The sequence below is a fragment of the Tachysurus vachellii genome, chromosome 13 (genome assembly GCF_030014155.1).
Source record: "Tachysurus vachellii isolate PV-2020 chromosome 13, HZAU_Pvac_v1, whole genome shotgun sequence".
NCBI classification, from domain to species: domain Eukaryota; kingdom Metazoa; phylum Chordata; class Actinopteri; order Siluriformes; family Bagridae; genus Tachysurus; species Tachysurus vachellii.
In genome coordinates this window covers 6,914,991-7,059,169 of record NC_083472.1, presented here as the reverse complement: position 1 = coordinate 7,059,169, position 144,179 = coordinate 6,914,991, and the positions used below count along the sequence as shown (strand labels likewise).

The window sequence follows — 144,179 nt, the reverse complement described above, 5'->3', positions numbered from 1 at the left end:
AGGCTCTGTGGTCGGTTGTTTGTACTGTACAGCAGTTTGGATGTTACGCTTGCTTCGAAGTCGACGCTCGGGTTAATTACGTCACGTTCGACCTGGAGTTAAAAAAAAAAAACCTGCTTACCTTCAGGTCAAGCTTTTTTTCCCTCAACATCTAACTTGAATGAGTGATGTTTAGAAAAATTCCAGCATAAGCAGCAGAATTTGGTTTGAAGCTGAGAAGTGCTGCTTTGTTTCCTGATGTTGTCAGCCGTGTTGATTTGACGTCACTTCCCGAACTCAGGGGTTGAGGAGACCATCCTGAGCTCCTGAGGAGGAATTCTGAGCTTTATTCGAATGTAGCTTCAAATGTGGAAGGACATGTGGGTGTGTGAAGTGCTGAACGTGAATACAGACAGTTGTCAAAGGGCAACCAAGATATAGACAGAAGTGATTTTGTCATCAAGGCTTTGAAACACTTCTGAATTGTATTCAACTGTGCAGTTGGTGAAAGAAGGAGAAATGCATTTTTAACAAAACGTAGTGACGGTAAACTACATAAATCATGTGCACTATTCAGACAGCAGAATCTCACTTGTAATTTTCACCGGTTCTCATGGGATAAGTGATAAAGTGATCTCTAGAAACTTCTGTGGTGTTTTCTAAAACGTTTTCCCCATTAGGAAGCAGGACGTCCGTATTAAATGCCCAGCCAGGAAGCTGAGAGAGTTCAAGCCTATTCCCGAGCCTAGCAGCTAAACATCATCCTGTTTACATTCATCTCACAGCGTTCAACTACGTGTCAACCTTTTCCTAAGCTGAAGGGCTTGTTGTGTCAGTGTTTAAAGGTGTTTTCTCACACTGGACACTGCGGTACGGAGGAATGGATACACAGATTCGTTCGATGTACTGAAGCTTGCCGCCTGAAAAGTGCACGGAACGTATCAGACGCTCTGTAGACCAAAAGAATCGGATAATCGATACTTCATCTAGATGATTTTAACTTGCCCCAAGATATAAACTGATCGGCTGGGTGATTAAAAACGGCACATGAAGTCACCTGTTTCTGAAAGGTTTTTATTTTTAAAAACTTCATCCAATTTGATGAATAAACCTCAGCAGCTGTACTTTATAAAAAGCAGCCGCAGTCTGAACACCGGACTCTCACAGCCTTTTCCTGCGAGCTGCCGGCTAAAGAACAAACACCGAATGTAAACATACAGCACGCAGCATTAGGCTGCTCAATAACCACTTTATTCCCAGTCTGCTTAGCTGAGAAAGCTTAGACAAATATAAGACTTCTTGGAAATTATAGGAAAGGATGGACAAGCACAGTGATGTTTACGGATTTCATGAATTTCTTCAGATTAGCCAGGACACCTGCACATGGCCACTGCCTTCAACATGACATGATTAAAGGCATCTACGTAGAGCAGAGTATAATCCATCTATTAAATGCTGCTACAAAATCACCACCCGAGAGCCACTGAGCACGTAATCACGCAGTCTAAGCTTACAATAAACCCAACAGCATCATCATCATCATCATCATCATCATCCGCAAGCTGTTTCCTTAAACCTTTACGTGAACCCACAGAAGACTTTCCCCTTCTATCGAAATGGCTAAACTCGTGTGGAGAGTCTTTGAGTAGATTCTGCTCTGTGCATATCAATTACACATGGCCGTGTGAGTCCCTGGAGGCCGGGCTGCCAGATAAAAGGCTCGAGGGCTGAAGCGCATTTCACATGTTCTTTAAAAAAAAAAAACAACACCCGAATATATCCACCATCATGCTCAGCACTGATCTGACCATCAACAGTCTAGTCACACGCCGCAGCTAGCCGGTAAACAGAAACGAGCCACGTCTCCTATCATCTAAGCGCTAGCTTGTTTGCTCCGAGCTTTTGATCTCTTTTTCCATCAGCTTCTTTTCATTCTGTTATTTTCAACCACACACAAACACACACAGAGCAGGAGCATTAAGGAGTACAAACAGAGATCAAATAAAGCAGCTAGTGTGAAAAAAAACAAACAGGAAAATACACCCAGGGGTGAGTAAGCGAGTGAGACAGCACTGGTCAGTAGTGTCACTGGAGGGAAAGCCTCTGGAAGCAGCTCAGACGTGGCGAGCTCTGTAGCTAAGCTGGATAGAGAGAAGATATGAGGATTATTGCTTGTGTCAGCTAACAGACAGTACAACAGCACACAGGGCTCAGAGTCCAGAGGGATGCCCAGTGGAGGTAGGGAGGCCCGTCTGGCCTGGCACGCATACAAACACACTCTCTAAAGCGAGTGCTGTGTCTCAGACAGAAGTGCTAAAGGATTTCCACAAAACTGAAAAGGTGTCTAAGAGAACCGCTAGTTCAAATTACAGACTATTTGTATTTCAAGACAAAATATTCACGCCACATGTTTAAGATTCTACATTTAGTCTATTATAAAAAGAGTCACGCATTGTCTATATATTTTGCCAAAAAAAATAAAATCAAATAAAATCCTGTCCTTGGTTGTCGGGAACACAATTTATTTACATGTGCTACTGTGGATAAAGCTTTTGTCACAGAGTCACGACCCAGACTGAGCAGGTGAGGTTTAAGGTGATTGGTGACGGCTTGGTGGTGCAGGGTGTTCAACTCGCAGCCAGCATCCAAAGCCTTAAGCACTAATCTGTCACCTCCCACAAATTACAGTGCAATTTATAGCATCGGGTTTTGGTGCAGCGAGCAGCAGTATTGTCTCAGACCTACTGGTGTAATCCTGAGCTTGAGTTACTGGTAACACTTTCCCAGTGTCTGTGTGGGGTTTTTCCAGGTTCTTTTTACTTTCCTACCATCTCACAAAACATCAGAGTAAGTGGATTACCTCTAAATTGGTGTGTGTGTGTTGTGAGCTGGAATAAACTGCAGTGCCGCCCGCGGTGTATTCCAGCCTCACATCATGTTCTCCTGTGATAGACCTGACACTTAAACGCAGTGCTCTTTTTCTAGCACCGTGCAGGCTTAACACCACCATCATGATGTGTGTATATTTGCAGCATATGACATGGGGAGCAGAAGTGGATTCTATAAAAAGCCATTTTATACAAGCTCCATTATTCTTGTGTGTGTTATGGTTCCCTGCTGATTTCTGATTGGATTGTGTTTCGCTGCAGGGGAACATGGAGGCTAGGGTCAAATGATTAAGACCTGACAGCTGAAGACAGCAGGAAGATGAAATGTCTGCAGTATGACAGGGTAATATTGTGTTTGCTTCATGAGCAGGTCTGACAACCTGATTACTCTGCGAGTTAAAAATAGAGGAGCTCAGAGTCAGGTGACAGACTGAGCAATCAGTCTATCAAAAACACCACGCAATGGTGCATCCATTACCTGTTCCACAAATCAAACTTACATTAGGGCCCAATGCCATTTTGTGTTATGTTGCACATGATGCCACGCTGTAGAACCGGGGCCATGCTGAGAATCTGCGTCGGTGTTATTGTGTCTGTGCTGCGTTTCATTACACCTGATAATGTAGAATCCATCAGGAGTTTGAAAACTGTTAACCACAGTTTCAGGTGTGTGTGCGACTTGTGTATACAAAGAGTGTAGAAAGCTCTTCTTGTGTGTGTGTTCCCTGCTGGGATGTAGCATGAGCAGAAGATGAATAGATGAGGTAGGTGGATTCATGCGTCTCTTGTCGCCTGGTCAGTAGCAGTCACGCGGTCATGTGATCAGGAAGGGCTTTAAAAAAAATGGGGTTGGAAGTATATGGATGATGTCATGGAAAATGTTCTTGAAAACATCTCTCAGCAGTGTTTCAGACAGCTGAATTATGCCAGCTGTGTTTCATGGTGTTTCTCATACACAATGCCCACCACTCAGAGCAACCAGCAGCTCAGTAATTCAACACCTTTTTAAAAGGTCACGCAAGCCCACCAGAGGCCTGGGTTAGAAGCACGGGGACCGACTGACACAGTCGAGAGGTCTGTGAACATGTCGATACAGCAGTATGAAAGAGGTATGAGGCATGAGGTCCCCACTGAGCCACGAGCTGACCTGCCATTCAATTAGAGCAGGAGCTTCAAAACAGCTGCAGGGCTTCAGTTATCGATCCCTAAGAGAGCATGAACATGAATGCCGAAAACAAAACACAGAAATACAGCTACAACTACATTTTAACACATGAACAAAACAAATAACCGGGAATAAGAAGTGTTTTAGTGATGGGAAAGAAATTAGTTAATGACAGCAGCAAGGAGGATTGCTTATTATTTACAGTTTTATGTTTACATTGCTGACTTTGCCAAGGTACACGCGCCCGCGGACGCACCCACAGACGTGTATATACTGTAGCAATTCAGTGTATTTAGACGCTTAGTACAAACTCCTACTTCATGCTACTCTGCTTTTTGTTATGTGCCCTGCAGATAGAAAAAGGCTTTCCAATTGCTCTGTAACAGGTTCATTGGTCTCTCGCTCAGACCACACCTTTACTCCACATCCCTTTTTCTTTTCAAGTAACGTTGTTTTCATAGTAAATCTATTATACAAACAACTGGAGAATACTGCACTCCTGAGTGACTGCTTAAGTAAACAGCTTTTGGAGTAAACAAAGATTAAACTTTCACACCTGAACTATAGAGTTCCACTTTATCCTTTTCTTTACAGTGTTTTATACCATTCAGGTTATTCACCATTCACCTAAATGTGTGACACACAAACACGTGCTGTGACAAAGTCAGACACAGCGACAAAGTCAGACACACCGACAGAGACAGTCAGACACGCACGCACAGACTGCTCAGGCTGGATCCGACGGACCGCTCAGGCTGGATCGGACGGACCGCTCAGGCTGGATCCGACGGACCGCTCAGGCTGGATCGGACGGACCGCTCAGGCTGGATCCTAATTCACGTCAGCGAGACAAAGACTGTTGCTACATTACTCTCTCTGCTCGGGTCGGAGACACAAAACATATTCATACTCCAACCTAGAGAATACATCATTTACATGAGTTTACATGAATTTCCATAACATTACCAGTCCTGTGCTGCTGATCCTGACAATTTTAAGGAGCAAGGTTAGGCTCACACTCGCTAATCTTCCATCTCGTTAATACAAATGTCATGAAGAAACCTGCTGCCTTCTCTTTTTTCCCAACCTTTTCTTCTCTTCCTCTTCTTTGCAGCAGGTTTCTTACTAGATGACCATGTTATGGAAGCATTTGGTACAATTTCCTTATAGAGCGTGTGTGGGTCTGTTTATAAGCTGGCTATTGAGTCATATATTAAATAATTCGGTTGCAGCAGGCATCACGTCCGACACCACCCTGAGGATGTAATGTGGTGCGGCGTTTGTGCTGCAATCACATCAGCACGATGCAGCTCCATCAGCATCGTAGGCCAGCACACACAGACCTGTTGGGCTGCACACACACAGCCCTCAGCTTATTCACTACATTTCCCCTCCACCTACAGTGGGCATCTCTGAAAAAAAATGATTTAAAACAGCTTTATTTCACACATAACCTAATAAAAGTAAGGCTATCTACCTTATGGATCTCTAGTACAAAGGATCAGACCCTCCACACAAACACACACACACCATGTAACTATACCAAGTTATTCTCACAAGCTACAAGCAAATCTGACTGCTAGAGCAGCACTGAGAACAGGACCGACTGTAATTCAGATTTATATCAGCACACTCGTTCTAACATGTTCACACATTCAAAGTAACCTGCATGCAAACATGCCACATAGTCTCAAATCTCACTGCAGATTGTTTTCAAAGTATCAGTAAAAACATAACAGTGAAGATTTCTGTACGCAGGTGTTTATTTCACGTTTCACATAAGGAGTCACCACTATCAGTAGGCTTTCCACCTTCCAGAACACATGAGGTTTTGTTGTTGTTGGTTTGAGTTAATTGAATTGAATCTTGGCCCTAAGCATGAAACAGTGAGCCACCAGTTAGGGTGAAGACTAAAGCGTGCCTCCTTTCCTGACCACAACTCAACAACTCACGATCTCTAGACAATAAGATGGACGCAATTCTGTTGCACTGCTCAGCAGCCTGAAACTGAAGAGGTTTTTCAAGAGAGTAGAGAGAGAGAAAAAAAGAGAGATGTGATTAAAAGAACAAGTGTTTACTGCTTCTGTAATGTAACAAATGATAACTGGAAGTAACTAGAGTTGATCACGAATATGATCTTCATAAGTGAAGTGCTGTTGGAGGAAAGTAAGCTACTGATGATATATAATTCCTATAACAGCACACTCATATAGAGTTGGATTCCTTACATACAAAATGTCGATATGTTGAGAACATCTTGCGAGTGTAATTATGAACAACATTCCATTATGACCAGGAAAACATACCTGAACCATCTATGGGACATAGTTCATGCTGAGCAGGTATTAACTAAGGAGTATTTGTTCCATAGGGCAAAGGAGATAGAGATACGAAGCATGACTGCAGCTCAGAGTTGTGAAATTAAAAAATTATTTATTAAAATTAAAATTATTTGATATTATTTTGTGAAAACTTTTGGGCAGCTCATATAAAAAAATGCAAACAATCTTTCTCCCCAGCCTTCTTTTTGTCTTCGCCCTCATTGTGGGCACCTCCTTGGATCCCCATCTCTGATCTTTACCTCCATACACACACCACCCAACTCCTTTCGCTCACACGCACACAGATAAGGCTGTTTTGGCAAGCTCCCTGGGTTCAGCCTGCTGATATTCTGCCTTATTTTCTCCAGAGAAAAGGGACATTACATTACATTCTTCAGTGCACATTAGGGCCAATCAACCACACACTGTATTAAGTAATATGGGAATGAAGAGGGCATTGTAAATCCTTCTGGTAAATTCTGTATTGTGGAGTAACAGCATGACATGCTGTGTAATGGATTTGAGATACGTTAAATTTACAGAATAAAAAAAAAAAAAAGCAAGCTTTACATTTAGCAGAGCACGACTAAGGCCTAAGTTTAACTTTGATATTAGAAAGAGAAAATGTCAGGAGCATGCGTGTGTGTGTTTGTGTGTGTGCGTGCGTGCGTGTACTGAGCTGAGCTGGATTACGTGGATAGCTTACCAGAGTCCTGTCCTCTTAGCACAGCCAGCCTGATGCACTGCAGTGATTAAACGTCACAGCAGGCAAACACCTCGGTACGTTACCCCATGAACAGCACAAGCTGCATGGATATCGAATCTAAAAATCATCTCTCTTCTCTCTCATCCCTCTTTCTCTGTCTCCGGACAGTGGAGGTCACAAGACCCACAAGGTTTATTGATTGCAGCGTACTTAGAAATGCTTGCACAGATAAATAGGATACTTTTCCAACAAGGTGGGGAGGGAGTGAGAGAGAGTCGGCTCCATAACCCCAAGTGGAAAATGGAGAGCTTGGTCTTTGAGTTGGTATACCAGAAAACTGGGATAATGGAACAAGTTGCTGAATTATTGATGGATTTAATCGCATGAAAACAGCTGCAGTCGACATTCTCCCAATTCGCTGAATTATTTACAAGTCCCTTGAACACAGACTTATTCGTTTGCAATCAAGCATCATTTGATTGTATTGTATACACTTATCAAACTCTAATCATTTCCCACCAAGCTGAAATGCTGAAAAATATTCTTCTTCAGTCAGATACATTAGTAACACCCACTCAGCATACAGACTACTGCAGAAATGAAGTCAAAAACAAAACTGAATGTTGATGTTGTGGTTAGAGATCGGGCTCGTCCACAACCTTCCTCATCGCCCGAGCCGAACATTTTCAGTTCCACATCGACCTTCTACAGTACATATATTTTTGATCACCTCAGGCATGACCGCTTTAAGCATGGTTTTAAACTGAAGAGAGAAAGTAAAAAAGAGAAGTCCTGACCATTCAAAACAGCAGAGATGCAAACTGGTCCTCAACCTGTAGATCTGTCTATTTAAGGGGCAACATTTACATTTGGCAAGTCTTCTGCTCAAATGCTTCAGATAAACAGTATTACATTATCTGCTGCACCTCTAATGTACATTAAATACTACATTTACAGCATTTAGCAGACACTCTTATCCAGAGTGACTTACATTGTTTATTTCAGTTCATACACCTGAGCAATTGAGGGTTAAGGGCCTTGATCAGGGGCCCTGCAGTGGCAACTTGGTGGACCTGGGATTGGAACCAATGACCTTCCGATCAGTAGTCGAACACCTTAACCACTGAGCTACCACATCCCACTATAGAAACTAAATACTAACACAATACAAACTAGAATTAGGCCTTCTCGATGTTTTTACAGCAAAAAATATATACGTTCATAGGACTATGAAGAAGAACCACATCATGAACATGTGACAGTGTTTAACTAATGTTTTAATGTAGACTCAAAATGTACAATAAGTATTGTTTTGTTCGTTTGTACTATAGCTTTCTTCCAAAACTTCCAACGATGTTCAGCTTTCAAATGAAACTGGGACCATTGAATAAAAGGGTTGGAGAACAGGACTTGGACCATTTCGCTCGACAGAGCAACCAATCAAAATGACGTTCAGCAGCAAAACACTTTCTACTTGATAATTCAGTGTAAACTTCCAACCTGGTGTTCTGTCAGTTATATGTGCATTAGATATGATCAGTCTTTCAGTTTTAAACCCAAGACGGTTTAGTGTGATCAAGATCCTTCCTCCTTCTTCAAGAAGATCCACTCCTAGGACCAGTGGATCCATAATGTGTCTATAAAACTGATCCAAACATAAACAAACCTTCCTGCTCTGAAGCCCTTGCATCTTTCAGCAGCTCTGCCATCCTCGCTATAGTCAGTATCAGCAGCATATTAAGTACATGAGCTGAAGAGACATGCATCTCAGTTCATAAGGGACACGAGAGAAGACAAAATGTCCAAATGGACCAGATATTGTCCGAAGCCCAAGTGCAGTGACCTGTCCTGTCAGGAAGCCTGAAGTTCCTCAGATCAGCTGAAGTGTTTTTTTTGTTTACACCTCGCTACAGTTTAATAACAAACCTTCAGCACATAGACGGTGACATTCTCACTTGTCACACGCCAATGTAACCGTTTTAAACAGAATCTCCTTCAGTCTCTTACCTTCAGCTCTTGAGCGCATATCTGACACGGTTCTCTGCACCGGCGACATCTCAGCTGAACCTCACGCCGAACGAGGCGAAGCACCTGTCGGTCACACGCACTTCACGCTGCTCCTGCTCTCTCCAGTCAAGGAATGTCTTCGCGGTCAACAGATTAGCGTATCCTCTCTCACCCTCCGGTGTACAGGAAGCATTTATTTCTGACTGACATTCATGGTTCCGCTAAACCGACAAACGTTAGTCCGAGTCACGGCTGCGTGCGGACACCGACGAGCTGAAGAAGCGCGCGCGCGCTCCAACGTACAAGGGTGGATAAGAGAATAGTGAGAAACCAGCGCCGCTTCACATGCTAGACTGTACCATTCCGAACACATGGGGGAGGTCTATCTAATGGCGTGCGTCGATTAGGTTCCATAACTACGACATTCGAGAGGAAGAATTGTGTTAAATGCTAAAATTAGAATTCGTACCCCAAAATAAATGTGAACTATCGATGAATTAAAGGATGTAATTTTTTACAAAGTGGTCGTACAAGGTTGTCCCCCGTGTTAGCGACGTGTAGGACGCTCTGGTGGAGATTCCCAGCTGCAGTTACTCATTGTTTCGAGAGGGGGATTGCAGAGGGACAATGAGCTGCTCTCTACTTCTTCAGCTCATTGCTTGGGGCGATCACGACTATGGCCTTTTTTTTTTTCTTCATCCATTTTTATTCATAATGACTATTTGCTTGAATATTATAGAGAACCTGCACCTTAAGATTATAAATTACATTGAGTGACCACATTATTAGGTACACATACAGTGTTTGTGCATTCATTGGCCGTTTGATCAGTTAAACCCATGCACATGGTAGGTATACAAGCCCTTACTTTAGTATCTGTGTACCAATTGTCAGGCCTGTACATTTACAGCATTTAGCAGACTCCCTTATCCAGAGCAACTTATATTTTATCTCATTTTTATACAACTGAGCGTTAAGGGTCTTACACAGGGGTCCAGCAGTGGCAGTTTGGTGGACATAGGAATCGAACTCACAACCTTCCGATTGGTAGCGCTACACCTTAACCACTAGGCTACCACATCCCTACAGCCTGTATCACATTCATCATTAAAAAGAAACCACAATAGGGACTGTATATAACTTCTGTACAATTATACATACAATGTACATATTACATATTGTATTGTTTTTGTACTCCTCATTTTCTACACATATTGTGCCTTACATACTGTACATCTGCACTATTTTATTTATGTGTATATAGATATACACTAGTGTACATTCTGCCTACTATATCAAGTTCATGTATATATGTTCATGTATATATGTACATACTTTTTTTTAATGTCATAAACTTATAACCTTCTGCTTGTACTTTTCAACAATGACCACACATCTCTGCACTGCTATAGCCTTTATATTTATTCACTTGTCTATTTGCACTTGTCTATTTGCACAAATGTTTCTCTTTGCACTTCTAGTAGATGCCAAACTGCATTTCATTGCTGTGTACCTGTACTATCCAATGACAATAAAGTCCTATCTATCTATCTATCTATCTATCTATCTATCTATCTATCTATCTATCTATCTATCTACAGGCCAGTTAATATTTTAACGGCAATACATACAGCGCACCACGTCAGTGGCTGATGTGGTACTGTAGTTGCATAAGTAGTGTGTGTGGTGCTGATATGAACAACCTTAGCAAGAAATGTAAACCCCTCCAGAAATGTAAAACAGTCCTGTGGTCAGAAACTGCTACTGATGAAGGCTTTAAGGACAATTAACACAAATTGACGATGAAAAAAATGTGGTCTAATTAAGTCGCCAATAAATGACCACAGTGGTTAAAACATCCCCGGGATACTGCCTAATAAGCTTGAATGAATGCAACACACAATATCAGTATCAGTAGTAAATAGTCATGCTGTGATGAGAAAAAGGACCTCTTCACAAGTAAGACAATCAAGCTACACACAGAAAGAGCTAACTAATTCTTTTGTCAACTGTTTCAGGAGAACATAAAGCAACATGGTTCAATGTGACCCAAGACATTTAAACATATTTGAAAATCTTAAAGCGAAATGAGACCAATTTTATTTAAATGTTATGCTTCTCTAATGCACTACAACAAAATAACTGATTATTGTGTTTTCTTCATGGCACATTCAATAAATTGTTGTAATCTCGTACAGCCTAATGGTGGGGTATCATTTCCACTGATGTTTCCTCTCCTCAACATCGCACGTCTGCGCAGACACTTTGGGCCTATAGCTCCTGGTGTTGCTTAGCAACAGTGACAAGAAGCCTGCCTCTGATTGTGTGCGCTGGCTTCATCTATGGGTTTATATCAGTCTAAATAATGGCTCGTGCTCCCAATCCACACATACAAACACACTGCTAACACACACATACACAGGCAAATATTAGAACTCACATTTCCAATATTACAAAGTAAGTACAAGTGCAAAACAGACTGGCGCATCCTTATTTTTCCTGGATGGTTGAGGTGCTACACTGACAAGCATTTGATTAGGTCAGAGAATGTCTGAACTGTTAACTGCCATCCATCATGGCATGTTTCTAGAAATAAACCACCCAGAATATCCATGATGGAGACATAAAGATTGCGATTGATATCTGCCAGGTTTGCAAGATGTATAGTCACTGATACATTGATTTTCAGAGGGCTGTGCAGAGAAGAATGACACAGGCAGACAGGACGTCCTCCTACCACAAGTATAATTAACAGTGCTGTCTTAACAAGATGTAAATTAGCTCCACACCGTTTTCTAACATCTAACATCACATGTATTTATAGAGCTTCACAGCATTGCCTAAAGCAACTGTGTTCATTCTGCCATGTAAATGAAATTCTGCTCATTTTACAGACTACTAATCCAATATAGCAATGTTCCTGCTCTTACATTCTAAACAACATCATTATTATTTTGCTATTTCTGTAAATAAGCATCAGCCACTATAGTACCAAACTCTCACAATCACTATCAGTGAAGCTCTATGTGCTGTATGAACATCCTCATATATGGGTCAGGATCCAAGCAATCACCAATGCAAATGTCATAATGCGATATCTATCAGCAGCATAGCAATGAAACTATTAGGTTCGAGCAATGCATTATATAACAAGCTCACATCAATGAAATGATATGGGAAACTAAATAAACTCACACAGGTAGGCAGCAGTATTTTTGTTCTTTTTGTATTTTAATGTGTTTTGGTCTAATTCTTTACTGTGCATCCTAAAAACACCAAACATTCTAAACAGAAAAGCCGTAACCAATTCATACAAAACTGTATGAAACTGTACTCCTTCTGAGTACTTTGTATGGCCTTTTAAATGTGTGCTTCATATAACGAAGAGATTGATAGAGTAAATAATCTCAATCCTGTTGATGACCGCCCATGATTTCATTTATATGAAATCCAGCACGATGTTTAATTTACATTTATGTTTACAGCAACTGTGACACAAGTTCACAGATTAAGAATCCCATCAGTCTATATGAATCCACAGTCTGGGCTTGAAAGAAATCAGCCTCAGCCTCACATCTTAACACCGTTATAATCCTGACCAGAATAACTAAAGATATGTAAATAAATCAGAAATATTGGGTTATATTGCTTACCTGATCATACATACCTGATATTCACATGCGATTAATCCTGAAATAACTATTAGAAATAATTCAAAACTACTCAATGGAAGAGATCATTGTTATCAAAGACCTTAAATGCAACTTTAGTGCAAATTAAAAGAAATTTATTTTAAACTAGTTTCTATTTTATAAATGTAGAAACTTTTCGGAACCAAATACCTCTGTATCTATTTTGTATTGTTTTCATATTTTTCATCATGTAGTTAGAAACATCAGAAACTAATCAGAATCAGAATTAAAATATGAAATGTATCTCATTATCAGAATATCAGCTATTTATATATTTAGTTTTAAAATAAATTGAAACAAATAATATACAATAAAAAAAAAAACATTTGTAGGCATTTTTTTGCTTGTGCCTTACCATCAGGGGTGTGGTAGCCTAGTGTCTAAGGTGTTGGGTTATGAGCTCAAATCCCAGGTCCACCAAGCTGGGCCCCCGAGCAATGATTTTAACCCTCAATTGCTTAGATGTATGATGTGATAAAATGTAAGTTGCTCTGGACAATGGCGTCTGCCCAATAATTGTAATGTAGATAAGTGAGTTGAATTTCTAAAATTTATGTAATAAATATTATTCAGAAAATGTATAGAAATTGATGTTACCTTATTATTAACAGTCTATTGTAACATATATACATGTTAACAGTCTATTGTAACATATTAACAGTCAATTGTTCAGTATCCAAAATCATAATGAATGCAAAACAATATGTACAAAACAATCTGGCTCGGTTGACATGTCACACTTGGTGATCACAGTAAATAGAGCTAATCTAGTCCAACAAAGGAAAAAGGTGCAATCAGAGTCTGTCACTCATTCAGCAGTCTAAAAACACCACCTGCCCCGGCAGAGGGGCAAATTTTCCATACAACACAATCAGCAGCACCCATTTCTTAGAAATATCTTGGCCAGCAGCAGCTGAGTATTCACCAGGATGATAAAGCCTGAGGATTAGAGGACATTCAGCTTAGAGGTTATTGATCAGTGAGTCTAATTAAAACACAGACACCATCAGACCTATTTATCTCATAAGACGTGTGATGGACTTTAAGGTATTAAACTATTTACAGTGCCATGGTGGTTGGAGTTTATTTAAAAAAAGTCACTTTATTATTATGTTTATTGTTCATTGCTATATATCTTTAATATATCTGTGTTAGATTAAATTCATAGAAATATACATTAATGCAGATTTTAAATAGATGAGCAAATAAAGATCTGTACTGTTTATCAGAGAGCTGCTATTTCGAGTCCCAACCATCACTGATTGTGTGCAAAGCCTCAGACTCAGTCTCACACCATATCAGTCTAATCTAGAACTGGCTTGATTTTGTACTGAATACTAAATGTTGCACAGTCTCTCTCTCTCTCTCTCTCTCTCTCTCTCTCTCTCTCTCTCTCTCTATCTCTCTCTCTCTCATGCACACACACACACACACACACACACACACACACACACACACACACACACACACACACACACACACACTTGCTGAGTTGCCAATTGGCCTACAGCATATGGCTTTGGACTGGGAGGGGAAACCCGGAGTACCCTCAAGAAACCCCAGACAAGAACATGCAAATACTGCAAACAAATAATGACAGTATTGTTATTTTTTGTGATGGCTATGAGTTTAATGTAATAGATTAAATGAGATACTAATTTTTATTAGGTGCCAGGAGTGAAGTAACTGAACACCTACAAAACTGACAAAATATTACAAAAATATCTTCACAATACACTTTGCTGTATGACATAGAACAACCTGGACAGATCAATCACACATGAAAACCTGAATTTTCACTTTTCTATTTATTTCTTTCCCGCATGTGGCTCATATGGCTAGCACATTCCAGTATCCTTCTTACCTGTCATACAGGAATTGGGTTTCACAGAGCAGGTAGATCAGAGCCTGCCCCCTGCTGGTGCTGTCCATGAAGAGGCCTTTCATCCATCCAAGCTCATTTATATTTCTACTTATTAATTCACTCATTCTTGTGTAGCAAATATTTGTCATGACATAAGCACAGGCTTGGGAATTATCTTTGCTTAGCTGCATCAGATTAAATATATGATGCATACATTAACTGTTGTTTATTTTACTAATTAAACATGATTTACTTTTCTTTAGTAATTCTTGTTTAGTTGCAGGATTTAAATGAAAAAAAAATTCTGCCTACGTTGCTTTTACTGAAGGAGATATACAGCTGGAAGGCATTAGTTTTTGTTTCAGTAATTGTGTGCTGATTAACTTGGCTCATGTATTATATTATATTTGTTTGACTTTTCATGTTATTGCTTTCTGTTGCTTCAGGTCTGTGCTCATTACACCATGTTATGCATTTGTGTATACTAATGTGTTGATGTCCAAAAGTCCAAATGGAAGCCCTGCTGTGAATTTCTTGAACTTTGTCAATCTCAAATGTGTCGGAAATCTTACAAGAGTCTGTGCAAATTTCTGGCTATTTTTGCAACTATAATTTTAGGCCATTTAACAGCTATTATTTTATTCCCCCAAACCAGTAGGTGGCTCCATTTTATATACAGTAATAATGAAACCTGATTTGAGGAAGGGAACAAAAACAACCACCAACAGACTGAAAGTGAATACTCCTAGAACTTATATAAGTAGAATAAATAGAAACAAACACACACAGGAAGGAGAGGCATGGGGTTTGATCACACTCAGAGGGATGAATAGGCCTGGTATGAAAATTATTGCAACAAGAACAATTATAGCAACTAAGAACAAATAGGGAGCAAACATATGACAAGAATCCTGGGAGTAACATTGACAGTTGCACTTAATCTGTAGTAATTATTGTAGGTGTGGTAAAAAGTAGGCGAAGTACACAATGTTTTTTTTGTAATTTTCAATGTACACAAAGTCCTTCGTCAGTTGAAGCTGCAGGAGGTGTAACAATGATTCACAACTAAAGATTTTATTTGTCACATTTTTCACACAAATAATGGGTCTAAAAGTGTGTGTGCGATTGTGCCCTGCAATAGACTGGCATGAAGTTCAGGGTCTAGCCCTACTTTGTAACCCCCGAGTCTCCTAGGATAGGCTCTCAGTTCTTAGGGACTCAGTAGGACAATTGGTGTAGAGACTTGATGGATGGATGGATTTTGTTACAGAGTTATATACAGTATATAACGTGCAGTAAAAATGAAAACCTGTTTGTAATCTCAAAAAAATCAAAGTAAATCAAGTCCTAATAGTCAAACTTCTATCACAGCTGACGTGTTTATAGACGCAGTCGACTTAATCTAACTCACAAGTGTGGCTTTGTTTTTAACTCTGAATTATGCGCTTCAAACTGCGTCATTGTCCTATTTAATGTGGTGTTTCTGTCATTTGGTTCACCATTGTTGTGCTCAGTGAAGTTGATTAGCATGTTGCCTAAACAGGGATAATGTATTTAACATCACTTACTGACATCACTGTCTAAATGTCCTTTATATCAAGAAGCACAGAAATTCCGAGTCCAGTGCTAGCAGAAGTGACCCTGACAATAAAGGGAAGAGAAACGAGACCTGCCTATACTCTAACAGGGACATGAGAGTCATTGCAGTATAAATGAGAGATTCGGGTACGTGATTAACATTAGAGCAGACAGATGGAATGGTCTGGCCATGTAAGGGCTCATACTGTAGTTGTCCGCTGACTAAATCTGTTTTAATGATATGCAGTTAGCATTTTTTTTAAATAGTAGAACTTCAAAATGGAACAAAGTGGCAGTCTTTATTTCAGGGACTAGATAGAGTACAACACTAACTGCTGTGTTAAATTGAAATGAGCCAAAGCCTGCTGTTTTGAACACATAACATTTCATGCAGAGCAGCAAGGTTTTGCAGCAAGTAGCGTTTCTGCCTGACAGCACCAGGGTCCATGGTTCGAACTTGAGCTCAGGTTACTGTCTGTGTGAGGTTTTGCATATTCTCCCCATGACTGTGTGGGTTTCCTGTGGGTTCTCCAATTTCCTCTTACCTTACAAAAAAAGTGGCTTGATGTTACCACTAGGTGTTACAGAGCTTACCACAGAGCTTACCACTAGGCGTTACAGAGTGTCTGAACACAGTGTTCTGTGATGGACAGCTCCTCCATCCACTGTCCTTGAGATTGGATTTGGATCCAGTGTGATCCAGACCAGAATAAAAATGTGTAATGTAGAATAATACAAATGCAGCCTCTTTCTTCAGAAAAGCCATACTATTAAAATGCAAGCTGCCTAGTTAATGCTATTTTCGACTACCTGGTAATGTCAGAGTTGATAAAAACCTACTCCTACTTCAGGAGTGTGCGATGGTTAACGATGGTTACTGAGTTCAGCAAGTAAGTTATGCTATTTATAGTAGTATTGGATTTAGATCAATCAACCTACAGACATATTATCTGGGGTAATCTATAGCATTAACTGTTTTTTGTTATGAAAAGGTAAATATACATTGTTTATCACATTTGATAACAAAAGATGAACATATATTAAAAAAAATTACAGTTATGAATTCTGAGTACCCACAACTCAGTTAAACCCAATACTGCATTAAAAACTGAATAATATTATGCTAAAAGCTGAATGTTTCTAATCTGATGGACGTGCAAATATTGAGGCTGGAGGTTGGTTGTTCATATTGTTTGTTTTATCTTCTGTTTTCAGACATAAGCTAAAAAAAAATTAGAACCAATCTGCAGACAGAAATACTTTTCAAAGAAGAAATATTCCTCCAATGACATGCGCCATTGAAATGACTTTGTTTCATTTCCACCTCATATATCATTTGTCCAGACAGCCACCTGTGATCACCACCTGCGATCTAACCAAGGTGTTAGTATTAAGTAGCCTGCTAGGGGTCTGCTGTCTGCTGAGTGGAGTTCGTCAGCCAGCAGTTGCACAAGAAGGCTCATGGAGGTAAACAGCAGCCAATAAGAGAACAGTTCAGTTTCTCCATATGGCATTCATTTGTTGTTGTGCAGCAGGTGTGTAGGTGTAGACCTAGTTTAATTTCAGTAAGTGGCACCTGTCAATAAATGATGCTACAGATAAAAAAAGAACATGAAAATATAAAACCTTTCCTTTCTGATCTACTTCACGAGGATCATGTAGCTTAATGCATACTGTATATAAAAAGAAATTCATCAAATTCAAATCAATGCAGCCCTCAAAACATGCATCTATAGCCTTGACCTGAAGGAATTATAAATCATGCTAATAGTCTCTTATTTTAAATTCATAATCTGTCATAATCCAAAAAAATTTGCATGTAAAATGGAAAAAAATGGAGATGATCATTTCAATTGCCTCTAAACTGCCCATGTAGGTTTTTTTTTCTATCACACTAATAGGAAAGAAAAAAAATTCAGAGTGTGATGAAAATTTAAAGAGCACGATCGGTTTTGTCATGGCTTGCTTTCTCAGTAACCATGGTACACGTGCATGCATTATTAACTAGCTCAGTAACACTGGCAATGAGGCTGCTGTAGTCTGCCTCAGAGCTAAGCTTTTTCCTGGGGATTTTGTATCATTAAACTCTGCTGGGAAATATGGAGAAATAAATAATAACCCCACTACCCTTCTCAAGAAAAGTGGATTAACTCAACATTTTGTGGAAGATGTAAGCTGTTTTGGAAACGCAATGGAGGGAACTTTGTTATCGGTGGAGGGCGAAAAGCCCCAGAAGCGAGTAAGGTTCAGGGTGGCTTCAGGGAGCAGCGGCCGGGTTCTGAAGGAGATGTTTAAAGATGATGGGCCATCAGATTCTCTGGACTCGGACTGCACTAGTAGCTCAGAAGTGGAGCGGGCCAGCACACCATCCACAAGCGGAGATCCCAATGGTCACATTGCAGTATACTTAGGCTCTGAGTTGGACGACAGTGAGAGCGAGCCAGATGACTTGCTTCTGTATGCTGGAGCCAAGGACAAGGACAGGGTGTTCAGCACCAAACGGGTCAACATCCTGAGCAAGAATGGGACAGTGCGGGGAGTCAAGCACAAAGTCAGTGCCGGGCAAATAGTGTTCGACAACCTGACCAAAGTCACTCAGGTAAATACAGAGGAGATTTCATAAAGATCCACACTGAACCACCTGAGTATTTTATTTCACTAGGTCTTCATGCTTATGTGTTCCTAATACAAACAGAATTTGAATGAAATTTGTCCTAATAATTTGTTTAGTAATGTGTTTTAACTCATTAGAGCAATTTTTTAAAAGAATCATCCATCCCAGGTGTCCTTAGGAGTGTCAGAGTCTCCTTCCTGACCAGCGATAGGTTACAAGTCCTCTCTACCTCTCGTATGCTTTAGCTGGACAAACGAGATGTCTCAGAGGACAAGGTCACTGTACAATGAAAGATTAATGAGAGATTTCTTTAAGTGTTTCAGCGAAGTTAATCAGCTTAATGTATTTTACCGACTTCCACTTTCTGCTCAAAGAGCTCTCAAAGGGTGTCATGTGATATCCAGTTCAGTTTCACTTGTTTTCTGGGTTACTGAGTTTAACTCGTTTAACTTGTAGATGTATGATATAGTATAGGAAAAATTTATATAATCATTTTCTGTGATGAAGTAAAAAAAAAATCTTTGTTTGTATATTGTAATCGTAGTCACACAAAGTCCAAGACTAAAGTTTCCTGAAAATGTTTTTTAAATGATTTATCTGTGTAGTAACTGGTTACTTGGGATAGTTGGTTTATAACATTAAAGTAAATTCATGGTAACAAGTTTGAACCAAACAGTTTTCTTCTCCCTATCCTCCTGTAGGTCTTGTAGGTTGTAATGCAAGTCACTGTTTTGTTGTTGTTTTATTTTGAAAGAAAGAAAGATTGTAAATCATGGTGGTATCATATTTTTATAGTTATTCTTTTTCATAAAGGTCCCAGAAAAGCTGGTAAGAAGCATACAGAAACAGATTTCAGCCTTCTGTTAGTCACAGAGATCACACTGTACTTGAACTGTGATGTGATTAACCAGTGATGAAGCCTGATTAAGTCTGGCATGGTTTAGTTTATCCTCTAAACGTCCCCTGGAGATCAACTGTCATACATTTGTTCAGATCACACACTCCATTAGCCCTTTCTGTTTGTTCTACACTTGCACTGTTGATGCTGTGCTGGTGTAGTGCAGTTAATTCTATTGCAAATATTCCAATTTAACATGACCCCATTCTCCAGATAAAGATTTAGTCATTTTTGCGTTTTTTTTCTCGTGGTGGTGTCGCAGGTCACAATGTCGTTTCTCAATGTCCTCAACAGTTTGATCCAGAACTTGCTTACTGACTGGTTGGATTTCTGTTCATATTTCATCCAGAATCTCTGTGCCTCTGACCAGGATACTGAGCATGAGCAAATGAATAAATAAATGAACAAATCAATTTTTTTAATTAATCCATCAAAGCTACAAAAAAAAATTAACTTACTGAGTAAAATATCATTAATATGATTGAATTTATCAAATATTTCTTATTAGGAGACTATTATAAATGAGATAAAAGATTATTCTGCTTGTTTTGATCTATCCATTTTATCCACCTACCCACATAACATACATACATACATACATACATACATACATACATACATACATACATACATTCAACCAGATCTATCAGTCTTTTTCCTTGAACAGTCACATTTTGGCATATGCATTTTTTTTAGTATTTCACACATTACAGAGTGTGAAGTGTGAAGCTCTGATTCACACTTTAACACATGACTTGATGTGCTAGAAGTACAAATGTGATCACAGCCACAGTAGCTTACAAAATCTCACAAATGCTTGAAACATCAAAATTACAGAAGTTTTTGCAAGTATGAGGAATTGGGAATTATATGTTTATATGTATTTTGACTGTGATGTGTTTTTTCATCAGCGATCAGTGATTCAATTTAACTCACTGATTCATTCATTTCCAGTAATTTTTCACAGGGCATCATCAATTAACTTCAGTTTAAATGTTCAGTTCTAATGTTAAAAGTAGAGCTTTTTTAACATTAGAAGCCTTTGTAACTTATTAACACTATACAAAAATACAGTGTTTGTATAACACTGAATCTATGAAAACACACATTTAACCATTTGCTTGAATCAAACTAATTTCAGGTAACAACATGTTTACATCTGAAAGGTGTCTTTAATGATTTGCTGCATTTTGTTCGTTTTGAACATTTTGACCAAAAATTCCAATATAACTGAGGTAACATCGTGGCACATTCCAATAGACCTCACCAGTCTATATCACAACTTGTTTTTCTTTTTTCTTTGAGCTTCAGAAACATGTGACTGTATAGATTGAATATATTTCAGGTAACAGGGTTTGGTGTCTGGTTTACATTACTAATGTATTCCTATATTGGTAAAGCGTATTTCTACAATTAAATAGATTCACACTCTAATACAAGCATTTTGAATTTACGATTATTGTCATTTATTGCATTTCAAGGTGGTTGGCTGTGACATAGAATATTAAATATTGTTTTCTAAGTGCTATAGATTCTGTAGGATTTTATTGATATTGAAGTTATTTACCTGAAACCTGTGTATTTGAGAAGATGGGCTCTTAAAACATTTTTTGTCTTTACCTCACATGCATAATTATAACTGCAATATCATAGCACCCAACTCACGGAATCACCCAGACCAGCTTTCCAGATCAATCTCTCACATACATATCATACATTTTAGAAATGAACTCAAAGATAAGCTTATTTTGTTTAAAGTTGTGTCTGTTGGTGTCTGTTTTTTCTCTCTGCAATGTAGCCTGAGTTGACTCTAGAATTTGGCCGGATCGTGATCTACACCACCAGCTTCCGTGTGGTCAGGACGACGTTTGAACGTTGCGAGCTGGTGCACAAGATATTCCAGAACCACAGGGTGAAGTTCATGGAGAAGAACATTGCTCTGGACAGTGAGTATGGCAAGGAGCTGGAGGCACGCTGCAGACGGGTGGGAGAGTCCCCTTCCCTCCCTGTAGTCTTCATCGATGGACACTACCTGGGGGTCAGTGTTCTCTCTACAAACTGTGAGACTTCTGCTTTTATTCTGGTTTATTCTAACTAATGTTTCTGAACACACAATTCCTGAGCATTATTGTTTTAATAATGTTATTTTAATAACTCTAAAGTAATAATAGGTGAAATTTAAGAAATGAATTAACTTACTAATGAACGTTTAGAGAATTAAGAAATATTATGAATGACTAGAGCTAATAATTAGAATAATAATCTAGACCTCTTCTTAGGCTCTTGTAACGCACAACTAATTTATGTTTTACAGTTGAAATCAGACCGTATTTTTCTTCTTCTTATAAGCGTCAGGAAATTCATATGATGCAGTTTCCTGTTAAATATGTGACTGTGGTAGAGAGTGTTATGTGTTTCAGGTACCAGGGTTTGGTGTTTGTTGTGGGACTACATTAAGTGTAGATTTTTCATTACTGACTCTGAGGATGTAAAGGATGTTTCTACCATTAAACAGATTAACACGTGAATGCACATTAATGCATTTTTAAATAAGATAATCAGTTTTCAGGCAGGGGGGCACGGTGGCTTAGTGGTTAGCACGTTCGCCTCACACCTCCAGGGTCGGGGTTCGATTCCCGCCTCCACCTTGTGTGTGTGGAGTTTGCATGTTCTCCCCATGCCTCGGGGGTTTCCTCCGGGTACTCCGGTTTCCTCCCCCAGTCCAAAGACATGCATGGTAAGTTGATTGGCATCTCTGGAAAATTGTCCCTAGTGTGTGATTGTGCGAGTGAATGAGAGTGTGTGTGTGTGTGTGTGCCCTGCGATGGGTTGGCACTCCGTCCAGGGTGTATCCTGCCTTGATGCCCGATGACGCCTGAGATGGCCCGTGACCCGTGGTAGTTCAGATAAGCGGTAGAAAATGAGTGAGTGAGAGAGTTTTCAGGCAAACGTTTTTGAGCACATAATATTTAAGCATTATAGTTTCAATGAATTCATTGTAGTTGACTCTAAAGTGAATGTGGATGAATATAAGTGAATCAAGGACTGTTTATTATTGAGGTTTAGTGAACTGACAAATGTTAGAAGTAACTAGAACATTATAACATATATAATAACATTAATAAATCTCTAAGCTTTTGCAACACACTTCATATTTATTTATGTACAGATTAATGTTTTAGAGTTTTATACTGGTTATAAGTATTTTATCTCATGACAGCTTTGAAAGCTTTTTAACTCTCCAAATGTATTCGTACTTAATAACACATTCATTTAGAGTAGCATTAGGAATCACTCCGCAATAGCTAACAATACTGTACATTCCTGCAGACAAACTACATAATCAAAGCCCTACCACATCTCAGGCATATTTCTAAAAGAAAATACATGCAACACCTTATTAAACACACACTCCAAACTGATAGAAACCAGATTTGCTATCTGATATCTAATAATTAACTCAACTTACACCAGAACTACTATTATGCACCCTCCACACCACCCAACCCCCATTCCTGATAAACGTTATGTTCTTGTTACGTCTGCTTTCTTGTCTTGTTTATTGTTTTGTCTAATCGACTGTCATGTCTGTTTATCCTACAGCCACCACTCATCCATACTAACCATTAATTAAAGTACAACACATGCACAACTAAGAGTGAAGTAAAATAAATTACGTCTCAGTGGTTGATGGCAGACCAAAAATAAATAAATAATAATTTAGAGTTCCATTAGGATTTGACAGTGAACAGTTAATAAGCTCCAGATAGATTGGCTTTCTTATTTAGCTGCTAATCTGTATCATTTAGCTTCATCTGTAGCAATAATATGATTAAACTGTAATAAAACTATAGCTATTTAAAAACTGCTGGAGCTGGCGTCATAGTATAATTTTCCCTTTCATTAATATTCATAATTTTTATTAATATTACCTAAGAGTTGGTTTAAGCATATTCGGAAAAGTATAATGCCTGCTGATGCCTGCTTTGCTCTACAGCAAAATAATGTGTGTATATATACAGTATATATATTTTATTTTTATTTATTTATTTTTAACAGGGTGCAGAGAAAATACTGAGTATGAATGAATCAGGGGAACTGCAAGACCTCCTGACTAAAATTGAGGTAAGGTGCATGTGAAAGTTTTTGATCAAATGTAACAATAAGCAGAATATTAAACAATTTTGATCAGTAGTAAGCCATATTGATTATGACTGTATTAAAGACAAAATCAGCCTCCTCTGCCCATGGACATTGTGAGTGTCCTTCCCGTGCTTCACGGGTGTCCTCAAGGTAAACCAGTTTCCTCCCTCAGTCCAAAGCCTTGTATTATTGCCTCTCTAAATTGTCTGTAGTGTGTGAATGGGTAAGTGTGTGAGTAAGTATTTGTGAGTGAGTGTGCCTTGCGATGGGTTGCACCGCATCCAAGGTGTCCCCTGCCTTGTACTCCATGTTCCTCAAGACAGATTCAAGGCTCCCCACAACCCTGTGTAGGATAAATACTACAGAAAATGGATTATTAGATGAAGAACAAGGTTAAACAACTGATATATCAAGTCTTAAATCTTTACTAGCTGTTTTGAGATCCATTGACATTTTACATTGTTATCTAGTTAACCAAAAAAGACAGAAAATAAAAAAACTCAGATGTGTGAGAATCAATTGCAAAGGAATATATGGCTTCACAGAAGCCTAAATACCTTAATCGTGAATGGTTAGTAGAATATGTTCAAAACTGTTTGAACACCTTCACTTTGTATACAGCCAGTGAGATGGTGGTTCAGTGGGTAACGTTATTGTCTCACAGTTCTAAGGTCCATGATTCAGTGCTCTGTAACCCAGTACGCTCTGATTACTGTCCATGTGTGAGTTCTTTCCACTTCTCACCAATGACACTGATGACTCCTGTTTATCACTGGGTGTAAATGAGTGTGTAAATGTCTGTGTGTGTTAATGTGCGTGTTTGTGTATGGTGCTGTGTGATGGAATGGCATCCTATCTTGTGTGTAGTGTAAATTCCCTCTTATGATTCTGGAATAGTCTCTGGATTCACCATATCCATGACCAAGATAAAGAACTTACTGAAAATGAATAAATGAATGTAGAACCTTAATTAGCTTTGGGTTTCCCTTTAAGCATTTAGGAATCTTAAAGCCTCTAGGTAATTCTGTGTAAATCGTTACAAAGATGGTTGCATGGTTTCAAGTCAAAGCTATGAAGAACATTTAATTATCCAAAGAATCCATAAGGAATGGATTTTTTTCCCTAAAAAAATGTGTGGTGTGTTAATGCTGATTAACATCTATGGGTTTGAAGTGAGACAGACTACAGTGAAAGAGCAGAAATACTGCATGAGCTGACAGTGATCTTTGAAAGTAAAAAAAAATCAAGTCAGGATGTGAGACAAATTTTAAAGAGTACTGAGGTCTGAGTTATGAAATGATTAAGAACAGAACCATCGGTAAACTCTCATAAATTATGGATTGGCATCAATATATGCCATGTGAATAATGGATAATGTCAATATTGCTTCAGCAAGTGAAACAGCACTTGAGCATACACACACACACACACACACACACACACACACACACAGTATGCACCTTACTATCCTTGTGAGAGCTTTCTATTGAAATAATTATTACAGATGCCTTCACCTGAATCTAACCATAACTTTTACCCCAGCAACCAAAATTAAACCTATTAGTGCTTTTGTTTTTTTTTTTTAATATAATAAAAACTTTTTTTGTAGTTTGTAGGCTTTTGTTGTTTTTGTTCATTGGGATCTGCAAAGTCAGATATTCCTATTCTTGTGTGGAAATATAGATATAAAATACATATAAATAAATAGATTTATATAAAGATATAAATACAGAAAGATATAAGAACATGCCCACACACACGCACACACACACACATTCATCATTCATGAGTCATATAGTGCACTTTTGTGCCTAAGGCTCTCGTAGAAAAAGCCTGCACCAATTTCTCCCCATAAAAATACCCCACACTTCCACAGCTGCCTTTCGTTCTCTCAAGTGTGTTTTTTTCGACAGAGGGTACAGCATCCCCACACATGCCAGACGTGTGGTGGCTTTGCCTTCATGCCCTGCTCTATGTGCCATGGCAGCAAGATGTCTGTGTTCAGGAACTGCTTCACGGACTCCTTCAAAGCCCTCAAGTGCACTGCATGCAACGAGAACGGCCTTCAACCGTGTCCCAACTGCTCTCACTAAGTGCCTGCACACCTTTTTCACTATCCACTCTTCTTCTTCTCACCCAGTGTTTGCCATGTAAAGGACTGTACCAGAAAAAATAATATAAAGAGACAACTGCATTTTTTTTGTTCTCCTCTGGTGGGATTGTTAATAAATGTTTTTAAGAAAGCCTGTGAAAGCATTTGATTCTTCATTCACTTTTATTTGACATCACAGTGGGTCTGCAATGATTTGCTTAGCAGGTCATTTAATACTCCACAGCAACAGTCATTTCCAGGCTGTAGTCAGATTGCCTGTGTCCAATTTCACTATAATGCTGTAATTGAGTAACAAAAACATTGCCAGGAAATCAGAGGTACAGCTCATACATTCAGTAACCTCAAAACATCACAAACCAAGCTTCTGAAGTTTGCTCTGCTGTATAAGCTCCCAGGTTACATCCACTAACACAGAGCTCCCCTATTTCATTTGCAGCCAAGGACCTCTAAAATTAAAATCAATTTCTCTTACACTGTCTGAACATCACCTATTGATTCATGGTCTTAATCTCATAATTTAAATGTTACATTATTCTGAATATATACTGGAGCTATGAAGAATTCTCTTATTCATGACCTTTTCAGATTTACATCTGGTTGAACTTATTATTTATTTATTTTTATTTTTCTGAGTTATTGATGATGTAAACTATGAAACCTATTTAAATCAAGTGAGCAAACGAACATGCAGCTAATTAGCAGAACTTGTTATTTGTCACATATGCAATCATACACAGTACTACATGCAGCGGAATGCTTTTACGGCTGTCCGTTTTTTAATAAAATATATCTGAATAAAAAGTCAAAAATGGAATTTAAAGTGACATGAAATTTATTAACTTGTAATTTCCACCAATGAGACTAAACGTTCAGAATCCCAGTACCCCTGGCTATACTTCATGACCCTGCAGGTCCCCAGACTCCACTACATAATCATTACTGCTTACAGCTTCAACACATTTATAAGGGGCAAACTAACCCCTTGTGTACCATAAAAGTGGAACTGATTATGTTTAGCAGAGAGTCTAAACATAATTCAATTCAATAGTTCACTTAAAAATGACCTTTAAGCAAGTTATATCATGAATCTGGTCAAATGTATTTCTCATTATATGATTAACAATAAACCAAATATAAGATGGTGAAGCCTAGTGATTTTTTTGAAATTATTAATAAAATAATTTTCCAACAGAACAATGTAAAGCATAAAAATATTAAAATATGCCTAGAAATAGGTGTAATAATCTTAGATGTTGCGTCTTGTAATATTTTGATAGGAAATACTAGATCTTTTAGACTATATTCAAGATATTTTAATATGCTAAGATTTTATTTTTTGCAGTGCATCACACACATATGAGTCTCTATTAGTCTCAGTGTAACCTGCAGGATTATTTGCTTATTGTAACCTTAGATCTGAGTATATAGGTTTGAAATGAAACTACATATGTTTAGCTGGTAGTTAACCAGGAAAGTGCATTTCATACATATTCCTCCTGATTTAGGGCATCGTAATGAAGTGGCTGCTCAGTTGTCATAGAGAAAACCAGTAAAATGGTTCAATATTGTAACCGTTAAGCCTGCTGTTGCTGGCTCTCAACGAGAAGAACAAACTCTATAAAATAAACTACACATCTCTTGCATTCCAGTTACGAACAATTGTTAACCTTTTTTAACATTTTGGAAGCTCTAAGTTGAAGTAGTGTATCTTTAAAATGTATTTAAATTTAAACATCAGACTGAACCATAAGAACCTTCAAACATTCATTATTGTTCCTTGGGGAATAAAAGTGTTCCTGTGCAGTACCTTTCTTCCTGATTGTGCACGTCATTATTATCAGAGACATCAAAAGTGTTAAGTACATAGAGAACACAACAGCAAAGTTTTTAATGCAGCCAACAAAATGATGCGAAATGATGTAATGATATTTTAATGACTGAAGTAAAGAATGACAACAAAATAAATAAATAAATGAAAAACATCTGCAGTACAAACTAAAATAAGGATCTGGTTATGTCTATAGGTCACTGATTGTATTAAAAAGGCTGTATTTCTGTATCTAAAGATGTACAGTATATAAACACTTCAGCATATAAACCAATCAAAATCCAACAAGATGGAATACAAAGCTGAGACCTGGATCCATGTTGATCCCTGATGCTGATAACAAACCAGGCTGGATGCTGGTGCATTAAATACAGATTACATTGAAAAAGTGGCATCAAAGCAAAAAAATCCCAAATATAGATTATTCCTTGAAGTAGGATCTCGGGGAAGGAGCCGGTGGTTGATCTCTCATTAGACGGTGCCACATTGACACCGTGAGGATGAAGGACGGAGGACGGTGATGTATTTGGTCTCTGTGCTCTCATAGCCCTGTACAATGCTGCTTGATTCGGATGCCACAAGGCAGCATTGTAAAGAGGCTCAAAGCGCAGAGCAGGAAACCAAAATCATTAATCCACATAGCGAAGGAAGAACAGGAGGAGGAGGAAGAGGAGGAGGAGGAGGGGGAATATTGTACATAGTGCTGTCATTTCCATTTTTACCCCTCAAGACATACAGACACGAATAACAGCAGAGGAAGCAAAAAATGAAATGAAGTCATGGTCAGCTGCGCCCCCACTGGTGCTCCTATAGAGGAAATGAGGGGAAAAAAAACATACAAGATTAACAACATACCAAGAAATATTCACACGAATATCAGGTATATAGGTTACATCAACGACCCCGGACATGCATGCAAAACTAATGCAAATGACCAATTTAAACAGTGGAATTAAAACAATTTCTACCCTTTGCATCCTTTTTGATTGTATCACAGATGATATTTCCAAAAAAAAAAACAACAACAACAACAATTCTACCATAAAATGTCACCTGTGTGCTCAATAGATCGACATTTTGTTCAAATCGATCAACAAGATCCCGCGCGAGACTTACTGTTGTTGTTTATTAAGACACAAGGACAAACAGGATCTAGAGCAGATTGGCATATTTCGGTAAAATAGACAAATGCATGAAGGTTTTTTTTTTTTTTTACTTGAAGTCCGTGATGGAGGGAGGACATGCAGCAGATGCAGCTCGGTGTTCATCTACCTTTCTCTTTCTTCTCCTATAATTAGGATATTCCTTTGTAATTAAAACAGCCGTCAATGAACGTACACTGCGGAAAAAAAAAAAGCAATTAACGCAACAATTTAACGATTAAATCCTTTTTTCGAGAAATTCCACTCGGTTCTGTGAGGCTGCTGAAATCCGTCACACCGTGTGAGGAGCTCATGAAGCTCTTGATGGACGGCTGGAGATCCCGTGGGCTTTCATAATGGAAATAGATCTCAGCCAATCAGAATGCAAGAAGCGTCTAGCAGATCGTTCAGTCGACCAATGGCATTAGCGCATTTCTAGCGCCTCTATTTCACACATGGAGGTCTGCGTGGTAAAATGTGCATATTCAATAAGCATTAATATTCTCCACTAAACCACTGCTGCTTTTGTGCAGTTATATAAAAAAAAGAGATAAAAATCTGCTCAATGTTTCATAAATGAATGACAAATTATTCAAACAATTCTTCAGGTTTACCCAAATCTGAAATAAACACAAAGATTTCAGGATTAAAGCTGGTCAGAATGGTTCATCTGGTTGAGACTTGAGTTTTGGTGTACTGCAGGATGCAATACAAATCCTCACAAGCAGGTTTTCACCTTAATGCGGATCAAATATGAAGCTTGCAGGACAAAGGAAGACTATGCTCATGAACATGAGCATGCAGCACTGCACCTGAATACATTACAGTATTTACTTCAACCTTAGTACCTGCCTGGTGAGGCTCATGGTGGTTTAAATTAGCCTGCTAGCTTATATTATGTGAAACAGAACCAGACAGCATCAAAGGCAGCTACAATCAAATATAACTGCACAAATGCAGGACTGCATACATATATATATATATATATTTATATATATATATATATATATATATATATATATATATATATATATATATATATGATATATATCAAGTGATATAACTGAGGCCGAGGCTGAGCCTCTTGGTCTAGAACACACCCATTTGAATTTCAATCCAAATACAGATGATTGGAGTACTAAACAGATGAAGAAGTCAATGCATCACATCATCAGATAAGCTTTATTGAAGCCACGTTGAAAAACAGGACATAAAACTAATCCTCGATTTTGGAAAACCATAACTGCCCTCTCAGAAAGTGCCATGTTCTTTCATGAGAGTGTGGCACCATTCCAGGTACATCTTTTGTGAATACATGCTAAAGGTATAAAAGATACAACCCCAGTGAAAAGTACAACTTGGTACCTTTATTTCTGGAATATAGCACAGATGTGTGATTACCACACACAAAAATATATCTCTTTACACTGACAAATGAACAGAGAAAAAATTTACTTTACTTAAATTTACCTATAAAAGTGTTTTTTAAATGATGAGGATGACAGTTGTGCCAAATGATTTTATGAATTTTTAGCCAAATGTATTTGAAACTTCATCGGTAAACTTCATCCTTTTCAAATGGCAGGCTGTTAATATGATCACAAAGCATCATAAAAAGCTAAAGTAAATGGTTTCATATACACTCTCTCAAGACTTTTTTTTTTAAGTGTAAAGGTGGCAGTATTTATTGACAGAATTCAAAAATTGCTATTAGGCTTCCATTATGAATATAAAGTAAATGGTTTTCAGTTGACTTCTCAGGACTTCTCAGGAAACATGTTCTCTGTAGTAATCACATATACATTATAGAAATGGTCTATAGTGATACGATTTTTTTTTTATAGAGGATTTCCATATTAGTAGCATGCAACGAAGGATGGTTTATTTAATCATTGAACTTAATTCATTTTACAGATGCAGAATTTCATCCAGCCACATAAATTCAGACAGAATACATTCCATCCATAAATCTGAACACCTCTAGCAGTCCTGGGATTTGAGCCCACAAACAACTTATTGAATCCTTAACTTCTCACCAAGCCATTCATCTTCTTTTTCAGAATGAATCTCCCTGTTTTTAATGTTCATTTCCTATCACTAAGCTAAATAGACCGATACTGTGATAACTGGGTGTTATTATTATTATTATTATTAGCAGAGGATGAAGATGTAAATGAAGAGAAAAATGTATTCTGTACAGCCATAAAGAAACAGCGCTCTGATTCTTTACCAAATATTTTTCCATCAGTGTTATATGAAGGGGTAAACAATCCTATGCCTGTAAAATCTTAAGAGATGTTTTGTGTTGTTACTTAACTGGGTATATACCAAAAGGTCAGCTTTGGTCATTATTGTGATAAATGGCAGAGGCTATGAGGAGGGTTCAACTTATCTTAGCTCTCTTTCTGTCCCTGGTGATATACTGTTACTTTCGGACACTTACTCTCGCTCATGGTAAAATGAAAAGGTTTACCGTGAATACCTGTTGAACGGGACCATGAACATGAACTCAACTACTTTAAAAGCAAGCATATCATCTCTGTACTGGCAAAATATGTTACCTAATATATAATTATAATCATAAACTGTATTAATTACAACTAAATAATCTATATACTTTATTCAGTGGGATGACATAAAACACAATTAAGCATCTTCAGTTACTCATAATTGAGGAGAAAATATAACCTATATTTTAATCATCCTCCAAAAACCCTAAGAGATTTGTCCAAAAAATTGCTGACATGCGTCATCACTCATCCCTGCATTCTGTTCTCACTTGTACAGAGATTAAAACACTTGTGAAGAATTGTTGTTTCTGGTAGAACACCCAGCTAGTTAAAAGGAGTGAACTGGCTCTACAAATGAGATTCATTTGACACCCAGAGAGTTTTAACCAAAAACCTGCTTTATCCTTTGATGTACAGCTATGTGTCTCATTGTGCTGTTTAACGAGCGGCTTACGGTTTTCAGATTCATCTGCACACAATTTCAAAGATATTAAAGAGCTCCTACTGTACATCAGAATTACTACATTAAAAAATGAAGTGACTTCATGAGTGTAAGCTTAGTACGTCAAGTGGATGAAATCTTTGGGACCTAACAGAACACCTTCTGCAACATTAGCTTAGAGACATATGGACAGGGGGAACACTACATTGACATGGTACTGATGAAAAGTAAGACTTCATCTGGATGGTTGGTCAGAGCTGATTCAGTAGAGGTGCAGAACCACCTAAATCTCCATCAACTTGGCCTGCATCTTCTCTGCCAGACAGATGCTGTGCTCTTCTCCTCCGTTACAGCATTAAAGGATCTCTAGATCAACGTGCCGTACTTCCGGATTGCGTTGCTGTTTTTGTAAAATAAATAAATAAAGACAGACAACAGTGTCAATTTCAATGTACAATATGACCTTGTACAGGAAATCGGACAGATTCAGGCTCCAGACACCAGTACTTGCTATACTGCAGCAACCTTGCTTATTAGATTTTTAGCCAAAGGTACAACAGAAATGAGAATATGGCTAATATTAACATATGAAAAACTAGTCATTAACAAAAAGGTATAACCAGTATGTACTGGGTATCATCAGCAGTGATATCATAAGCCAGTCTGTGTTCTGTGCCCAAATTGTAGCTCCACTCTACATCAGTTTCTGGGACAAAAGTATAACGAAAAACTTTAAGTTCAAATTCAAATTTATGCTCAACAGAAGATATAAATACTTATTAATGGCACTTTGTGGAATGTGTAATATTATGCTTCATTCTTTAATATTGGGGGGGAAATGGCACTTTTGTTTAGCCCCTGGAAGCAAAATTGCAAAGTGGTCTCAGCTTGTTCAGGCCATGTCTGTGTGTAGTACTAAATCTATGCTGACAGTACAGGGTCAGCTTCCATACATGAGAGGATGCATTGTCTGTTAATATAATGTCTGTAAATAGAAAGATACGGTGATCCAAAACAAACCACTCATGGTATGACGAGGGTAAAAAAAAAACATGCTTCATGCAGCCTGTGTTTATATTCATTTAGCACAAATGTAGAAACATAAGAAATCCAGATTAAAATGAATTGAAAATGTTTCGATAAGGCTGTTGTACCTTGAGCTCTTTCTCCAGACGATCCACCTCTGCTCCCAGGGTATCAATTATGTTCTCTCCGTGCTTCAACATAAAAGCCTCCAACTCTTCAGGAGTCTTCACCTGCTGAATATCCTATAACCAGAAAACACTCAGCTAAATTTTCGTTATGAAAGATATATACGAGTATAACTAACATCCACTAGTCCACATTGTGTTTGTTCTGTACTTACATTAAGGATCTGATCAATGTCCTGCTTTTCCAAATAGGACCGTGTGACCACCCGTCCATCAAAGTCCACCTCAGCCTTGAAGCGCACTTTACTCAGTCCCATATCAGTGGCCTTCACGTCATGAATCGCTCTAAGGACACAAGACAGACACTACTGCATTTGCCTTTGTTCTCCATAGATTTAGCACTGCTTTGTTGGTTTGTGTAAGATTTTAAAAGATTTACCTCACAGCAGGGTCGTTCTCCAGTAACTCTGTGAGCTTCTGCACATGCTCAGCCTGGATAGAACGACCCAACAGAGCCTGGGTATTGGTGTATATAAGGAAGGCTGAGACAGTACCCAGCAAAGTACCCACACCCAGAGAACCCAGACTGTCATAATAAGGGTTACCTAAAATACAAGAAAAGCATATCAGTACCTAGCAGCAAGCTCGTGTATAGTCATATAGAGAGAGTTACGCACAGTCAGAAATAAGGCTGTTCCTTTAAATCCTTTATTCGTTATTTTCCTACAACACACCTTGCCAATTATTGTAGTTTTTTAAAATGCTGAACAAAAAGTCACATTCTTCCCATGATCACTTATCACTCACTCATTCTCACTCATTTTCTACCGCTTATCCGAACTACCTCGGGTCACGGGGAGCCTGTGCCTATCTCAGGTGTCATCGGGCATCAAGGCAGGATACACCCTGGACGGAGTGCCAACCCATCGCAGGGCACACACACTCTCATTCACTCAGGCAATCACACACTACGGACAATTTTCCAGAGATGCCAATCAACCTACCATGCATGTCTTTGGACAGGGGGAGGAAACCGGGGTACCCGGAGGAAACCCCCGAGGCATGGGGAGAACATGCAAACTCCACACACACAAGGCAGAGGCGGGAATCGAACCCCCAACCCTAGAGGTGTGAGGCGAACGTGCTAACCACTAAGCCACTGTGCCCCCCGATCACTTATCACAACAGCCATAAACAACTGTCCCCTCATTAGTCTCTCAAAAAATAGCAAAAACTAATGGTAATCGATAGGATTATGGGTGGCGTCACCTGTGAGTGAGGTTAAACCCATACAGCCTGCAGCCATCGCTACACCCAGAACAGCTGCGGCATCCTCCAGCAAAACCACATTGGTACTGGGATCCCGACTCTGCATTACTGAAAGGCACACATACAGTATTGCCTTCATGTATTGATCTAACACAGGAAGTAAAAACCTTTAAGAGCAAACAACTGTATGGGCTGACTTCAATTCTAAAACATTATACAAATTTAATAGTAATATCTAAAACTGGTTAAATGTGTGTAAATGTGTATCATACCATATTCATAGAAAGACAGTCCTTGCTTACGAGCACTCTTCTTGATTTCATTAATGGCCACCAATAGCGTTGCTGTATGAATTTAACAAGGACCAGTTAAAACAACTTTATTTTTTATCTTGTATGTCGTACCAAACATAACTGCAAAAGCATGATGTTTAAAAAAGGTTAAGCATTACCTCCTTCTGATACTAGCGATCCAGCTAATATACAATATGCCTGCAACACAGATGCAAATATTAATGGCAATATTTTTAATAAACAGATAACGTGTTATAATACTAACTGCACTCTACTATACATCTAAATAAACAGTCACTAACCCAGAGCAGCGATTCTATTGGGTGAGGGTGCATAAGTCCAATAATTCCATGGTACCAGGACAGACCAGCACCCATCATGAAAATGCCCACACCGCTGATGAGGGAGGCAATGTAGCGCATGTTGGAAAAGCCGTACCTTTGAAACAAATAGAAACACTTTTAAATAAGGATCACCCACAGAAAGGGGTAACTAAAGTGACTTGCCTGTACTTACGGATGACCAGGGTCAGGGTTACGGACAGACTGGCTTATTCCCAGTGCAAGAAGAGCCTGGAGGGGGGTGGGGCATAGAAAATGTAAACCATGACACAATAAAACACTAGCAAATGTTGGTGAATAAGGGCAATTTCTCCCAAATGTAAGCAAAGCAGCATTAAGAAAAATGAAGCAAAATGTAACCACTAAATAAGCACCTTCTTTTTTTACTGACAAAAAGACACCTTTTTTTTTATTATGTTGTTTTCTACTGGCTCACAAGACGAAGGCACGTTAAGTTTAAAAAGTAAAACGGACTTCAAGCAAATCACAAGCAAAAGAAATCCGTGTCCCACTTTCTCCTTCAGTGAATCAGCTTTTTCTTAACTCAAATTTTTCAGGTGACTTCTTTATTGCTAAGGCTAAACTATAGATGTTGTCTATCTAAACTACTTCTGTATATTTAATGGAACTTTGTCTAGCAGAGCAATTGAAAAACAAAAAGAGGGAGAATGTATAACCTGATTACAGGTATCTGCCAGGGAATGGATGGCTTCTGAGAACATACTGGCTGATCCAGTATAAACCCACGCCAGAAGTTTGAAAAAGAAATTCAGTCCATTTCTGAGAAACAAAAACAAAATGAAAAACATCTCAAACACTAAAATACACATTCCTTTAAAATTCCTGCATCAGCAAAAATGTGGCTGTCACTTGTCAGTCATATTTCTTTGGAAACTACTTTGGAATTCAAGTTTTATTTTATTCTTACACAAACACAAACTAGGCTATTAATAGAGAAATTCTGACTCTTGGAGCTGGAACCGATGCATTTCACAAGAACCTGGTGAGCCTCTCATTTGAACGCACATGTTTTAACTCAATCTCTTTAATCTAATATCCATCCATCCATTTTTAATCTAATATCATAATAAAATAAAATAATCTAATCATATAGCCACTTCTGTCCTATTGCATCTGCTTGCTGAACTCAAAATGCTCTGTATAAGGAAACGAGTGACCTCTGTAGCACACAAATTAACTTTCAGTATTGACTGCACATGATACTTTACTGGCTTTTTGCAAAGTGCTTGAGCTCAATTACAAACTTACATGCATATAGCTACCATCACCACCTTTCCTGGCCCCTGGAGGAAAGTATTCCTTTTGCCTGATCGAGGCTGTGGAAAGAGGTTTTATTGCTCAAACAAACAATCTATTAAATTATGAATGAACTTAACAATAAGGTACAGAAATGTGATAAGAGTTACAGCAGTGGCCCCTTGACATGGTTCAGTATGCGACTCATGCATGTCTATTAAATGATATTTTAAAGACAGTTGGACAAATGCTAACTAAGTAACAGTCCTTTCACTTTTTTCTCCACAGGAATGAACCAGAGAGGATTAATTAAAAGTTCAGTGCAGGACTTGAGAGCACATAATTTTGCTGTATCAACTACTTATTGCTAAATTATTTGTCATGGTTGCAGCAATATCCTTCTTTTACCACAGATAATGTTTTTTGAAACTGACGCTACACTGGAACATGCTTTTAAAGTCCAGATATAAATACTCACCTTTGTGTCCCCCCAAAAATCTTTGTACTCCCTTAACAACTGTTGATTGCGGAATATATCTAAGGATATGGTGAGAAAGAAAACAATGAATCTTAGGCTAAATGCTACACAAAAGACTGAAAACATTTGGGATAATAAATAGTAATAAATAGAGGGGGAAAAAAAGAACTGTAGAGAGCACATACTCTCTTGATACTGTTGCTCCACCTCTTTCCTGAGATTCCTCTCCCGAACAAGGGCCTCATTACTGCCCCAAACGTCCAGAGCCCTATAAGCCACACAACAACCAGCATCAAAAAAGAAGAAACAAAATGCTACAGAATGTACAGACTACAACATAAATGTTATGAAATGGCAGTGAATAAAGTACATACTTGGCCTCCACGTCTGAACGTAAAAAGACAGTGAATGCCTCTGTGTCATCGTGAGGACTCCTTCGACGAATCTTCCTCAGTTGCTCCAAGTCACTGAAAACACACAAGGTTTAATTATTACCATCTTGTCAAGTTAAGCAAGAAAAAGTCGAAGAAGGACTTTCACAGAACTATTGTCTGATGTCAGTACCATGAATTGATCATGATGATTTACCTGGGTCTGAGGCAGAACTCATTCATAGCCCTCACAGCAGTGATGAAATTGTTCTGAGTGTATTTGGTACCGTATTCCCGCTTCTTCAGCACGGCCCGAACTGTAAAGATCAGGAGGAAAGTCACCCAGCAAGTCACAATAATAGGATGTAGGTGAGTGTAGTATTAACAATGACTGCTTTACCTTTTACTTGAATGCTCTCTGCTTTTGATAGACTCAGAGGTTTGGATCCTTAAAAAAAATTAAATAAGTGATGAAAATCTAGATATTTTGTAGCATGCATGTCAGAAATGTAAAGTAAGAAATATAACAATTACCAGGCAGCTCTTTGGAGGGCTGAGCAGTGAGCACTTCATCTGTGGGTTTTGTCCCGTTTTGTCCCGAATCTGTTGGAGGGCCACCTTTACTGCTGCTGGCTGTAGAAAAGTACTGAACCTGTGCCCAGGCTATAGAGGCTCCTCTGGGGTCAGGTAAGCTAAACCACAGACTGTGGCCTTTACATCTGTTTTGCCAGCCTGCACATAAAGAGCAATAAATGTATCATATTTTAAAGATCAGGCAGACAAACGTTGTGTTCTGCCGTTACAGACTGAATGTTAACATTCAGTAGGTTATTCATAGATACACACATATTTATGTATAATGTACATAGTTTGCATGCTACTGAAAGGCAATGGTTTACCATAAGAAGTCCATGATACTCGGGGAGGGAACTGAGACAGGTGAGCTCGCTGGTGCAGGTAAACCCTGCACAAAGTCTGCCATGGCCGATGTGCCAGGCAGGGGAACATCCTCGCTGAGGCGAGTCTGAAAGAACACCACTGGAACCTGCTGGAAATTTACAAAGCGCAAAGCACGATGAAGAAAGAACAAATTCTTGCATCAAGAATAGCAGATGCAAGGTACTGTACAAAATGTGCAATGACTACACACACTTAAAAATGTGCAATACATTACAGGCAAGTGAGGCAACACAGTGGGCATAGAGCATAGAACAATCATACCTTCTCATTTAAAAAAGGCTACTCATGACAAATCCTATACTACATTCTGCAACACCTGGACTGCCCAGGGACATATGCCCGGATTCTCTTTGTCGACTTCAGTTTGGATTTTAATACAATAATTATGGAAATTCTCCACTCCAAACACCTAAGGCTCACTATACCCCCTTCCATCTGTCAGTGGATCACCAGCTTCCTGACAGGCAGGAAACAACAGGTGAGACTGGGAGGTGTCACCTCCAGCATTCGGACAATCAGCACTGGCGCTCCTCAGGGATGTGTCCTCTCCCCACTTCTATTCTCCCTCTACACTAATGACTGCATTTCAAGTGAGGAAACTGTTAAACTCCTGAAATTTGCAGATGATACTACGCTCATCAGTCTCATCCAAGATGGCAATGAATCTGCATACCGGCAGGAGGTGAAGCGGCTGGTGCTATGGTGCCGTCAGAACAGACAAAAGCTAAACACCCTCAAAACTGTGGAGATGATAGTGGACTTTAGGAAAGACCCCTCAACACTACTCCCCCTCACAATATCCAACAGCCCGGTGTCATCTGTGGAGTCCTTCAAGTTTCTGGGCACTACCATTTCCCAAGACCTGAAATGGGAGAGCAACATAAACTCCATCATCAAAAAGGCCCAACAGAGGATGCACTTTCTATGCCAATTAAGGAAGTAGGGTCTGGCACAGGAGCTGTTGATGCTGTTCTACACTGCAGTCATTGAATCTGCCTCTGCACATCCATCACATCCATGCACATCCGTTTGGAGCAGCAACAAAACAGAACAGAAACAGACTGCAACGCACATTTAAAATGGCAAAAAAAAAAAAATTTGGCCCACTCCCCAGGACTTCTACGACACAAGAACCAGAAACCGGGCAGGAAAAGTCACCACTGACCCTTCGCACCCTGGACACAAGCTCTTTCAGCTCCTCCCTTCTGGCAGGCGCTACAGAACTTTGCTTACTAAAACTGCCAGACACAGGAACAGTTTCTTTCCCCAGGCAATCACGCTGATTAACAACTCACCATGATTATATGTACTGCATTATCAGAACTATCAGTCATCACATCATCTGTATACATTACACACACTACTGCTGCTATATATTGTACAAAAAAGCATAATATTGCACAATATTGTTATTTGCACTTCCCACACTTTATGTACATAACTGATCAGTCATATATTCTGTATTCATATTTAATACTCATAATGTCTATTGTATCACATCTGCATTGTCTTATATAGTCTGTATTATCTTGCATAGTATAGTGTTATTTATGTCTGTACTTTTGAGAGCCACAAACAGCTGGAACCGAATTCCTTGTGTGTGTGAACACACTTGGCCAATAAACCGGATTCGGATTCGGATTCTGATAAAGAAATAATAGATAAACAATAAATAGTAATTTATGGTCTGTGGTTCGCAAAAGCAGTATAGCAGCGTAATGAACTAGAAAAGTGACAATAAATAAAATAACCCGTATATTTAGCTTGTTTACTAGTGATACTAATCATGGTGAACTAACTTTGACCGGTAACGTTAGCTAGCTAGCCGGCTAACTGAAACAACACACACAGCTACTCATTAAAGTTACACACAAGTGTCATATTTTCACAGCTGGTACCTTTGTGCAGCAATCTGTGTTCCACATAGCTTACTCCATGGTCTGTATTTCTGAATCAGCTCTCTCACATTTCGCCCATTGTGAATCGGCGAACTCCATGAAAACAGTCTGAGTCAAGGTGCAAGTGACGTAAGCGCGTTCTCGCGAGACAACGCATAATTAAGGTTGGTGGGCGTGGTTAGACGAAGCTGTGTCCAATCGCAACACAATGCACTACACGGAGTGCACTACACACCATTAAAGCTCGTGTGTTTTATACTCTACGTAGTGCACTAATATAGGGAGTAGGAAACCATTAGGGATTCGACCTCTTTGTATAAAAAGTCTGTGTAATAAATGAACTCTAACGGTAAACAAACCTTTCCCTGAGTCGTAGTCAGGGAAAAAAATGACATACTTACCATAAAGAGAAGGTGAAAGTTTAAAACAATAATCACCTACTACTATTATACACCACTTAACTTTGTATTGAATGAAAAATGTCAATAATTCACCCTACCACTACATTATTAGGGTTCAAGCGCGAAGCGCTGGACACCTATTGTTTTCGTTAGGATTTTTATTATTATTAGTGCCTTCTTCTTCTTCTTCTTCTTATTGTTGTTGTTGTTGTTGTTATTGTTATTATTATTATTATCAACATCCTGGTAATTTACAGATACCATACATACTAATAACTTCAATAATATTAATATTTAGATCACTTTTATTAGATAATTTACATTACACATATGGTCACATATATGTAATAAATATATGATTATTATTATTATTATTATTATTATTATTATTATTATTATTATTATTATTAAATCCAGTATTTACAGGCACAGTTAAAGATAAACTATTACATAAAAAGCATTGCTTTAATACAATTAGTTTAATACAATACAAAAATTCTAATGACAAAAACATTTTAATCAAATTATTATTATTATTATTATTATTATTATTATTATTATTATTACCAACATCCTGGTAATTTACTGATACCATACATACTAATGACTTCAATGACATCAATAATGTTAAATATATAATTTTTTTAATAGTTCCTTATTAATCAAGATCACTTTTATAAGATAATTCATATTACAAATCTGGCACATATATGTAATAAATATACAATTATTATTATTATTATTATTATTATTATTATTATTATTATTATTATTATTACTATTATTATATACAATCTGCATAGTTTATGGTGAACATGTAATATCACCAAAATGTTGAACGTCATAAATCCTAAGTCAGATTATGACCGTGTCCACATTTAAAATAAAAGAAAAAAGGTGTCTCTAAGCGAGGCTACAGTAGGAACATACAGTAAGTGCTAATATTTTGGCACCACCATGTGGTAAAAACATGGAAAACATGTATTAACTGATTCATTCATTCATCTACCAAGTAATTACTTTATCCCTTTTAAAGTCTGTACTAAAATATTTTGGTAGTGAATATTGAATACCATTTTAAACAATGAATTATATTAGTCAGTTCTGTTAGAACACTGTGAATTTGTACATTATCATCTACAATTCAACAAAGAGTAAACAAATTAAGCATTTTATTAAAATTAAATGTAACTGGTAATGTTTCTGATCTCCTTGCTTTAATCCCACTCTGTAAGATTTTCAAGTTCTTGAAGCCATTCTCTCTCAACCTAAACATGAAAAAGAAAAATAAGGATCAGCTCATGCTAAACATTTTTCATAGCATAATATAATGCTTATAAAATAACAGCATGTCAGTGAAAAAAAGGTAATTACTATAAACCGTGCTAGTTTTTTACCTCTTGGTTTTTCATTTCATTCTCATACAGGGAGGAGGATGAAGATCCTGCTAAACCCATTTCTTTATCCAGTCCCTCAGAGAGTGGTGCACAGGACCGGGGCACCACCGGATTCTCCCACAAACCACTGGAAGAGTCTTCTGAATCCCCTGCAGTGTTCTCTGGACACTGTCGCTTAGAGATTATCGGAGACGTCTCAGTATCTCTGTGAACCCTCTTGGCAGGCAGTTCTGGAATGTGACATTAAAAATAATAAGCAGTGGAGAACTTCTTAAAGGTTTCCATTGGGCCAAAATCAAACCTGCTCTAACACTGCAGCACTTCATATCATGTAACAAAGTTTAACTAATGAAAGATCTTCAGTTGAAATTATTTTGTGTACAGGAAAGGTGTGAAAATTGCTACTGCTGCAGTTTCTCCACATTTGTATGTATATCCTAACTGAAAGCATTATTTCTTCATAACATATACATATACATTTTCATCTCTAGAATTATTTATGCCCTTCCTAAAAACGAGGACAAACTCGAAGTCCATCTCTACTATTATTATTAATAATTATTAATATTTGTTAGTAGTAGTAGGTGATGATTGGTTTTGGATGGCTCAAGCTCTGTATAAGCGAGAGACAGTGCAGCTCACCCTCTGTACAGGTTCCAGCGCCATTCTGGTCTGAAACAGCTTCCTCTTCAGCCTGGGAAAAAAACTAATTAGAAAGTCTCTGTGCACAGCCTGTTGACCAGTAGAATCAACCTTTTGTTATTATTATTTGTTAAGCTCAATAATAATCACACATAACAAGTAAGCTGTAAAAGTTTAATAGGAAATAAAAAAAACCTTTTCAGCTGTGCACTTGGGACGGGACGTAAAACGGCCATTTATGACTCTCTGAAGAGTTTGATGCAAGCTTATAGACAAATCATGAGTGTTCTCTACCTAAAATAGACATGATTCATGAACCATTCTAGGATTTTGTCTCAGTGAGTAAAGCTAACAAAGATACAAAACACAGCTGACCAAACACAATCTAATGGGATTCATTGAGATTCATGTGAAGTACCTTCATGCTATTTAGACAGGCAGAGCGAAACCCTACGCTGCTACTGCTGCTCACAATACCGTTCACAGAGCTCAGGATCACCGACATGGCCGTTTGAAACGTCTCCCTGGCCTGCACCACCACATACATACCAATAACCAAACCAACACAAAAAAAAATAACAGCAAACACACATACAAGGGCAAGGCCAAAATAGCTGGCTAGCAGTTAAGTGCAATTAAAATTACATAAAGTGCAGGGCTGGAAAGGGTTTTTAATTTGCATAATCAACTAATTAAGCTTTAATACAAATGGCAGTTTAACATCTTGCCTTTTTCCTTTTAAGGAATTCCTTGAGGGTGTTTTCCAGTAGAGATTGCAATGCTGACTTCACTTTCTCTCCATTGCACCAAAGTACCTTGTCCAAGTGTGTCTCTAAAGTCTCTTCATTTGCTTAATGTGATTCAAAAGGCAAATAACAATCAGATAAAAACTATAACTACTGTATCAAAATAGTCCCAACAGCCTGTTTTTAATTATATATTAAGGTGTGAACACTTTATTGGTCTTAAATATTAACACAGAAATATTAATGCCAAAAACTGCTTTTAATCTTGCCATGTGATGTAGTATATTGTCCTAGTTTCTTCATTTCAGGAATTTGTCTACATTTTGCTATTTTACTTTCAGTCTAGAAATGATTGCTGCTCTAAGCTGAACGGGAACTTTTCATCTCTACCCAGGTAGAAAAACAACCTATAATATGAGGCTTACTTTGAGCAGTGAGATTGCCAGGGGAAGTGAAAGGCTCATCCCTGTGTTCGGTGCTAATGCAAATTTGCTTTGCAGGATACTGAGAGAGCTTTAAAAATGACTGCACCTTTTACTGTTTAGCTATGAAATACATCATCAATAAATTGAATTATTATAGTCTATTATTATAAGTCCAGGCTAAAGTCTGTTTCTTATCTGTTTGGAAATTGTTCTCAAATTGTCTTGCCCACATTTTATTTTCCCCAAACCACATAATGTAGGTCAGCCGAGCAAACCCCAGGGGTTCATGTGTTTTGGTTTAGTTACAGTGATGGAAACTATAATAAAATATTATTATACTTATTACTGAGTTCTTATAGTTATCAATTTGGCAATCAGTTTGGTTTTTCACTTGATTTAAATGAGTTTAATCCAAACTGCTGTCTATAAACAATGTCAAACGTGAACTAATGGAGTTTGTTGATAGAAAGTTTAGGTAAAAAAGCTCTTGAGTGCCAAAAAAAGACACTAAACATTTACTATACAGAAATATTAAAATATTTTGTGTTTTTGGAGTTTGTGGAAATTATTTTACATTTAAATAGATTTGAGTTATAGAATCTAAAGTAGATAACTAATCGAGGTAAAGAAATAATAATTCATATCCAATGGGTCTTGTAGCCTGTGATTCAGTTGAAATGCAGTGTGTCATTAAGCAATAGTGGATTAAAGGTTCTTACTGATCATGTCAGATAGCTGGGAGTTAAAGGGGTCATTGTGCTGGAGGAAAATAAAAACAGAGAGTATTTGCTCCACAGGATGACTCTGTTCCAGCTTCACATCCTGACTCACAGCCCTGCTGTATTTTGGCTTAGGCTCTTCGCTGTGATCGTTGTCTATGGAGAACTCCACCTCAGCGTACAGGCAGCCTAGATACACAAAAAAGGGGTTTGGTTTTATTGATGTCTCTTTCTTATGCAGAATTTATATTATCAGCTGTATGCACTATGTACCATGAGCAGGGTGTGTCTGAGTGGAGCGGACGTGAGGCAGGCCCAGCTTTCCCCAGGGCAGAGAGACTGCCAGGCTCTGGAGGAAGCTCAGCTGTGTCTCACTCTCTCCTCGCATTAGTGGAACGCCACTGGGACTATACACTAAGAAGTATGTTTGTCATTAAGGGAAGAAACTGCTCATAAATCAATGCAAACAAGGTCATGTGCTTATTAAGAAAGCGTGCACACTCCAATTTTGTGGCTTGCTGACTTTTTAATCCTGGATGTCATAAAATCTGAAGTAATAAAGATGCGTTTATATGCTCCTATATGCTTAATGTGACTCTATAAATTAAACATAGAGCAGAATATAGATTTACAAACATTCTGTTGTTTATAGGACATATCACAATATTCCACAAATTTTAATAAATTATTTGTTTGTTTCTTTGTTCCCTTCAGCTGCTCCCTCTTCAGGGCCGCCACAGCGGAACATGTGGTACGCATATTAGATTTAGCACGTTTTAAGCCAGATGCCCTCCCTGAGGCAAACCCCATATTTTTATCAGGGCTCGGGACAGCCATGAGAGTCAACACTTCAGTGGCTGGGTTAGCACCCTGCCCAGGAATCAAAGCCCCGGGCAGCGGCAACGAGAGCACAGGATCCTGCCGCTGGACCACCTGGGGGCACAGATTTTAATAAATTATAATCTATTATAATTGCAACATCATCTTCTGTAAGTCAAAATGCCATCACACCAGGCAGTATATGTTAGCTGTTTATCTTGCACTTTTAAACACAGCCTTTTAAATAAAACAAAATAAAACATACAAAAATGGAAAACTGTGAAAAAAGGTACAAGTAAAGGAATATGAGTAAAAAGGGTAAAAGTAAAGCATCAAAAATGCCTGCAGCAAGCATCCTCTCTGTAATGTAAAAGATATGCATATGCGTGAGATGTGAGTTGGCCAGTTGGGGTACTGCTTCATGCAGGGCCCGAGCACAGCCATGGTAGAGATACTCAGCTCCCCACACAGCCCGGCCTCCACAGCTTCAGGTGAGAGTAAGAGAGGAAGTGTCTCTCCTGAAACTGGGTGCATCCGGCTACACGATGGGAGAGACCTCACAGAGAACGGAGTCCTTTAAAATAAAATGAGCCATCAGAAATATACCTTTGTATTAGACAGGGTACAATTAACCTAATTTACACCAGACACAAAAATCTGTATTAAAGATTTCCCAAGCTATATTGTTCATAAGAAAGAAAAGGCTAACTGTCCAAACGCAGTGCTGTCCATGGCAATGGCACGACCCACCATGGAGTATTTGCTTTTCACACTACGAGAAAAACAGGATCATTTCCAAAAATTCTCATGTATGTAGCACATTTACTTGTAACAGCAGAAACATTAACACACTGACACATTAACAGGTATTGCTTTTGATTTCCATTTGATTTTACCTGAATACTTGCTGGTGTGTTTGTTGTTTGTTCCTCACTTTGAAGATAACGGTGATCTGCATCAAAGATCAGTGTAAACTTAATCCCAGATTAAAGTATTTATCACAACCTTTTATTTGTCATATAAAAGCTAAAGTGGTGATTTTTTTTTCTTAAGTGGGTGAGTCACTTAAAAAAAATCTAAAATATAATTAGAATAAATTACAATATAATAAAAGAACAGAGAAAATATCTTAAAATGCTTCAGAAATGTCTATTTATGCCTATATATTTTAGATTGCTAGAAAGACACATTAAATCTTGCACACTCTTGCACATCTAAAAAAGCTTAAGTTTTATTTTTAAGGCTGCAGACCTTGTGATGATATATCAAAAATATTAAATTAATGCATATATAATAATACACTTATGTACATTTTCAAGACTTTAATAACTGTGTTGTTACTTTCAGTAAACAAAATTTCTTTCATTTATTTTGCCTTCCCTTTCAAACTCCTTACATTCCTTTAATTATTCTAATTCCTTATGAAAAGTGAATATTTCTTCACATATTACACATCCAACAAATATATATCACATCTTACAGCATGAAAATCTATTGTTATTTTTACCTCATCACCCAGTCCAGGGTCAGAACTTGAGTCTGGTTAAGTGGATAATAAAAGGTATTACCTGAGCATGAACCAGACTGAATCTATGAAGGAATCTTGCAACCTCCAATTCTTGGCAGTCCTGATCTACCTATCATAGATGAAGTGAAGCTCTTAAAGGATAGATTTATTTTGAATAACCCTGCTGTAAATCAACAAATCAGACACACCTGGAATGAATATGGAAAGCGTAAAGGCCCAAAGATATCTGAAAACTTGCAGAGCTCTTCAGGATAAGGACATTGACAAAGAGAGACAAAGGAGGAAATTCTGTCAGTAGCCTCTAGAAAAGAAAAACAGAAGTTATAAGTTATATTCCTGCACCGATTTGCTCAATTTTTCACAGGATACAAGTTCATTTGTTAGGTATATAAACCCAGACTGGACTAAAGCCCTATTGTACTATAGCTATTGTACACTGAACGATAAGGTGAAGACTGTGACACATTTGTATAGCTACTAAACTGACTGACAAATTGATCAAACTGTCAGTGAATCTACTGTAACTATCTATATAGTGGATGTAATTTCAGTCATCATAGTTATTCATGAACAGTTCAACACCTGCCTTTCTTAATGTGTTTCTTGGACACTTTAGAACACCAGGGACCAGCAGCTGCAACTACAAGTGGACGAGATTTCAAGAGTTGGGCTTTACACACTACTTAAACACACACTTGGCTCTCTACACACTACTTAAACACACACACCGCTCACTACACACTACTTAAACAAACACTCGAATCACTACACACAACTTAAAAACACACTCCACTCACTACACACTACTGTACACACACTACACACACACTACACACTACTGTACACACACACACTACTGTACACACACACACACACTCTACACACTACTGTACATACACACACACTACACACACACTACACACACACTACACACTACAGTACACACCAGTGTATGTTGGAGGTGTGATCTGTGTGGACACCAGGACCAGTAACCCGCCTTTACCGACAGCGGGTGACTTCCCCCGGTTACTGCGGATCAGAACCATCAGCAACCGAATCACCTGAAACACAAATAAACTCCAAATAAACTTAGCACTTTGTAGGAAAATAAATAAGTAAGTAAGTAAGTAAGTAAGTAAATAAATAAATACAAATAAAGAAATAAATAATAATTCACCACAATTACCTCAGAGGCTTCTAGCTAACGTTAGCTAACAAAATTAGCTTTGCCTATCTTGCTAAAGTGAACCCAAAACAACATTTCTCCCTTATCGCGCTAATTCTACTTGTAGCTTCATTAAAATAACTGTTTACTAAATAAGTTATAAGTTAAGTCTTTTATTTTTCGGAGTATTTATTTATCTAACAATACCTGTTGCAGTTTAGGAGACATTTCTCTCTTTAAATAAGTCAGACACCTGAGACGAGGAGGTTCCAGCTGTAGAACATTAAATATTCGGTCGAGTGTTAAAAGGATTTAAATCGACTTAGGAGTCAAATATATTTTTTAAAAATGTTAACCTTAATATGTAATGCTGTTTATTTACCAACAGGCACGAATTTGGCTATAAGTCACGTAACGCTGAAGAGTTATTTGTCTGTAGTAGTAATAGTTAGTAGTAGTAGTTCACTGTCAGAACACCAGAGGGCGGTGTTGCATGTGCTTCTGTTTACACACGTGTCTGCACATGTGTTTGCCCGCTGGATCCTTCACCATTTCCCCACATATTCCTTATGCCTCGGTTACCTTCCCTATATATACCTGCAGTCTTCTGCTTCTTATTTGCAGAGTCCTTGTCTTGTGTCTCCTGGTTTCTGGTGCTTGTGGTCTGGTTTGTTATTGTTATTTTGTAGTTCTAGTCTTCCCCAGTGTTTCTATGTATTTATAATCCCCCCTTTTGTCATCGTATCCCTGCACTTTGGGTCTGGATTTTGCTTCCATGGATCCCCTTTCTGAAAAGTAGATGAAAAAAGTAAATAAATAAGTAAATACAAAAGTACAATATAAAAAAGTACTTTCTAATAACGTATTATTATTAGTTTAAAGTGTTAGAATTTTCACTCATATTTTATCCATCTTTTTTATCCTAGGTTTGTAAAACACGTTTAACACCCATGCGCCAATGTGCCCTGATTATTGATAACAATACAGAAAATCTGACATGGCAATTATAACAAATTTTTGGGCATTAACTCAGACAATTTTTACAAATGAGATGTTGTTATGAATAATATACCAGACTATTCAAAATATTATTTGTTTGAGGTGTATACGTGCATTTTTTTAAAATAAATAACAATAAAAGACTATGCTTAATTGTCAGTTGGAAAAAAAAATGTTATGCAGAGCTCATGTGAGGATAAACATTTGTTTCCACTAGGTTATCTGGTTTCCTTTCCATATATTAAAAACATGTTGATATGATAAAAACGTTAGGATAAATTGCCCCTAGGTGTGAATGTGTGTGTCCAGTTCCTGGCAATGGATTGGAGTCCAATCCAGGTTGTATCCTCACAGCCAGTTTTCTTGGGAAAGATTCACTATTACTGTGATAAAGTGATTATTAAGGAAAAATCACATACACGTTGCACTTCTGACTCTCCTACATCCTAACATCCTCTCCTGCATTAAAGCCTTTGAAATTTTGGTCAGTAACCTCAGTAAGCTCTCAGCATGGACAGCTTCTTAATATATTTAATTTGTTATAATATAAATATGATCCCTGTCAATTTTATTCTTCTCCTTTCACTGATTTTTGTACATAACTGTCTTTGCACACTATTCTTCTTCTTCTTCTTCTTCTTCTTCTTCTTCTTCTTCTTCTTCTTCTTCTTCTTCTTCTTCTTCTTCTTTCTCATCTTCCTTCTTCCTCATTGCATCATGATAGATACCACAAGAGACCACAAGATTTTCCAGATATTCAGACATTTACACACTGAGTTGTATTGCGGAACATCTGTTGCTGTAGTTTTTAGGAAGAAAGCACACAAAAACTCACTCACTCACTCATCTTCTACCGCTTATCCAAACTACTTCGGGTCACGGGGAGTCTGTGCCTATCTCAGGCGTCATTGGGCATCAAGGCAGGATACACCCTGGACGGAGTGCCAACCCATCGCAGGGCACACACACTCTCATTCACTCACGCAATCACACACTACGGACAATTTTCTAGAGATGCCAATCAACCTACCATGCATGTCTTTGGACCGGGGGAGGAAACCGGAGTACTCGGAGGAAACCCCCGAGGCATGGGGAGAACATGCAAACTCCACACACACAAGGTGGAGGCGGGAATCGAACACCCAACCCTGGAAGTGTGAGGCAAACATGCTAACCACTAAGCCACCGTACCGTGCCCCCCTCACACAAAAACTTTGAATTATTATTATTATGTTGGCTTTGTAGAAGTCAATATTCATTTTCTACCGCTTATCCGAACTACCTCGGGTCACGGGTTAGCCTGTGCCTAGGTAGGGGAGCCTGTGCACAAGGTGGAGGCGGGAATCGAACCCCGACCCTGGAGGTGTGAGGCGAACGTGCTAACCACTAAGCCACCGTGCCCCCAGAAGTCAATATTCTGTTTTCCTATTTAAGCTTAGACAAAAATTTATCAAGAGAAACTCCTCCTAGGGCTTTCCAGCCACATGAACCAATATATAAGAAACCACATATTACTTTTCTAAGCGATCCGAGTACTGGTACTTCTGGTACTGGGTCTCAAAGTGACCTTTTTTCCCATAGACTCCCATTATAAAATTTGAAGGTTTATAACTTTGCAAGGTTTCGAACTATCTACACCAAACTCGGCCAGCCCCTTTAGGGTGATACTCTGAACAAAGTTTTAAATTGGTGTACCGACTGCCCTTTCGATTGTCCCGCAGACCCACCCCCAATATATGCAAAATCGAAAAACTTTTTACAACATGGGCATGTGACATATCAAAACACTCAGAACAATGAGGGGAACTTCCTCACGGGTATTCAGATGACATCACATGCTCGTCTCCACTTGCCTCCAAATGTTTTGGCACCCTAGCTTTCTGTCCGCTTGCCTCCAAACGTAACACTGATCCTTATGTCCACTCGACTTCAAAAAACACCAGTTATTATTATTATTATTAAATCCAGTATTTACAGTCACAGTTAAATATAAACTATTACATAAAAATCATTGCTTTAATACAATCAGTTTAATACAACACAAATATTCTAATGACAAAAACATTTTTAATCAAATTTTATTTGATCTGCTTTTGCAACTCAAAATCCATCTGTGATTAAAGGCATCGGCTAAATCCATTTCCAGGATTAATTTACAATAACACTTTAATATCATTTTCCCTTAATGACAGAAAGCACATGACTCAACAAGGTGCAAGTAAACCAAGGAACCAAGGACAACAGCCTGTAATTAGTCCATCGCACTACATTGGTGTAGGCTGCATTTGAAATGGACCTTCCAGTTAATTCTGTTGTTTGTTTAGTTCAAATGGTCATTATTGTGAGTTTCACAGTGTGTTTTCTCATTTTACATGGTCCCTCTTTAACAGCATCGAAATCCCTAGCCATTCACACAATCATCAGTCAACCGCGTTCCTCTAATGTATGATTTTCATATCCTTATAGTGTAAAATGTAAAAAAAGAGAAATTTTCAATCTTTTAATTAAATTCAGAAATAGAAAAGGCAAAAACAAAATGTATTAATTTTTTACCCATTCAGCTGCTTATGTTATGACATATGTTAATTCTACTTTATACACTAAATTCTGAGCATTTCCAAATGTTAATATTACTATGATAAACAGATTGAAGACACATGCCTTAAAATCCAACTCTTTCACTGAAGAAATGCTCTGGTGACTGACTGAGATGAGCTCTACAACACAGTATATTTATGAAAAATGGTGACATTATGAGGAGATATCTTTCAGACACATTCAATTGCTTATCCCAGCAAACAGACATTTTAAAAGCTGAGAGTCTTAACTTTACTGTACAGTATGCCTTTACTATACATTCCCTGACACCCTTATTGTAAACATCATAAGGTGCATTTTGTCACATTCTCCTAAATGGAGCAAGTGAAGAGAATAAAAACCAGGCACATCTCGCTGGATTGTTACAGAATAGACACAACTGAATTGATGCCTTGTATACATAAACAATTTTCAGCATTTTGCAATTATTCTCCTGATAGAAAATAAAAGGGAGACAGTAAAAAACACAGAAACAAAACAGGCTACTGAGAAATCACTGCACAATTAATCAGTATCTTCTGACTATTATTGCTATGCATTTCCTTTTTTTCATATACCAAGTGCAAAACTCATATATGATATTCCAGTTAATATGTGTTAATGTGTGTGTTAACGTGTGTAACTACTAGAATGACATATTCTGTATATTCTGAATGCTCATACTGAACGGCAGCATTTCTGTGTAGCCTGTGTAATAAATAGGTATGAAATAAACCCTACAGATATGGCACATGAACATTGGAAGAGCACCAAAACAAAGTTCAATGCAACAAGTATATTACACTAGGATTTTTTTTCAAGTGTATTAGGCAAACGTGGTGCTGGATGTAGGCAGTCTTCACAGTCACTGGTAATGATGTAAAAATGCCTGAAGGTTGCACATTGTTCCAGTATGCCATTATAAGGATCCTCTGCATAGAAGAGTAATGCCCATGCTCTCCAAAAATCTGATGACGCCTCAGCTTTTTCTGCTTGCTTCAGTCTGATTCCTGGAGAACAAAATAGTTAATGAATCTCTCTCTCTCTCTCTCTCTCTCTCTCTCTCTCTCTCTCTCCCGCTCTCTCTCTTTCTCTCTCTCTGACAGTGTATTGAAGTATTGTTTTGGTTTTGCTGCACTAGATTACCTGAGATTTCCAGCAGAGGGCGCCAGATTGGTTTTTTCTTTCTGCAACAGTGCTGGTGATACTTGTGGGCCTTTTGATAGGTCCTCCTTGGTAAAGAAAACACACCCAAGAGTGGTTTACAAATATCATCTGAAACATCTCATGTTTAAAAAACTTCTGACATGTTCTGCTGTTTCATTTTCTATTAGTGAAGTGAATGTGGCTTCTGGGGATTGCATCATGACAGGCAAAGACAGATCAAAGACACACACCTTTTTGATCAGAGCTGGTTTAGTAAAAGGACGAGGTGGAGGCGGTCGGCTTGGAGGGTTTGGTCTAGGTTTTGGTGCCACAGATGGAGATGGGTAAGAGCTGGAGATGGTCTCTGAGAGTGGCGGACTCTTCTGCTGTTGTGCAGGGACTGGTGGAGGTTTGACCATGGGCCGGACAGCGGAATGTCTTGATCTTGGTGTACCGGTAGGATTTGTTTGCTGGTTAGCCTCCTGTGGTTAAAATTACAACAATATGGCACTATGCAGTATTGAATCCACAAGTGAAGTTTACTGACAGAGAAGGTGACATATTACCGTTTTGTCCATGTAAGGTTTCTTTAGCTGGAATGTTGGGTTGGTGTGACCACTAGCAGGAGTTTTGGAGTCTGGAGAAGCTGGTACACTGAAATGCAAAACAAACTAAATGCATTTGAAACACTCAAATTGTATATGAATGAATATGAGCAAGACTCAAATTCAGCATTACTTAGTGGATATTTCGCGAGGTGGGTGAGCCACATCTTTCAAAGAATGAAGCTTCCGCTTGTAGCACCAGTAAAGGAACAGAAGTCCCAATCCCAAGGAGAGAACCACAGGGAGGAGCACCAGAAGAACAAGTGGGTTTCCTGCAACATTAAAGAAAGGCAATTAAACTAACAAACAAATGAAACTGCCACAGTCAACACCCATCTTATACCTAATATCATCTACACCACATCAAATAACACAAATGTATGGAGGACACAGAAGGATTTGAGTCACAGCAGGATTAAACTTAATAAATACATCCTGGAAGACAACCAGGCTACTATAATTTTTTTAATTATTTTTTGCACAATTTATTTTTACAGGGGTGTAGACTTATATATAGAATTAGATATATATTGTACATTGAGATCAATAATATAATAATGTTTAATATGTCCCAATAAGGTACATTTGGAATTCTCAAATGAAATGTTCATTCATTCATTCATTCGTGATAGTTGGGAAATTCTATTAATTTCTATTAAATAATAATTCCAATTATTAACTTTTTCCTTCTGTCACGTCTGTGACTAATATGAGATGTTTATATATATTTTTGTATTTATATTTGCTCTTAATAATTGATGCACCTCTGCTTCCAAGTGATTGCAGTAGCTAATGCATTGGAGCGGATGTTTTCCATTAGCATCTGAACGTCTGATGAATAACTTTAATGTACACAAGTGGCACCTTTTTCTGTGTATTGTACTTATGGCGCTTTTGCATTTAAAAGATAAGAGTTAAGTTTTTAAATCAATTTTATCAAGTGAAGCGCAAACATTTAGCAAATCTCAGATAGAAACTTAAGTCCAAGATCTCACATGTTGATAGCACATCAACGTAGAGGGGAAAAATGTGGGGACAAATATGGCCCTCGGTGCAGCACTCATTCGCGTATACAAGCAGAATGTATGAGTAGAGCACATGCTTAGCATAATGCTGATGACCTGATGAATATTATTAGGCACTTAAGAGTATGTATAAATTGATATTAAGGTGTTTGGCTTACTTTTTGTGGTCAAAGGGCCACTGTCCATGCTGCCGCCATTACCCGCTTCCTCACAGTAAGGTGGTGCCCACCCTGTGTCGCAGTGGCAGTTATGATTGTTGTTACACATCTATAAAAGAAAGCATGCAGGTTCAATCCACCATCCTGTCATCATGACCACGTGTGGTTCGTATTTAGCATGCCGTTTCTCATCATCTCTTTCTTATCTTGTTGAACATAGTCAAACAAATTGTGAAGTGCTTAAAAAAGTTCCTGAGTAGGACATTATAACCTTGATAAGAATGTGAATCCATGACCTACTACAGCACTGAGCACATAGTAACCTATCATGAAGGGGATCTGTTCCTTCTCACTTGTAATGCATGTAAACTTTTGCATGGTTGAAAGAGAAGTTGTGAGTTAACAGGGTGACGAAAAGACAGGAAGTTTCTCTGTGAAGCTAAGGCACCCACATGGGCTAGAGATTTGACAGATCAACAGTGACATTGCATGAAAGTGATCACCTACCCCACGGCCATGACATTTGGCATTGCACTTATCCGCTTGCAGGAAGGATGCGTTACGACACTCCCCACCAAAACAAATCTAAGAGAGAGAGAGAGGGAGAGAGAGAGAGATAAAAGGCATTTACTTATATGGTCAATGGCAATGGTCCAAATAATACTTGACTACATGTACTCAGAACTCACTGCATTGTCCCCACACTTGGTTCCAGTCATAACCAGCCCAGGGTCAAGTGTGTCTCCCAGACCCTCCTCTCCCTTACCAGGCCGATAGACATGTGTACCTCGACACAGAATCTTACGCTGGCCGAGGTGGATAGTGGTGTCGATAGAGACTGCATTGGTTCCAATGGGCTTGGTAGCAGAACTCTGACATTGTATCTTGCCACATTTAGCATCCCTTAGATGAAAATCTTTGTAAATATGTGTCTTTCCATTTAATTTCCAATCTTCAAATTTGTTTTTGCAAATGATTCTCACCTCTCAATGCACTTCCTGTAGTTACCCATAAGGTTTTTGCCACAGTTTCCATAGGAATCTCCAGCCCTATTTACCTCAGTGAAGCACAGATCCGGAGCAGGTTGGGCATCTGCGAAGACACAGACAGCCGTGTGCTTTCTCATGTGCTATACAGATGTTAAAACCTTGAGCCATTATCAAATCAATTAGGACAAATGCTCTATGGCACTAGTAGCAGAAGTCTTAGAAGTCTTGGTGCAGAAATAAAAATAATTAATTATGGTCGAATTTATTAAAAAAAAAAAAAAAAACCTGTATTATTAGTATCAATCCTAAAAGAGTTTTCTGAGAGCTGAGCCTAGGAAGATTTTTGATCCCTGCATGATCTCATCTTTCTTCTTATCCTAAACTTAAACTTATCCTATACAAAAGGAATAAAGTACTTGACATGGTGTTGTTTTTTATACATTAATAATAATAATAAAAAAAAAGACATTTTAATGAAGCTTTTATTCCAAAGTAGGGACCTACTTAAGGTATTTAGTGTCAGACTTTCTGTCCATTTGATTATACATTTATGTTTATTGTCTTGACTTGATTTAGACATTTTTTCATATGATCACTTTATGTAACATATTTATATACATTTTTAAAACTGTGTACTGTATGTATTATATATTCTTGTCTGTTTGTGCTATAACATATGTTGCCCATATACTTGTACTGCTTCTGTACTGTTGCCACATTTCTATAACATAGAATAGGTCACAATTACTCAACTTTTTAAGCAGACCAGTTTTACCTTTCCCCCAGAGAGATTGGCACTGCTGCTCCAGGGTCAAGCACATGCCTGTGTAACAGTAAGCCTGGTCATGTGCACAGGGGCTGCCATCCACCAGGTAAAAATTAGCAGGGCAGGACTCTGATTTACCATCGCAGTACTCGGGTAGGTCACAGGAACCCGAGGCACCACGACAAAGAACTCCTGGACTCTTCAACTAAGAGGAAATAAGTCATGAATACATCTGATGAGAAAGATTTTTCAGGATGTTGTATTACTAAAGAGAGTTGAACGACTGAATTACCCTGCAGTTCTCGCAGCAAACTCCTTCGGCACACTCAGCACCTGCTTTCAGTGTGCAGTTATTAGCGTTACAGCAAGGACTGGAACATTCCTATAACACAAGATAAAGAATAAATAGAAATGATAGACAGAAAACCTCAGAGACAGAGGTGAAAGAGTTCAGGTAATGCTCTCACCTCCACCTCTCCGCAGTCACACTCCTCCCCCTCCTCAAGGTAGCCGTTGCCACAGCGCTGGCCTCCGTACATGACCCGAGTGTTTGGAAGATTGAACAGACATTTTCCACCACCTGAGTTCAGATAGCGCTTCAGCTCTGCCTGGTTACACGGGTTAAACACGCGGGGGAACGGGTGTCTGCAGAGAGGCAGAAATAAAACAACAACCAGAGGAAATTTAAGATTCAAAGGTGTTTGTTTTTGTACTAACCACATGGTGCAGAAAACCACAAGATGTATATTTTTGCGATTCTGCCTTAATTTAATGAGCTCTTCTTAGTCCATTAAGATTCAAGACATGACCTGGCCTTTCTGTGACTAGAAATATAGAAATGGGAGTGATTACAGAAAGAGTAATACCAAAACAGAAGTGAGAAATGATGATGACAAGTAAAAATAACCTGCGGGTGAACATGACAGTGTTTTTTGTCTTCTCTATATGAGCAATAAAATTTGATAATTCTATTAGCTGATTCATTTTAATTGAACTATTAAATGTTCATTGTTTATGAAATATGGCACGGCGGTGCAGCTCTAGGGTGCCTGGTACGATCCTGAGCTCGGGTTACCATAGAGTTTCACACATGCTCCTAGTGTCTCTGTAAGTATCTCTGGCTTCTCCAGTTTCCTCCCGCCCTCCAAAACAGATGCTGTGAGATGGACTGGTGACTCTAAATTGCCCCTGGATGGGAATATATCATAATATTCCTTGGCTACTCCAGGCTGTGGATCCATTGAGGTCATGACCAGGATTTACTTACTGCAACTACTAAAGATAAATGTAATGATATACCGATAAATAGATAGCTAAAATAATTAGAATTTCATGTTTAGAGCAGTTATAAATTGTGCACATCCACAAAACTAAGGTGAAGGCAAAAAAAGTTTTGTCTTTTTTACAAAGTAAAATTTCTAATATTCAAAGTGAATGTTAGGATTTAAGTTATTGTTAAAGCTGTATATAAAATCCTGTTACATAAAACACCCCTAAAATCTCAAATTGCATGGCTCACACTCATTAGCTTGATGAATGGAATGAGAAGCTGAGTGTTTACAGCTGTTTGTGTTAGTAGCTGGGATCTCACCCAGTAGCTGCAGCCATGATGCACCCGCCATCGTTTGGCGTGGCCTGGCAGCAGCCCTCACTGTCATGGTTCATCCCAAAATTATGCCCCATCTCATGAGCCATTGTGGCAGCAACTCCAACTGCAAGTTCAGAGTGGTCCTAGAAAGACAGAGAGGGCATGAGAGAAAAAGACAGAGAGGAGAGAAAGAGAGATGAGGCACATACATATGGTAAATAGATACAGATTATTGAATAATACTGCAGGTTGTTTTACCGAGTTAACTCCTCCAGACTGGTGTTCTGAGCACATGGCTTTAAGAGGAGCCAGTCCTATCGTAGTCCCCTGGAACGGCACACCCCTAAAAGAGCCAGCAAAAGACTTGCTCAGATCTTCCATACTTCCATACCACGCTTTTGATTCCACTAAATACATTACTCTCCGTTCAAATATGAGCTTTTGCTATAAAGCTGGTCTGTGATATGTGGTTTAGCTTTAACAGCTGATGCTATTGGTTGATGGACTGACGTGATGAGCTGTGCGTTGTCATTGGGCAGCTGTCGCAACTGTTTCCTTCTCCAGGTCAGAAACGCCTCCAGGGTGCTGTAAGGGTTTTCCGTTACACTGATCTTATTCCCGTCATTCCAAACCTCCAACAGGATCAGGGCTACACGGATGTTTAGTGCTTTGTAATACTGATAGGATCAAGAGATGCAGTGAGTTAAAACTAGACAACATTAAGGCTAGGATATAATAATATTAACTTTGTTTCCGCCTTGCTTTTAAAGAATTTCATTGGTTTCTATGTCTAGAATGAACCAAAACATCTGCCAAAAAATGTAAAAGTTGAAATAAGTTAAAGCATTTCTAACAGTCTGAATAATATTATATTTGTTATATTAGCAACATATGCAAATATTGGATACAGTTGCTCATATTCAAGATATTTTCACAACTCGATTATTACTCGATTTGGTCCATTTTTTTGTAATTATTTTATTTTTTTAATCATAGACTTTGTGCCAAAATACATTACGTTTGGACTTCTCTGTTACTACCTTGTCCACATAGTTAGCGGCTTCAAGTAGCTTCATTTTAGTCTTCTCCAGGTCATTACCATGTTTCACAAACTGCAGCAGAGACAGAACAGTGGTCATTATGTCATTCTAACCCCTGCAATCTTCTAGCCACACACACATTATGCACAGGCATCATTAGGACACATTGCATTAGCACAGAGGCAGATCGATGCCGAAAGGAAGTTATTATCTCTGGCGCCACCAGAGTGCTTGCAAATCCAACTCATTCTGCAATTTTAGAACAATAAATTAATCAACAGCTTTAGGATGGCAACTTTCTTGTTTTTCTTTTTTTTTTTTTTTTTTGCACATGCAATTCAAATACCATTACATATGTCCAATTTTTAAATGGACTGTAATGCACCAAATATTGAGTTTCAGTCCAGATTATTTTCTAGTTTTCGCTCTTGGTTGTGCGTTTACCTCAGCGTGATCAGCCACCATCATCAGCTCCACGTACTTCATACTGCGACTGACATCTCTCTTTTCCTACAGACAAAACCACAAATGCGAGGCTGATACTAACATAATGACTCATTGTTTCCAAAAATAACTGACTTAACAGACATGTAAGATATCACTTCCTATGTGACATGAACATCTACTTATTTACATTATTTACTTATTCACATTTTGTTCAGCCTCACAAAGATAAATATCAGGTTTCCTGTATTACTGATTTGACATATATTTACCCTTGTGGCCTGACTGGCCTGTGCAATCCCACCAATCAGCTCATTCAGCTTGTCTGTGTGGTTCTCCCCTCCATAGTGTTGACTGCAGGTGCTCATGGGTATTTTCAGGCTCTCAGCACGGAACACTGCATGGCCCTGAGAGATGCTGTGATTGGCCAGAGGCTCTATCATGTACGCTATACTGTGGTTCAAAGCTATCATGCCCCTGGAGATGAAACAAGACACCAAGTAACTAACAGATGCATGAGTCCTGGCCTCAGATGCTCTTAATACAACACACAGACCAGTTCTTACTTTTTGTTCACCTTTCTGGCAACAAGTTTCAGAATATAATTCACTATTCACACATCTAAATTCTCAGATCACCACCTAACACAAAAACATGATACTACATGGACTGGCTACTCAAAGGTATGAATGTGTATGCAAACGTGTGTGTACACTATGCACCCGCTTCCCATCCAGGGTGTATTGTGCTGCCTTGTACACAGAATAGGCCCCAGATCCACTCTGGCTCCTACTAGCAATAAAGATGAATGATTATACACAATGAAAGCTGTGAAATACATTTAAGCTGTGCTGACGCATAATGATTTCAGCCCTAGAGTCAATAAATCTCCATGTACATAATGAGCTATTCAAGCAAGATGCCGATTATGTATATTAACATAAGGTACATTATGAGATATGCTTAAATGCACTTAATTAATTTAATCATTTTATATATCCCCAGAAGATTGGGAACAGCAAAAGGATGAAATTCATTTAATGGCCAACTAAAGTTTACAGTACATACAGCTGCCAGGGTCACAGGGAAAAAAGATTGCATTGTTTCCAGTATTTAGGAGTGTGCAGTTTTAGCAGTTCCCAACCTACACACATGCACGAACAGATGTGCATACACACACACACACACACACACACACATACACACACACACACACACACACACACACACACACACACAGTCCAAGACAAGGAATAATACTAACTGAAAAAAACCTTGCAGATGTTTTGGATAGTACACACACACACACACACACACACACACACACACACACACACACACACACACACACACACACACACAACACAAACAAAACACACACACAGTCCAAGACAAAAAATAATACAGAGCGAAAAAAACCTTGCAGATGTTTTGGATAGTACACACACGCGCCACAAACGCACACATGCACGCACACAAACACAAATTTAAATAGGCTAAGCGTAAGATATCCAGCAAGAAATTTACCTTCCCAGACAGTAAGGAATCAATTTGAAAGTTATAAACAATAATAAAATCTATAAAGCATGCACAATTACAGATAAGTATAGACATATCTAATATGCATCTGAGGTTTTTGTTAAGTTGAGGTATAGTGTGCAGCTGCAAAAGGCATTCTAGAGGGGGAGGGATGTGCGTGTAGGCGTGTTTGTGTGACCGTGCATTCAGAAGAATCAGTAACTAGAGATTCTGGAAGGGCAGTGCCATGTCAAGGGCAGTGCCATCGACCCTGTTCCAAAAGTTGCCTATTAATTTGAAAATGTATTCAACAAGCACTGTCCGAAGTGGTACTGAGACTCAGTCAATGCAAGCCTTTTTGTTTCCTCTGAGGCAGGAAACCGACTCTCCACATCACACACAGCACGAAACAACACTCCATACATGCCATGTCATCCCATTTAGAGCCCAGAGATCCAGTTCGTCTTGCCTTTGCTGAACTCAGTGAACTAAGAACTGGGGTGACCCAGAAACACTGCATAGCACTGATACTGACGCCCTGGAAAATTTACTGCAACATTTTCATACTGCGTTTGGCTCCTCCAGAGCAAGTAACAAGGCAGTTCAGTCATGCACTGGAATTATATTCAAGTGTCAAGTCTGTGTCTTTTCAGGCTAATCTATGTAAAAGTAAACTTTTAAAAGTAAACCTTTAAATAACATTTATGGAAAGCACATAAACAGCATTGTTTCCTTGTGTGTTTGTGTGTAGATATAGCTATAAATTTAAATGATAAAGTATAGCTAAGAAAAATAGTAAACTATAATGACTGAAAATCTCCAAAATATGTTGAAAAAACATGAGCACATGGCAGAAATACAAATATTTATGGAAAATAAATCTATTCACATTGACTGGGCATTCTGCATTCACACTCGTGAGCAACAAAGTGACAGAATCAGTCCTGATTACAGCACTAGTGGGTAAGATTTTCTCAATTGAAATTAGGTATGACAAGGTAGACAAAAAAGTCTTGTTCTTTCGGCTGCTCAGTGTTCGGGGGTAGCCACAGCATAATATCTGGCCCAGGTTTTACAGTGAATGTGTAAAACCCAGGCCATGGCAATAGGAGCGTAGGATCTTGCTGCTGGACCACCAGGAGCTTAGTAAAGACAAATACAAAGATTGGCTCAAATGATACCTCGGATCAAACCTGGAGCGTGTGGGCCGACTTTCTTCACTTCCACTTTAGTTCCTTCCAATTCGTTTTTTCTGATTTACTCACATGAATGGAAGAAAACCCTATAACAATGGTTTCAGTGGCCTCTCAAAGACAAGTTATAGTAGCAAAGAAGGAAATCGCTGATGCTTCTAGTGAGTGTATTAAACTAGTACAGTCTTTTTTAAGCACAGAATTTGTAAATCAAAGAAAAATACATGTTAAACAACAGAAAATGAATCTAAAATGTAGGCTCTATATTTTGGCTTCTATCATTTCTTGTCAGAATGTAAAGGCTAACAGTATTGGATATTACAAAATAACACACAACACAAGTGACTTGTAGCTCATTAGTGTGAACAGACAAATGTGTTGCAATTCTTGTCTATTATTATTATCAAAACAATAAACTACCAAACTACCAAATATCCTCACATCACTTCATTCTCTTCCTTTATTTGTTCCTTTCCAAAGATACTATTATTTAGCTAGAGTTCTTGAAATTTCCAAGAATTATGAAACACACTTCCTTTCCTTTGAATTCCACTTCCTTTTTAATGTACAGTAATGAAAACTTTGTCTACTAAAAATTTCTAAGTATCATATTGTTGTACATAGTAACATAGTAAAGTTTTCGTTCTTCTTCTTCTTCTTCTACCTTTTGTCTTCTTCTTCTTCTTCTTCTTCTTCTTCTTCTTCTTCTTCTTCTTCTTCTTCTTCTTCTTCTTTCTTATCTTCCTTCTTCCTCATTGCATCATGATAGATACCACAAGAGACCACAAGATTTCCAGATATTCAGACATTTACACATTGACACAGACATTGAGTTGTATTGCGGAACATCTGTTGCTGTAGTTTTTAGGAAGAAAGCACACAAAAACTTTGAATGAGAAGGAAAACTTTAATATTAATATTTATTGATTCATTTATCTGTAACACATTAGTTGTTATTACTAATCTGGCTTGTTAATTTTTTTTTTGATGGCTTGTTTAGTATTAACTTTTTGCTGCTTATGATCCAGAGTCCATAAATTAGAATTTATTTCTTTATATATTTGTTTATGTATTTCTTTTTACTAAACTAGCATGGTGATTTCTGTGTCTATAAACTGTAGCTAGCATGAACAACCCACTACAGAGAGATCAGATCAGAGGAAACACATCACAATTCATCACAATGGCTGTATCAGTAAATATGTAGCTGGTTCTTACTACATTTTTAAAATGGAGAAAGATTCATTTTCTTGTGTTTTCCTGTGAAACCCTAACTGCGTTGTAATGTTATTCACATTCAGGCTTATTACTCAATACTTACTGTAAATTATTCAGTAGCTACAGAATGAGAAATGCATGTGGTTAATTTACGCTTTAGGTCAGTGTTTGATGAGGACATGACCATTTCTTTTGTTCTTACCTGAGTCCAGAACAGGTGCTAAGAACAACACTGGAGTGCTCGGCTCCTCTCACTGTGCCATGATAATAACAGTGATCCTGAAACCAAAGACACACAGCAGGGTCAAAGGGGCAGTTCAACCTCTGATTTAAACCCTTCAGCTCTGCACACAACATAATGGGCTCAGACAAACACTGCTCACTTTCATGACTATAAATTGTTTAAACTATAAACTGCTATATAATTCTAAGTAGTTACTGAATTATATGATTTAGGTTGAATGAGTAACAAACAAGCTGAGACTTAAAGGGGTTAGAATGTTGGGTAACACAAAATATGCTACTTGTTTCATAAATAGTTAGATCTGTGGGTGGCTCCCACTCCTGTTCTTAAAATAATAAATGATTTGTTTGTGTGTGTGTGTGTGTGTGTGTGTGTAGAAATCTTTGGCTCTAATATTAACTTCTAGGTGTGTGAATGTGGCTAATGTGGTAATGATTTCTTCTTTTTCTTCTTGTAAGTGTGTCATAGTTTGCATGTCATGTCATGAAGCACTAATAGATGCACCGTTATTCATCCACCATGATTCATCCGTTACACATGATCAGTGAAAAGATCCACAATGAACAAATAACGCATTAACCGTTATGGTTAACACATGATATTCATAATTATTAGATATATATTTTTAAATTAAATTATAAATTGTTTTGTTGTCATTTCAGTTTAATTCTTTTAGATGTATTTTCATTCAAAGTAAATCAAATTATCAGCTTCCTAAATTACTCACAATGCCATTCGAATACCTGCTTATAGAGTTGCGGTGAGATCTATGATGCATTCAAATGACTTAAAAAGTCAGTAGGCACATTGGATTTCTCATGAATATGATATTGAACAACAGTGAAAAATGGCAAGTGAGAATAGAAGCTGTGCTGACCGTGTGTGTGAAATGGACTCACCCTACTGGATGGCTTGGAGAAATAACGTGAACCGTTTGGACCGTACCATATCTCTTGATAGTTGGTGGCCAAGAGCTCTCTGAAACAAAGATAAGATTCCAGAGGTAAACTTAAGCTAAGATTTGTGAGTTAAAATTCACATTTAAACACATTTCACTGCCATAGTTTAGGTAGAAAAGTATTACAATTTTACTTTGCTAGTTTTTCTACAAACTGCATCAGGCAGCAAACCAAAACAATTGCTTATCTTTCTTAACACACCATCTACAAATGAGAACTGCATCTACAAATCAAGAACTATACTGCAATACAAGAATCATGACATTAGATGTAACCAGTATTTACATCCTCAAAATGCAGAAATCTCTTAGCTGCATACATTCTCTGTCAAGAAAGATAATACAGATGTGTGACAAATTAAAGGAAAAAACACCATAAAGTATCTCATAATGGCCACAAGGCCCGAGACCAGCTATAATATGTCTTAGCATGGATTCTACAAGTCTCTGGAAATGTACTGGTGAGATGAATGCTAGACTTCCAAAACATTTGCTATGTCTGTGAAGGCCATAGCAAATGATTTACATCATCATTAAACCACTCAGTGAGCCCTTGAACCCTGTAGGTGGGGGTGGAGTTATAAAGGAATAGGTCATTTCCATCAAGACAAAAATGTTTCATCACAAAATTAAATGCAATATCAAATTTGAGATTTCTCAGCTTTATTTCTTGAATATGATGCTGGTCTGTTGATAAGGATCCAGTTTTCCACAGCTGATCAAATACACAGGAATTCCCGTGCTGGTGGGGTATCAGGAATAACTAGTGACCTTCATCCTGACTAAAATAACTGCTTAGGATTTCATTTACTGGGGTGGGGTTGGAGGAATGCACAGCATGAATCTGGTCCAACAGAGAACATGCATGACCTACAATCACGATCTGTATCTAAAAGGAGACCACAATAGTAGAAATATAGATATTAAACTTTTCTGTGTATTAACTTCAGGCTGTTTAATCTGCCATGCACAGACAGGGGGTTTTCACACAGGCAGTTTAATCTGAAACAGAGTGTAGTTTCTAAAAAAAATGATTGTGAGAACTGTCATGTGGACCATGAAGTGAACCACAGCACCGAAACTACCTGTAGGAGGTGGTGTGAGTTGCAACTGGAACTGTTCTTTGATTCCAGTCAGTGTCAGTACAAGGAAGTAAAGTAGCCTGTACATGTGTTTTTTTTTCTGATGATGGCATCATTAGTTTTCACAGCATACGCATACCATGAGTGGCAGGGGAACATTGTATGTAAGGTGAAAGATACATTACTGTGCATAATAGCACTAAAGTAATAAAAAAAAAGAAAGAAATGGTGTGTCATGTTGTGTTCTTCATGTGCAAGTCTGAAAACCAGACCAACATTGAATGGGAACCATCAGTGAAACATCAAACCTTCCCACCACACATTAAGTGTAGACATATACTTGATGTGCGGATGTTTAAACCTCCACCATTCATTGTGTCACTCCTCCTCCACCTCCCACAGACAAACACTGGATCTGTCAGTGGATGGCGACTGCTCAGTGTTAAACCTGTCAGAAGGATGACTATATCTCACTGTTTATACTGGAAACTCTAACAATGCTGGATACATTCCAATTCCCCTGGGCTGCGACCTCATGACCATCTCACAGGCGCCACCCACAAAGTGGCACCGCCTGCACAGCCTCATGGCATAATATTTACTTAAGTCATTTCTTTCTGAACTAAAAAGCATCAAACATGACCTGCCATGCTTATGCTTTTGGCATAAGACTAGTCATAATTATTCAAAATAAAAATAATTCTAAGTTCTAAGTCACCCATCTCATACAGCCATGGGCCATTTTAACACTCACAGATTTTCACTTCCTTCTCAGGGAAACATTATAACCACAACAACAATACAGTGAAAGAAAGGACAAGTGTTATAGAAAAAATGCAAACTGCCATGAAATCGCAAATCAAGTAGAGTTAGGATGGCAGATATACTGCAAAAATGTCATGAAGCTAATCTGACAGACTTTCTAGTGAACTGGCAGTTTATTTGACAACTACCTTGCTTTCCACTAAATTTGTTGCTGAACAAAGAAAAAAGCTCATCATTCTCACTTCGAGCATTAACACAGCATTCAAGTAACTAGAAATACAGTTAGCAAAAGGTTGCCATTAGTGATGAATATTTTACTAACCTTATGATCTCCATGATTTTATGATTTAGTTAGAAATGATTCATGGAAAGGATAAAAAAAATGGGGGGAAATATAAAAATACCACACACACACACACACACACACACACACACACACACACACACACAATATTAATTAACTACAAACTAGCCTCTCATCAGCAGTGCTAATGTCAGGAAAAGTTACCATAACCTAAAAATTTTCTATCCTTTATTTTTGCTTTGACTTGTTGGCTGATCAGTGATAATGTTGATAAAGAACAGGTTTAAAAGGTTGCAAGCAAAGGTGACAAAAATGCAATAAACAAGTCTTACAGGAAGTCATTTTATATATCTCTGGGTGTAAGTATTTTGGTGAAATGGGCCTATAGGCCAATGATGAAGAACATCTGAGGTTATTTTGTCTGAGATGGTACATCTGTACTATATACAATAGTACCATTTCAGACAAAATATCCTTGTTACCACAAACATACCCTGGGACACCTGTTACATGAGCCTGTTTTCACCTGTTACTAACTTACTGTTTATAACGCCACCCTCCATATCTGGTGAACAACCTGCAGGAAGACAGTATTATAGTCTCCTAGACTTTAAAAAGTCAAGAACCTTCTAAGCTTACAGAAATTAAATTCAGCTGGTTTCAGAAGCACCTCTGTGGATACAAATTACATGAGCACCTAGCCACAAACACAAATAGCTTTACAGTGCATTAACATTAGCAACCTCATGATTAATAGTAAGGTCTGAAAGGGCATCGACTTCAAGGAAAACCTAGGATTATGACACAGTGCAGGCAAATGAGTGTAGAATTAACAACCTATATGTTTAGAATCCCAGCTGTATGGAAATCGTTTAGAATAAATAGTTTTACTTTTATCCTGATAAACAGTATAATAATAATAATAATAATAATAATAATAATAATAATAATAATAATAATAATAATAACTTAAGACAAAGGGCCAGAGTTCAGCCAATCAGCTGTGAGCTTCAGACTGACCACCAACCTCCAAAGAGAGTTTTGATTGACATATCAAGCAACCAATCACAATTCAGCATAATGTTTTGGAGCATGACTGTAAAGTTAATGTCCCTACTATAGCAGAGCAGCGTCCAGCTACAGATCGTTCATTTAAGAAAGTCTTTCAATTTAAAGTCTTTACCGTAATCTTTACATAAATTGGAAAATCCACCGTTTAGATGATACTCATAAGCGTTCATTGTCACAGTTGTAAATGTAGACGGCTTCCTTCTTTTTTGAAAGAGGCAGAATGTCACAAGCAAACTGTTAAAAAACATGACATACACGTGTCCTGGAAATCCTGTAGAATTAAAACACTCAGACAAAGACTTCAGAACTCCTGAAGCGTTTCAGTTTTTCAAATTCAGACAACAGTTTGTGTGTGTGACATCTGTAGCTGACACTAGAATCCATTATGTTTGTAAAAGAGCATATTTCCCTTAAGACATTAATTAAAAATTAGCAGCATTTAACCGTGAAACAAAGTTATATAGTTGTCTATAGTTATAAAGTTGTCTATAGTTTTACATCCATTTGGCACTTTGGCATTTGCAATATCAGGTAGTATTCTTCCATTAAACAGCCAATGAAATAAAGATGCCATTTTTTTTGGACAATGCCTCACTAAACAATCTTCAGTGAAATCAATAGGTTCCAATGTGAATAGCTCTTATAATGTCTTCATGATTTCAGCAAGGATCAGTCCACACACAGGAAGAAACTTTGTGCTATTCCTTCTGTTACTAAGGTCAGGTGAGGTCATTAAGGTTATTTGGCTAGTTCATAGAAATACATGGCCTTAGTCTCTTCCTAAAGGAGTGAGTACAGAGAGTGCATATGCACTTGAACTGCTCTAAACTGAACCCCTCTGGAGGCGACATTAGAATAATGGCCCTCTATTATATTCATCATTACATAGTGAGCTTAAAAATGAAGAAGAAACAACGCCGCCTCTTAGCTGTTAACATAATGACCCATGGCTGTTTCTATATCGGGGTTAAATAGAGTATTGTACATGACTATTAACTTACGCAGCAGTCTCTTATGATAAAGTCATCACTGCATTGGCTTCAAATTGAACCTGTTGCTTATGCTTGATGCTTATTAACACATTCTGATGTGACCCCGTGCTTGTTTTTGAACCTTGATATTTGCCTTCCTTCGGCTTTGATTTCTAGGTCCTTGTAGGTTCATTCAGTTTATATCCTGTATCCTTGCATTTCGTGCCACGTCAAAATGTACAATGTACAATTTTGTTGACAGAAAAGGGGACTAACTGTAGCAACAGTACACTTTCAACAAGGAGCTGTGAAGCATAACCTCTGCGGCACTTTCCCTCAATAGTATTATATTATGAGACACCTGTGAAATCTATTTCTGCAGCAAGGATGGATACCTTTAACAAAACTATTCTAAATGAGCTGATCCTATTTAATTAAGCCAAAATATTGAGCTTAATTTCTCCTCTTTATCATTTGCCTGTCAGATGTAAAGTCATATAAAAAAAATGTTCTGACCGCAAATCTGGTGACCACAACAGAAGAATCATGAGACTGAAACACTAGGATATGGTGTGTTTGTTCCATTGGGTGTAGGGTGTAACTGCCATTTTGTCTGAGGCCTGGCTTTATGTGTCTGGATGACAAGAGGTTTCTATTATTTAAAAAAAATGTGTATGTCTTTCTTTTTGAAAAGTAAAGTCAGCATAACCTCTTCAGACTAGACAATATTTTGCATTTCCCAAATCATTTCCATTTTCTCTTTTACATCTGTGCTCTGTTTTTATTCTTACGTCTCATTCATAACAATCCATTTTCTATTATTCCCAAAATCTGGGATGTAACACTTTCAAAGGCACAGAACGTGGGTGTGTCTCAGTGGCTTACATACTGTGTCGTAGCAGTGCTACTACTGAGCAGTCCTTTTTAAGTGGCACCCTGGCAGAGATTCCATGCAACCACTAACCTCTCCCTACAGAGGAACACCATAAAACACATGGCTCAAAAATAGACCACTGTATTATGGGAGGCTGTGTAAGCTTAAAATGTATTTACAGTTGCTGATGGCAGCAGATTAAGAAGCTTTGCAAGCACCAAACGCTGCCATGTACCAATTTAGCAACAGGATAAAGTAGTATCTGAAGCTAAACTATCTATTAAAGCCCTGGTGGGTTTACATTTCTCTAAGTATGTTAATATAGGGTCAGTACAGACAGAGAAGGGCTGAGACTAGATCAGCACTTTTACCTCAAGACTCCTAATATTTATGAAGTCATGTAGCCCAAATGTCAATTTTCTCTTTGAGTAATCATTATTACTGTAAAGCCTTGTCATTAACATTAAGACTTTTCTCCTTACCTCTATCAGGTAAGGTTAAGTTTGTTCAAGGAATGCTTATGAGAGAGTTTAAATTAAAGTGGTATTTTCTACAAATATTTCTTATTGGTAAATTGAGTTTATTGTACAGGTTTAAAGTCTTGTGGACTGTTAAGTCTTAGTCCTCTGTGTTGCTATTGTGTTGTAGCTGTGATGCTAAATTTCCTCTTTGGGGATTCATAAAGTATTCTACTCTCTATTACTCTCACCTGAAAATTTTTTCACCCTGTTCACCCAAATAACTGTAAGCCAAATTTAAACTAAGATGACCCTATAATGAATTACATCATGGGCTCACATTACAAAATTCATAGCCATATCATCAGCCTCAACATATTCAACTGTGGTCAAGGTTTAAAAAAACAACAACAAAGAAATTACCAAAAATTTGGTACTTTGTTCTTTCCTTTCTCTTGTCTTTCCTGTTTCCCTTTTTCTTTTTCCTTCCATTTCTTCTCTTCCCCATCATTAAAGCAGGACATAATGGGATTGGTGCATTAATATATCATTACACCAAACTGCAAAATGAACTGAGCTGATTTTGCATCCTGGCAGGTCGGAGCAGTGGGAGCAGAGCCAATGAACCCAAGGATTTAGTGCTGTGTGTTTGAGACATAAACGTCTGTCGAAGGCTAAAACAAAGAGCTCAGTTTGTCATTTTAAAATGGTGTCAGCAGGCAACATTCTCTGTACTCAATGACATCACCCCAAACAGTGGACAAGTGAGAGAGGGAGGGGAGTTTTAAGAAAAAGATGAGAAATCAATGATGAAACAAAACATAGAGGTTGAGTGCGAAGGGAGGAAGGAGGAGGCAGAAGAGGGGGGCTGAGAAAGATAAAGAGATAAAGACACTGTTCAAGCAGAGTTGGCTCTGAAAGTCACAAAGGTTAAGAAATTTAGAGTGAAGCTGAGGTCAGACAAAACAAGAGATGATGGAGTTGACACTGTCTAAACGAGAAATACCACAGAAGATTTAATGTGGGTGGGGTCGCCACAAAAAGTTATGTAAACCGATATCTTTGCTTTCCAGGAAGACAAGATAAAAAAAAATGTATGCGTCTTGACCACAGGGTTTACCAGAGTCAGCATACTTCATTATCATTTCCTAAACATTTACAAGAGCAAGGAAATCACAACCCCTAGTGAGGTCACCATGTCTGAACTGCAAATGGAGGAACAGACTGAGCTGAGGTAAAGAGACAGGTTAGAACTTGATGGACTGCCTATATGTGGGTGTGGAAGACACCAAACACAGAGCAGAAGGATTAATAGCCTTGTAGAGACCCTGCTCATGTGTCTCAAGTCTGAAGCAATGAAGGGATTATTTACACTGGCTAGTTTCAACAGACATGACCAGAAATAACCTCACAGCAAGCCAAGTCTGTTCTTGAATTGATGTCTATATCCATGTTTAATTCAGGGCCAGTGTGGGTGCAGGCCACTCTTCATTTCAATCAAGCAGAAGCCACACCTCCAAATCAACTGATTAAACAAGAGGGAATCAGATTTGCCTTATAAATAAAAGAATAAGGAATAAAAATATTAAGAAATGACAAACCAAAGTAGAAGTGGCAAGTCAACAAGTAGTGACTGTATTATAAATATATATATACAAAAAGACTTTTGACTCCAGACCTGTGAGCTGAGAGAGTGTTCAGAGAATGTGCAGAACAGCTAGCGGATGTCTTTACGGACATCTTCAACATTTCCCTGAGCAGCGCCGTTGTTCCTACGTGCCTCAAAACTACCACCATATTTCCTGTCCCAAAAGAAGTCTACAGTGTCCTGCCTCAATGACTATCGTCCTGTTGCACTCACACCCATAGTTATGAAGTGCTTCGAGAAGCTCGTCATGAGGCACATCAAGACCCAGCTACCACCCTCACTGGACCCCTTACATTTCGCGTATCGTCCAAACCGCTCCACAGACGATGCCATTGCCACAGCCATCCACTTAGCCCACACCCACCTGGACAATAAAGACACTTATGTACGAATGCTGTTCATAGACTTTAGTTCAGCATTCAATACAATCATCCCTCAGCACCTGATTGGGAAGCTGAGCCTGCTGGGACTAAACACCTCCCTCTGCAACTGGATCCTGGACTTCCTGACTGGGAGACCTCAGTCAGTCCGGATCGGGAACAGCATCTCCAGCACCACCACACTGAACACTGGAGCTCCTCAAGGCTGCGTGCTCAGTCCACTGCTGTTCACTCTGCTGACTCACGACTGTGCAGCAATGCACAGATCGAATCATATTATCAAGTTCGCCGATGACACGACCGTGGTGGGTCTCATCAACAAGAACGACGAGTCAGCATACAGGGAGGAGGTGCAACAACTAACTGCCTGGTGTAGAGCCAACAACCTTTCTCTGAATGTGGATAAAACTAAAGAGATGGTTGTGGACTTCAGGAGAGCACAGAGTGACTACTCTCCGCTGAACATCGACGGATCATCTGTAGAGATCGTCAAGAGCACCAAATTTCTTGGTGTTCATCTAGCGGAGAACCTCACCTGGTCACTCAACACCAGCGCCATCACCAGGAAAGCTGGAAGGCTGAGAAAGGCACATCTCCCTCCCCCCATCCTGACCATGTTCTACAGAGGGACCATTGAAAGCATCCTGAACAGCTGCATCACTGTCTGGTTCGGGAACTGCACCATCTCAGATCGCAAGATTGTGAGGACAGCGGAGAAGATCATTGGGGTCTCTCTTCCCACTATCACAGACACTTACACCACACGCTGCATCCGCAAAGCCAACAGCATTCTGGATGACCCCACACACCCCTCACACACACTCTTCACCCTCCTGCCATCTGGAAAAAGGTACCGAAGCATTCGGTCCCTCACGACCAGACTGTGTAACAGTTTCTTCCCACAAGCCATCAGACTTCTCAAAAACTGAACTGTACTGTACTGAGCACAACATACACACACATCATCTGTATGGACTGCATAGACCCTCACAAAACACACACACTGACACATCATACTGTTTACATGCTGCTTACAATCCAGCAAACTGTTTACATGCTGTTTTGCACACCTTTTCTGCTGTTTTTGCACAAACTGTCCCAAAATTTCAGCCGTTTTTGCACATATTGTACAATATCTCAGCCATTTCGCACATACTATATAATATTTCAGACATTTGCTGTTTTTTGCACAATTCTATATATTATCCCAAGGACCTGCTGCTAAGGAACTGTGTTCATTCTAATGTTACTGCACGAAATATTGTTTGAACATTCAGTATTCACATACAGTATTTACACTGGTCGGTCGGCGCTGTTTCTGTTACTGTTTACTATTTATTGTCTTTTGTGTATTGCATTTTTTGTACTTTTTGTATTGTCTTGTAACTTTGTGTCTGCACTGTCTTTTGTCCTGCACTATCTTTTGTCCTGCACTGTCTTTTGTCCTGCACTGTCTTGTCTGTCTTGTTTGTCTTGTCCTGCACTGTTTGCACCAGGTTGCACAGTTGCACTTTATGTGGCTAAGACTACTTACAAGTCTTTAGCCCTGTCTTTGTTTTATGTAGCACCTTGATCCTGGAGAAACGTTGTCTCATTTCACTGTGTACTGCAACAGCTATATATGGTTGAAATGACAATAAAAGCTTCTTGACTTGACTTGACTTGAGATACACCCTGATATACGACTGAGAGCGAGTGCTGAAACCTTTACAATTTTCTTCACACGATTCTGACACTGAACACAAATATTTTTGTCTGTTTTCTTTTCTCAACTTTCTTGTACTTTAACTTTCATCTCTATGACTTTAAAAATCTAAAATCTATGACTTTATAGATATATACTTTTCTGCTTTAACCCTGTGCCTGATGTGCTGCTTGAGATTATCAATAGGAGTAGTGTGTATTAATTCGTTCCATTATGCCTTGAAATCTCATACATCATATCCATGAGTTTTCCATCCTGAAGACCTGCATGTCCTTCTGTCCTGCTCCCACCCCTTCCTCTCCATCAAAGATCTGAGTCAGCACAGCCCGGCTTGGCAATCGACCAAATGGGCTCCCGTGAGCTACAGCCTGTCTGAGCTGACCAGCCAGGCATTCATTAGACTAAAAGCCTGGAGACGCTAACACACACAGACACACACACACACCCGCTGACTGAGATCTGGCTTGGATGATATCCACTAACTACAGATGCCTGAATATTTATGGTTGCTTCTTTTCTATTCTGGATGAATGCACCCTGTTGCAGACACGGAGAACTGGAGCTTTGGGGGAAAAATGTAAATGAATAAATAAAAGTTGACTTCTGTGAGAGAACACTTGTGAAACCTTGACAAACTGTTTCAAAAGCTCTTCTCTTAAAGCTGAGCAGTACGCAAGAAATCGACAAATTACACAACCTCTGAAACTTCCTGATAAGCCAATGGAGATGTGCCCTAGTCACTTTATTCTATACTTGATATGAACCTTTTATATCGAGAGATAACTAAGGATGTGTGATTGACATTGGACGGATGCTGTCTGGTCTGCCGCGATACCTTCCTGAGCAATAAGCTAGAAATTAAATTAGCATAGATAACGCCCTCTTGGAGAGAGATCGAGAGGACATGAGAAAGGAAAGGAAGAGGTGGGAGGGCAAGGGAAGATGGAAGGCAGAGAAAGATAAAAGCAGGCCAAAAAGATGAAAGAGAGTGAGAGTGGGAATGGTCATGGTTAAAGGGAAAGGTGTGATTTGTGCTGCAGCCCAGAAATGAACTGTATAAGACAAAAACAGCGTCCAGCTGCTGTACACTGGCTATTAGAAGAATCAATGCTTTACACATGGCTTTTTGTCTTTATTTAAAATGGACACAGCAGTAGCAGTGAGAAGTTAATGATTTAAAGGATCAATGGATTGTTATCATGAAGCTCTTTTTTTATCAGTTCACAAAAGCCCCTTTGAAGGCCAGTGAACGATAAAACATTTCCAAATACCATTATTAGAAACCCAGAAAAAACACATATATGTCATTTCCTTTCACTTCAGCAACGTTTCTGTGATATAACTCAGGTTACATCAGATCACGGCTACATCCATTGCTTCAGTGAGCTTCGTGCTGTAGTTCCTGTACTGCACAACATGTTAATGTGGACTGCCATAAAATAAGATAAACAGTTTGGTTAATTCTTATAGTGATGCTTTGAGCCACTTGTAAAACTTGTTAGCAATTTAACTAGCACCATGAGCTGCTAGTGAGTCTCTTTCACTTTTTTACAATTTGTCCCAAAGAACTCAGGTCCAATCTGCTCAATTTATTTATTGGGTCAGCTTGTACTGGCTTAAATGTTTAGAAGAATATGCATTGCTTCAGGGTGGGTGTTTATTCCTTGGATTCACACAGCAGTTGGCGTTTCCCCCCCGAGGGATCCACAGTCAGACGCTATGGAGTCACTGTCTGAATGGTGCTTCACTCCTCTATCTCCGTCTGCTAATGAGTGCTTCATGATGGGCCTAACCAGATAAAGCTCGGAGCCGTAGGGGGTTTTAGCCTCACCAGAGGCAACAGATACAACACTTAGCAATGGATTACTCACACCACTCAGAACAATGGGAGCTTTTAGCTATTAAAAGGTTTTGATAAAGCTAGAATATAAGAAGTCCATTCTTCTTCCACTGGATCCTGCTGATCAATAAAGACCCTCACACTGAATTTAACTTAATGGCCAAACTCTCACCGGAGGTACATGAGACCATGTGAAACCATATGTCTTACTTCCTGTCTCCCTGAGCAAGAGGATCAGGTGTCGGTCTCCTATGGTTCTTTGTAAAAGCACACAATGTATACACTCTGACAACACATGGACAACTGCTCAGGTCTAATCTGACCACAAGACATGTATTCATGGACTGTGATAGTACTATTATCCCATAATGAAGCACAAAAGTAAAGCTGGCTTAACCAGAATGAAGTGAAAAGTGATTTGAATCATCGTAAGCACACAGAGAACAGTCACTCACTCATTTCTATGCAGTTGGAGAACCAGCTCCATTCCCTCTGCAGTAATCTTGATGTCTACCTCTGATGGATGCTGATGATGGAAGAAAGTACTGGCATTATTCGTCGTGACAATAATAATAAAAAAAAAAACACCTCTACGATATACATTACAGTATTTGTTTAATTAATATCACTTTTAACTTCTTTTTTCAATTACATGTATGATATGTTCAGGTTAGGGTCAGGGGTGGGATTTACTGTTTGTTTCTCTTCTTGCAATCAGATTAAAGGGAATAAAATCAAATCACAAAGCCTTCATTTGGTTAATTTATATAAACGTTTTATCCTAATATTGCTGTTTATCATATCTGTTTTAAGCTTGATCAAGGTGAATTCCATTGCAATTAAAACCAAATGTGGAAAGGTATTTATTTATGGATTTATTTTACCCTTGTGTGTGTATGAGCTGCTCTTTTGCTTCTTGGGTTCAGCCACTTAGGGTAAGTCACCTCATAGAGGTCCAAACTGCTCAGCACACCCGCGTGCGCTGATCAACCAACACACACACACACACACACACACAAAACAATCAGCGATACACAGTGATGCATCTCTTAAAGTGGACACTTCATGTGAAACCCTGGATTGTAACATTTTCATTACCAAAACAGAGTCTATTTTATTCTTACCTGTGTTTTGGCAGAAGACAGTGCATTGTAAAAGGAGAATAAAATAAATGGTGTAAAGGTGCGCGATGTGCCAACAGCGCTCCTCAAGCGCGCGCCTCGCCATCCTGTCCAATGCCACCGCAGATCCAAAGCGATTACAGTAAACACACACACACACACACACACACACTCAGCGACAATTATCTGCAGCTAACACGCGCCATGCTTTATATTCTTTATACGGAATCCGCAAAAGCAGCCAACGCATCTCCTTCTGCCTTTTAGAGAGGCGCTAGCCGCCCCCGCCACCCCCACCTATCTCTCTCTCTCTCTCTCTCTCTCTCTCACACACACACACACACACACCAAACAATGTGTGCAATGCCATTCATAGAACTACGCGCATGCTTAGTGCAGCTAATATAACAACAGCATAAACAACAACAACAACAACAACAACAATAATAATAATAATAATAATAATAATAATAATAATAATAATAATGTCTATTCCACACACATAAACACACACAGAACTGTCAAGGTGTGAATATCTAGGTATGGGTGGTGCCCGGCAATGGACTGGTTTTGTATCCAGAGTGAATTCACTTACCTTGTGCCCAGTTACAAAAAAAAAGATGATGCTTAATACCATTTTTCCATAACCATGACTGATCTATTGGTGCTTCAATGACATCTGAATAACTTTTAATGCTAGAAAAAACTGTCTTATCTGTAACAAGCCATTTTTATTTTAAGACATTCATCTAAAATAGGCCTGAGCCTGGGGACACAGTGGCTTAGTAATTAGCACTTTTACATCACACCTACAGGGTTGGGGTTATTGGATTCCCTCCTCTGTCCTGTGTGTCTCGAGAGTTGCTCCCCAGTCTAAAGACATTGCAAAGGCATAGGATGATGGTTGTAATATCAGTGTTTGACATTAATATCCGTATCAATTATTAGTTTTATTATTATTAATGATGTCAGGATTTGACATGACTCAAGGCTTGCTTTACCCAAAAAAACGGGCAATGCCACACAGCCACCATCCCACCTTTACACCATTTGGAAACAGAAAAGCCAAATGCCAGGCTCAGCAATAAGAATTATATTTTAAACAACTCTAATTGCATTAGTGACCACACATTTCCAGTTTAGAGATCATTTTGTCAGTTCATAAGTCTACATTAATACTTACCTTTATGACTTCAAGAGATTTCCATCTTGGAAGGGGGACAAGGACACTGACATCACTCCTCTACCCTGAGTGGGATTTCCCCAACTATAAAGGCTGACTTCCTTTTTATTAAAAAAAAAAGTAGGAATAGTGTATGATGTTCATTGTGTAAGAAAAAAAGAGTCCACAGCTTACGGATGGACCAAGTGCTACAAGGAAGCTGCAAACTGACATTTGGCAACCGAGGGCCTGTCTAGTCCATTCCAAACAAAACCTCATTTGTTCCGAATCTGATGCTCGCAGTGGCGTGTGGACACTAGATGAGAGCCCCATGATGAGCAGAGCTGCTGAGGCTGCAGAGACAATCATTGAAGATACAATGTTCTACAATACATTGAACTGTGAACTCAGCCCTGATCAATAGCTGGTGGCTAATCCTTATAAGATGAAAGACACTGTGAGTGTGTGTTTACTGCACACTCAGCAACACAAGCTGGCAGGTCATTTTAGATGTGTCTCAGCGGTGTAGTGGATCAGGATGAGATTTTTAGTTGAACATCTGTTTTATTTAATGATGTGAACTGACATTAAAGTTGGGGTCAGCAATAGGATTTGAGATAATCATTGTATATTTTTTGATCTGCTGCTTCGGGTTTTGAATGAATAGAATAACCAAAACTAAAAACTAAAAATCTGCCCCACCTACAGCAGCCAATCAGGACATAAAGGTGTCTTGAGTCGCCTGTGAAACACGTCCAGCATTATAGACCATGCAGAACATGTGTGCATATGATTAAATGCATGGACTAGGCTTGTTTCAGTGGTGTCTTTCTGCCAAATTTGCTGATTGCTCATTAAACACAAAAGCACATTATGCCAGTCTGAGAGTACTGCTAGATCCGGATCAGGTCTCTAGCACAGCAAGAATCCTCAGTATAGGTGGAAAACTAAGTCTGCTCACTACCGCCATCTACTGGAGGATATTTTATATTTCAGTGTCAGGTATGGAAGAAAGTACAGTACTATGGTACTATATAAAATTTGCTTTATTTCAGTATATCAACACAGATATGCTCATTGCTCCGAAAGCATGTGACTGAATATTGTCTCAGTATTGATGCTAATGTAATAATGTTAATGAAGGTAAAACAAAATTCAGTTCAGCTGCAGATCATAATACAGTGCCATAATCAATGTAATTATAAATATTATATTTTCAATGGGCAGTTATTATTATTAGCTCTAAAACAAGAAAAAAATGTAATGTTCTGATCAGAGTCACTGTGAATCTGAGGATTTAACAATGGGCATGTGGCAGGAAGACAAGGTACCATCACCCCCAATACACAAACGTCAATTTATGTAGCCAATGTTCGCTGGAGTGTTTCTAGGAGGTGGAAAGAAACCAGAGAACCCAGATGAAGGTAATTTTCCTTGCTTGTATTTTACTTACTTGTATCACCCCAAAAGCATCACTCTGTAAATAAACTAAATTATATATATTTTTCAAATTAGTTTCAGAAACATTTTTTAATATTTGAAATTCCAAAATGGGAGAAAAAAAAAAAGACAGAACACACAAACTTGTTTTTAATCAGCATTTAATCATAAGTATCATATCAAGTACATTGTCATTCATATGTATCCATCCATTTTGTGAAAATGTGCTTTGGTATTCAACAGGTCACAATTTGTATTCTACGAACAATGGCATTCGATGTTCTTTCCAAATGCTTATGAAACTAACGTTAATCAATCGTTTATTATTAAAATATACCACAAGTGGAAAGTAATCCACAGAGTTGAGCTGCCATGCCTTATGAAGGCGTATCGGGTTGGCTGGAAATAATGCGTCAGCGTATTTAAATGTGGCAGTAGTGTTCAAACACTGAAGAAAGCAGCTGCAAAAATATCGGTATCTGGTGCTTGGTGGTATAAAATTCAGACGTGCCTGAAATAATCCCTGAGGTTTCCTGAGCAAAAAAGTCCAAGTGTTGTCACAGTTTCGGTTTCAGGTCCATCATGAAACAGAAAGGTTCCTGCATATTTTAACAAGACAGCATCACAGATAGCAACATATGTGTAAACTCATCCTGGGGTTTGGAAGGGAATAAAAAAAAAAAAAAAAAAATCAGACAAATTTTTCTATTGACCTGGTGTAACTGTGGCGGCAAAAATCTTTTTTTTTTTTTTGTGTGTGTGCCCAAAATGAATGATTCTAATATACAAGTGTGCAAGCATTCAAGTGTGCAAGCATGAGTTACAGTGTGAGGTTTATCTTACATGAGATTTGGTATAACACTTAAATATGGCGACCGATAAGCATGTAAACAACAAAGAGGCGTGTGTTCTGTAACACAGCGAGTGGGTGAACACCCTGAAAACATGAGGTAGATGAAAAGTAACAGATAAGCACAAGTTGGAATGGAACGACACAATATAAGAGTATATCCAAAATAGAACGTCATTATCACAAATGATTTTACACATAAGCAAAACCCCCAGTGTTCTAACTGATCGAAGGATTCAAAATAAAATCACTCATGCTATAACTATCAAAACCCTGCAATCAATGAGCAACCAAGCAATCTCTTCAAGACACTCAAAAGATATTTACAACAGTTTATCCATAGTCCTTTTGGTCTCAGGTCATCAATGGTTTTATAAATGGAAAACGGTGTAAGCACGGGGAATATCTAATGGAAAGGGCTTGCATCTTATGTAGAATAAAAGCCCGTGAGGAGGAAGGAGGGGCGACAACTAACAAAGAATGATCATACACATAAATTAGACTTACACTTAAATACGTATATCGTAAGAATATAGATTTGGTTACAGTAATACAGTATTTTATTTATCTTTCAACATTCATTATTTCTTTGGAACTGTACATCACACATGCCTAAATGCTCCACGAACTCAGGTAACGACCCTTGTTCCCTTGAACCATTAATCCTGATCACAAACCCTACGCTGGTTTTGGATCTGTCCTCTCACTGTAAAACAGGCAGTGTGTTCTCCTCTACCGTTCACTACAGTTTATTTTGGGATTTCTATCAGATGCCGTATTACTTTCCAGATAATGGCAAAAAAATTCTAACCGGATCGTTCGGTTTCTATTTTCTGAGAAATTAATTCAATAAGGTGGACATGAGCATAATCTCAAAGGGCATCTGAGGATTTGGGAGGTAATCGCTGAGGTAGCAATGTGCACACATGTATTCAAGTAAACATGAGGTTTTGTTTTGTCCAGATAAAGCGCATAAATCGATGCGTTCTGCATTGTAACTGTAAGAATCAGCTATAACATTCATTCTTTCAAAATAATAGGTACCACAAAAAACATACCGTAGTTATTATTTGGTGAAGATGTAATGGCATGAGGTAATGTGGTTTTATTAGACCAGGCTCATTTGAGAAGAAGCGTTACTGATATGTTGTGTATAATCTATTGCAAGTCTAATTTGGTGAGGTATGCATGCGCATGTGACTGATGAGGTTTCGTTGTTGTGTAAACTTGCCCCCGCAGACGTGACACTCGTAGGGCTTCTCTCCCGAGTGCACGCGCATGTGCTCGGTGAGGCGGTACTGCCGCGTGAAGCGCATGCCGCACTCCTTGCAGGCAAATGGTTTCAGGCCCAGATGGCTGCGCATGTGGCGCGTCATGGTGCCGCGTTGCGTAAACATTTTGCCGCAGATGTTGCAAGGGAATGGTCGTAGCGTGTCCAGCTCTTTGTAAGGTTTCAACGGGCTTTTGTCTCCGACCTCTAGGGCTTTGTAGGTGCCAGCAGCAGGAGGATCTTCGTCTGCTTCTTGCTTGACCCGTACGAGGTTCACGTCTACATCTGTGTGAGATTCGACATGGGAATTTAGGCTTTCTGAAGATGGGAATCCTTTTCCACATGGGATACAGACGTAACTCTTGTCCTCCTGAGACGGTTCAAGGTAGGACTCCTGTCTGTACACAAAGTGAGAGCTGGCACCGTTGGACGCTCCGTCTTGTGGCGACTCTTCGGAATTTTCTCCCACATGGTTTTGTCTCAAGTGATTTCCACTTTTGCCTGCAAGTGTATAACCATTGATGTTGCCTTTCCTCCTGGAGCGCTCTCTAGAAGGTGTTTTTCTCCATTCTTGCATTCCATCAAAAGTATCCAGGTCTTGGGTTTTCCCTGCGGAGCCCTTTCTCTCTGTACCTGACCGGAGAGTATTATTAGTTGTCTTGGAAACAGAGGACTGTGAGTATTCCTGCATACTGCTAATGACATTATTTACAACACGTTCAGAAGAGCTCTTCTTGGTCAAATCCAGCCCAAAGCTTTGCTTGCCGCTCGAATTGCGTTTGTTCGCGCCATTGTGTCTTTTCTTTGGAGGGACCATGTTTGCATATACTTCGATGTCAGATGAAGTGTCTTCTGCCTCCCGCTTCACCAAGTGTTTTGAATTGGGTGAAAAAGGCAGGCTTTGGGTGTGTAATGAGCCTTTGCAGATTGTGCTGCTGGACTCGAGCTCGCTGGTACACAGACTCGCCAGGTCATGGAGCTGGAGGTAGTTAGCTACAGTGAGAAAGCTGATCAGATCCTGCCTGCGCTCTGTTCCCTGACTCTCCTCACATAACCTGCCGGTGTAAATAAAGTCCAGAATTTTCTGGAACATGGCTGGCTCTACCAACTCTGCATCGAGGTGGATGAGGTTATCGTGCAGGACAAGAGACTTAAAGTAACTGCTGGCGGCGGCGAGGACGCTTTTATGAGCTCGAAAGAGTGTGTTGTCCACCATAATGACAACATCGCATAAGAAGCCCTTGGAACGTTGCTGGTTGAGCTGCAGCAGCAGTTGGCTGGCATAATTTGAGAGCTCCATCTCCTGCCCTTGATGTTTTTCATTGAGGTGACTACACAAGAGAACAAAGCACAGCATTATTTATTTATTATTTTTTAAAACAAACCATTCAAATTGAAGCGGCTACATCTGAATTGTGTTGTTGCAGGAACATAATATAAAAAGAAAGGCTTTATTGTTAAATATAACAGCTGGTGGAAATTATTTTCTTTGCAGATCTTAACATGTCCGAAAGCTGGGGGCAGAGCGCTGGGTCAGATGTGATACAGTACTCCTAGAGCTGAGAGGGTCAAAGGCCCAAAAGTTAAAGCCTGTCTGTGCTGAAATCTGATCTCACAACATGGTAGCCTAGTGCCTTAGCCACTTAAAATGGATCATGTTTTTGTTCTTGAGTACAAATCAGCTGCCCTGATGTCAAACAGAAGAGCTGAATCCGCATTTACTAATTATCTAGATGCATCAGCCATGTTTGACCATTAGAACCCTTCTGAAGCATTTATATAAACCCCTCAAAAAGCATTTATATAAAACATCCAAAAATGAGGAATGCCACGACAGCTAGTGATCAAATGTACCAAGCTGATTTTCACATTAACATCTGAGGGAGCAATTGGATTTCAATCCGGCTAAAAGGCAAAAGGTGCGACTGATAATACATGTGGTCAAAATCTTATCAAGAAACAATACAGATAAAAGAGTTGACCAGGGTCTAAATGAGCTAGCTTTGTAGGAGCAGTAGCTCAATGGTCAAGGCTCTCTGCTGATCTAAAGATTGGGAGTTTCAGTCCCAATCTGCCAGAGATCAAGGCACTTCTTCAATTAATTAATAATACGTGTGTGCTCATATATATATATATATTTATATTACACACATACACAAATATATACACACACAAATGCATTTATATACACATACACACACACACACACACACACACACATATACACACACAGTATATGTATATAAGTACAGCAAACCTTCAGAGTATTTAACATTAAAATATTAAAAAGGTTGAGTAAAATATAAACATGTGATTATATTCACGTATTATTAGAAGAGAATTGACATGAGATGTTAGAGAATCGGAGCCCAGCCTCCCACAGAGGGAATGTGAGGCTCTGTAAAGTGAGTGAATGCGGAACTGCGGGTTGTAAACACTAATCGCCTTCAGGCACACAGACACCAGAGCAACACGATTCCAACACCGATTTACGACATTGTTCACGACACGAGCGTTAAATAAAGCATTGCGCTGTTTTATACGCCTCCTGCTAATAAAAGCCAGATAAACAGAAAGCAAACCTGGTGGGTCGAGTGACCGAACAATCAGTCGCACCTTGTCCAGGCTGGTGAACGTCTTGCAGCAGGAGGGGTTTGTGTCTCCTACACAGCGTTAGCTCTCTCTCCCCTTCACTTATAAACACACCACAAACTCGCCCTCTGAGCGCGCTTTGTAAAACAAACACAAATACAAACACACACGCTTCATTTTTAAATACCTTTCGAACAAGGGCAGGGGTCCTCGTTTCTCGCGTCGTCATCAAAACGCCATCTTAGCAGCGTGTGACGTAGCGCCTCGTAACCCTTGACCCGATTGGATAGCGAGCCAGCGAGCGGCACGCGCTCGGCTAGTGGGGCATTTTCGAGGGCGTGGCTAATCTCCGAGAAGTCGAGGGGGTAATGAAGACCCACCCAAATAAGGGATCTTGGTCGATTGTTCGTTGCTAAGGGAGATATATATATATATATATATATATATATATATATATATATATATATATATATATATATATATATATATATATATATACACACACACACACACACATATAGTGCATAGATCAAAACGGTTAATAACGCTTTTTTAAGCTTTAAGTAGGTAACAAATAGACACATAATCAAAAAAAATGTAAGGTAATAAGTCAAAATGTTTGTAAAAGTCATCATTTTAGGATAAGGTTGGCCAACAAACAAATATTTTATTGATTGTCTAACTGCTGGAAAACGATTTTATTAAAAAAAAAAACAGACATCCATTATAAGTTTACTACATTTATATTATGTATATAATCCAACAAATCAAATATTCAGCCCATACACCATACGCCATCTGAAGGTTTGTAGACACTGTAGATACAGTACAAAGACGCTCAGTCATTGTGTGCTTCCAACTTTTGTGGCAACAGACTGAGAAAGGACCACATATGAGTGTGATGATCAGATGTCCACAAAAGAAATGATAAAATCCTGGAATCATGTTTTCCTATTCCTATTCATACCACACACACACACACACACACACACACACACACACACACACACACATATATACACACACATATACACACACACATATATACACACACACACACAGTCTGTTCTTGAACACTAAACATTTAAATTTTTCTTCCGATCTCATGCACACAAGATTTTATAGTAATTTACAAGACTGTTCACACGTGTAGTGTAATTTATGTACTATTGTCTCATCAGCACATTGTTATAAACAGTTTTATCATGTATACACAATGACAGGGACTGGACTGGACTGGACTGGACTATGTGAAGATCCAGTGGCTGCAGGTCACGCAAAATAGTCTAAAACAAAATTATGAAGAGGACATTTGACCAGTTCTATGAAAATATACATTTATTTACCACACAGAACATGAAATTATGACTTCATATGAATGTATATTTTTGTTAACCAATTCTAGAGCACAGACAATATACAGGCCACAAAGTGGCTAAGAGTTATAAATTCATATAAAATGAAAAACGTACAATGAATCCTTTATATTTAAATATTACAGTAGGCTTGTAAATCCATGTAAATATGTCTGCTTTGAAAAATAGTCACAGTTGAGCTAAACATTCCTTCTGATATTATAGCCTAAAACATTATGGTAATACATGATAGAAGAAAATAGAGCGCAAGTGTAAGACAAAGTGGATTTGTAGCAATAAAACACATCAGAGATTCTCTCATCAGATTTATATAGTATGGTGTCTTTGATTTGCTACAGGAACAGTCAGAGGGATCTGTGTTAGGGTTAGCAGTAGTAGATACCCAGACTAAAGAACCACAGCTTCTTGGAAAGCTTTCACCCACCTGTAAAATAAACAAAAATATATGTCACAAATCTAGTGTAGTAATTAAAAGTCTGACCAAAGTAATGAATCATTTTTGTGGAAAAATTCCAGATGTAGATGGACCTGCTGCGTGCATGGGGGTCATTAGTCTTAAAGATGTAGAAGATCTTGTTTTTGTGGTAAAGCTGAAACTGCTGAGCACATTCTGGATCATCTTCTGTTATAGAGAAGCCGAGGAGGGGCAGGCTTTCTAAAGCTGCTACATCCTGATGGACAAAAGCGGAGTGAATTGGGATATGTGCAATTCAACAAATAATGCTTAACAAAATTATTTAGCCTCTTTATCATACATCAGCTGAAGAAACATCTTTTATCAGTGGCTTATGTGGTTGGTGAGCATGCTTGAAGGAAATCACTAACTGCACATTTTCATGGACATGCTTGATTAGGTAGTGCTGCATTTATTCTCTGGATGTGACCATGATCCTGACCAGAATAAAGCAGTTACTGAAGACAAATGAATGAAGTCAGCTGTTGTATTGATTCAAACTAGTGTCTGGATGTTTTATCTGTTTGTTGCTAACTGTATCCCCAGTAATTGAGCTTAAATTGCTGTATTTCGATCTTTTGAGCCTTTCACAGAAGCTTTTTGAAATACAATTATGTACAAACAACCAGGCAGACACATGATTGCATGGTGCATTGCTTAATGGTGGGTGAAAGAGGCATTTTGCCACCTTTCCCCTCCTGACCAATAAAATCACAGCTACCTGCACATTCATAAGGCTGAAACTTGAAACACCGGAAACCAACAAATTATATCCTTGACAGTCACAAACACATATTTGGAGTGCTTTTTCTCTCACCTCACTGGCAGCGTAAGTGTACAGCACTTTATCCTTGATGACAAACCAGAATCGCTTCCATTGTCTCTTATTGGCCTTCATTCTCTCCAGATAGCCACTTATGGATGAGCCATCTGTGTTTGCCGATACCTACAATATGTTTTGTCATGGAGAAACGTTTATGCAGATAAATAAGTGCTCCTAACCACGAGCTATGATCAACTGGAATTACAATATTTAAAAAAGGGAACTAAATCATTTTTACAAACTGAATAATGGTGACAGGATGCACTTCCCCAACATTTATACCTCTTTCAGGGCTGCTGGGATCTTCTTCTGCTTTCTAAAATGAGGTGGTTTAGAGGTCGGGGAAATAAGACCACTACCTGATGCCTGGTTACCATCTAATTGCATAAAAGATCAAAACAGACTGTCAGGAAAAGGAAATAATAATATTGTTTTTTTTATATACTGTATATTAGCACCTAGGTGTTAGACCTGATCTGTTTTGCTGTAGAATCTCGAAGCACTGATCACACACACGTGCAGGTCGATTCTTCATATACTCCAGAGGATGCTTATTAACCGAGCAGCCTTGACATACCACCTAATACACACAGATACACACAGACAGAGAGGAAATCCACCTTTACTTTGATCAAAATCAGCAGAAATCCTGTAAATCCTGTAAACCCAGTTTGTTGAGCATCACCACACCCTTCCACAGGCTCTGCAGTGATGTCTCCTCCAGGTCAGAGTGAACTCGCAGGTGCAGATCATACACATGGTGGCCCTCAGGTCCGGGATCCATATAGGGGCCTTGGTACCGAGCTCCCAACCATCCCTTTCCACCTGCAATAAATACATCACAGATCCTGAGTTTTAAATCATTAACAAGGAAAAGTTTATTAAGTAATTATTAGTGTGTGTTAGCAATTCAGAGTTAATGAGATATACAGATAATGTGTGCTAAACAAACAAAAGTCCAGATGCGAATAGGAGGCACACTATTAGGCTATTACACTATTTACTTTTGTTTGTTTTTAGTTTTTTTTTTCTACAGCAACAAATTCACATGTGAATGATTCATGTAAACAAGCTATCCAACATTTTGGGGAACAAAATTTTGAATAAATAATTTGGGCTAAATCATTATGGGTACAAGCAAAAAATAATAACTGCATGAGCGTGATTAAAAAATCCCGTACAATCCTCTCCATTTAAAACAAATAAAACAAACAAAGCCTGCTTTAGGCCACACCCATGTCAGGTTTAACTCTGAATACATACTCAAATATCTGGAGCACTACACAGATACTGATACAGAGAGTGACAATGTGCTACAGCCCAGTACATTCATTGTCTTCTCAAGGGTGATAATATATTGACATAATATTAGCTTTCTAATAACTGGTAAAAATTTTTTTTTAAATAAAATCTTCCTATTGGCTCTGTTGTATAGACACTCCACTATTTACTAACTACTATACCACTATATACTAACATTTGTATCTTAAAACTTTGAGCCATATTTCATAAATTATGACATTCCTGAGTGACAATGTAAACAAATCTCACACACTAAATCACTTCCTTCACTTCCCACAGTTATCCTGGTGGGTTCTAAGTGCTATTCTGAAAGCTGTGAGTATAAGGAATCCTACAGCATTTTTTCCAGGCTCGGTTAGATCTGCATTTTGAGCTTGCGCTTGTCTGGATCAGTTGAGCTCACAAAATTGCTGTTTATTTTCAGTACATGGTGAATTATCTTTTCAGATTTTAGCGTGGTCTGGAGCCTATCCTAGCAATACACTCTTGGTGAGACACCAGATCACAGGGCCTTATGTCCGCGCGCGCACACAAGCACGCACACACACACCCGCACGCGCACACACACACACACACACACACACACACACACACACACACACACACTGTATATGGCTACTCTAGCCTTATACATGAGACAACACGCCCAGTTTCAGTTTGCATGCTGATTGGCCACAATAGGCCATGTGTCTCTCTTTCTCTCTCTCACTCACACGCACACACAGAAGATAATTTTATAATGCAAAAGAATTCACAGATTTGCATCATTCTTATGGTTTTGCCCATCAACCATTTGGCACTAAAATCCCAGCATGCATTATGCAAATATGATACACACCCACTGGGAATCTCCACCATGATTTGAGCTGCTAGCCACTGATGAAAGGGATAATAAATACATCAGCTATCTTAAGTAACGTAATGCTCCCATTTAGCTCACTGGATGTGTGATGGAAACCCCCCAATTTCAGTCCCAGAGCAGTTATTGTTCTTCAAATTCCTTTCCCCATCAAGATGAGCCATCCAGGAATCTCCACTGATCCCTCCCTGGAGGGAAGAGCCATTTTAAAATACTCACTACCAACAAAACCAGACATTTACCAAATGACATGCTACTGTTCCAATTGTTGAAACCATGAAGATGGCGTTATTGTGACAGATGAATCAATGGTTACATTTTTGACGTTGAACAGAGTGAACCTTCACTGAACATGGGATTGAAATAGCAGCAAGTACCTCATCAGGGCCTTTGCTTGAGGGGTGAAATGTAGTCATTTTCTTGGTGTAATCTTCAATGGCATTGGAGATTGCCTCAAGCCACTCGTCTCGACTTGCAGGGGAACTGAAAAGGTGGGAAGAATAGGGATAGGGATAGACAAACATGAGCGCTCACTTCTTCAGGAATGCAAATGTAGAATACACACCAATTTGCCTTTGTTCTCTCCTGCACAACAGTATTGTGCTTTTAAAGTGACTTATAACCCACAAAGTACTTCTCACAAAAAAACAACGTGGTCCTTTCTGTTTTTTTTTTAATTTCATTTAATAATTTGTGTCTAGTGTGTGTAATCTGGACAGTCTTTATTAAGCTGGTTTGACTGTTAAGTTAAAGACTCACCTGGCAGACAGAATAAAAGAGCGTTCAACACTTTCGATGTTCAGCTCATTCTGATATCCTTCATGACTTGGCTTACTAACCTAAAAAAGTCAAATATACAACCAATTAATGCATAACGTCCAGAATAAAACACCATATGGAGGTGCTGTAGTTATTTTTCACCTTCATTCCGGACAAAGAGAGCTCATTGTTCAGCTTGTACTGGCCTGGCTGGAGGGTTGTAGCATACAACAGAGCATCATTGAACTTGAAAATGAAAAAAAAAAAAGTTAGCATTTACACCTATTACTCTTTTAAAGCTACTTCATAGCAAGCATCAGAAAACCAGGTTATCAGACATCTAAACTTCTGTCAGGAGCAATAAATTAAAACAGACTCTAATATAGGAATGTATAATTACATGTCAGATGATTATTTAATGGCACCCTTGGTAAAGATGATAAAAAGTTAGTCTTTTTTTTGTGGAAAATGTCACGGTGATTAACAGCTGAATCTTGCACTTCAAATATTAGAGATATAGTATCGAAACTTTAATTGATAAAAAAATCTTTTTAACTGTCATGTCATAATTATTGGCAACCCTGGCAATTCTAAAGAAAAAACAAAACTAAATGTATTGATCCTGTTTCTGTTTTAGTTCACCTGAGGGATAAACATTTAAAAACTTCCTATTTCACTGCTGAATAAATATGAGGTGGCACAGAGGCCTAATTTTCTTTGTTGTTCGTCATTGTAACGAATCTGGAGTTTGCTAGACATGACTATTCAGCCAGATGATGTCCATGGACAAATGAGACATAAACAGAGTTTTCTGGAAACAAATATTCAACGTAAATTGGGTGTAAAAATAAAGATAGTTATACGGAAGAGAACCTAATGTGCGGTATTGAGGGTCTGTATTTCCTCCAAAGGCTGTGGAAACCTTGTTAGCATAGTACATGACATCAGGGAGTTTTTAAATAAACATCTGTCTGCCTAAACGAAGAAGTTCATAAAGAAATTAGTCTTTTTACATGACTATACTCATTTTTACCAAGGGCCAATAATTTTGTTTCTCACTAGATTTCAAATAATATAAAAAATATACTTAGTACAAAAACTACTTACATCTTCTAGATGCATAATAAACAAATAATCAGTTATTTAAAATGAAAATGTTTAAGCAGAAGCTACTTACTAAGAAAAACATTCGAGGCTGCATAACTTTTCTAGATAGTTTCAGCAGAGTTCCCTCTTTCAATAAAACCTGAGATGAATAAAAAAAAACATTCATCATCTTTGTTTTTGTAGAGAATGAATATTTGTTTAAAGCTTTGATAAGTAAATCCAGTTAAGGCAAAAATCACTTCAGTCAAATCAAGGATTTATAGCATACATTTTCAAACCTTAGCTCTTTTTTTCCCTTTAACAAAGGCACACAATGACATACAGTTTGTTCTCATTAACATTATAAAAGCTGCCAGCAGTCTACTTCCCTACAGAGCTACAGGATGGTATTTACCCTGCCCGGCTTCACAATCTCATGGTTTCCAATCAGACTGCACTGAACTTGCATCAGTTTCTGGAAGTTATCCTGTCAGAAACAAGAAGTACCTATTTAATCTCATCTAACAACTGATTAGGATCAGTAATTCTTAGTGATCTCAGTCCTACCCCTCGCTTCATGGTTTCATTGGCATGGTTCGCCACTTCCTTTACTATATTGAGTGCATCTGCAAAAAAGAAAAAAATTGTTATGTAGAGCTAACAAGCTTAGTGGTCAAGTGATTTATTTTGGTTTTAGTCATATGACCCATCAAACATGGTTGAGATTTACTAACTGATTTCATGATGGTGCAATATAGAATACACATTTCACCTTGGGCATCTTTGTAATCTGGAGAGTCTTCTTCAAGATTCTCAAAATACTCTACGGGGAAAAAAGAAAGATAAGACTACATATGGTAAATAAATTATTTTTTCATATCATTAGGTCAAAACTATTCAACAGAATTTATACAACTTCATGTATGGCTGTGTTCGACATGCTCAAATGTCAAACACAGCTCTGCTTTATTTTATTCATCCCATGCAACCCGGCAAATATAATAATGCTACTCAGCATTTTTCATAGTATCAACAAAATTTTTACAATGTTCATAACGTTCTCTGTACAGTATGTGGGTTTACAGCCCACTCCTGAAAAACTGGTTAAAATGAACACCTATCTTCTGTTTGATGCAAGTCAGAACTGTGTCTAAAAAATGAATCAGAAATGTCCCAGGTGTTGGTCTTTAGTGTGACTTAATGATCGACTCCAAATCCTGGAATGCATATAGGTGCAAATATGTTGAACAAATAAGCCAAAGGAATGTGAAGACAAAAGAAAAGGAATAAAATGAATACTTCTAACAGAAATCCACCTGCGTAAACTGTTCTTAAATCTTTCTTACCATAAGATATATGCAATAGTTGGAAAACAAATATATATAAAAAAAACATTGTAGGTCTTATCACCTAGGTCTTATAGCGTATACGGTTGAATAGTATCTCTTAAGTGTTCTTCTTTCTAGAAACGTCCTATTCCACTTTCAGAACCTGGGTTTTACTAGGTTTAGTAGAATAGATATGTTAAAAATGTATGGATTTTATCTATAGATCTCGACCCATCAAGAGCTAACAAACACGCTGATGTGTCCAGGGAATAACTTGAACTTGATATTTCCCTCTAAAGAACTTAAAGTCTAACACAAATCTCAGCACATATATACAGGTTGGCGCAATAAGATAAACAAATATCTGTCTTCTTCTCATCTTAAAAAAAGTTTTTTTTAATATAACCTGTGCTGTTTTTCTGGATGTATTCTTCATTACTAACATAATGCATGCTGTTGAAATCAGAAGTCAATACATATGTTTAACTGAACATAAAGTTAATTATTTAATGGTATCTCTAACCTGTGAGAAGGAGTTGATACTGGGGAAGTCTCTGAATAGGCTTCAGCATGTAGTGTTTCAGGGCGAGATTGGCACAGCACGGACTGCTCTATAGAAAAAAGTGAGACAGACGACAATTAGGACAGCGTAGTCGCATACATGGAATGCAGACATTTTCTTCTTTGTAGGTGCATCAACCTGTATGTGCACCGAACATCATAGCGAGAAAAGAGACATTTCCACTCATTCGCACATGCATGTGTGATCAGACACTCACAAACCCCCACAGTGAAAACTAAAGACACAAATGACAATAGGGCAACCAAGGTTTGTGTGTTAGGAGGGAAAACAGGTTGAGTTGGTGTCATTACCTCAAATTCCTGAACGACCTTTGCAAAAGCTGGGTTCTTCCGGCACAGCTCCTCCAGTAGAGCCACATTCTTGTCAAACTCGTAGATGTAGCTGGAGTACATTTTCAGGTATGGGCCTTTCTTTAAAAAGATATCTGCGATGCTGGAGTGCTCGTTCCTGATTCGTCAAGGAAATGTCAGTGAAATGTTTTAGCACGTAGAATGTGTGGCTATTGTTTCATGTTAAGACTCTAATGATGACTAACCCCACAGTAATCATTTAAGTAAAGCATTTTATGAAAATTGCCCAATTTATCCAATTCTAGCAGAATGAAATGTCTGATAAAAAGATGGGATAGTTTTCATACCAGTGTGCCATGCGGTCCTCCAACTCCCTCAATAAACCCTTGTTGAGCTCATAGAGTTGTGGCAGTGAAAACAGGATCTGATTGAGGTTCTTGTCATCAATCACTGGCTTCCCAGTTTGCAAGGAGGCCTTCATCACTGCGTCACGAAAATTCTGGAATACATTAAACCAAAACAACACAGTAACACATATTATATGAGTGGTTTCTTATGAAGGCTTATGAACCTTAAATATTGCTGTGGATAAATTCTGACAAAACAAAACAACAGCAAAAAAATAACATATTTGGAAAAACCATAAAAATATTTCACCATAATGACCTGGAACATTTTTTAAACTAGATTTTAATATTGTGTACATATTCTTCCTTAAAAGAAGAGAGATGCAGCAGTAAATAAAAAAAAAACTGTGTGAGTATTATTTCCTCTCGCACTGAATGCCACACAGGCTGTTAGAGAGTTACATGCCAAAACAAAATGGATATTAATCTAATCAATTTAGTTTAGAATCAGATACCAGCTGTTAACATGAGCTCCTTTCCCTAAAAAGTGAAAATATTCTCATTTTTCACTTTTTAGGGATTGTAAACTGACTTGTCACTGAGATACACTCCATTACAACTAATATAAATGTAGCTTTAGCATTCACCAACAGAGATAATAGAAAACACACACATACATATAGTATATATATATATATATATATATATACGTATGTATATATATATACACATATACATACGTATATATATATATATATATATATATATATATACACACACACACACACACACATACTGTATATATATGCTCATGGAAAGTACCAAAATAATTGATATCTATAGCTAGTTTCATTTCGTCATTACTATTTTTAAAAAAGCTAGGTCTACAATTCTATCATAGTCTACCAAAGTTCTATCTATCAAAGTTATCATATCTCAATAAAGAAGATATTTATTCACATTTGGATGGGCTTTAAATCGAGCTAATAATGTTTAATGTTAGTTGTTAACAGCTATGACTGTATTTGGCTAAACACAGCAACGGGAATGTTTTTGCTACCAGCACAACAGTGTAGTATTCAAGCAAATGGATATTTACATAAAAAACAACCTGAATCTTCTGGGAACAAATTCTGAAAACTTCATTTGGATTGTCTGTAAACCCACTGTGGATTATATGCTTGGAATTATCATACAGGGTTTTGTGTCTTTGAATAAGATTTTTTTTATGTCTCAGAACAGACTGGAAATTAAACACTTTAAATTAAATTAGAACAGATTTTGAAACTATAACAGAATGCACTTTAAGTAAAAAAAAAAATCCATTTCTTCTTCTGCTGTTTGTATTAAAGTAGGTGTGGATGGCATTTCTGTAGTTCAGAGACTGGCTTGGTGCCAGAAATACATATTTCCAGTTTTAATGATGAAAGATTATTCTTAAATGGCTTTTGTAGTATTTTCTTGACTGCAATAAGCCACCGGCAAAATATTTGATTGTATAAGAGTGTTTTGTGCTTTGACCGAGTTGCCAGAAAGGATCACAAACCCTGTGACCACTGAATTAGTCTTTCATAACCATGACTTATACATTTATACAGAATATACATGTGATTGTCATGGGAAATATATTCAGACACTGTGTAACTGATACTCACGATATGGAGAAGCTTCAACACGTCCACAAACCTGATAAAGAAAGTAAAAGGAAACAATTATGAAAAAATAGTATAAAATGAAAGTGTAAACATATTAGTGAATGACAATCAGCAGGATCATGATTAAGCATTCAGACTCACACTTTCTCAGAACTCACGATCTCTTTAACAATATAAGACAATTTTCTCTTTTTGGAGTACTGAAAACAAAAAGTCAGATTTAGCATTTCAAGATAAAAACAATAAAGTTTCAATTTGTATCTATAACAAATATAAGAGTGTAACAGTATAACTCAGCAGGGGGCACGGTGGCTTAGTGGTTCACCTCACACCTCCAGGGTTGGGGGTTCGATTCCCGCCTCCACCTTGTGTGTGTGGAGTTTGCATGTTCTCCCCGTGCCTCGGGGGTTTCCTCCGGGTACTCCGGTTTCCTCCCCCGGTCCAAAGACATGCATGGTAGGTTGATTGGCATCTCTGGAAAATTGTCCGTAGTGTGTCATTGCGTGAGTGAATGAGAGTGTGTGTGTGTGTGCCCTGCGATGGGTTGGCACTCCGTCCAGGGTGTATCCTGCCTTGATGCCCGATGACGCCTGAGATAGTCACAGGCTCCCCGTGACCCAAGGTAGTTCGGATAAGCGGTAGAAGATGAGTGAGTAAGTATAACTCAGCACCTGATTCTTCCAGTTGTTTGGACTGTTTGCTACGTCTTCGCCGTCTTCTTCTTCTGAGCTGCTTTCAAATTCCCTCTCAGAGTGTGTGTCGTCAAAATCATCAACATGGCTTACAGAAATACAAGCAACAAGAGACTGGGTTGGTGGTGAAGATCATGAATAAATCAGAAATACACTTAAACGTAGCTGAAAGAATAGTTAATGAGAAGATCAGAGAAGAGAGGATTCCATATACTCATTTGTATGGTGACAGTTACTGCTGTATACTTTTCTCTTAACTCCTCAAGGGATTTTATTGAATACACACTTAGAAAGTAAAGATTAAAGCAGAAATGTAAACGGTTCTTTTTATCTTGTCCCTCTTGGGGAACATCTCAGACGTAGCTAAAATCTTGCACTTTAAAATGGTAACTTGAATCGCCTTCCTGTAGGACAAAAAGTTTTCACTTTCCCTTTAAATAGCTGATAATTCTGTAGAATAGACATTTGTTTATATTATTTTGATCTCTCACCTCTCATTATAGTACTGCCTCATTCTGGTGTTGAATTCTCCAATAAACTGTGTTTTTCTGTTCACTCTTTCTTCTTGATTGGATATGTTTCTTTGCCAAATTGGGGGGGTTTGTTGTGTCTGTATTCCTGGAGCACCAGCATTTATATTTTCTGGCCTATCTTCATATAGATGCTCATTTTCCACATCTCCATCTCCATCCACACTATGCTCAACAGTAAAATCATCATACTGGATGCTGACATGGTGTGTTCTGTATTGTGGTATTTGAATTTGGCTTCTGTTTTCGTTCTTAGTAACCTGCCAACCCTCATCCACTGACTGCTCTTCTTTGCCTGGGGTTGACTCTGGACCATGTCCTCCTTTGGAAAACAACTTCTTCACTGAGAATTCAAATTCTTTTAATTTCTTAAAGGATGACTTCCTCTGGCCATCTGATGGATTCAGGTCTGCCTGGTTCAAAGATTTGACTTTAGGTTTCAAAGCAGAACCATATTTTTTCCCTGGTGTGCTTTCTGATGTGGTGTTATTAGGCACCTCCTGCTCTGTTCTTGGGTCTGATGAAAGTCTGTTCCAGCGTGGATAGTGCCCTGGCACTTCCACATTGTCATTTTGGTAATCTAGTCTACCTCTGGATTTCTTCTGTTTCCTGGGAGTAACCGCTCTTCCTTCTTTGTAAACTAGAGCTAGTGTATTCTCGTTCACTGTTAAAGCTTTGTATTTTTTTTTACCAATTCCTCCTGACTGTTGTGAGGTGATGTGAGGCTTCTCTGGTTGTCCAACATGGCTGCTTTTTGGTTTATTCCCCACTGGGATTGGTGGGGCCTTTTGAACAGAAAGCTGATCAGAGGACAAAGAACCATTTTGATCATCAGCAGAGTGTCTACGCTGATGACTACGAGTGTTCTTAAATAGTTCCGGCTTAGGGTCTGTGGATTTAGGTTGCAATCCAGTTGGTGAAGAATTCTGAGCAGCGTAAGTTATGCTGGATACATTTCTTTCAGAATAACCTGAACCATTTGTAAGATTCAGATTGTTTTTCACAGTCCTGTAGCTCTGGCCATCTGTTATTCGAACTGGCTTCAGCTGGTTATCTGTAAACTCCAGAACATTATGAGGAATGTTGGCTGATGCTTGACCTGAATTAATCTCAGGTTTGTACTTAAAATCCTTAGTGCTCTCCAACTGTTCTTTAAAAAGTGACTGATGCTCACTGGTGAAAACAGCCACAGGTTTCCATTCTGGTTTAAGGGCTTTAGATTGATATGGCTGTGACACACGTGCAGATTTCACAGTGTTTATTGGTGTGTGGGAATGTTCTAGGTCAAGTGCTTGGGGAACAATATTTTGTATTGGTATAAAGTTTGGTTTAGGGGCTAAAGGTGGCTTCACCACACCTGTTACAGGTCCTAAAACACAGACAAACAGATAATAAGTCTACAGATTACTACAATGTCAGGATTAATCATCAACAGTACATTTAAAAAAAAAATCACCTTTAGACATTTTACATTTACAGTGTATCTTTTACCTGGGATATACATTGTCATTTAGAGTAAATCCAAGGTATGTGATGTACCTTTATTTGACTTTAGAGTAAATCTTAATTTTTTCTCTCTACATTATACAAAGACAGAAATCATAATATACTTAAGAAGAACAAATACAGCTTGTGAAAGTCTATTTTATAGATTAAAATTTATGTGGTTCTTGAATTATTATTATGAAGGCACATTCATACAAAAATCCAGCAAATATTATTTAGTCTGTCTTTCTTGGGATAAAACCTTAAAGGTGCTATTTATAAATCAATCAGAGGATTACCTTTTTATTTTTTACCTTTTTTAAAAATGATTTTGAGTATTTCAGAAACTGCTGATCTCCCAGGATTTTCACACACAGCAATATTTGAAGTTTACACAGATCACACTTTACAATCATGAAGAACATGACAAAACACATAACACATGAAACCTTGAGGTGGATGGCCTACAGAAGCAGAAGACAACATCAGGTTCCACTCCTGTCAACTAAGATGGCCTCAAATTCCTGGTCTTGGATTACAGAAATAAAACTCATGTTATTTCACGCTTGTTTGACCATCAATCACCAAAGTTTGATGATGTGTGCATGCTGAAATGCTCTCCTGCTCAACACATTTATTATAAACAGTAATTATTTGAGTTACTATATCCTTCTTCATCCAATCTGGCCATTTGTCCCCTTTGAACTTTGCGCTATTATGTGTGAGTCTAGAGACACTGGTGTTTGCATATCCCAGCAGATCAACAGTTTATTAAATACTCAGACAAGCCCACCTGGTACCAACATCAACGCCACTGTTAAAGTCACTGAGATGTGATCATTACCTGAAGATCTTGACCTGTATCTACACACTATCTTTTTATGTGCTGCTTCCATGACTGGCTGATTGAATAACTATATGCATATGCAGGTGTTTCCAAATAAAGTGGTTAGTGACTGTATATACATAGATACATGCAATATGTAGCTGGAATATTGTAAGGATGTAAACTTCAGTCATCCAGATGATGTGATAAGATTCCTATTGTTACGGCAACGATGTAGTATTTTTAATGATACCATTGAATCTACTATGGTATACACTTCCATGTTCTATATTTTATTCAAGTCTTTATTCGGAAATCGTTGCGGTGTTAATTTCAGAATGAATAAGAAGTAAAGAACTATTATGATCAAAGTAACAGTATAATAACACCTTGCTAGCCTATTAAAAAAGGTGAAAATATGGTTTATTGACAGGTTTTATGTCCTTTTAAACGTTGTTGCTACTGTATATTTTATATTTAGAAAGTATTCAAGCTACACCTGATTGATAAAATTGATCAAATGAGGCTTTTTTTTTGGTTTGTTTTGTTTTGTTTTTCCTTCAATCAAAGCATCAAGGACTGTTTATGGAAAGTAGGTTATGTCCCAGGGCGTTTACTTCAAAACACGGAAATGAAAGAGAGATTTCTAATAGAACTGGTCAGAAATATGAAATATGATGAAGTATCCTAATTGATCCGAGTTGTATTGTGACAGGTGTGAACTGGACATCACTCACCTGTCCGCCTCTCCATGGCTCTGCTACCTTCTCTTCCTACTTCTCATTACTACAGTCAGGTTTGTGTTTCTCCAACAGCTGGCACGACAAATACCTCTTTAACCGAAACAAAATGCGCTGTTGACATCAATGTTTCATTTGTATCCGGTAGAATAAACCATCCCAAGTCCTCAGTGTTAAGAGATCATGATGTGGCGGTGAAATCCCCAATCACAACAATCCGGATGGAAATTGCGCACCTTTTTACGCAGCCGCAAAACAGTTCGGATCAGAAATCAGATGTTTCACAGATGATCCTAAAATGTATTCGAATATTTATCCAGTAGGTCGATTTTTTTAGACGTTCTCTCCCAAGTCAGGGTTTCATCAATACTAGAGTAACTTTCGATGGCAAGATTTACACTGAAGCACTAGTCATGGGGGCAGGTGCACTAAAGAGAGACTCATTACTGCCTTCTGCTGGACTGACTTCTTAAACACTAGCTTGCTTTGCAATTTTATTAACAACAATACATTTGGGCCTATTAAGTTGACTGAGATTTATTTTTCATTTGATGTTTTTTTTGTTTATTTTTTCCCCAGACAGATTTCTCTGCTTGTCTGTCATTGAAGAAGCAGATATTTATCATAGCCCATCCTTCTTATGGAAGAATTTACATAAGACTTACCAAAACTGCACCTCATTTTCCACCACGCCTCATGAGTGGCTGTGATTCACCTAGAAAACATTGGCAATTATCCCTTGAGATGAAATGTAGATTCCCTCTGGTTCTTGTATCCAGTTGCTGGTATTAGAACATCAACGACGATGATGATGATTTTATTATTATTATTATTATTATTATTATTATTATTATTATTATTATTATTATTGTTATTACCATTATTATTGTTAATGATACTACTACTACTACTACTACTACTAATAATAATAATAATAATTTTTATATCATAGTTCTTTTTAATTCTCAGCTGGAATCGGTCAAAATGTATTGATACATTTTCAGCAGCTTTGAAGTATTCTTTAAAATTTAACATAACAATCTAGATTTTTTACATTTACAGCATTCGGCAAACACCCTTATCCAGAGCAACTTACATTATCTAATTTTTATTTATTTTTTTTTTACAACTGAGCGTTAAGGGCCTTGCTCAGGGGCCCAACACTGGCAGCTTGGTGGACCTGGGATTGAACAACCTGCTTACCTGGAACTTGGTAGTCCAAGACCTTAACCACTAAGCTACCACATGCCTACCACATTTTTTGTTCTTTAACATCAAGAGACAGAATAAAATGTTAGTGCGGGAATGATTACTTATAGGTTAGATAAAAGCAGTAATAACAGCAACTAACAGATATTCCTTAACATTATACCTAATTAAACAAATACAAAATATATATTTCCTAAATTAATACACGTTACAATCAACAGCATATTAGTGTTGCATGAGTGAAATAAAACAATTCAGGACATGACTGAAAAATTATTAATTTTGCATCATAATCTTAAATATTTTTCTTCCACAACAGCACTTCCCTGTTGATAAATCATAAATCTGACTGATCAGAAGATGTTGATTCAAGCAAAGTGAGTCAGCTTGTTCTAATGCATTCTCATTTATAAAGTAACAGATAAGTTACCTAGACTTGAATGGTAGATGTGCCAGGTAATCTAACTATAATTATCAAAAGGGATTTAACAACGTTATTTAAGAAAAAAATTTATATGGTGAAGTTGTCTGTAAGAAGAAATCCATTCAACATTTTCAGAAAAGGTCTTAGGTGTCATTTCAGGTTTGTAATATCACACCACTCCACTGATTATTGTCCCACAACAACATGTCTGAGTGCGCTCCTTTCCTTAATTATCACTTGACTGACTGAACCAAAAAAAAAAAAGTTTAATTATATTTCAATTCATTGTGCAGATTTAAACATTATGTGTTACTCAAACAAATAAAAAAAATGCCATCACCATCAGACTTTACATTTACTTAGTGTAGGTTTTTTCACATTTTTCAGTATAAATTAAATGTGATATCCAGGAACATTTAATGCTAACGAGTCCAGGAAAAAAGATATCTAATTTTGAGCATCTTATGCTCTGTATCAAAACTGTACACATTTGCTGAGCCAAGATGTGGGTGAACTTTGGCTTTAGTCCTCTTCATTCTGCTGTGCTAGTTTCTGCAGCTTGTCCACCAACACTGGAAATGTGAAAAACACAAGTAAGGCTTAGAATAAGTCTAAACATGATTTTAATGAATTTTGAAAAGGAATGCATAATTTAATACTTACAAACAGTTTAATTTCAATAAATCATGATTTCAGAATTTATTTGAATCTATCTATACATGATATAAAAACATCTTGCTTTTATGATTGTGTGCCATAATATCAGCATAACTACATCACTGTAGTTGACTTACCTGTTAATAATATTTCAGTTATATTCTAGTCTATTCTATTCTTGTCTATTCACATAGTCTAATAGTAAAAGTGGCTGTACCTCCAGCAGAAGGCCTCTGGAACGCATTAAACGAACGGCAGGCGTTAATCAGGTCCAGGAGCTGACTGGGACAATCAGGTGGCAGCGGCTCCATCGTCTTCTCCACAAACACCTTCTTATGGATGGTACGATAAGAGGTGCAATCTAGGTATAAAAAGCAAGATGAATATGAAAACTCATAGGAACATAATATTCCTTTAGATAGATAGAAATGGAGATCCTGAGAATGTGTTTATTATCCTGATGATGGGTGATATTGCCATTGTTACATGCCTTTAAAGGGGATTTGCCGTGTTGCTATCTCCCACAGGACAATGCCGAAACTGTGAAGACCACATACACAAACAGATTAGACTACTGATTTGTACTGTTAAGTAAAATAATAAGACTCAGTATGTTTGTGTTTTCACCGAAGTGATTCTTTACCTGTAGATCTCACAGGGTTTGTCATAAGGATAGTTTATGTTTTCTAGTTGTTGTGGAGAAATGTACGCCATCGAGCTGTTCTTCTTCCCATTACTATGCTTTAGGGATGTTTCTGTCATTGCCAACTCAAATCCACCAAGCTTGAAATACACACACACACACACACACACTTTTTCATTATGGATTATTCATCCATTGACAGAATTAACTTTATATAATATTGAATTAACGCGATGCTACACCTCATTCTAATCCTAATCTCAGTAAACAGAAGGAACACTTTTGACTCTTTTGAGAGAGCATGGAGAATGAACAAATGTCGTCATAAAGCCAAAATTGTTAGATGTTCCTTTGTTCCAACTGTGCCATTGATGTGTGTTTTGCAACTCAAACAAAATGTCATGTTTATCTAAAGATTATTTTTCCAAAATGCTTCTTTATTACGTTGAATTAACAACGTTTAATTAATTTAATGATCCCTGCTTGCTTCTAATGGTTACCAATATAACAGAACATACTGACAATACCTTTATTCTGTAGCCAGCTCCCACTAGAAACTTGCTGCTAGTGATGCAGCCATGCACCTTAAACTTCTCCTCTGACTGATGCAGTCTGCAGTGGGAGAAGCAGATATGAGTGATCATGATGAACTTATCATTCCCCAACAGGAATAACTGGCTTGTTTGACTCAAAACATGCCCTAATTAAAGACATCACATTAAAGATCAGCAAGGCAGAAATACTGTGTAAATGCTTCTGGTTGATACCTGTATAGTCCTTGTGCTGCATCTAGACACATGTGAATTTTTCTCTCCCAGGGTAGTTTGCTGGGACCGTCAAGCACTTGCCTCAGATTGCCCTTTTCACAGAACTCCATTACTATAAGGTAGGTTGGATTTGGCCCTACAGGATACATTTTTTTAAAATTGAGGGAAATAGGTCAATGGTTGGTTGTCAAAAGAGCAAACCAGTATACCGAAGAATTCACCTTGGATTGAACACATCATGCACACAGTCACTCACATCTGGTGACAATTTATCATAACCTAACCTAGTATATGCCTAATCCAGCCTAAATTTCCAGTGTTCCCAGTCTAGACTCTGTATCCACAGAAACTCTGATGAGGTTTAAATGCTTACTGAAGATGAATAAAATTCAAATGGTAACTTACCATTCTCATTCTGAACGCAGATCCCAAACATCCTCAATATGTGGGGTGACTCGAAACGTTTCATAGTCTCGACTTCCTTGTTAAAAATGCTCCTCAGTTGACTTGGAACAATAAAGAAATACAGTCAGAGAGACAGATTTTGGAAGTGAAACCTTGTTTTGTAATGAAAATATAAAATTCCTAACTTTGTTAAGAGACATTTAGTAAAGTAAATCAAAGTAAAGACTGGATAAAAAAATTGACAAATGATTGAGGCATATTGCTCTTAGACACCTACAACAGACATTTTCCCTATCAGAAAAGGTTTAATATGGAATCTCTTTAGGCAGTTTTTTATTCAGAGAGTCCTACACATGTGAATATAACTTACTTTGGGCTGGTGCTCACTGGATATGCATATTTCTTGATAGCGACAGTGAACTTGTTATACTCTCCTTTGAACAATTCAGAACTGTCAGTCTTCATGATTGGCTTAATGGGAATGTCATAGGTCAGCTCCTCAGGTCTGATCTCTCTAATGTCCTGCAAATGAAGGCTGGGTCTTCTCACTGTCAGGCACATATAAGACAAATTGTTTACTGTTTTAACACTGACTTTATGTTACACTTTGTCTTTAGGTAGACTCAAATACATCACTGATTTAATGACTTACATGATTCCAGTATGCCTTTAATGTCCTGAACGTCTTTCTGAGTTTGTTCGACTTTCACATGCACAGCATCCACACTCACTTTAGTTTTCTCCTTCTCATCAGCCAAAGACTGAAGCACTTTAAAAAAAAATAACTTTTTCAGAGCAAAGCCCATATGTTTAAGAACAAAGCCTATATGTTTACTTTATGCAGAAAAATACCTACAATTTAGAAGCTCCTCATAGTCGTGTCTTCTGTCATCTTCATCCTCTTTTCTCCTCTTGTCCTCTTTGAACACTCTATCCATTTTGTCTCTCTGCTCCACCTGCAGGGCCAGCAACAGCAGCTGTGCCGCATCGTTCAGGCGCTCGTTTAAGCTCCCAAACTCCTCTCCAAGATCATATATCTTCACAATGCGTTTCAGGCAGCTGGATGAGGTGTATTTCTTCACAACTTCTTCAGCCGACTCCAAAGTAAACTTAAGTTCTCGCAAGCCTCGCTGTACAATATCTGGATTTTTGCCAAAACCCTTGTACTTCACAACTTTGACCAGCTCTACCAGTGAGGACACACGCTCAGACAGACGCTTACAGCGCTTCTTGTTGGCTTTCACCTCACTACAAAGACAATACAACTTTTCTGCTATGCTCAGGATTGGGTCTATGATATCCATGATGGCTACAGAAAAGGAACAGAAGCAGTGGTTACTCAGGTGTTAAGGTTTATATTACACTATGTGTTCATATTCAAGGACCGCCAAAAAGCCACCTCAGAGTAAGGCTCTCAATTGCTCATGTCTGTGCTTGACAGGATTCTGACTTACTTCTAAAGAATATTGGATCAAATATATTTGCTTCAAGCAAGTAAAGAAGTCAACAAGATGATTTTCAGGTTTCAACAAGATGATTAACCTTTGGTTTTATCCTAAGCTTCAGTTACTGTTTTGCTGACATATTCTCCGTATTCTTTCCTTCCCACCTAAAACATTACAGCTGAGGGACTGACTATGCAAAATTACTCCTTGATGTAAATGAGTGTGTGAATTTGTGTGCAGCAGTCTCAGCCAGGCTATATTCTAACATCACACCCAGAACTCACTGTTGATACTACATAACCATAACCAGGATAAAGAAATTTTTTGACAGTATTGTGAGTGAGATGGTACGAATTCCTTGAGAATTGTTATTATAGCAAACCTTCAACAACCCTTAGAAATAGTATCAGGAGTTTTTTAGATCTCATGTACACTATATGCCCATAGCTATACAGGCAAATAAGTCTATGAACACAGAGTTCTGGTCTCATATTCTGGTTGTTGAAACCATTACATTGGTGTTATAAAACAGATGTGGAAAGAGCATGGAGCATGTGTGACTGGGCTAACAACAATAGCAGCACATGCATGTCTGTTATCACTATGACACCCACGTGTCTAAAAATTAGCTAAAAAAAAAATCACAGTCAAAACTCAAAGTCAGTTATTTGGTGGTGAATTAAGCCAGGTTTTTTAGCTCTGATATACATAACCATTTAATAAACTCGATACATAATGTTCTTGTAATCTTCACATGCTGGTTATTCTACTCATTTAGGAAGCTTCATTTGTTGTACTAGATGGTGGGGAATCTCTTTTATTTAATCTCTGAATGATTCATATCTATGTTCATATTATTCCAGTGCCCAAAGTTTGAACTTTACTGTAATGATGTGACCTTTGCCTAGTGACTGTGTTTGTTTCATGTTTATAAATAGATTGCTTTACGCTTGTTTCAGACCTTGTCGATTCTGTCTTGTCATCCTCAGGTGTATGATACGGTTGTCTTGACCTGAGCTGACATGGGTGCCTTGTTTCATCTATTTACCAACCTGTTTGTTTGTGTCTGCTCTGGACTTCTGAATATTATGTTGCTTTGATTGTGTTTTGACTGTGTCTTTTTTTAAGTACAAGTTTTGAAACACAACAATGACTAATTCATAACAATAGTCCTGCATACATGCAAGATAACTTAGTCATATGGAGCAGTGATGTACAGGTTAATTGGAACAGTCTTAAAAATAAAACACATTAAATGTAAGCTATTCTGCTGTTGCCCTCTTTATAACCCAGCCCTATTATTAGTGAATATTTCAAAGTGAAATGGCACCAAGCAAACAGGCAGGTTTTTTTTTAGGGCGGTGGTGGCTCAAGTGGTTAAGGCTTTGGTTTGTTGATCGGGGTTCAAGCCTCAGCACTGCCAAGCTGCTATTGTTGGACCCTTGAGCAAGGCCCTTAACCCTCTCTGCTCCAGGGGTGCTGTGCTCGGCTACCAATTCCAATTCGAAATTCCAAAGTTGGGATATGTGAAGAAAGAATTTCTCTGTGCTGTAATGTATATGTGACAAAATAAAGGCTTCTAGGTTTCTATGAGATATGACAAAATGTAGTACACAGATGTAGGTATGTATGGATATGTAGAATGCAGATGTTTTTACTTGTCTCTGTACGCAAATGTCTCTGTCCTGGTAGCACAGAATGGCACAGAGCTTCACTATACATCAGCCCAGAGCATAACATGATCTTGCCACATGTTCACTGATCACTCATACTGTATATGTTTTTGTTTTGACGCAATGACTGTTGTTTAAGGTGTGCATTTGCTCTGTTTGTAATTTTAAGCTTTAGTTGTCAGTTGCTGTTTGCGTCTGTTGCTTATATGTTTCTTGCCTGGAAGTTTTAAAAGCATAGTTTATTTATTGTTCTTGTGTTTCTCAGTGAAAAAAAAACTTGCTATACTACTGTTATACAGCAAGAGATACTTACCTTTAAGTGTGAATTTTCACTGTTCTTTTTTTAATTTAATCGTTTCGTATAGAACAAAACATACGAAATGAGAGAATATGTTGATGATTAATTAGAAAATTTGATATTTTCCTTTTTTTCTTCAAATGATGCAATTAAAATTTTAATTTAAATTAAAAGTGGTCATACTACAAATAAAAAAGACTTCTTTTAACGTGCAATTGAGGATAAAACTAAGATGAGAATAAAAATATGTGTCAGAAATTCCCAAACTTTTTTTTATGTCATAGTCAGCACTAAGAATTTCAGAATTGTGTGTTGCTCTGGGTGTTTCTTTTAATTAATGGAAAAATTATGTAATGTGTGAAATTTACACATCAGAATTCATTTGAAATTTGTGTTAAGTCTTAACACATCAGAATTCATTTGAAATTTCTACAGATAAGCACAAGTCTGAACACAGAAAAGTATGTGGTCTTTCTCAATGCATTTATTTGTGTGAGTCCCTAAGGGCTTTTTTTTTTCTAAAGAATATCATTTTAGATTCAGCAAAAAACAGATTTCAAAGATTGTCTAAAATATTCTGAAAAGTTTGTCTTACGTGACATAAAAAGGCAGAAGAATGGAAGTGAAACTTCTTAAGAGGTGCAGAGTCACACTTCCACATCATACTTTGTGTAATTACCTCAGAATGGTACGATGTTTTTTCCACCCCATTCAGCATTTTATCTTTCTTTTATGCTCAATTGTTGCCGTTTATCTAAACCCAATTCTAAACTAACTATTGTAACACAGGAACAATCACACTAAACTGATACTAATCTAAGAAACTGTCACTAGTTGCTCAAATTTCAGAAGCACTTTCAGTTTTGAAGTTGACAAAGGAAAGCACATGGTTTCACAACAGAAATCCTCTGTAACCTAAAAGCTTAAAAGACATTCACAGATAAAGCACTGAGCTGTCACAGCGGTTGTGTTCTCTTGTTTTCTTCCTTTGCAGATATAATGTCACAAATCCATTGCAGTTATAAAGTAACATCTATTAATCTTAGCTTTTAGGTTAAACAAGTTGGAACATTAAGCCATTTAAACAATCCTTACATTAGGACTTTGAATGTACTGAACATATAGTGTATATAGGCATCAGAGAGAAGAAAATAAAGGTAGAATGTGCTGATATGACACACACATAAATTAGATAAAGATAAACTTACTTTCTGTGCACAGTTTCAACTTCTGGCCTCAATGAAATGCAACTGCGAGAACTCCAGCTTTCAGAGTAACCAAAACCACGCCTGGTTTTGAGAGCTTTATTGCACCTCCTCCACTCAGTGGTGTGTAGAATGCTCAAAGATCACACGACGACTAAGCTTGAGGCAGTACGTCACACATATTTATACGTTCAGACCCCATGTTTTTACCAGATGGGAGGAGGTCAAGGAACCTGAAGGAAATCAACGCAGACAGGCAGGGATAACATGACATAATCGGACACAGTCTGTAACCCCCGTTCAGGATTTTCTAGTTTTCTCATCTTTTCAAAATGTATTTAAAACACGCTTTAAAAAGTCATATTTTGTGAATCTTGGATTAAAACTTTTTGACCAAATAAGTTTATTAGGTTATAGACTTAAGATACCATGACCCTAAAACACTGTTCAAAATTTTTATTTTTTTTTTAATACACTCATACAACAAACAGGGAAGCAAAAGTGCTATTTCAAGTATTTTAGGAAGTGGTAGGTCTTCAAACATCATTTGAAAATAGCCAGTGACTCAGCTGTACGGACCCCTAGGGGAAGTTCATTCCCCCACCTCGGTGCCAGAACAGAAAAGAGTCTTGTTGTATACTTACCTCCTACCCTGACAGATGGTGAGACCAGTCGAGCAGTGCTGGTAGATCTGAGAGTGCGAGGTGCAGTGTGAGGAGTGAGAGCTGGTAAATTTTTGGCTTTGTAGGCATCAGGGGGGGATTTTATTTTATATTTCTATATCCACTAATGTGAAACGCATGAGATTTTAACTAGCTTTGTGTTACACATAGTAAGGTATGACAAAAGAAAAAAATGAGAGTCCAAACTTCAAAATATCAAGTGAGTTTATTGAAGACATTTGACCATATATTTTCTCTTTTTTACTTCCTTCCTATTTTATTGTCAAATCAGAACTCAAAGAGCACACAAAAAGGAACCAAGTCACTTTCAGGGGTTTAGCTAATTTCGTCTCAGCAGCGATGTTGGCTTTCTTCTGTCCTGAAGAACCTCTTGAGAAAGAAGAGCTGCAGATATCCAGCCATGATTATGATTAAGCTCTGGAGGACAGACCAGACGTTCACGTAGTAGGATTTGGACTGAAGTAAGAAGTAATCAGCCCCTCTACGCATCCGTGCTACATTATAGAAGCGCCACATGTGCTGGATTCGGAGCCGTATCTTATTTGAAATATCCTTGGCAAAGAAAGAGAGACACTATAAAGTACTATACTGGAAATATGTATGAAGAAGGATTTAAACATCTGATGTTGAGTGTATGTTCTTAATCAAGTGGTTTATTACCTTTATCTATTTCGCATGCAGCATTCAGTACAATTGTTCAAGAACAGTAAAATTTCTTTGTGTTATAATTTCATTTCTATGTCTATTCTCAAATCAGACTCATAAACTATTGTAGCCGATCCCTCCGAGTTATGTACAACCACCAGCCACTTTAATAGGAACACCTGTACTCTTGCTCATGCATGCAGTAATCCAACCAGACAATAATACTGAAACAGCACAGTTAGTAAAATCATCCAAATACAGATAAAGAGCTTCAGTTAATGTTCATGTCAAACATCAGAATGGGGAGAAAATGTGAGCAAATGTGAGCAATTTTTAGCAAATTTAGCCATGGTTGGCATCAGACAGGAAGGTTTGAGTATCTCAGAACCTGGAATTTTCACAGATACCAGTGTCTAAGGTTTACTTAGAATGGTGCGAAAAACTAAAAACATCCAGTCAGCAGGAGTTCTTCAGGTGGAAATGTCTAGTTGGTGAGAAAGATCAGAGGAGAATGGACAAATTTGAACCGAGGTAAGTCAAACGATCACTCGTTACAACTGTGGCTAGTGGAAAAGCATTATAAAATGCACAACATGCTGAACTATAGTGTGGTTTACCCATAACAGCAGAAGACCTCATACGCTTTCACTCTTGTCAGCTGCAAACAGCTAAAATACCAAAACAGTGAAGATGAAGTTTGTATCTGTATCTGCATGATTTACTGTGCTGTGTCAGCTGTTAGGCTGATTGCGTAACTGCATGAACTGGGGGTTGGTGTTCCAAATAAAGTAGCCTGTAAGTGATAAGTGATTGACTCAGAAACATGTCACTATTAAATTATGTACCTTAATGTTGGAAAGAGTGCTGTTTAGAACCTCTTCATCTATTTCATTCTCCTTTTGTGTCTCAGCCTCCTCTTCGTAGAACACCCCAAAGTTCAGGAAGACTCGCATGTCACCGAAATGGTTGTGATAGTTGGCAAAACACATCTGGTAAAAACCTGAAAAGTGTATGTAGGGGAATGTACATTTTTTTGCAAGCAGAATTTTAAAGCAACAATCTGTCTATATTTATTACTTTACTATACCATGCTGGCTCATATTATCAAACATTTAAATGTGCTGTTCATCTGTTGTGACAAATCTAAACTACAATCATGTTAACTGAGAGGTTTGCTGCACCGGTCTCCTTTGCTTGAAAGTTGATCTGGCCCATAGTGTTATCAGTGTAGGAAAGGAGGACACCATTAGGAGAGAAAACAGAGACCGCCGGGTGTCTGCCTGCAGTCATCCCAGACACCCACTGAACCTGGAGGTTATACACCACATAAACACATAACTACATTAAAGAGCTTTATAATTCCCTTTAACTTAGTTTAAATATGTCCAAACATTGCTGACTATTTTGTAGAATAGAAAAAACACATCAGCTAAGTCAATAACTGTACAATAACTGATAAGCAATAGGAAAACCAAAGCAAGGTCACTGTACAATTCATTTACTACAGTTCCTCAATTCCTGCAAAACCTGCCAGGTTTCATTTTAAGTTAAAAAACTAATCTATAAAACAAATAACAAAGAAGTATAAAAGTATATACAAAGAAGTTCAAACTCACCATGTAAGTTAGGTAAAAGCGTCCGTTCTGACGAGCAAAGTGCCAATAGCACTGTGACTCTGTGCCAGACAGCAGAAGAGCAAAGTCATGGTGATCTGCTGCCTGAAAAAACTCACGACCTCCGTTTGAAGGATCTAAAACACTTTCACCCCTCTGTCCCAAAACTGGAAAGATGAGGAGGACTACAGCACAAAGCATGCAGTACATGTCGCAGACTCTTACCACACACACACACACACACATACACTGATCTGGCTTCTGTTCAAGGACACGTAGGGCAACACAGCACCTGAAAATATACAATATGGGAGGTTTCATTTGACCAGAATCAGGTTTGTGGTTTTAACTCCAATTGTTGGAAACACACAAATGTATAGAACCTCATTAATGCTCTAAAATCTAGTGGAAAGCCTTCAGAGAAGAAGATGTTAGCATTAAATTAATGGGGGAATAAATCTGGAATAGGATTTTCAAAAAGTACATATAGATGTGATGGTAAAGTGTCCACAAAGTTTTTCTTTTTATTTTAATTTCATCTAATTGAGTGAAAACGTTCAGGCTTAAATAAAATAACAGACCTCTAATATAAAATCTTATAATGCAACCAACATCTAGTTGGTATCAAAACAAAGTCTTAACATCTGGTTGGTATCAATTCAGTCTCTCAAATTTTAAACCGCAAAAAATTAGTGCACCTGTGAACTTTCTTCCATTCTTTTTTATTGACATTTCATTGACTATGAAAGTATAGCACAGGGAGAGTGCTAGTGAGGAAAACCCCTAAACATGTCCTTTATGTTATGAACCATGTGACCATCATCATTTGTTAAGAATAGCTCAACAGCGGGGTTTTTCCGTCTCTGTGGTCTGCTTGGTGTTAAAAAGCCTTTTCAGGAAGAAGAGCTGGAAGTATCCCGCCAAAAGGATGACGAGGCTGAGAGCTGCCGACCAATTGCTGACGTAGTTCGAGTTGGATTGGAGCAGGTAGTAATCAGTTGCTCTTCTCATGCGTTCAATGCTATAGTAACGCCATATGTGGAACACAGAAGACTGCAGCCGGTTGGAGCTGACCTGCACAGACATTCGATTCAGAATGTCTTCATAAAATTGCATAGATTATAAAACTATAATTAAAGTTATAATTATGCTTAAAGTCTAAGAACCATACACAGTGGATTCATTTTAGATATTAGATAATGCAATTGTGGATTCATCATGTATCTTACATCAATGGTATCGAGTGTGTTATTCAACTGTTTCCTATCGTCATCTTTCTTGGAATCCTGGTAGTACACACCAAAGTTCATGAAGATCTGCATGCTGCCAAACCGGTTGTGGAAATTGCTAAAGCACATCTGATAAAATCCTGGGGCAAAATATTATGTGGTGTTAATATACACTGCAGAAAAGTGTGCATTAAATATAATAGATGTCGTTACAAAACTAGACATTTCTGGCAGTTCTTTTTTGTTTTTTAATGATTAAAATAATTCATACTGGAATTTTTGTGTTCCTAATGCAGTTAAATGTAAGTTATAAATTTATTTAATTCAAAATAATAATAATTTCTTTAACTTTTCGTGCAATTATGTAATTAACAACACAAGGCAAAGTAAAAGTAAAAGTATATATATAATAAGTAATCACAAAGAAGTGCAAAAAAATGTAGGCAGAAAATGCTCTTTTAAGGAAGAGAGAATTTTCAGTCTGGGTTTTATGAGTATTTTACAGATCAAAACAGCGATCTCTTACTCACCAGTCTCTTTAGCACCGAAGGCAATCTCCCCTGTGGCATCGTCTAATGAACCCACAATAAGGCCACTTGGAGCATTTACAGTGACTGACAGGTGTCTGTCAACACCCATCCCTGTTGCCCACTGCACCTGGACACACACATCATGTGCATAGCTTATTTACTGACATGTACTCATAATAACCTCCATAATGGACATAAAGTCATGCACACATACAGTACAGTATAAGCTGGTAACACATAATGTATATTGGTACATTGATATAACATGTAGCATATAATGCACAACCAAAAAAATTATATATAAAGATTTCATGTATTTAAAGTATATAATGTACATAATGTATATAAAGTATGTAATGTATAAAGTTAGATTTCAAAGGGTAGTCAAAACAAAAAAAGTTCAAAATACCCAAAGGTCTTAGGATGAGATGAGACAGATATTAGATAACCTCTGACTAGAGCTGTTTTTATGTAGTTTTACCCAACACAGCAAACAGTATTGTCAGTTATTGTGCTTTTCCAATAGTTATATGGTCATACTAAGACGTATGTATAACATAGATAACATAACAATATATTCCCATATTCTTCTTTCTCAAAATGTAATACCTTCTTTGAAAGGATGAATTGCACAGCTTTAAATAATATCATTTGTGAAATACAGTTGTGTAATCTGAATTCATGAAAGTGTTGTAAAAAACACATTCTGCATAAACATTAATTGGCATCCCGGCAACTGCCTTCAAGCTTTAATTATAAGTTTACAGGTAACAGATAAGACGCTTTATAGAAACATGTAGTAAATCATATTTGTCAATGCAAATCATGGCAATCACACGTTACAGATATGCTTTAAATAGAAATTAGAAAAGCACTAGATAAACAGTGACAAAATATTCCTCTAACTAAAATGTTTTGCTTTACACAGCACATATTCTGGTCTGGCACACTGAATCACCATATGGTGACTAAAACTGTTCCTTGTCCTCCTTTAGTTTGTCTTAAACGACTTTCACTTTTCATAACGTTTATCACTTTTTATTTCAAAAACTAATGTTTGTTCCAAATTCTGTATAGATTATTAGCTATGTGCTAACTACAATTCAAAAAAAATATTACTCTATTAATCTGCTCTCCTCCAAACTCCAGCTACAAAGCCACAAGGCATGAAGAAAAAACCTGAACAATTTCAGCTGTATATTACCATAAAGTTGAGATAAAAGTGTTCGCCTTGGTGTGCAAAATGCCAGAAGCACTCAATATCTCCAGCAGGCAGCACGATGGCGAAGTCATACTGGTCTGCTCCCCAGAACAGCTCCTGGTCACTCAATTCAGGCTTCTGGTCTTTTATCGCATGTACACAGTTCCATCCTAAGATTAGTAACAAGAGGATAACACTAATATCCTTCCCTGACATTATAAAGATATGCAGAGTCCATCCACTGGTTTAATCAAGGGAGAAGTCAATTTTGTTGAGGTGCCAAAGCCTCTGTATGAAACAGCAGCAGATGATTAACACTGACGTGGGGCTTACAGAGTTTTCAGCTCCTGAGTGGGAAACTTTACGTCCAGTCACAGGTGCTTTAAAGAGTTTGAATACACACTTTTTTTTTCCTGCTGTGAAACATCCTGCTATGAAACCACAATGAATCGTGGATGACAGACCGCTGTGCTTATAACTGGCCAAAAACTAACCACTCAGCAAAAGGCTGCTTGGGTTTTCTTCCATTCAGCGGACAAGGAACGAGTTAATTAACCTTCTCAAAACTGACTAGTCTGAAGGTGTTGATTCATTTTCCATAAAATCAGATCTGACAGCCGCACTGGATTTAATTCACATCTCAGGTTTATATGAATGAGCTCATTCTGGTACATTATTGTTTCTGTAGTAGCAACTAATTTAGTACAACATGTATGTCAGCAGGGGGGCACGGTGGCTTAGTGGCTAGCACGTTTGCCTCACACCTCCAGGGTCGGGGTTCGATTCCCGCCTCCACCTTGTGTGTGTGGAGTTTGCATGTTCTCCCCGTGCCTCGGGGGTTTCCTCCGGGTATTCCGGTTTCCTCCCCCGGTCCAAAGACATGCATGGTAGGTTGACTGGCATCTCTGGAAAATTGTCCGTAGTGTGTGAGTGCGTGAGTGAATGAGTGTGTGTGTGTCCAGGGTGTATCCTGCCTTGATGCCCGATGACGCCTGAGATAGGCACAGGCTCCCCGTGACCTGAGGTAGTTCAGATAAGTGGTAGAAGATGAATGAATGATGAATGAATGCAAACTAAATCTAATAATACAAAAGATTCAAACAACACTACATTTCCCATAATGCATTCTACACACGTTACTTCCTGGTCCCTTTAATTGCTGATCTACAGTCAGTCCCATTCCAGGAGAATGAATAACGCATGATAAGCAGATCTGTAAGAGAAACAGGACTAGCCACGCCTACTTGTGTCTGACGACGTGTGACGTGTCGGTCAGCGTCCAATACCATTCGACCATGTTGTTTAGTGCGGAAGTGTGACCACGTGACATGATGACAGCAACCGGTTGTGTAGGCATAGATATCTATGTTGTGTAGCTAATATGGGCGTGAAAGCTGAGGTTATATCGTCTTTAATGAAACACGACATTGGAGACGATTTTTCGTATTTATCCCGCTTTCCGAAGGCGTCAGTACTGATTCCTCTGTTCCTGAGACAGGGTGAAGTGCATGTGCTCCTGACTGTGCGGTCTACTGAAGTGAGTGGACTTTCATCTCATCTCACTTCCTCAAATGTTGACCTTGTGCATGTTATTTCGACCTAATAACTCGTAATTTGAGACTATAATATATGCTGATATTTCATTATTTTTATACTTTTTAATGGCAGATTTAATGATTTGGGGTCCCTAGTGCCAAGTCCTCACCTGATGATCATTTCCATTTCCAGCATTTGTCAGACACACTTACATCCAGAGTTGGGTTGCAAAATTCCGGGAATTTTCAAGGCTGGAAACTTTCCATGGGAATTAACGGGAATATATGGAAATAAACTGGGAATTTTAAAAACATGCAGAGTTGCCTATAACAAGGAACTTAAATGTAGTTAAAGAAATCTTGCACATATTAATGCCTTATTCTGCATTACCTTATTCTACATTCTTAATGGTACCCAATACCTAAACTTAATAACTACCTTACTAACTCTTAATAGGCAGTAAATTAGGAGTGTTACCACATGCACAGATAATTTGATGACCCCACACACACTCACTGAAATAAAAAAAAATCCATATATCACTAGGGGGGGGCTGTTCACCTCCATTTTCCAGGCCTTGACTATAACAGAAGCAGAGACCTAATAAGCTTGAGAAAAAAATTCTTCATTTTACATTTTGATTGGGACTTTTTTTTAGAAGGGCAAGGGTGGGGGATGCTTTCATTTTACAGCAATCATAGGGAAATATGTTTATTACAATAATTAAGTTTATTATGTGTATTACAAGCATAATAATGTTTATTATGCTTTTGTGTTACTCAGTGAAAGAATCAGTTAAAGCTCTACTTACAATTCAATCTTACAATCAGTCAAGATGTCATTTTTAAAATTTGTATTACCTTGCATGCATGTCTGCTTATGACCAAACAAAATGTTTATTCATGTTTGTATATGATATAGTTTATATACATTTCCCTATATTTCCAAATAATTCCCATAAATTCCTGTAAATTTCCTTAAATTCCAGTAAATGTTCCAATTTTGAATATTCCCATAATTCCCCAGATTAAGTTCCCGTGGAAAGTTTCCGGAAATTTACCGGAAATTTGCAGGAAACTTTCCGCCCCTTTGCAACCCTAATCCAGACCGACTTACATTATCTAATTTTTATACAACTGAGCAATTGAAGGTTAAGGGCCTTGCTCAGGGGCCCAACAGTGGCAACTTGGTGGACCTGGGATTCAAACTCACAACCTTCCCATTGGTAGTCCAACGCCTTAACCAATAGGCTACCACATGATGTTATGTCATTAATATAATTTTAATTCTTCCTAATAATTTCTTAATTACTTTTTATTTCTTATTACCTAATTTGTGGTTTAAAGTTCAGATTTTAGGTCTTAATATAACAACATCATATAATATAATATAAGGCTGTAATATTATGTACATTATATATTCCGGTTCTGTTTACAAAATTTATTCCTTGACGTACTCCATGTTTTAATGTTGGTGGTCTTTGTCTTTTGCAGTGTAACAAAACCTTAACCAATATCATATTAGGCATACGTAATAACCCCATACCGCATCCTTTTATCATATATTCTTATTTACATGCATCATTTTATAGCCTTGTACATTTTTTATGGAGAGTGTTTGAGCTGTTTGCTTTTTTGTTTTTTTTTACAGAACATTTTTCTGTTCCTCTTCTCAGCTCAAACACAACCCTGGAGAGGTGTGTTTTCCCGGAGGGAAAGCCGATCCACACGATCGGGATGAAACTGACACAGCGCTGAGGGAGGCATTGGAGGAGATCAGCCTTCCTCCTGATGGAGTAGAAGTGGTTTGCAAACTCTGTCCTCTGTTCAATCAGGTGCATTGGTTTAGGTCAGATCATTAACTTAATGTGGATTTTGTTAGCATTTGTCTCATAAGTTAATGAAAAAGCTTTGCCTCACCTTCATCTCAATATTTCCCACAGAGAGGCCTTCTGGTGACTCCAGTGGTGGCTTTCATCAGTGACTCCTTCCAAGCAAGACCAAACCCTGATGAAGTGAGCGAGGTGTTCTCTGTGCCTGTGGAGTTCTTTATGAAGGAGACTAATCACTCAGCTTACCTTCTACCAGACACAGCAAGCTATGTACACAGTTTCATTTACACTGACCCTGTCACAGGCAAGATCCACCAGATCTGGGGACTAACAGCCTCTTTGCTTATCCTCCTGGCTGTTCTTACTTTTGAAAGGAAGCCAGAGTTTGAAGTGGGCTTTGATTTGGAGAATCCATTTGCAAACTTTCGGCAAAATCTTCAACACAGGTTAAGCAAGTTATAACTAATTTCATATATAGAATCAGGCTGTTTTTTGTTCCTAAAATAAGGACAGGAAAGTGAGTTTTCCTGGATTTTATTTTTACTGAATTCATTCATTCACCTGCTTTATTCTGGTCAGAGTCTATCCCAGGATCTTTGACGATTCACAAACATACAAACATTTACACGTGTGAATGAGCAGAAACCGAACAACCTGAAGAAACCCACATGGTCATGGTGAGAGCATGCATGAAGGCAGTAATTCAAAATCACAATCACACCTTGGACCCTGTAGCTGTGAAGTGACAACACCGTGACCTAGAGTCAGATTCAAATAAAGGAATCAAATAAAGGATTCAAATCAGCCTTAGACTCTTTTATAAAACACTTTTGTTCATGTGCATGAATGAACATGACCTTCACTGTAAAATATGAGAGCCCCTTTAATTTACATGAACTCGGTTGTTCACTTTAACTTTAATTGTCATGACACATTTTGGATATTGATCTCAAGTTTTTACTTTCTAAAAAATTAAACTTAAAATATTCCATTTTCTTGACTGAGTTTTTATGAAGCAGATGAACTTTCTTTTAAGCGTCTTGAATTTGAAACATGCTACATTGTTGGTTGCAAAACCACGGGACCTCAATGTCTAAATAGACTTTAATTGTAAATACATTTATATTAAATATTACAAATATATTGTATTAGAACTATTAAAATGACTCAAGCGCCTTGAATGACCTTATATCTAATATATTACAAAAACTTGTACCCGCTTATATGAAGTTGCATTTTATTGCTAATGTCAGTCTACATTATAAATCCTGCACTTTTATTAATATTAAAACATTGTGATCATTAGAAATAAAATAATATGCTAAATCTCGATGGACTGTGTCTATTATTTTATGACTGTGTTATTTATGTTCACATTAAAACAACGCTTCATATTATCATATCATGTCCTACAGACTGGACTAGAAAGAAATCACCCCTAGCCTGTTCTCTTCATGCTCCAGTGGTGTTCAGGATATTTTTCTTACTGCTGGTGTTGCTGGTCATGGACCTCAGAGCCTGTTTTAAGATTCATTGCCCTATTGATGAAGAAAAATGTTCATAAGTACATTAAAAATGTTGGCACATGTACAGGGTGTAACCTTTTCTAAATCTTAATATTTTAAACGATTTTCACTTTAAAAAAATCTTCATTGCTTTTCATAACAAAACATCAGGAATTACTTGACTGATAGTATTTATCAGTGTTTAAACGTATAATGAGAGAAAAATAGGTCTTCTGCAGATCTATGGTACTATTCTCAGGGGAGTTTATGTGTCTTGCTGTAAAACTGTACAATCAAAATGAAATGAAAGTGGGCCATGTTCCTCATGATGTTTTCGTATGTTTGGGTCTTGTGTAGTGTTGCTGCAGTACTGGAAGCAGGTGGACTTCATCCAGTTCAACTCTTCGTTAGAGAGCAAATTTTTTCATGGAACTCAACTATTTATCACTTTCTGTGGCAACACATCAGTTTGCACACTGAATCAATTCAGGGCATTTTCCCTTAGACACAAAAGACATGTACTGTCATGTAATGTACAGTAAATCAGTCCACACTCAACTGCCTTGGTCCAGGCTAATAGAAAGTAAATGTTTATGCATTTTTGACCACTAGGGGGTGAAAATACACTTGAGTAAGTCTTTAGTCATTACTGGTTACTGTGATTTGCAGACTATTCATAAAGTGAAAAGCTGAGAGGAATATCTTGGTTGCTGGAGAGACGCTAGACAGATTAAACCAAGACAAATCGGCATTTTAGTGCCAGTTGGAAAGTATTCTTTTTCTTTCTGAAGTAAAGGGTTGTTAAGAAACCTTAGTCAGAATGTGCATGCCAAATCTGCTCAGCTGCATGTGGGCTGTGTTTGCTAAATGCCAACTTGATGACCTTACAGCTGTAGAAGTAGCTATGAAAAGGATGGCATGAAAAATATTTTTGCATGCAGGAAAATACTACCCCAAGCACAACTAAAATGCAATCAGAGGCAGTGGTATGAATGTGCACAACGTTGAGACTCGGTATAACAACCATTTCAGTAGTCTTGTGTTTAATCCAATTGGGTTTATGTTACAGCAGAACGGGAAGATGTGTCAGTGGTCTTAACTTTAAATGGTCATGTTGCTTCAGCAAATATGTGCATGCAGTCTATTCATTACATTTTTACAGCTTGTTTTGAATAGTTTTGCAAAAAAAGATTTTAAAAAAATGCAGTCACTCACAACCATCATGGGAGGGTAAATATTGACCAGCTCATGTTATGTGGAACTGCTCTTTAGTTACTCTGAAGTTCACCATTTGGCAGCTTTCAGTACACAAGAAGTGAATACATATGTTGTGAAGTGTAACAGATAAATAAATCTTCATAAATTAGCTTTTAATACAGAAATGCTTTGTCTTGTACACTTATTTTGCAACCCTAATTGGTGTTTTTACTCATAATTGGAAACAGAGAGTGGCTTTATCCCAGGGACTCAACAATATTAGTTTTTTATGAGGTCACAGCCAGTATCAATTTCATTTGTTTTTATTATACCTCCTGCTAGATAGGTCATAAATGATCTCTGACACCATTGACGTCCAGGGCTTTTTTTTTTTTTTTTTACAAAATAATGTTTAAGAGGGGTCTGTTTTTTGTCAGTTTTATGTTGTGTTTGATTACATACTATATTTTCTGATAGTAATCTAAACCTTGGCTGTAGTGCTAAAGTTTCCACTTGAGGGTTCACCTACAGGCCAGTTTTTTAAGACTAAGGCATATGATGATTATCTTTCCGATATGTTCTATATTATTGTGTAAAACTCTTTTATAAATGTTGAGATGACATCTTTAGCTTTATTGTGTCTGTAGAAAAGGCCAAAAGAATTGCGGAAAAGACGATATTAAGCAATAGATCATTTTTCAGATAGGAACATCACTGAGGCTGTCTGAAATAAGACAGGCAGAGGATACAAAAGAACTATGGCAAGGTTATCTCAAGATGCTTCAGATAACCCCCTCGCCAATGTCCTTAAATTACCTTAAAATACATGAGCATGTACCTTGGAGAATTGATTTATCAAAATTGATTTAACATTTATTTATCATCATTTACTATCGTTTTTACAATGTACTGATTGATAGACTATTTCCTTATCAAAATACTGTATATTAGGAATGGAATTGAATTCATTGTTCAGATTGGACAGATAATAATTTTAATAATTTTCTAAACAGGTAAAAAATACACATAAGAATGGTATAATATTTTTATTATAATGTTAAATGTATATATCTGAGCTCGAGGGCATACAAAATAGGTTTTTGGACTGGTGGACGTAGACCCTGAGGCATGTGGAGAACATGGAATTGAATTGAATTGAAGCCCCAATCCCAGAAGTGTAAAGCAAATGTGCTTACAACTAAGCCATTGTGTCTCCTATGTACAGTATGAGTCTGGCCCACACAAGACAAAGCATTTGGTTTAGCTTGGATAAGAGACTGATAAGATGGCGTGATAAGAGGTTTTGATTTTAATGTTAAAGACAGACAGATACTGTATGAATCCTGCAGGAGAAAGAAAACACACATCATTCTTCAGTAACTTTAGTTCATTCTTTAGTAATCTTTGGTAACTGCCTGGTCACGGTCATGCAGGTTTAAGCTAGTTTGTTTATATTTTGGGAAATAGAGTGTTTTCCACCGTTTCTACAGTGGCACAGTTTATTAAAAACAAAAAAGTCTAGTTTAAACCACACCCACTTTTAGTTTAAATAGAAATACAGATGTAAATATCTGGAGCACTAAACTGTTACAGATAAAGATTGCAATGTACCATTGCAATACATCCCTACTGTAGATCATGTGCAGCCATGACAATCACTGATAAACCACTTTGTATTCATGTTCTTGTTTACTAGCCTAAATAATCGTTTCCCTTGAGTATTGTTTTATTGAGTATTGATTATAAACCAGACTGAAAACAGAGGATTGTCCTAAGCTGTCAAACTACTTTCCTGTTTCTACAAGGTCATAAACCATAGTACAAACCTAGAGCACCTAATCATGTACCAACACTTTTGCTCATTATTTGGCCTATAAATATGCACCCAGCCAAAGCCCAGTGCACAGCTTGCCAGGATTTACCACATTATCTAGACTCAGCAGGGAGCACACTCATCCTCATCGCCAACTGTCTCTGAGGCCATTTCACACATGAGGTCTCATGGCATCTCCAGTGGAAAACTTCTGTTACCTATTTTTAGTGCAACAAAGACAGCGATTGTTTCCTTTGTCAGAACCCTCTGGAGTTTTTCCCCTTCTGTGTCAAGGTCAATTTTGTGTACAGGGAGAAGAGAAATGTGGTACCATGCAGGGATTTTGGGTATGATTGTGATTGTGGCCATAAACCCTTTACTGTGTTCCCTGAGGACACAATGACTGTGAGAAAATAAGCAAAGTGCACAGGGGAGATTATGTTCAGCATGAGAGAACATGCTGTTTAAAAATGCTCTTCACATGCACAAGAATGAGGTGAGGGAGGAATGAGATCTTTAAAACTACACGAACACAAACAAAAAAAATCTGTGCTCAAAATCCAAACCTTATTGGAGATGAAAGGAAGAGTTTCACAATTAAAGTCCCAACAACAGATGTGATGTAATTATTGAACTACAGTGAACTAATTTGCATTTAACACAGATAAGAATGTTCACTTACTAATTCATTCATTCCGACAGGTCAGCAGACGCACGTTAGGACCAGCTACAAAAACACCATCGTAACATAATTGTCTGATAATGAGATTCAAATTCTGAAGAGGCTTTGTGTTGCAAAATCTGCAAATACTTTTCATTTAACATAATATGAGAAACTGAAATTAGACACTGATTTCATGTTTAAACGATTTAGTGTTTGAATTTTTTGTATTACTGACATATTTTGTGCCACATGGCTTTTTTATCGGTCACTAGTGTATATATATATATATATAAAATATATATATATATTTCTATATAAAACAGAAAATTCACATCATCGTAATGATGAATAATAAGTCAATAATGACATTTAAATGTGTCTTTCAGATCATACACTTTTATTTTCACATATGATTTTTACACATGTGGAGCACTTGGTTTTATTTCCCAGATACCTTTGCACATAAATGGTCACATATTATTCATATAATGTCACATGTGCTTACTTGAGTTCACATGTGTAGGCCATAGTATGTTAAAATGCATGTATTTCATGTAAACCCACATTAGTTATAAATACACAATCATGAGGCTTTTAAACTGATTCACCTTGGCTCACAGGTACAGGAAGTTATAGCTGCAGTATAATAGGCAAGTGTGAGCATAAAAACAGCTTAATAAACAGATTGTAAGTTCAGCTGGCATGTGTGGGTGTAAGCACGGCCCTGTACCATTTGGCCGTTTGGTATTTTTCTTTCTTCATCTTCTTGGGTTTATCTTTACACTTTCACCCTGCTTATTATTAATATGAGATATTAGATCTCAGACTCCATGTTGCTTCTTGGGCTGAATTATATTTCAGGACTAATCATTGTATTATTGTCTGTTTTAAATGACATTAGTTGACATTCGATGCAAACTGTAAATGTGATTTGCCGCACAGCAGCCTGAATATTAAGGTCACTGTGTAGGCCTACATTTAATTATTACAGCAAATAATTTGTCAGCCTTACTCTGACACTGTAAAGAGTACACAACGATATGAGTGAAGTTATTTGTGTCTTTTAAAACTTGCTGACTTTATTAGACACACGTCTCTTGGTGCTCCACCTTCTAGGCGCACAGTTAGAAACATACTTTTCCTTGAACAACCTGGGATAACTGCAGGATTTCTGTTACTGGGTATAATCTCAGTCATAACACCGAAATGTTTCAAATCACACAATGCTGCTGAGCTCAAACTCAAACCAGTGTAACACACACGCTACCTTAGTAATAATTAAGGATATGCATAATGCCATCAATGAAAATCATTACTCTTAACAAGTGAACGTTTAACAAGAATCTTACATATAGTAGAATATTGTAAATGTATCTATATCTAGATTAAAAGAAAACAAATATATGATTATTAAACCCATTTCTAGAGAAATACTTTTGTTTTATTGGCTAAATTTTGCTAATTCTAAATATTTCAAGAATGTCTCAAAATGTTCTGACACTAGAATAAGACCATTTAAAGCTGGAAATGTCTAATGAATAAGTTTAATAAGCTTAGTAAGAACTATCCAATTCATTTGTAGTTTTGCTTTTTCAGATATTTTGTCTTGATAAGATGTAGGATTCAGATATTAGGTACTTAAATTGAATGTCAGATTAAATTTTATTGAATTCACATGTATTCTCTTAAGTTTAGAAATGATGTCTATAGTCATATAGTCATATAGTCTTGTTTAAATTGAAAATCAAATTTAAACTGAAAATTGTTTAAATAAAATCAGGAAAATAGTCAAATAAATTGGCTTGCACACCTCTGTTGTTTGTTATCTGTTAGTAACTGGACATCTAATGACAGCAGTATGGTTGTCTGAGGCTTATTCCAGACCTTGAGACTTTCTTTCTCTTAAACATTTATACTTAATACTTAATACTTTTAGAATATTTAAGAAAACAAAGTGATAAATGACCACTTTTTGCTAACTACATACACTTTTATATTAAAGCTGTTTGTATTGTAACATATAGCTATTAGTATTCAGCTAGTTTCCATCACTGGCCTTATCATCATTGTTAACTTTTAAGAAATTATGAATAAAGCTTTAAAATATATTCAGATTTTCCTTGCAGAAAGAGACACCAGTCAAACCCGATGCGTGATTTAAGGCTTTATCCTTTCTGAATACTTTTCTACTTTAACCGCTGTGAGGAATTGTGAAGCTGTACATCACATTTTACTGTCATTGATTTAGATAAGTAACTGCAATTTTTCTCAACTAAATGATTTTAATAACCAGATCTTTCTGAGTTAAAAAAAAATTGCCCATATTTGATTCTGTGATTTTTTTTCATAACCATGAACCTAAATAATTATTCTGCACTGCATTTTTCCACCTCAGGCCAGAGGCTCATACTGGTGACACTTCAAACTGTAAAATACAGTTTACTCTCTTTATATACAGGATACACTGAATCCTCCAAATAGCTACTCATGGAAGATCTTATATCTTGCGGCAAAGAGCAAACTCGTTAAGTGGCACATAAATTTTACTGATGACAAAGGAGCCGAAGAGTACTCTGCTTCTGCCATTTTTCATTCTGTCAGTATATGCCTCAGTTAATTAAAACATTAAAAAGCAAACAAGAGGCCGTAACCATTGCAACATGACAAAGGTAAAGAAACATGACCCAGCGCCAGCCGTTACCCAAAGGCACAGTTATAATACTTAGTTTCTAATAGTAATAGTTTCTAGGTGACCTGACAGCCGTTTGTTGTTATCCTTGTGTTTTCCTGCACCGAGCTGGGTGTCTTTAATTAACACCTGAGTTTTCTCTTTTCCAAACAAACATTTTGGAGCTCTGTGGTTGCCAGGTGCTAGAATAAAAGGTGCCAATTACTGCAGGTGTCTGGGCCTGTAATTCACTTCACTGCATTTAATGGTGAGGGAAAGGAGTGTGTGTGTGTGTGTGTGTGTTCAATACCCTAGAGTCATTTTATGTCAACAAATCTCCTTGTGTGTGCATGAAGTTATAAAACTTTGCATGCTCATTTTTTATATTCCTTTATTCGCCTGTTCTAATCAATGCCTTTGTTTTCGATTCACATTGGATGGCTTAGTTCAGATTTCAGCATCGCACTCAGCTAGCTAATGGCTAACCTATACATGTTTACATGATTGGATATTGACCTGTAAAAGACATGTCTACCTGGGTTTGGTGCACATATTTAAATAAATAGTGATGCTCGCCTGTCTTCATTATTTGAGATATTGCTGCTGATGTTTAAGCATTTGGCTCCTGAAGTTCCTTCATTTTGAGTAGCTCTCAAAATGTTTAATTTAAATTAGCTTGTAGTGTTGAAGAGTTAAATGCATTATTTACATTACTATACCTTATATATTACTATATTTACCCTGTATCAATGATAAACAAGCTAATTTTATATTTCTGATGCTTATACCATTTTTGTCCTGTGTAATCCTACATAATGATAAATCTTTCACATTGAGCCTTATATGTTTTCGCTTGACATCTATTGATGAGCTGAACAAGGATTAGCTCAGCTGGTAAATGCAGCTTCATTCTGCAGTACTAACAGAGCGACGGTTATGTTCAGCTGATCACTGGCTACATGGATGCTAAGATGTTAACATGAATGTAAGCTGTATGACTCACAGGAGAAGGGCAAGCCATGCATTCAAAATAAAGATCCTGAAGTGGAAATAAGCGAGCAGGGCTAAATTGCACGAAATGTCTGATTTCATGTGACTAAGTTATGCACATCATCTATAGCAGAACATTCATACAGTCCACATTCATGATGTGGTACATCATTTATATTCTTGTATATCTGAAAATTTTAAAGATTACTATTGACTGAGGTACAGCCCATTTATTTAGCTGTTTAACTGAATGTCTTTTTCTCTAATTTTACAACTCATCACCATGGTGTTATAAGGGACATTTTCCTTCAGCATCCTATTTAAAGAAATACTCAAGCACTGTAATTCACTTAGAGTAAAGTAGCATTTCCCTTTAGATTTGAGTCAATATACAATTATTTGAGTTGTCATACAATGCTTTCTTATATGAGGAAATGGAAAATGTCCCTTTTTAGTGTATCATTCTCTAACAATTGTGGTTGACCTCCTGTACTTGAGAGAGAGAGAGAGAGCGAGAGAGAGAGAGAGAGAGAGAGAGAGAGAGAGACAGTGTGTGTGTGTGTGTGTGTGTGATTATTTTTGCTGACACGGCTTCCTTGTGCTGTGCCGTTCTCTGCAGTTCGATTTCCATTGAGCTGCAATCAAAGTGCAGAATAACCGAATACACCATAACTCGAGTCATCAAGAGCTTCCACATTTCAAAACAAGCTGTAAAATCTTTGCCCAAATGTCCAAGGTGGTGGAATGAACTTAAGTAAATGTGCAGATATGCAAAAAAACAAACAAACAATAAAACAAAATAAACAAAAAGAAAACATGTCCCATGCTGGCTTCAAATGAATGCTGCAAGGCCCATTGCTTCAAGAACTGTCACAAATTAATACCAATCAAAAGTGTTAACAAACATTTGCTATTTATAAACACTGACTCCTTTAAATGCACCACTTTTTTATTTTTATCATTCTGTACTATCACAAGGATTTGTTTTCCAATACTTATATGGAAATGACCAGTCTGAAAATCAGTACATACTCAAAATATAAATGTAGATGTTGTTTTTTTTGGCTGATTTTCCTGGGGCACTTCTGTGTAGTATAGCATCCTAGTGCTGAGTGCATCAACCTCCCTTTATTCACAGCAATTTCTTGTTATTTTGAGTGACCTTTTCTGCCGCCGCTGCTGCGAAAACATTCCAACTGCAATCAGCCTGAAGTCAAAGAGTGAGCCCATGGCAACTGTCGCTAAGAGGAAGTCCTAAGATGGACAGAGATCTCAAATGCAAAGACAGCAGAGTTAGCTTATTCACAATCACATTACTCTGTGTAGACAGGAAGGCTAGTGGTGCTGCTGGTTAATGGACCACTTAGTCAAGTTGTTTACGACCAGAAATGAAGACAGACACACACAGAAAATCTAACTCGATTATTTTATTCAGGATATAATTTAGTTGTCTGTTTTAAATAACCATACAGTGTTGTTGAATTTTCCTATCTGAAATGACAGAAGGTGTTTTTTTTTTTAAATAGCAGAAGCGAAAACAATGGTAAAATATCACAAGTTTGTGTTAATAAACTCACTCTAATCTGCTATTATTTCTGTAGTAACAATGAAATCACAGGGATTTGCAGGACACATATTTCTTATAACCTAATTCTACAAATGAGCAGATTAAAAAAGACATGTAATCATTGAGCTATTTTGGAGCTTTCTGTAAGAAGATTTAAGGAGTTCATTTAACATTTATAGAACACGTCTCCAGTGGCAGCAAATTATAACAGTCAGTAAGTTTTCCATCACAGGAGAGTCTTCAATAGAGATGACTTTGTACTTCTCAGTCTCTCTGTAAGTATTTCTGTTTTCTACCTAGACTACTAGAGCCAATATATCAATATGTTCATATCTAGGCTCCAGAAAAAAGCCACATTTTTTCACCCAAATGTTTATATCTTCAAAGTAAATGGTGATATCATACCTATTTAAACTCCTTTATTATCTCACATGCCCACAGTGCTTTTACCCAAGCATCTAAAATTTGAAGCCATTATCTTCAATCACTAAAATACTGTGTAAGTTTATCCCAGTAGAGGTAATCAAATATCACACTGAAAACTGTTCTGACCACTTTTATATAAAATTTGCAATTAAATAATTCTTGTGTTTGGATTAATTGACAATTTCTCGAAAGAAGTTGCTAGAAAGTAGGTGAAAGCAGGAGCCAATGTTAAAAACACTAAATGTGAATATAAACAGCCATGTCTTGCTGCGCTGATCCTTGATCAATTAAAACAGTAATTATTATTCTTATTATTGGAAAGTTGCTGCAAAGAAGAATAAAACTCTTTCTGATTTTTTTGTTGTTATTGAAAAATAATCAACTTCATGGAGGTTTTTCCAGTAAGAAAGTTTCTGCAGTGAGACATGTGGATATGTGCACACTACGACTTGGACGACTTAAAGCCAAAGATGCATCGCATCACTTTACGTGCTTTATAAGCTGGTGATATAGAATTATGTTGATGCAATACTGGCGATATTGGTGGAAATCTTGTTGGGTTGCGACATAGTAAGTTTGAGGTCCCGTTTCGAAAGGCTCTCAAAAGAGGCGTGTCTAGACAGAGTGCAAACAAACATCCAATCACACAGGCGCTGAGTCTCTCTCTCTCTCTCTCTCTCTCTCTCTGTCTCTCTCTCACACACACACACACACAGAGCAGACAAAGACACACGCGCACACACTCGTGCGCAGCAGTCAGTTCAGCACCGCGACGTTTGATACTTGACTCCATTTCAGACTTTACGCGCCGAGTGCACACATTTAAAGTTGCACAAAAGGATTGTACCGACTGGAGCAGGTTTGTAGAAAATGTAATCGTAGCGAGAGCACCTTTACTTGCGTCTTTTCGACTCCTTTCTGTACGCGCGGTAGAGCGCGATGGGCAAAGCTGTCCGAGGCTCGGTGTTGGCTCGCTGTACCGTCTGAGCGCGTTATGAACGGGGTGCGAGCGGAAGACCCGGAGAGCGGCGGCGCGCAGGATCACTACGGCAGCGTGGCGTACGACACGGCGCTCAGCACGCTGTTGGCCGTGGCTGTGTACGTGGTAGTGAAAGGGAGCGTGGACGGGCTGCGGCAGTGGCGGGCGCGCATCTCGTTGCTGGTGGTGGGCTCCGGGCCGGTGGGGCTAACGGCGGCGCTGGTTGCTGTCCGCAGCGGTAAGGTCCTGAAGCTCACCGTGTTGGACGAGCGCACACGCAGCGCACTACTCTGCCGGCCGCAGCAGATTGCCCTGGACCCCTGCAGTGTGCGCTTTCTGCTCAGTCTCGGAGTGGACTTCGATAACATGGAGGGCTGTTGGCACAACGAGCACTTCTTTACGCGGATCGGCGTGTTTCAGGAGTATCTGCTCAGCGTGCTGGAGCAAAAGAAGCAGAAAGTCGACGTGAGAGTCCACTTAGGCACTAAGGTAAGTGAGGTCGTCCACTCACAAAACAGATTACTCTTTATCACATAGGCGACGTGGCCAGATGTTTAACACAAATATACAGAGCTTGTGTGCTTTAAAAGATGGGGATACCAGGATAGGCCAGGAGATATCATGGGACCATCGTTAACAAAATTCTCGATTATTAGCACACACATCATTTTGGAGAGAAAAACATACTATAATCATTAATTTATTCATAGTATCTTCATTATTCCTCCTGGTAAGCATCAAGATGGATCTGCACATTTACACCTACATTTACAACTAGAACCAATTTCACATAGCCCACCCACCTATCTGCATGTTGTTGCACAGTAAGAGGATAGGTAGAACCCTGAAGAAAAAAACATAAACACTGTGAGGAGACAGTGTGAGCCACTGGGCCACCCAGACACACACCCTGCTACCTAAATACACACCCTGCTACCTAAATACACACCCTGTCACTCAGATACACATCATGTCACCCACATGGAAAAGACTATTACATTTGAATGTTAATCATTTAAATCTAACCCTTAAAATAAGTCTTATGACCCCAAGTCTGACCCCAAAACAAATTTTATTTATATCTAACCAAGGTGGATCTAAATCATTGTAGCAGTGTAAGTTGGCTGTTTTAAGCAATCGCTTATTAGGAACCATAAGAAACCAACACAAAGACAACATTTCTGTTTTCTGGTTTGCGATTGTCATCATTTATTGATTTATTTTCAACACTTTCCACTGGCCTGCTTCCTTTTCTCTTGCTTTTACTTCCTCTTTGTCTTTTTGCTTCCTAATAGGTATATTTTCTTTATTTTGACATGCCCATGTGCATTCAATTCACACAGATCTGACAGATAACATACAAAATGAGTTAGGCCTCTTTTGGGGGTTTTATTTTTAGTCTTTTGAGATGCTGTTATAATATCTGAGGTTTTAGGTAAGGCACATCACTATCCGTGTACCAGCCATTGGTGTCACTGTCAATGCTCCATGCCCCATGCCAATCTTACCTGTCCTGTAGCTACACATCTGAGTGAGATCTTGCCTCATTGTGCTGTTAGGCTCATTACATTTCAAAACAATGCTGGGAATAGAACTGTGGTCACATGGTTTAATAAACAAAAATAAATTAAATCAACTGCTTCACAAAAGAGTGAGCTTAATTAGCATGCATGCATGTCTCTGGTGAAACATAAAAGCTCTCTGGCCATAACCATAAACGTAAAGAGATGAAATAATAAGCAACAGCTAGTTGTCGAAAGGGCTTGGTCATTTGAGTGACAGATTTAGTAAAGGGCAGAGGTAAAGGCCACTCCTTTATGCAAACAGTAAGCAAAGCTCTCAAGTATTGGGCTTCCAATACCAGTATTGTAGTTGTTTAGTATTGGTATTTGGTATGACTTCACATGCTACTCAAATCAAATGCAATGTGGCATTCAACAATTATTGCAACCTCACCTATTTGCATTTATTTGATCTGATCATGATTATTATCTTCCACAATCCTGGTTTCTTAGAAATATTATATGTAGTAAACATACAGTAAACGTAATTTTGTACTTATTTTCTCAATAAAATGAACTACACCACACTATTTTAATCATTATTCTTAAAGGCTGTGGATGAATTAGCCTAATACTAATATAATTTTTAGAGATGTATTAAACAAGATGTAATGTTAGCATACCATTCATCACTCGAAAGGAATGTGAACAACGTCCTGATCCTAACCTGTTATTACATTTTATTGAGGCACAAGGCTGTAGCATGTTAATATCCTCCAGATACCGAGTGTGTAGGTGGAATGTTTTTGAAATGAATATAAATTAATTACTCATCACTTTGTTTCAGAATGAGACTTTGACCAACCTCATTACATTTTTTTAAAAATACGTTGCTATAGTAGTTGTTTTGCTAGATTAAAGCAAAAATAAATTTAGCTTAACTATTGGTTTGTTTCCTCCTTTTTATCCACAATGGTGAGAATGACTTGGATACCATCTTGTGTGTGCGTTCATGCATTACCAAAGCCTTCAGCAAAATCACAAAGTGACATATGATGCAGTATTAGCAATAAATAACACTGACACACAACCATTTTTCTCTTCCTTCTCACCTTGTTCACATGTAAGGCCACATGTACACCATATGAAGCTATCCTGCCCGTTTTATTATGAATAAATGAGGTACAAAATTAAGTCCCTGATTGTTGAACAAAAATAAGCTAATTAACAAACAATAATCAAACTCAATAACCAGTTGTGTTTAAGGTGACTTTTGGCTTGCCAGCCTTGCAAATCATGCTATTTTATTATATATGTGTTTGAATATATGATACCTCTAATATCTTAGGAAATTGCAGCTCTAGTTTGTATGGCATAAGATGCTAAAGTTTTGAGGCTTAATCTAATAATTGTTCTGTTTTTCGATCTTGTTTGTGCATATGATCTTTTTCTATTGAATCCTTGTCCAGAGAAAATGTGGATGTAACACCTTTGAAATCGAAACTGAGTAACCTGTTGATTCACTGATTAAATGATTTATTTTTATTGATTTATTTTAAATATTTTGAACAAATAAAGCCTATTAACTTGGAGAGAGAAAAGGGAACGCAATTTAGAGACAGATATTGTATAAAAGATGAAACAAGGTCCTGCAAGCAAATATTTGAACAGACTGCAGAAAATGGCAAACAGGTGAGTAAAGAATGATTAAGTGTCTCATAGTGTTACTCATTTCTGAAGAGAACAGAGGCAGATAGGAGATTTTCTAAATAGCTACATTTCATTAGCTAACAGTTTTTTTTTATTTTTGACAAACCCTGGGGTTATTTAACGTGTGGAAAGCTGGGAGTAAAGTAAACACTGTGGCCTGGTCCCAACTAACACTGTCCAGGTCAGAGGAGCCAAAAGTCTTACTGTTGCCCCTAAGCTAATGCCAGCTGGCAATGAACCTTATTATAAAAACAGTCTCATTATGTTCCTTACAGTGAACTCCTAGATGATCTCAGAGAAACGAGCATAAATATGAAGTGACCGAATCGGCCATCATTCTGTCCCATTTAACACGAGCCACTGAATGTAAAGTCACACAAACTGAAATAAATTATGGGTCTGGATCTGAAACCAATGAGCAGTCACTCACATCTTAACTGAATTTAGACAAACATATGCAAAAAAAATAGTATGAAAAAAAACATATGCAATGTAGTCACTGCTGGTCATGCTTGTTAATGAGCTGGACTTTTTTGGATAGTCATGTAATGTCTACTTTTTTGTTTTACACCTGTTGGGTTGTGTTCAGGGAGGTCATGGCTCCTTGCATTGATTCATGTATGGCAGAGTGGGGAGGTTAGTCCTGTATAAGTTCCTGAGAGTTTTTTTTAAATTAACACATCCCTGGTTGTAGCTCTACCACTGTAACACTCTAGCTTTATTAACACGTCCCTGATTGTAGCTCTACCACTGTAACACTCTAGCTTTATTAACACGTCCCTGATTGTAGCTCTACCACTGTAACACTCTGGCTTTATTAACACATCTCTGATTGTAGCTCTACCACTGTAACACTCTAGCTTTATTAACACGTCCCTGATTGTAGCTCTACCACTGTAACACTCTAGCTTTATTAACACGTCCCTGATTGTAGCTCTACCACTGTAACACTCTGGCTTTATTAACACATCTCTGATTGTAGCTCTACCACTGTAACACTCTAGTTTTATTAACACGTCCTTCATTGTAGCTCTACCACTGTAACACTCTAGTTTTATTAACACGTCCCTGGTTGTAGCTCTACCACTGTAACACTCTAGCTTTATTAACATGTCCCTGATTGTAGCTCTACCATTGTAACACTCTAGCTTTATTAACACGTCCCTGATTGTAGCTCTACCACTGTAACACTCTAATTTTATTAACACATCCCTGATTGTAGCTCTACCACTGTAACACTCTAGCTTTATTAACACGTCCCTGATTGTAGCTCTACCACTGTAACACTCTAGTTTTATTAACGCGTCCCTGGTTGTAGCTCTAACACTGTAACACTCTAGTTTTATTAACACGTCCCTGATTGTAGCTTTACCACTGTAACACTCTAGTTTTATTAACACGTCCCTGATTGTAGCTCTACCACTGTAACACTCTAGTTTTATTAACCCGTCCCTGATTGTAGCTCTACCACTGTAACACTCTAGTTTTATTAACACGTCCCTGATTGTAGCTCTACCACTGTAACACTCTAGTTTTATTAACACGTCCCTGATTGTAGCTCTACCACTGTAACACTCTAGTTTTATTAACACGTCCCTGATTGTAGCTCTACCATTGTAACACTCTAGCTTATTCATGCATCACTGGTTGTAGCTCTAAGTGACCATTCTTATTCCCAAGAGGTATTTCAGAGTTTCCCACAGATTTTTTGACAAATTCTATTCATCTCAAAAGCACAAAAGATGGAAGATTTACTTGACTTTGATGCTTCTTTGCAAATTCTTTGAAAGAAGTAATAATCATATCAGCATGACTCTCAGAGCATTTCCTGGAAACAGGAGAAGATGTAGATGATATACTGTGTGGTGCTCTTTTTGGATTACTGGATACTTGCCCACCTTCAAGGTGATAATTGTTTTCTATGCCGTGATGAATAAGAAGATAACACAACTTGATTAATGAAGGAAAGAGAGAGAGGATAAATGAGGTTAGAAGAGGGAAAGTGAAACTATTTCTCGGATTTGGCCATCAGGACAAAGTTCAGCTTCCTGGCAGAGGAGTTAGGTTGTCAAGTTGAGATGCGTTTCACAAAATTACAAAATAAGATTACAATCTTTAGTTCACAGCTATCAGTAAAACAATGTTGCTTTCACAAGATTGATGAAGCCTTGAGCATTAAAATGGCCTGGCATGCAGAGAAATAACATGCTTTTGCAGATATAGAACACATAATGAGAAGCGAATGCTCAAAGCATATCACAGTGAGCTCCGGAAATTGCTTCTTGCCCTTTCATGCCAGAGGAACACCTGATGAATGCTGGAGGCTGTCTGTATTACTCATTTCATGAATGCTTTTATGTTTGGAGTTCTGTCACAGCAGACTTGGCTGTTAAGTCATTTTAAAATGACAGAATTACAATCACAGTATTGTGATTGTGCAGAATGATTAGCAGCACACTACAGTAAGCAGCAGCGAGCATGGAGCTGGCTGTGATGGCCATTAAGGACAGGTGATTGTGTTTAGAAAAGGCTGGGTAACAGCAATGACGTAAGAACAAGACAAGCAAGAGCAATAAACCCTTTAATAGATTAACTGTTCTTCTTTGGTCTTTGTACTATAGTACTATCTCTCTCTCTCCCTCTCTCTCTCTCGCGTGCGCACTCTCTCTCTCTTTCTCTCTCTCTCTCTCTCTCTCTCTCTCTCTCACTCTCTCTTTCTCTCTCTCTCTCTCTCTCTCTCTCTCTCTCTCTGTTATTGGGTCTCAGATCAGAGATCTGATTCAGAACTGACCTGCTGCTTTTCTCTCCTCCATCTTATTCTTTTGTAAGAGCCAGATTCTTTCACCGCCTGCTGTTGGAGTGCTTGTTTTGGTCTGGAAATGAAAAAGCTTTTATTTTTAGTCGTGACAGACTTTTGTTTGGGTTTCCTTGGCTTCCATATCTCTTCCTCACTCTGCTGAATTACTGAACTGCCTGTGAGAGGAAAAAACAGTAATCCTTGAGTTTTCTTCCCTTTTTTTGCATGAATCTCAATGCCAAGGTCACAGATAATTAAACATAAAGCTGTTGGTTTATTGATAAACAGCTGAAGTGTTTGCAGTTGGTTTGTCTGCTGGGTGTATTCAGTCTTATCAGTGTTTTTGGCCTCCTCTGATGTGCAAACTAGAATTGAGTCAAATTCAATTTAAAGGAATTTGGGGTGACATGATGTCAATCTGGTGAGTCAGATGTTCGTCAGTGCACAGAGAAGCTCTACTACAAAGTAGTACTCAATTAATAGTGGCATTAGCTATTCAAAATACATCATTTGAAGTTTAATAAATGTATTCAAACTTAAGACATGTTCAATATAAGAAAGTAACATAATGAACGAAGAGAAAGTCAGATGTATGGTTTAAAATTAATATTGTTCATAATAAAGTTCTAATGCACAAAAACCAAATGAAGTGAATTGGCAAAATATCAAAAGAAAAATATTTAAGCCTGATCTTTTTAGTGGTGTAAAACTTTGTGTAAATGAATATAGGAGGACAAAAAAGTACAATTATTCAGAATAATAACTTTTTTGTAAATAAATAGATACCTTTAAGATTCTATAAACCTTCCATTTCTGGATGTACAGTAATTATTTGCATGTATATATGATTATCATTATCTGTGATTTTACACTTGTTGAATTTACAAGTGTTTACAAACCTCTGAGGACAAACTTGGTTATTTTTACTTATGTACTATTTATTTCATGAGACTATAAAACCTCTCTCCCTCTCTCTCTCTCTTGCTCTCTCTCTCTCTCTCTCTCTCTCTCTCTCTCTCTCTCTCTCTCTCTCTCTCTCTCTCTCTCTCTCTCTCTCTCTCTCTCTCTCTTTCTCGCTCGCTCTCTACCTCCCTAGTTCACAGATGAGTATCTGAGGAGGATCCCTAGTGGCGAACGGCCCCGAATCATTGTAGTGGCTGACGGCTCTTGTGGTGACTCCTGCTCTGTACTGGGAATCAGTTCAGAGTACATAGTAGAGTCCTGTCATGCCTACGGAGCCAATGCCACGATAGAGAGGCTGGACCAAAGGCAGGTCAGTCTTAAAGATGCTTAACTCATTAATGGTGATGGATGCAGGGAAAGGATACAGTGGTATAGGAAGCATACATTTGAACCACATTATTTTTTCATTACTAGCAAGATACTAACAATACTATTCATTATATATTTTTATGTAGCCTGTTAAAATAATAACAACAACTAATTGGTTATTTGTTCCAACTTTTTAGTGTTTTGCTTACATCAGTTTATTAGTGCATAATTATCATAGTTTTATATAAGACCCTGTCAGTTCATTTGTTTAAATATGAGTTCTGTGCAGGGGTTTGTACTCACCATGTATATTATTCACCATGTATCAGCAAGCCACTAGGGTTGTCACAAATGTCCTTTTATTTTACATAATACCAATGAAATTTCCAGATCAAAGCCTAGGCAATATACAGTACATGAAAGGCAAAGGCCTGGCAAAGGGAACAATCTGATATGAGGTGACTGAACCTAAGATATATTTCCTTTGTTTATTAATTCCTGAAAACTTATCGACCTCTCTGAGTTTCCAGCAAAGCTACAGAGACCAACAACATATTTGATATCCTGCTATTTATAACCTCGAACCACTCTGGTATAACTGGCAGCACTGGATCTTTGCTCTTTGGGTTTTTGAATATTAGATGCCAAGATGCTTTTAGATAGAAAAAAAGGACAACATACTCCCCAGCTGTTGCCAGCGACCCAGAACTGAGCGAGATATAAATACAAGTTATTTAATAGTCACTGGATGTTGTACAGTGACAAATAGGAAGAAGACAAGTTCAAGGAAAGGTCTACACAGGACTTTGTGTACATACTCTCCCAGACAGCTATACACACTGAAACTCTGGGAATTGGCTTGATCAAGTCTATTCAGAGTATTGAAGGTCACATTCCTTATATTGTTTGAACAGTGTGTAGAACTGCATTTGATTTTTACAGGGGATTGATTTGTGTGTGCACATGAAAGAGTTCTCTGAGGACAGAGACTCATTAAGTCTCATTTCCTAGGTCATTTCAGCTGAAAGCAAAATCATTTCCTTATGTGACCTTGCTAGGTCATACTGTGATTCTGAGAATTACAGTAGTAATTACTCATCAAGTGCATTGTGTCTTACATAGAAAATGTATCCAGGAAATCAAATTTCCAATTGTTGTTTGATCTGTGTAAACCAAGACCAATTAAGGTGTGATTAAGTTTGGAAAGAGCAGCAGCTCCTTCTTTGGACTACCAACAGCTTTTGCCAGAAATAGAAGATACAAAACCTGACCTTTCATTCATAAAATAAAAAACATTTCCTTTCAAGCTAAATAAATACTGGTGAATAAAAGTCATTTGCGATTTGGTTTGAATTGTACTTACATGAAATGTGTGTAGAACTAAGTTAAGCAGAAAACAACTGACCACTTCGATTGGACATGGATATATATGAATATTTGTATATGAATAAGTTGTATATATGCTGGTGGATAAGTTGTAGATTTTTATGTGCTTTTTAGGAAATGGTACTGTACCTTTGGTCTTTTCTCTATAGGTCCCAACACCAGAGATCAGGGCTCACAGCCTGTACTTTGACCTTTCAGCATACGGCATTGACGCTACTAAAGAACCTCGCAACTCTTCTCAAACCTCAGCCAAACCTGGTTTTCACCTGAAGATCTATGGAACATTTAGAAACCGATACATGGCCCTGGCCTGCACATCTGCAGATTCGAAAATGCTGCGTTTCCTGCGTCACACGGCCAACTCCTCGGTAATAAGCCTGGGAATAACACCATGCTCCAGTTTCTCATGCTTTTAATGTGTCTTTGCATGCCACTGGGGTTCAGTTTTTCAACTAGTTTTTTATCATGAACATGAGTACCGTGAGTTTCATGTAAAAATCCATACTGAAAATTCTAAGGGGCACTATATAAAGTGCAGGTGGTGTAAATTTCCAGACTGCAAATACACGAACATCAGTATTATATCAATATTATTATCACAGTTATTAAAGAATGTGTTCCATGTTGAGCTTTTACAGGGGCTACGCTGTGATCTTTAGCAGTAGTTTAATCAATCCACCACAGTTCTGACATTGTAGGCTGTGTGGTGTCTCTAAATTGTAGGTGGTGTTTGATTGTATACCAAATTGTACCCTGTGATGGGTTGGCACCCTGTCCAGGATGTTCCCTGCCTTGTGCGCTGAGTTCTCTGGGGATAGACCCCAGGTTCCCTATGAGCCCTTGTAGCATAAGTGCTACAGAAAATGGATGGATGGATAGTTGTTTTGGATTATAGCACTCTCTATACCGTCTAGCGCAGAAGCTGCTAAAAAAGTCAGTAAAGAGTGATTTTGCAGATTCATTAAAGAGATTACAATGATAATTATAAAGTCTTTTTTATTTGTAGTAGTTGGTGTTAATCGATTCATGATTTATTCATATAATTATAACCCTATTTAATTCAAAACTCTTATCTTTAGAATGATAAAAACAGCCAAAAAAGCTAATAGCTAATATTATAATAGGGGGGCACATTGGCTTAGTGGTTAGCACGTTCGCCTCACACCTCCAGGGTTGGGGGTTCGATTCCCGCCTCCTTGTGTGTGTGGAGTTTGCATGTTCTCCCCGTGCCTCGGGGGTTTCCTCCAGGTACTCCGGTTTCCTTCCCCGGTCCAAAGACATGCATGGTAGGTTGATTGGCATCTCTGGAAAAATTGTCCGTAGTGTGTGAGTGAATGAGAGTGTGTATGTGTGCCCGGCGATGGGTTGGCACTCCATCCAGGGTGTATCCTGCCTTGATGCCCAATGACGCCTGAGATCAGGCATTAATCAGGCCTGACACCAGGCACAGGCTCCCCGTGACTCGAGTGTTCAGATAAGCGGTAGAAAATGAATGAATGAATGAATAATATTCTAATATCTGTATATTACCCTGAGAAACTGATACAGTCTGAATAGGACTTAATTGGAAATTATCATATTTTGCCCCTATTGTAGAAATTAAAAACTGGACCAAATGTCAGATTTCCCTGTCCCCAACCTGTACAGTAGGGATTACCATGTATTTATTAATAAATACTGGTGCGCTATAGGGCATATCTCACACATGCTCACCTGATCCCTCAGGTATTTGAGGCAGAGACAGAAAAGGCACTAGGGAAAAAAGAGACACACACCAAAGTAAATAGAAGAACAATTTGGTTTCAGTTATTTTGATTTTGCTACTTCTCGTTTTACTAGAAGTGCAGGATGTAAATTGCACAAGTTAGAATTTCTACATAGTTGCACTTTAAAGTACATCTCATGTATTTTCTCCCACTGCTGCTAAAGCATTGCTGAGTGCAGCACTAAGAGGAAAACAAAACAGTTGGGTGCTGAGTCAATTGATGACAAGATGCAGGAACATTCCATCAAGCTGAGATAATACACAGGTCCATAGAATACGCATTCATGGATGGAGTGTGTGTGGATGTGGAAAGAAAAGGAAGGAAAGGGTATAAATAAAGGTAAGGCCAGGGCTGTTTTTACTCTAAAGAGCTTAGAGGAAAATGGTGAAAGAGAAGCATACACAATAATGGAGAAAGAGAGAGTTGAAGAGTGAGACAGTGTGAGGAGGTTTATTAAGACAGTGGCGTCACAGCGCATAGCCGACAGTGTGACAGAGCACGTCATTCACTAAAACACATGCTGTTACCTGGTTACAGCAAGGGAGAATAAGTGTGTGTGTGTGTGTGTATGTGTGTGTGTGGATGGGTGCAGAGGATAGGGGAGACGTTACCAAGACACCACAGGAGGATGACGGGGGCAATAATGTGAGGCAGTAGCATTAACCTGCTTCTTTATGTTGGCTCATGGTAACATCTAGGATTTTTTTTTTTTGGTTCCCCCTAGAGGTTCACATTTGACATCTTGATGCTGCTATGCTACTTAACATTAGTATCATTAGACTCTTTTGAAGGTTTTTTGTTTGCGAGACACATTCACACACCTCTTTAATGATTTTTCCCTCCAACCCTTCCATCTCAGATAATGAAGAACATCTTTCACCAATCCTTCAATGCTTATAAGACAGATATCGAGCCCCGCGTGAGTGAGCTGACTCTGCACCGCATGCAGTGCAGCCGCAGGCTCTTCGAGATCATGCTGTCTCACCGACGCATCAGTGCAGCCTACATTGAGGGTGACAATGTGGCCGTCACTGTGGAAGGAGAGGCAGCCCGCATGCTAAACTTTGATACCGGTAAGCTTTTTTTTTTGGCCACTGTTTGACTTTTTTATTCAAGATAAACTTCTAACTGTACAAAAATACTTCTAACTGATACCAGAACTTCTAACACTACTACTGTCTGGCTTACGTCTAAAATACAGATATGTTATCTGGCAAATTTACTTTACTTTACTTTATGTTTACTGTATGACCAAAGGTATGAGGACGCCTGACCATCACACCCTCACACACATATGCTTGTTGTAGGCTTTACTCTAAATTTTTGAACATGGCTGTTGGGATTTGAACATTCAACCACAAGAGCATTATTAAAGTCAGGCACTGATGTTGGGCAAGAAGGCATGGGGTGCAGTTGGGATTTCAGTTCATCCAGAGGGATTTGAGTTCAGCGTCCTGTACAGACTGCTTGAATTCTTTCATTACATTCATTTGCCTCGCTTTGTGCACAGGGGCATTGTCATTGTCCAGAACTTTGGACCTCTTAATTTCAGTGAAGGGAACTTGTAATGTTGCAGCATAATAGAACAAAATTGATGGCTTCCAAATATGGCAACAGTTGAGAGAATAATTATGTATGGGTGATAATCAAATGTCCACAAACTTTTGTCCATATCGTGTGCTGTCAGATATTCAGTTAACTGTTAAATATACTGGAGGATTTATCAGTTATATAATACTACTAACTTTCATTTCTGCTTTCAGGTTGAAAACTAAATATCAAATACTTTGAGGTCTAGTACTGAATGTCAGATATACAACTGTCTGAAAGTGTATAATACTGATAATCATGGTATCGGCAAAGCTTATGTGTGTACTAGGAGAAATGTTCTTGCATACATAATCATATTATTTACAATTTAGCATTCATCCTCCTCCATCTCCTTCTTCACCTACTTAAAAAACTTTTTTAACGTGTTCATTTTCTAAATTACTTGATACATGATTTATATGATTTAGATTTAATAATGAATAATAAAATAATGAATGGTGAATTAAAATACTTTCTTTTTCAACTTTTACGCTTTTATGTATTATCTTATGTGAGAAATCTTCCTGTAACTTGTTTTTTTTTTCTGAAAGGTTGCGGTGTGAACCTTGGCATGAGAGGCTTGGAGTCTTTGGGGCTGTTTATTTACAAAACTGCCACTGCACAGGATCAGAATGATGTGTTCGAAGCCCTTTCAGCCAAAATCCATCACTCCAAACATGTGGCCGAGACCTTCAGACAAACTGGATTGACTGCAGCTATGTTTGAATGAACGGATGTGTGAGAATTAGACATCGTCTCTAAAGGCTTATAAACATCATGAGTAAAGTGAAGTGCATTGTCCAGCTTTCATTGTAATAAGAATGTTAAGTGATAAAAATGCTCAAAGGAACCAAAGTGTGTATACAAGCTTTAGCTCAGTGAAGAGTGAAATAAGATTCCTTTAATGTCAGCAATGTGTGTTGTATGGAACAGAAAAACCTTCGCAATATTACAGTAACTTAAGCTTAAATTTAAGATTAGGTTCACACACAGTACATGTCTATGCTTAGTATTAAATACCATATTTTTTCAAATTGAACGTTTATTCACATTTGTTTTGATCACCATGCAGCTGGTTGCACTGATGCTTGCAATTTTATAATTTGTGGCTGGGAAAAACTTTTCAGACCTACATCATGCCAACATTACTGCTTTCTGCTTTCTAACAGGATCGCTCAGGAGAAAATAAAAAATCAGGATTGAAAAAAAGATTACATCATTAATCAAAGTAACTGTGTAAAGATTCATTCAAGAAACCACAAATACATACATTTCAAATCCTTGGGATATTTTGTATGTATAAATTGGGTTGTCTTTAGATTTGTAATGTTTGTTAATAAAAATGAAACCTGCATCTTTCAAAGGTGAAGTGTTTTGGGTTGGAGAAAATTTGACATTAAAATGGTACCAGTAAGAAGTGATATTTAACGAGTTGTGATTATTTGGAAACACTATAAAGCAATGTATTTGATTATACTGCCACCGTGTGGTTACTATTCTGAAGTGCATTGATTGAGTCAAGTGTAAACCCTGGGAAATAAGGTCTGATTTCATACAGTAAGCCACTCCAATGTAATCATGCCACAACTAACAAGCCAGATTCTACTTTTAATAATTGGGCAATTTTAATTTTTTTTCAAATCATTAAATAAAATATCCGTTGTGCATCTTCAACAATTGACATTGTCTCAAAGCAGCTTTACAGAACAAACATTAAACAAAAGGTTAATATAAAAAATAACAAAAAGATTAATAAAAGATGTATATAAAGTGCCAGCACTGAATGGTTTCTAAAATATTTTTTTAAAAAGCACAGAACACGACCTTTGGTTTAGTAGGCCTTTATTTCACAATCTCTCCAAATGTACAAAAACAAGATATGGTACAAAAAAAGCAAAGGGAAAAGTCCTAATCATTCACCAACCCCCCAAACCACCCCCAAAACCCCACCCCCTTCCATGAGAAAGAAAACGTGATGGGGACTTGGTTTCAAAACCAAAGTGCATCTGTTGGAGGTACAGCATGGGGAAAGTGAATCTCAATTTGACCACACTGTACCAGTTTAAGATTATTTAAATTCACACAAAGGCCTGGCCACGACAACTTTCTACAGTGTCCCCAGAGCAGCTGGCCCAAGAGAGAGCCGACATCATCTCAGATTATTCGGTTGTTCACTAAAGTTGGAATATAATTTAGCTCCCCTACAGGATTCCTGTCAGACTGTTTTGTCGTATGATGCTTTATAACTCGGACTTCTTCTTCTTCTTCGACTTCTTCTCGTCGTCCTCCTTTACGACCAAGGGGTTAGATGCCTCCCTCTTCAGATATGAAATGAAGTCACTGACTTCTCGACCTCCCTGAAAGTAAATAAAACAATCTTGATCAGAATAAACCACAGCTACAGTTATTACTAATGCTGCCTGCGAATTCAACACTGCGTTTGCTCAAAAACAATATCTCTTCAATATCTCTCTACCTCATATCTCTTCGGACTCTGTTTCTGCCCAGCTGGTGAGAAATAGAGAGTGGGGAACCTGGGGGGAAAAAAAAAAAAAATAATAATAATAAAACAAAAATATCAGGAAAGGTGTGGAATGGAGTGTTGTGTTTGAGTGCTACATAGTACTCTAGTGCTGATCTGTACAGTTCAAACCTTTCTCTAACTGACAATAATAGCAAAATGATCAACTAATTAAATTGATGTGCTCAGTCAGTGGGTTTGAAAACAAGAAAAGCATCGGAGTGTGCAGGACAAGCACAGAAAGTCCCAGAGACTGCTGTATTCGTACATACCCGGTGACGACATATGGAGAGGGCACGTCATTGGCAGTGGCATCCATCTTTGCAATCACAATGTTGGGATCATTGGAGACCTGCAAAGTGATTACAGAAGGTGTTTAAGGGTCAAGTCTTGACACTGAGCTCTGTTTTTTTCCCTCTCTTTCTAGATTATTTCTGGTCCAGTCTTATCCATTTATCAATAAAAATATGTCCAGAGGTGAACAACCTGCTACCATCATGTTTCCTTCTCTCAATAGTCAGATTAATTAGCACACACTGAGGTAATAAAATCTTTTCAGAATCAGGAACGTGCAGTTTGTGCACTGATGCAACTACGCAAAACAGCTTTCAAATATCTCTCCTGCTCACTACACTCAAACATGCAGAGGGGGAAAAAAGACAAGACTCTCATTTGCTGAGATGTCAAAACACTTTGGTATAGCTAGTTCCCTGCTACACACAACATGCCATTTTTTTGCATCTGTATTCACACACCACTAGCTAGCTAGCTATCTAGCCTGCAATGTATTACATCAAGTTTGATTTTTTGGTCAAGTCTAATAGGCTTACAAGCAACAAAAGCATGACTGAGCTTCTCCTGACAAAATGCACCAGCTAATGAACTTATGATTTGACCATCTGGATGTCTACATTAGTAGACACTGCTGAAAAGCCCAGCGATATCA

General features: G+C 38.0%; 12 protein-coding genes across 17 annotated transcripts in view; 3 read left to right on the top strand and 9 right to left on the bottom strand.

The window, feature by feature from the left end:
- Positions 1-9,389, bottom strand: part of atp8a1 (ATPase phospholipid transporting 8A1) — a 120,527-nt gene extending 111,138 nt beyond the window's left edge. For all 5 annotated transcript variants that reach the window (XM_060884631.1, XM_060884632.1, XM_060884633.1 and 2 more), the window contains exon 1: positions 9,067-9,389. In XM_060884631.1, coding sequence (XP_060740614.1) covers positions 9,067-9,115 — 49 coding nt within the window. In that variant the 5' untranslated portion in view covers positions 9,116-9,389. The remainder of the gene's footprint in view (positions 1-9,066) is intronic.
- Positions 9,390-18,391: 9,002 nt separating this feature from the next.
- On the top strand, positions 18,392-25,948 carry grxcr1a (glutaredoxin and cysteine rich domain containing 1 a). The gene is made up of 4 exons (XM_060885833.1): positions 18,392-18,799; positions 21,511-21,750; positions 23,772-23,837; positions 25,769-25,948. The coding sequence occupies exons 1-4, from the start codon at positions 18,392-18,394 to the stop codon at positions 25,946-25,948; spliced, it is 894 nt and encodes a 297-aa protein (XP_060741816.1).
- A 4,335-nt stretch (positions 25,949-30,283) lies between these two features.
- Positions 30,284-48,019, bottom strand: slc30a9 (solute carrier family 30 member 9). The gene is given in 33 exon segments (XM_060885113.1): positions 30,284-32,290; positions 33,045-33,158; positions 33,257-33,386; positions 33,481-33,646; positions 34,311-34,418; positions 34,583-34,654; positions 34,762-34,801; positions 34,906-35,041; positions 35,120-35,175; positions 35,622-35,724; positions 36,214-36,281; positions 36,680-36,738; positions 36,865-36,947; positions 37,054-37,146; positions 37,268-37,367; positions 37,451-37,498; positions 37,585-37,782; positions 37,950-38,098; positions 41,684-41,936; positions 42,349-42,400; positions 42,544-42,642; positions 42,767-42,877; positions 43,077-43,198; positions 44,239-44,427; positions 44,512-44,659; positions 45,436-45,631; positions 45,767-45,829; positions 45,954-46,009; positions 46,626-46,694; positions 46,774-46,886; positions 47,172-47,225; positions 47,532-47,646; positions 47,958-48,019. Coding segments are annotated over 33 exon segments (3,429 nt in total). The 5' UTR covers positions 47,979-48,019; the 3' UTR covers positions 30,284-32,245.
- Positions 48,020-50,734: 2,715 nt separating this feature from the next.
- adam19b (ADAM metallopeptidase domain 19b) lies at positions 50,735-76,706 on the bottom strand. Its single transcript, XM_060885627.1, has 23 exons — positions 76,441-76,706; positions 76,201-76,298; positions 75,772-75,842; positions 64,160-64,238; positions 63,219-63,295; positions 59,360-59,564; positions 59,088-59,153; positions 58,644-58,715; positions 58,114-58,280; positions 57,862-57,946; positions 57,607-57,746; positions 56,483-56,660; positions 56,308-56,397; positions 56,025-56,220; positions 55,244-55,352; positions 54,950-55,163; positions 54,768-54,845; positions 54,261-54,369; positions 53,211-53,349; positions 53,039-53,126; positions 52,722-52,954; positions 52,473-52,558; positions 50,735-52,336 (listed from the first exon to the last, which is right to left on the bottom strand). Exons 1-23 carry the CDS (start codon positions 76,541-76,543, stop codon positions 52,131-52,133), a joined length of 2,889 nt encoding a protein of 962 aa, XP_060741610.1. The 5' UTR covers positions 76,544-76,706; the 3' UTR covers positions 50,735-52,130.
- A 2,477-nt stretch (positions 76,707-79,183) lies between these two features.
- hic1l (hypermethylated in cancer 1 like) lies at positions 79,184-84,083 on the bottom strand. 2 transcript variants are annotated; one of them, XM_060885356.1, is made up of 2 exons: positions 83,939-84,083; positions 79,184-82,490 (listed from the first exon to the last, which is right to left on the bottom strand). In XM_060885356.1, exon 2 carries the CDS (start codon positions 82,457-82,459, stop codon positions 81,059-81,061), a length of 1,401 nt encoding a protein of 466 aa, XP_060741339.1. In that variant the 5' UTR covers positions 82,460-82,490; positions 83,939-84,083; the 3' UTR covers positions 79,184-81,058. The 2 variants fall into 2 exon arrangements, with proteins under 2 accessions (XP_060741339.1, XP_060741340.1); XM_060885357.1 differs by lacking the exon at positions 83,939-84,083 and adding an exon at positions 83,742-83,916.
- A 988-nt stretch (positions 84,084-85,071) lies between these two features.
- Positions 85,072-99,285, bottom strand: LOC132856120 (FYVE, RhoGEF and PH domain-containing protein 6-like). The gene is made up of 21 exons (XM_060885560.1): positions 98,884-99,285; positions 95,797-97,204; positions 95,285-95,393; positions 94,755-94,813; positions 94,614-94,644; positions 92,959-93,110; positions 92,612-92,768; positions 92,262-92,349; positions 91,183-91,233; positions 90,978-91,036; positions 90,826-90,897; positions 90,502-90,570; positions 89,487-89,570; positions 89,325-89,404; positions 88,943-89,048; positions 87,095-87,229; positions 86,876-86,984; positions 86,687-86,781; positions 86,399-86,527; positions 85,656-85,798; positions 85,072-85,551 (listed from the first exon to the last, which is right to left on the bottom strand). Exons 1-21 carry the CDS (start codon positions 98,897-98,899, stop codon positions 85,515-85,517), a joined length of 3,189 nt encoding a protein of 1,062 aa, XP_060741543.1. The 5' UTR covers positions 98,900-99,285; the 3' UTR covers positions 85,072-85,514.
- A 539-nt stretch (positions 99,286-99,824) lies between these two features.
- Positions 99,825-107,773, bottom strand: LOC132856317 (mixed lineage kinase domain-like protein). Its single transcript, XM_060885853.1, has 11 exons — positions 107,616-107,773; positions 103,848-104,300; positions 103,644-103,760; positions 103,362-103,539; positions 102,992-103,092; positions 102,587-102,722; positions 102,347-102,431; positions 101,820-101,959; positions 101,667-101,716; positions 101,394-101,537; positions 99,825-101,091 (listed from the first exon to the last, which is right to left on the bottom strand). Exons 2-11 carry the CDS (start codon positions 104,293-104,295, stop codon positions 101,042-101,044), a joined length of 1,449 nt encoding a protein of 482 aa, XP_060741836.1. The 5' UTR covers positions 104,296-104,300; positions 107,616-107,773; the 3' UTR covers positions 99,825-101,041.
- Positions 107,774-108,481: 708 nt separating this feature from the next.
- Positions 108,482-110,812, bottom strand: LOC132855872 (transmembrane emp24 domain-containing protein 6-like). The gene is made up of 4 exons (XM_060885138.1): positions 110,557-110,812; positions 110,122-110,248; positions 109,786-109,940; positions 108,482-108,847 (listed from the first exon to the last, which is right to left on the bottom strand). Exons 1-4 carry the CDS (start codon positions 110,797-110,799, stop codon positions 108,626-108,628), a joined length of 747 nt encoding a protein of 248 aa, XP_060741121.1. The 5' UTR covers positions 110,800-110,812; the 3' UTR covers positions 108,482-108,625.
- Positions 110,813-111,052: 240 nt separating this feature from the next.
- On the bottom strand, positions 111,053-113,855 carry LOC132855969 (transmembrane emp24 domain-containing protein 6-like). The gene is made up of 4 exons (XM_060885288.1): positions 113,517-113,855; positions 112,313-112,439; positions 111,783-111,922; positions 111,053-111,627 (listed from the first exon to the last, which is right to left on the bottom strand). Exons 1-4 carry the CDS (start codon positions 113,727-113,729, stop codon positions 111,394-111,396), a joined length of 714 nt encoding a protein of 237 aa, XP_060741271.1. The 5' UTR covers positions 113,730-113,855; the 3' UTR covers positions 111,053-111,393.
- Positions 113,856-114,816: 961 nt separating this feature from the next.
- nudt7 (nudix (nucleoside diphosphate linked moiety X)-type motif 7) lies at positions 114,817-118,207 on the top strand. Its single transcript, XM_060884977.1, has 3 exons — positions 114,817-115,050; positions 116,725-116,883; positions 116,992-118,207. The coding sequence occupies exons 1-3, from the start codon at positions 114,895-114,897 to the stop codon at positions 117,340-117,342; spliced, it is 666 nt and encodes a 221-aa protein (XP_060740960.1). The 5' UTR covers positions 114,817-114,894; the 3' UTR covers positions 117,343-118,207.
- A 10,210-nt stretch (positions 118,208-128,417) lies between these two features.
- On the top strand, positions 128,418-142,075 carry si:dkey-234i14.6 (uncharacterized). Its single transcript, XM_060885742.1, has 5 exons — positions 128,418-129,178; positions 135,795-135,971; positions 137,506-137,724; positions 139,982-140,195; positions 141,264-142,075. Exons 1-5 carry the CDS (start codon positions 128,705-128,707, stop codon positions 141,440-141,442), a joined length of 1,263 nt encoding a protein of 420 aa, XP_060741725.1. The 5' UTR covers positions 128,418-128,704; the 3' UTR covers positions 141,443-142,075.
- Positions 142,076-142,537: 462 nt separating this feature from the next.
- The window catches only part of pdia3 (protein disulfide isomerase family A, member 3), a 5,224-nt gene continuing 3,582 nt past the window's right edge, over positions 142,538-144,179 (bottom strand). The window contains exons 11-13 of the mRNA XM_060885094.1: positions 143,506-143,585; positions 143,189-143,246; positions 142,538-143,069 (exon numbers count right to left, since the gene is read on the bottom strand). Of these exons, the coding sequence (XP_060741077.1) occupies positions 142,953-143,069; positions 143,189-143,246; positions 143,506-143,585 (255 nt within the window). The 3' untranslated portion in view covers positions 142,538-142,952. The remainder of the gene's footprint in view (positions 143,070-143,188; positions 143,247-143,505; positions 143,586-144,179) is intronic.

What these genes read in the sequence shown, in the direction of transcription:
- grxcr1a (XM_060885833.1), top strand. Translation starts at nt 18,392, where the DNA reads ATGGAGGGAACTTTGTTATCGGTGGAGGGCGAAAAGCCCCAGAAGCGA. An exon ending in ACCTGACCAAAGTCACTCAG is followed by an intron (nt 18,800 to 21,510) that starts GTAAATACAGAG and finishes TCTGCAATGTAG; the next exon opens with CCTGAGTTGACTCTAGAATT. An exon ending in ACCTCCTGACTAAAATTGAG is followed by an intron (nt 23,838 to 25,768) that starts GTAAGGTGCATG and finishes TTTTTTCGACAG; the next exon opens with AGGGTACAGCATCCCCACAC.
- adam19b (XM_060885627.1), bottom strand. Translation starts at nt 76,543, where the DNA reads ATGGCGAGGCGCGCGCTTGAGGAGCGCTGTTGGCACATCGCGCACCTT. An exon ending in TACAGGAAGTGCATTGAGAG is followed by an intron (nt 55,164 to 55,243) that starts GTGAGAATCATT and finishes TTTTCATCTAAG; the next exon opens with GGATGCTAAATGTGGCAAGA. An exon ending in CCAGCTCTGATCAAAAAGGT is followed by an intron (nt 52,559 to 52,721) that starts GTGTGTCTTTGA and finishes TTCTTTACCAAG; the next exon opens with GAGGACCTATCAAAAGGCCC.
- hic1l (XM_060885356.1), bottom strand. Translation starts at nt 82,459, where the DNA reads ATGGAGCTCTCAAATTATGCCAGCCAACTGCTGCTGCAGCTCAACCAG.
- LOC132856120 (XM_060885560.1), bottom strand. An exon ending in ATCGTGAGTTCTGAGAAAGT is followed by an intron (nt 94,645 to 94,754) that starts GTGAGTCTGAAT and finishes TTTCTTTATCAG; the next exon opens with GTTTGTGGACGTGTTGAAGC. An exon ending in AGATTACAAAGATGCCCAAG is followed by an intron (nt 91,037 to 91,182) that starts GTGAAATGTGTA and finishes TCTTTTTTGCAG; the next exon opens with ATGCACTCAATATAGTAAAG.
- LOC132856317 (XM_060885853.1), bottom strand. Translation starts at nt 104,295, where the DNA reads ATGGATATCATAGACCCAATCCTGAGCATAGCAGAAAAGTTGTATTGT. An exon ending in CTATGAGGAGCTTCTAAATT is followed by an intron (nt 103,761 to 103,847) that starts GTAGGTATTTTT and finishes TTTTTTTTAAAG; the next exon opens with TGCTTCAGTCTTTGGCTGAT. An exon ending in CCAGTGAGCACCAGCCCAAA is followed by an intron (nt 103,093 to 103,361) that starts GTAAGTTATATT and finishes TATTGTTCCAAG; the next exon opens with TCAACTGAGGAGCATTTTTA.
- LOC132855872 (XM_060885138.1), bottom strand. Translation starts at nt 110,799, where the DNA reads ATGTGTGTGTGTGTGTGTGTGGTAAGAGTCTGCGACATGTACTGCATG. An exon ending in GCTTTTACCTAACTTACATG is followed by an intron (nt 110,249 to 110,556) that starts GTGAGTTTGAAC and finishes TATAACCTCCAG; the next exon opens with GTTCAGTGGGTGTCTGGGAT. An exon ending in CTTTCAAGCAAAGGAGACCG is followed by an intron (nt 109,941 to 110,121) that starts GTGCAGCAAACC and finishes TACACTTTTCAG; the next exon opens with GTTTTTACCAGATGTGTTTT.
- LOC132855969 (XM_060885288.1), bottom strand. Translation starts at nt 113,729, where the DNA reads ATGTCAGGGAAGGATATTAGTGTTATCCTCTTGTTACTAATCTTAGGA. An exon ending in ACTTTTATCTCAACTTTATG is followed by an intron (nt 112,440 to 113,516) that starts GTAATATACAGC and finishes GTGTGTGTCCAG; the next exon opens with GTGCAGTGGGCAACAGGGAT. An exon ending in CTTCGGTGCTAAAGAGACTG is followed by an intron (nt 111,923 to 112,312) that starts GTGAGTAAGAGA and finishes ATTTTGCCCCAG; the next exon opens with GATTTTATCAGATGTGCTTT.
- nudt7 (XM_060884977.1), top strand. Translation starts at nt 114,895, where the DNA reads ATGGGCGTGAAAGCTGAGGTTATATCGTCTTTAATGAAACACGACATT. An exon ending in TGACTGTGCGGTCTACTGAA is followed by an intron (nt 115,051 to 116,724) that starts GTGAGTGGACTT and finishes TCCTCTTCTCAG; the next exon opens with CTCAAACACAACCCTGGAGA. An exon ending in TCTGTCCTCTGTTCAATCAG is followed by an intron (nt 116,884 to 116,991) that starts GTGCATTGGTTT and finishes TATTTCCCACAG; the next exon opens with AGAGGCCTTCTGGTGACTCC.
- si:dkey-234i14.6 (XM_060885742.1), top strand. Translation starts at nt 128,705, where the DNA reads ATGAACGGGGTGCGAGCGGAAGACCCGGAGAGCGGCGGCGCGCAGGAT. An exon ending in AGAGGCTGGACCAAAGGCAG is followed by an intron (nt 135,972 to 137,505) that starts GTCAGTCTTAAA and finishes TTTTCTCTATAG; the next exon opens with GTCCCAACACCAGAGATCAG. An exon ending in CATGCTAAACTTTGATACCG is followed by an intron (nt 140,196 to 141,263) that starts GTAAGCTTTTTT and finishes TTTTTCTGAAAG; the next exon opens with GTTGCGGTGTGAACCTTGGC.